Source organism: Oncorhynchus tshawytscha, linkage group LG28 (genome assembly GCF_018296145.1).
Source record: "Oncorhynchus tshawytscha isolate Ot180627B linkage group LG28, Otsh_v2.0, whole genome shotgun sequence".
Lineage (NCBI taxonomy): Eukaryota > Metazoa > Chordata > Actinopteri > Salmoniformes > Salmonidae > Oncorhynchus > Oncorhynchus tshawytscha.
This window is the reverse complement of record NC_056456.1, coordinates 6,888,755-7,009,864: the sequence shown is the minus strand read 5'-3', so window position 1 is coordinate 7,009,864 and position 121,110 is coordinate 6,888,755. Positions and strand designations below refer to the sequence as shown.

The 121,110-nt window shown below is 41.8% G+C and overlaps 1 protein-coding gene across 1 annotated transcript; it reads left to right on the top strand.

Annotated features, from left to right (window-relative positions):
* Window positions 1-44,979: 44,979 nt before the first annotated feature.
* On the top strand, window positions 44,980-117,752 carry LOC112226574 (excitatory amino acid transporter 5-like). Its single transcript, XM_024390980.2, has 11 exons — window positions 44,980-45,456; window positions 54,820-54,899; window positions 78,298-78,513; window positions 85,189-85,231; window positions 86,214-86,448; window positions 86,815-86,914; window positions 87,815-88,048; window positions 95,386-95,580; window positions 100,778-100,912; window positions 101,265-101,364; window positions 116,280-117,752. The coding sequence occupies exons 1-11, from the start codon at window positions 45,316-45,318 to the stop codon at window positions 116,523-116,525; spliced, it is 1,725 nt and encodes a 574-aa protein (XP_024246748.2). The 5' UTR covers window positions 44,980-45,315; the 3' UTR covers window positions 116,526-117,752.
* Window positions 117,753-121,110: the final 3,358 nt, after the last annotated feature.

The window sequence follows — 121,110 nt, the reverse complement described above, 5'->3', positions numbered from 1 at the left end:
AACGGGTCTTCCACATGGACAATGACCCCAAGCATACTTCCAAAGTTGTGGCAAAATGGCTTAAGGACAACAAAGGCAAGGTGTTGGAGTGGCCATCACAAGCCCTGGCCTCAATCCCATAGAAAATTTGTGGGCAGAACTGAAACAGTGTGTGTGTGCTAGCAGGCCTACAAAACTGACTCAGTTACACCAGCTCTGTCAGGCGGAATGGGCCAAAATTCATCCAACTTATTGTGGGAAGCTTGTGGAAGGCTTCCCGAAACGCTTGACCCAAGTTAAACAATTTAAAGACAATGCTACCAAATACTAAGAGTGTATGTAAACTTCTGACCCACTGGGAATGTGATGAAAGAAATAAAAGTTTAAATAAATAAATCTCTCTACTATTATTCTGACATTTCACATTCATAAAATAAAGTGGTGATCCTAACTGATCTAAGACAGGGATTTTTTGCTAGGATTAAATGTCAGGAATTGTGAAGAAATGAGTTTAAATGTATTTGGCTAAGGTGTATGTAAACTTCCGACTTCAACTGTACATTTTGCAACTACACATTGACACATCCAGCCCAAATCGGGAGGTTTCAAAAAGACTTACTTGTCGCCAAGGTTCCCGGAGCATGTCTTTAAGTCTCTGTACATGACAGATAGTGCCAATAGTCTCTCCCTCCTCTAGTTCACTTCTCCCCACACAGAAAAGTCTTTATATATTCAGTTAATCTAAATTATTATACCCACTTGTGTGATAGTCTTGTAATATTTATATTATTCTTGTCATGGGGTTTAAAAACGATTTCAGTGATACAAAGTTTGCTTTAGTAATCTCATGATGGATCAGTCATAGACATCTCTCCTCTCATTCAGTGTTCAATGTTTTGGTCAACTGTAGTTCAGCTGTTTAATTATTCTTATTTATTCTGTATATAGATAATATATTCAATCATCACATTAATTATATTAATCTATTATTGCACATATATCTCCTCTAGTTTATACTTTGTATGTTTAGTGGTATTCTATATCTTACATGAAGAGGTCAATTTACTGAATATTTAAAATATGGTGGCGAGAATTATGATCTTTTCGTGGTTACCACATGCCTTTCACCATAATGTTGGAGAGATGTTTCCTTTTGAAACACATATTTGTCTCATTTAGGGTTGATTCTGTGCTGAAGTAAAGCTTTCTATCACAGTTACTTTGTCTCAATCTGTTCTATTTGCTGACAATATGTAATCCCTAGGAACCAAACGTAAGCAAACGAAGCAAAAGGGGACAGACCTAGCTGAATTTGTCCAATAAGAAACGCTTGTCTTTGTTTTTCTGTTGCAAAGCGTTTTGCATTGGTGTGCCCTAATGAATACACCCTCAGGTTTGCTTGTAAAGTAAGTATAATACACCACTTGTCATATCCACTAGGGGGCTGTCTTTCACCACTTGGAATCCTCATTCGTCTGGTTCATATATATATATATATATATATATATATATATATACACACACTACCTGTCAAAAGTTTTAGAACACCTACTCATTCAAGGGTATTTCTTTATTTTTACTATTTTCTACATTGTAGAATAATAGTGAACACATCAAAACTATGAAATAACACATGGAATCAGGTAGTAACCAAAAAAGTGTTAAACTATTTTATATTTTGGATTCTTCAAAGTAGCCATCATTTGCCTTGATGACAGATTTGCACATTCATGGCATTCTCTCAACCAGCTTCATGAGGTAGTCACCTGGAATGCATTTCAATTAACAGGTGTGCCTTCTTAAAAGTTAATTTGTGGAACTTCTTTCCTTCTTAATGCGTTTGAGCCAATCAGTTGTGTTGTGACCAGGTGGGGGGATACAGAAGATAGCCCTATTTGGTAAAAGACCAGTCAATATTCCAAGATTCCAAGATGGCATAGCAGTTCAGACGTCTTTTGTCTTCGTCTTGTCGTGTCCCGTATATATATATATATTTACAACTTTTTTCACATACATTTTTTAAAATTTTCCATCAACTCATCTTCAAAACACTCTCCTGCAACCCGCCTCACCAATTTATATTTATAAAAAAGTATTATTTACCTCAAATTTGTAATCCTCCAAGAAGCTAGCCAGAAACTCCAAGAAGCTAGCCAGAAACTAGCCAGAAGCTAGCCAGGAGCTAGCCAGAAGCTAGCCCAGAAGCTAATCCAGAAGCTAGTTCAGAAGCTAGTTCAGAAGCTAGTTAGCTTCTTTACTGGCAAATCGTTAGTATTCAGCTAACCACGGTTTGTGGTCATCAGCTATCCTTTAGCTCGAAATTCTATCGCCAGTTTTGTACGGCGCAGCGCGGCTCGGAACGGAACACACCGGACCAATTTTTCTCTCCATGTCCCAGGATTTCAACCGCTAACTCTGGACATTCATACCTGGATGTCACAGCTAGCTAGCTGCTATCGGCTTTCGTCGATTCCGGAGCAAACATCAATTATTCCGGAGCTAGCCAGCTCTGTCAATCACTCCTGAGTTCCATCAATCACTCCTGGGCTGCAGTCACCTATCCGGACCCGTTTTACTGCTTTACGTGGAGCCCCACCGGGCCTTCACAACTGGACTGCCGAAGTCATCTACCCGAAGGAGTTATCCGGCTGGCTCCTCCATCGCGACGTTACCTGAACGCCCATCTGCGGCCTGCTAACCGTTAGCTGCTATCTGAATAGACAATCGGACAATTTATTTATTTATTTATTATTATTATTATTATTATGTTTTCTTCTTGGGCCTCTATAACTATATCTATTGTTTTTATTTTTGTTGTTGTTGTGTGATTTGGATTAATCCCCTCTACCACACGGAATCCCACTAATCTACTGACGGAACGCAAGAGGTGGCTAATAACAGACCTCCATCCTATGCTAGCTTGCTACCGATGGCCGGGCTAGCTGTCTAAATCGCCGTGACCCCCAACCAACCTCTCCACTCACCGGACCCTTTTGATCACTCGACTAAGCATGCCTCTCCTTAATGTCATATATGCCTTGTCCATTGCTGTTCTGGTTAGTATTTATTGGCTTATTTCACTGTAGAGCCTCTAGTCCTGCTCACTATACCTTATCCAACCTATTAGTTCCACCACCCACACATGCAATGACATCTCCTGGTTTCTATGATGTTTCTAGAGACAATATCTCTCTCTTCATCACTCAATACCTAGGTTTACCTCCACTGTATTCACATCCTACCATACCTTTGTCTGTACATTATACCTTGGTGCTATTTTATCGCCCCCAGAAACCTCCTTTTACTCTCTGTTCCAGACGTTCTAGACGACCAATTCTTATTGCTTTTAGCCGCACCCTTATTCTACTCCTCCTATGTTCCTCTGGCGATGTAGAGGTGAATCCAGGCCCTGCAGTGCCTAGCTCCACTCCTATTCCCCAGGCGTTCTCTTTTGACGACTTCTGTAACCATAATAGCCTTGGTTTCATGCATGTTAACATTAGAAGCCTCCTCCCTAAGTTTGTTCTATTCACTGCTTTAGCACACTCTGCCAACCCGGATGTTCTAGCTGTGTCTGAATCCTGGCTTTGGAAGACCACCAAAAATTCTGAAATTTTAATTCCAAACCACAACATTTTCAGACAAGATAGAACTGCCAAAGGGGGCGGTGTTGCAATCTACTGCAAAGATAGCCTGCAGAGTTCTGTCCTACTATCCAGGTCTCTACCCAAACAATTTGAACTTCTACTTTTAAAAATCCACCTCTCTAAAAACAAGTCTCTCACCGTTGCCGCCTGCTATAGACCACCCTCTGCCCCCAGCTGTGCTCTGGACACCATATGTGAACTGATTGCCCCCCATCTATCTTCAGAGCTCGTGCTGCTAGGCGACCTAAACTGGAACATGCGTAACACCCCAGCCATCCTACAATCTAAACTTGATGCCCTCAATCTCACACAAATTATCAATGAACCTACCAGGTACCTCCCCAAAGCCTTAAACACGGGCACCCTCATAGATATCATCCTAACCAACTTGCCCTCTAAATACACCTCTGCTGTCTTCAACCAAGATCTCAGCGATCACTGCCTCATTGCCTGCATCCGTAATGGATCAGCGGTCAAACGACCTCCACTCATCACTGTAAAACGCTCCCTGAAACACTTCAGCGAGCAGGCCTTTCTAATCGACCTGGCCGGGGTATCCTGGAAGGATATTGATCTCATCCCGTCAGTAGAGGATGCCTGGATATTCTTTAAAAATGCCTTCCTAACCATCCTAAATAAACATGCCCCATTCAAGAAATTTAGAACCAGGAACAGATATAGCCCTTGGTTCTCCCCAGACCTGACTGCCCTTAACCAACACAAAAACATCCTATGGCGTTCTGCATTAGCATTGAACAGCCCCCGTGATATGCAGCTGTTCAGGGAAGCTAGAAACCATTATACACAGGCAGTTAGAAAAGCCAAGGCTAGCTTTTTCAAGCAGAACTTTGCTTCCTGCAACACTAACTCAAAAAAGTTCTGGGACACAGTAAAGTCCATGGAGAATAAGAACACCCACTGCACTGAAGATAGGAAACACTGTCACCACTGATAAATCCACCATAATTGAGAATTTCAATAAGGATTTTTCTACGGCTGGCCATGCTTTCCACCTGGCTACTCCTACCCCGGTCAACAGCACTGCACCCCCAACAGCAACTCGCCTAAGCCTTCCCCATTTCTCCTTCTCCCAAATCCGTTCAGCTGATGTTCTGAAAGAGCTGCAAAATCTGGACCCCTACAAATCAGCCGGGCTAGACAATCTGGACCCTTTCTTTCTAAAATTATCTGCCGAAATTGTTAGAATTACTAGCCCCTATTACTAGCCCGTTCAACCTCTCTTTCGTGTCGTCTGAGATTCCCAAAGATTGGAAAGCAGCTGCGGTCATCCCCTTCTTCAAAGGGGGGGACACTCTTGACCCAAACTGCCACAGACCTATATCTATCCTACCATGCCTTTCTAAGGTCTTCGAAAGCCAAGTCAACAAACAGATTACCGACCATTTCGAATCTCACCATACCTTCTCTGCTATGCAATCTGGTTTCAGAGCTGGTCATGGGTGCACCTCAGCCACGCTCAAGGTCCTAAACGATATCTTAACCGCCATCGATAAGAAACATTACTGTGCAGCTGTATTTATTGATCTGGCCAAGGCTTTCGACTCTGTCAATCACCACATCCTCATCGGCAGACTCGACAGCCTTGGTTTCTCAAATGATTGCCTCGCCTGGTTCACCAACTACTTCTCTGATAGAGTTCAGTGTGTCAAATCGGAGGGTCTGCTGTCCGGACCTCTGGCAGTCTCTATGGGGGTGCCACAGGGTTCAATTCTTGGACCGACTCTCTTCTCTGTATACATCAATGAGGTCGCTCTTGCTGCTGGTGATTCTCTGATCCACCTCTACTCAGACGACACCATTCTGTATACTTCTGGCCCCTCCTTGGACACTGTGTTAACTAACCTCCAGACGAGCTTCAATGCCTCTCCTTCCGTGGCCTCCAACTGCTCTTAAACACATGTAAAACTAAATGCATGCTTTGCAATCGATCGCTGCCCGCACCTGCTCGCCCGTCCAGCATCACTACTCTGGACGGCTCTGACTTAGAATACGTGGACAACTACAAATACCTGGGTGTCTGGTTAGACTGTAAACTCTCCTTCCAGACTCACATTAAGCATCTCCAATCCAAAATTAAATCTAGATTAGGCTTCCTATATCGCAACAAAGCATCCTTCACTCATGCTGCCAAACATACCCTCGTAAAACTGACCATCCTACTGATCCTCGACTTCGGTGATGTCATCTATAAAATAGCCTCCAACACTCTACTCAACAAACTGGATGCAGTCTATCGCAGTGCTATCCGTTTTGTCACCAAAGCCCCATACACTACCCATCACTGCGACCTGTACGCTCTCGTTGGCTGGCCCTCGCTTCATACTCGTCGCCAAACCCACTGGCTACAGGTTATCTACAAGTCTCTGCTAGGTAAAGCCCCGCCTTATCTCAGCTCACTGGTCACCATAGCAGCACCCTCTCGTAGCACGCGCTCCAGCAGGTATATCTCACTGGTCACCCCCAAAGCCAATTCTTCCTTTGGTCGTCTTTCCTTCCAGTTCTCTGCTGCCCATGACTGTAACGAATTGCAAAAATCTCTGAAGCTGGAGACTCACATCTCCCTCACTAACTTTAAGCACCAGCTGTCAGAGCAGTTTACAGATCACTGCACCTGTACTTAGCCTATCTGTAAACAGCCCATCTACCTACCTCATCCCCATACTGGTATTTATTTATTTATTTTGCTCCTTTGCACCCCAGTATGTCTACCTGCACACTTCATCTTCTGCCGATCTACCATTCCAGTGTTTAATTGCTATATTGTACTTACTTTGCCACCATGGCCTATTTATTTCCTTAACTTACCTCATTTGCACTCACTGTATATAGACTTTTTGTTTTCTTTTATTCCACTGTATTATTGACTGTATGTTTTGTTTATTCCATGTGTAACTGTATTGTTGTATGTGTCGAATTGCTACCACTTACTTTTTGGACGATTTAAGAAATAGGCAATTATATTTAACCCCTGTATCAGAGAGTTGCAATGTTGCTATCACTATGCAACCTACTACCTATTGTAGGAAAACAAGTTTATTATTAATATATCACACATGGCACGACCCCATAATTGTTACAATTATAATAAAAATAACACTTTTATATAACATATTTAACATACTGTAATGAAACAGCAGGGAGCAGGTCTCGAACCCTCGACCTTCTAGCCCGAGGTCCAGCGCGCTATCGACTGTGCCGCAAAAGCATGCTCGTGCAGCAGGGCCGATTTCCGAGCTTATAAACTCACGGTCGTTACAATACATTTGAATATTTCTGTAGATCTGTAAAACAGTAAGATCATTTGAGCCTTGGAAACAAGTGCTTTCATAAATGCATGGCGGGCCTCGTTTCGCTGGAGCAGTGTAAAATAATATTTATGTCAATGATCTAGCCTTAACTAAAATGTGTTTATTTACATTTCGTCGCCACATAAAACAGAAGGCTTCATTGTTTTGCTTGGAATAGACAAGCCTTGGTCTCGCCACTCTCTCCCCGTTCGCCATCCTCCTATTGTAGTGGGCCAACGACAACTTTTGTTGCCCCTCATCTCTTGGGAAATTCCCCTCCTTATCCTGATTTAGCAGCAGCACCACAACTGTCATCCGGGACGGGGAACGACGAATCTGAGGCTGTGTTCCAGATAGTAGGGTCTTCGCTGGCGTTGTTTGGAGGTGTGGCTAGGCCTGGTGCAACCACCTGTTTTTGTTTAGCCAGCGAGCTTTCATCATCGGTGGAAGTGCATGGCTCGGACTCCTCCGGTTTGCCCTCTTCGCTGCTAGAATCAGCGAACCGGGCTCGTCATTCTCGGCGAATGAATGGCCTGTCCTCATAGGCTTGTCATTCTTCACACCGGCTGATGGATACTGCTGCACGCTGATACATTTTCCCAGCAAATTTCTTTGGTTTGGAGATTGTGCTTATTTTCTCATTGTTTAAAAAAAGATTTGCTTCCTGATAGTTTTTGTCTCTTAGACATGGTAGCAAATGATTTCAAATCTCTGTAGATTACTTTTAGCTTAAGTTATATCCACTAGTAGTAGCTAGCTAACGTTAACAGGTTAGGTTAGGCTACTGCCTTAATCACTAGTCATCTTCGTCACACATTAACATAAAAAAATACAATCATTTAATTTGCAGATTAATTTTTATTAATGTTTCACAATTGGATAATCCCATATAAACACACACATCACCCAAGGATAGTGGGAGTGGGGCGGGTGCGGGAACTGCAGCAACGCTATGAGCTGGTGGCTGGGGGTGCCGCAGGCGGTGTAGTAGCCGATCAAGGGCACCGGAGGGCGGCAGCCAATTGTCAAAATACCGCCCCAAATTCAAGTGACGCCATAGGTGGCGGCCTAATCTTGCCTAATGGGAGGACCGGTCCTGCATCCAAACTTCTCTCACCCAGTGGCATGAGGGCTATTAAGGTGAGCGCTGATGCCGCTCCATGATAAGCATTGCCCACTTTGCCAAAGGCAGGGGCCCAGCGCGCCTCTCCAGGGTGCTGTAGGAGAGATGCAGCTCTGCGGTGCTCCACCAACAATCCATCAAATTAATTTAACATAAATAATGTAGCCTATGGTAGAAAGAGTAGTAGCCTATGTGGTTTTCTGTAGCCAATAGACTGGGGACCAAATTTATTATTTTGTCATGAGACAGACACTTTTTCAGTAATTCAGCAAGCAGGCAGACATCAGCTTTGGAGGCATAATCAGACAAGTGGACAGCAAATGGTGCTGAAAGTAATTCCTTTCAACAATTATTTTAATTTTCATTTGACTTCACTAACAACAAGAGGGCTTTGTTGGAGCCTATTTCGTACATGTTTGACAGACACAATTATACTATCCATAGATTTGTCGGTATAGCCAAATCCTCCAATACTGTCACCATGCAGTCCTTAAATGCCTCTGTGTCTGGGAAGGGTTTGGTGTGTTTGTGTAAAACCAAGGTTCAAATCGAGTGAGAGGGTATGCCATACCCTTTGTTAAAGAAAAGGGCAAAAAGGATACCTATTGTTAGCTTTATATTTTTGAGTAAGTATCCAGATAATATAAAGCGTTCGATAACAATGTTTAACTCTGTGATGCCTTATTCTAGAAACAAGTTTTAAAATGCCCACAAAAGACCTGACTGATGCATATGGGGATATATTGATTCCTCACTATGACATTCTGAAACTGAGCTGCGGCCTTCAATATTAGTGGAGACAAAACATTTACTTTGCTATCCCTATTAATTGAGCTTTTCACTTTCTGTAAAGAGAAGATGTTTAAACCCAGGCAGCTTTTAGGGAAGCGCTTCTGTTGTTGAGTAGCCAGTTGGTTGAAGCTTAAATTGTTCTGCGTTGGCAGAGCTTCATTATCCACCTTTTTTGTGAGACTTTTTCAGAGGACATTCTCTTGAATGCAAGCAGTTATTCCCAAAAACAATGCAGAAAGAAATATTCCACAAATTGAATAGAGACATTGGTGATTTTGTCTGTGTAATCAGATCGAAAATATTAGGATATGTTATTGACATTGTGTTGTTGACATTGAATGCTATTGACATTGAACTGATTAAATAGCAGTTCAGTTGAAGTTGCCTAATCGTGCCTAATGGGCGGGCCAACCGTGGGGCCTAAATCATAACATTACAAGACCATGGTGATTGTCAGAATCCTGTAGGCTACTATTCGAGGAAACTGGATGATGTGGCGTTGGGATGGGGTCCCTGTCTCAGATCTATGCAGGCTACTTACGTCGCTGTGTCGATGGTGGCATCGCTTGTTCTCGACCAACAGCTTACCATCAAGTGTCCACATGCAATTCATACTCTTTTGACAATGAATCGAGCTGCACAGGTCACAGCTGCTCCGTGGAACAAATGGTTGACAGTGTTGGGGGCTCCTAACATCATCATACAGCGTGGCACACCATGTAATCCAGCTACTCTGATGCTTCCTCCAGAAGCAACATGACTGTTGTGAGTTGGTTTTGGATCAGCTCACTGATGGGTTCATTAAGAGTCATCCGTTGGAAAACCTTGAGTTTATCTTATAGACAGATGGTTCAAGCATTGTGGAAGGGGTGTGAGGAAGGCAGGCTGGGCAGTTACTACAATGGACAATTTTTTATTTTACCTTTGTTTTACTAGGCAAGTCAGTTAAGAACAAATTCTTATTTTCAATGACGGCCTAGGAACAGTGCCTGTTCAGGGGCAGAACGACAGATGTGTACCTTGTCAGCTCAGGGATTTGAACTTGCAACCTTTCGGTTACTAGTCCAACGCTCTAACCACTAGGCTACCCTGCCGCCCAATGTGATAGTGACAGGCATGTTACCTGCAGGAACATCAGCACAGGTGGCAGAATTGGTGGCTTTGATAGAAGCATGCAAACAAGCTGAAGGAAAAACAGCTAATATCTACATAGACTCAAGGTATGCTTTTGGTGTTACACATGATTTTGGAATATGGAAAAACAGGATTCATGACATCACTGGGAGCTCCTGTGAAGAATGGACCAGAGGCGGTGGCTCTACTGATTGCACTCCAGTTACCTGGACAAGTTGCGATTTTGAAAATGAAAACACATGGAGAAATCATAGACAGACAAGTAAAGGAGGCGTGGGGAATAACTCCTGAGGGGGAACATGACGTAGTGCCAGGACAGTGGGTGATGGTAAAAAAAACATGTAACAGACACATTAGGACCAAAGTCCAGGGAAAATCACGATGGATACATGTCACTCATTGCAAAGCGGAGCCTGGAGAATAGAGAACTGATTGATTAGCAATCGGGGGCCAATCTCCGGTGAAGAAGCATAGTAAGATGATCAGAATCTGATAAGGTTCTATGTTGTACACTGCAGTCATCATATTAGGGATATTAGGGTGAAATGTCCAACTTTCCCCTGAAAATCAGGACATGCTTACTTAGGGAAATCTATGTGAAATATCAATTTCTCTTGAAACCAGGACATGTTATTTTCACTTTTTTGTTTCCTTCGTTACAGGTTATGAGAATCTATCGTTTGAGGCTGCATCATTATCCCTTGACGCGAGGACTGTACCTGAAATGATACAAGATCCCCGGTGAAGTGTTCATTAGAGAAGTCCTTATCAACCAGTGGAACGGAAGAATTCCTCACTACCGGCAGACTGTCAGAATATAATTTCTAATAGTTATCTATGTGTGACTGATACCAGTGTGGAAGAGCTGGTCATGTTTAAAGGACTTGGTGAATGATTACCTTGCCAATAGGATGATTGAATATTATTGTCTTGCAGCCAATTTGTCTTTTGGGTGTTTCCTCCTAATACAGGATGAGGTAGGAATCGTAAGGGACGTCATCATTACACCTGTTAATACTTATTTTCTATGACTATGTTTGAAATCTGTTTCTTATTGCAACAGCAAGTATAATATGCCATTTGTGTTTTATAGAAATGCAAGGTGTTTAATGTGAATGATTTTATGCTTACTGCTGTTTTTATGTCACTATATTTTTTCATGTTTTCTATTGTTTCTTTTTAAAATGGTCTAGGGGGGAGTGTAAGAATATAATAAGAAATTACACAACGCAGAGGACTAAAAGTACTAACGGTCAAGAGGGAATTAACAATAAATGGAAATAAACCCAATGGGTTAGAATCATGGGAGGAATTTGTCTAGGCATTAAGCCTGAAAGAGGATACTTGTTATTTGTCCATGAGCCCAGTTTTATTGCAAGGAATTATAATTGGTCAACCATAGGCTAGGGTTGGGTTATAAAACTACATCCTGTCTCTTTGTTCTGTGGAGAGAATCATTGAGGACAGGGGAGAATGAACATCTACCTCTCAGCATAACATCTGTGATTTGTCCTCTTTGAATAAACCTATTTTTTCTCCCCCTGATTTTGGGGTCTGTATTATTGAAGAGTAACATCAACTGCTAACACTGGCTATCCAACAATAATAAAAAAGAATAACAATTGTACTGTCTGGTTTGCTTAAATATAAGGATTTTAAAAATATATATTAGCAATACCATTTACATTTGATACGTAAGTATATTTAAAAAAAATACTTTTAGACTTTTACTCAAGAAGTATTCTACTGGGTGACTTTCACTTTTACTTTTTCTATTAAGGTATCTTTACTTTTACTCAAGAAGTATTCTACTGGGTGACTTTCACTTTTACTTTTTCTATTAAGGTATCTTTACTTTTACTCAAGAAGTATTCTACTGGGTGACTTTCACTTTTACTTTTTCTATTAAGGTATCTTTACTTTTACTCAAGAAGTATTCTACTGGGTGACTTTCACTTTTACTTTTTCTATTAAGGTATCTTTACTTTTACTCAAGAAGTATTCTACTGGGTGACTTTCACTTTTACTTTTTCTATTAAGGTATCTTTACTTTTACTCAAGACTGAACATTTTTCCACCACTGCAGAGCCGCACCAGCATTAAAAACTCATCTTAACTTTTTGTAGTTAATAAATCAAATTTGAAACGTGATAACTATAGTATCCCTAGCTAACATTGAACAAATGAATCCATTCTTCTCTAATTAAAAATGTATCTCCCTATCTTCTGAATGTTAAAAATCCTACTGTAGCCTTTGCCTTGGAGAGGGAGGGGCAGGTAGTCTACACATGCACAGTGCACACACACTGGCAAAGATTTTCAGCTGATAGGCAGACACTGGAAGAGGTTTTTGAGTGACAAAGTAAGGGCATTGAATAGGTGCTTTTGTTGTTGTTGTTGTGGGACTGGCATGTAAAATAACCAGAACAGTATAGATCACGTTCGATCCCGGTTATTTTTCTGTTCCTCAAAACATTATTTTCCTGTTTAGGTTTTGGTCCCTGAACTGGTTCCAACCCCGGATGAACACACCCTCACATAAAAGGGGACATTCTGTACTGTCGCCTCATATGAAACATTTGATTTCTGATCCAAAATATACAGAGTACAGAGCCAAATTGAACATTTAGCTTCACTGTCCAAATAAATATGCAGGGGAGTGTATTTGTACATTTACCCTTTACCAAACACCCACCCTTAGAGGAAAACTAGTGTGTGAAATTAGCTAAAGACAAGCTGCAGAATGATCAGGAGAGAGAGAGAGCGGCACAACATCTAATTTCAAGTTTCAAGTTTTATTAGTCATATGTATGGGATACGCATGGTAACACATCATCTAACATCATCTAAACTCTGACTTGCAGGTTCCTTCTCAACAATACAACAACAATCAAAACAATACAAGAAAAGAATATGAACATAAAGTGAATGGCAGTGGAATAGAATAAACATTTTTGCATAAGTATAATACAGTCCAATATTACATGTGTATTGGGGAAGGGGGGTATGGAATATGTCTGAATAAGATTTTCCATGCCCTTCTACATCTGAATCGAAACATCCAAGCCCTTCTAAGCTCCCTAAAAAGTGCACTATGAAGGGCCCTCCATATTGACGGTGGCCATGAAGCCCCTCTGGAACAGTCTCTCGGGGTTGGGCGGCTGGTTGTCACAGTCCAACTTCCTGCTGAGGAAGTGCATCCTGAAGCCCCGGGCGCCGGTGGGATGGGCTGGAGGGACTAGGGCCCTCACTGGGGTCCAACCCTGGAATAGAGACATACAGGCGCATGCACACACACACACACACACACACACACACACACACACACACACACACACACACACACACACACACACACACACACACACACACACACACACACACACACACACACACACACACACACACACACACACACACACACACACACACACACACAAAAGAACCTTGTTCAAGGGCACAACGGTAGTAGATGCCACCAGTTTCTCCTCATCAGACCAGAAGATTCAAACCCGCCAGCCCTTCAGTTACTGGCCCATTTTGCTAAGCTCAAGGTTCATTATTATAATGACATGTCGCTAGCTAGCCCATCCTCATGGTATGTCACTGGCTAGTCTATGATAATGACATGTCGCTAGCTAGTCAATGATAACAAAATGTCGCCACCTCTGGCCAGATATGTTACCTGGTGCTCGAAGCGGCAGGCCACTGTCAAGGCGACTGGGCTTTGTGGCGATGAAGAGGTAGCAGAGAACAAATACGGTGATGAGGAAGGCCAGTAGGACCACCGCTGCTATGGACAGACCTATCAGAGCCCCAACACTGGGGAGGAAGGGAGAGAGAGGGAGGGAGGGGAGGGGAGTGGGGGATAGAGAGAGAGTGATTGTGAGACGGGAAATCAAAGGGAGAGAGGGAAAATAGGAAAATAAGAGTGAAAAGGAGTGAGAGCCAGGGAGGGAAAAAATAACTTTCTCCATACCTGACAAGGGTACTGTTGGATTTCTATGAGATATTTGCCACACAGCCACCTTACTCCACATTCAGGACCCATATAATGAACAGAGACCCTATGGCCCTATGGGCTCTGGTTACAATAGGGTGCCATTTCGGATGCAGGCTTATTCATATGTGAACAGCAGCCTTCCTGTAAGGACCTATCCCATTATAAGAAGATATCCCATTATCCCAATGGAATGACTCATCTCAGGAATAACAAACAGCCAGGGGCCACAATCATAGCAACACAGGTTGTGCCCTAAATGGCACCCTATCTCTTTTATAGTGCAGTACTTTTGACCAGGGCTACTTCAATAGAAGACACTTAAAAAACTTGAATTTCTATGGAGGTATGAATCAGACCAAAATGAAATGAAATAGAATGTTTAGATTGCTTATCAGAAATTGATAAGGTCATTCTCTCATTAGATTATTCATATTATGATGAAATCTCAAAGCTCATTATTGGGGGAAATCAGTTTCCCATGATTTCAACTTTTTCTATTGATATTTTCACATTTCGTTTTAATTTAGGTATTTATCGCAAGGGTTTCATTCCAATGCCGTCCACGGATCAGAGCGGGATACAATAAGTAGCCCATGTATAGAGACCACCAAAAACTTCTGCAAACCCAAAAGTCCATTGAAATTTGAATATACTATACATCTGTTATCAGTAGCCTAAAAATAACCTTTGTTCTAGTGTAGTAGCCTTTTCCTGCAGTCAATGACCATGGGTGGATCATTATTCATATTTTCATCATTTCACAATAAATCTTATTTAAAAATAATTAAATAAAATCTATGTCAACAGTTTTGCTATATTTCATGTAAATAACGTGTAATATTGAGATGCAAACTCAAACTGATTAAGACTAAGAATTAATCTGTGTCCCTGGTTTAGCCCACTGCAGTAAAATTATATTATTATGTGTGCGCATTGGAGTGGAGTATAAACATGCTTTCTCATCTTGTAGTTTCATGATATTGCCCCAAAAACATGTGCAAAAGACAACGGAATTCTTAATATCATAGTTTACACTCATGTTGTAGTTTCTTGAGAATCCAAAAAGATAGGGGCAAAGCCCACCATCAGAGGCTTGTGAAGATCCCTTACATACCTGAGCCACCACATGTATCCATACTCGTAAGGGAAAAAGCTGTTGGGATCATCACAGCAATACTTGATATCGTTAAATCCGCAGCAGAACGCCGCGCGCGCATCGCCCCCGGCTTTAGGACAAGAAGAACCATTCACAAACACATTATCTGCGCTGTAGTAGCTCGTGCACTCTGCACTCATGCTGGTAGAAAATACACTCTCCGGGAGAAAAGACCGTGAGATAATTTCCTTAGATGTTAACGCAAGGGTTTACTTCCAATGCCGTCCACATACGTGTCCCTTGCTCTGCTGAAAAGTGTAATGCATTTAGTTCGAGCATGCCAGTGAAATGGGATAAAACTTCGCAGTTTCGTCCTGCCATATAGAATTCTAGAGTCCCCCCACACCACACCTCCTCCATCTTTCTCTCTCCATCACTTAAGAAAAAACGTAACAGAATACACAAACAATATTTCTGAGTGACCTCTATCTAATCCAGATCTTCCTTTGTTGTTACACACGTGTAGGCAACACTTTTGATTATTTAAGTTTCTTAATTGACTGATTTCATTCATTCGAAACGGAATAGAATAGAACGTAAGTGACGTGACTGATGTTCGATCAACCGGAATAAAGAAATTGAAAAAATCTACCTTGGAAAAAACGCCGCTCTCCATTTCATATGTAGATCAATTATTGCATTAAACATTTCTAAGAAGCACTAAATGCTCACTACCACAAATACACAATTTGTCTTGTGCAACGTGCCTGTAGCAAAGTAACATAGCCTGTATGACCTTTCACAAAGAAAAAGTCAAAACCAACTTTCATAATTTGAATATTTTGTTAGTTTGCTATTCAAACAACTAAACTATTACAATAGCCTGTTGTTAGCCTGTTGTTGAAGTCGAAAAATAATTTTATCTCCCAGTATAGTCAAATAATTGTATTGAGCAGGGTTCAGTCAGTGTATGCTTGTGGAAGACAACATTTTCAAACAAACCAACACTTTCTTTCGAAGATGAGATTGGATAGCTTGCTATGTTTACGAGTTTCGATTTCCTGACCACATTTGATTTCACGGACTGCATATTTTTTTCTAACACACTGAACAACGATTTTGCATTGGTTTGCTAGTTCCTCATTTAAAATAAACACTTGAACACAACACTGAATTAATAGTCCTAATGTGTTCAAAACTCTAAAAGTAGGAGAACAAACGTAGCTTTACAGATTTCCATCGGAGCTGTCCACTGTGGTACTGTCCATGGTGCTGACGTGTTGAAAATAATAATGGCACTACACACAGTGCCTGCTGCTCACTTTGGGCTGGATATAAAGTCATAGACTTATTTCCATTGGTTGTCCCTTGCTTCATGGACTCTGGTGATGAAAAGGCCAACTGAATGGTACTGTAGACCTCAGAGGTACTGTATGGTAAATATACACTGAGTAGACCAAACTTTAGGAACACCATCCTAATATGGAGTTCACCTGGTCAGTTTATGTAATGGAAAGAGCAGGTGTCCTTAATGTTTTGTTTACTGAGTGTATGCCTCTGGTAGCTAGACCTCAGAACGCAATCAGATGAAAATCTCACAGGTCAAAATATTGCCTCAATCTCTTGAGTAAAGTCTGACGACTAATCTAAAAGTAATATGTTCTGTCAGGGGAGGACTGTGACCATAAACCGGATCATTGTTGTCCTCAAGGGCCCCATTTTTAGCCAGATAATTGTCATTTTGCAGAAAACCCCCAAGTTAGACAGGCCCACTAGGTTAAAATGGGCCTTTTCCAGATGGCCAGTCCGCCCCTGCAGACTGCTGTGGGATACAGCCTCTTTCTCATCAGAATTGCCTTTCTATTCATGTATAGAAAAACCATAAACCATAGATTTATGTTTTTTTATAGCATTTGTTGACCTGCAGACTGAAGAGTCAAGGCCATTTTCAAGCAATCATTATTCATGGTCCTTTATTTGTGTATTGGTGATAGTTATTTACTCTGAGTAGTCTGTAACACATCATGTATTTCATGTACACTGTAGTTGTTTGAGACTTTCTTTCATGACTAATCCACTCTATTCGTTTAATTGAGTAAATTAACTCCTTGTTTTACAATGTCATTCTTTGATTGAATATACACTTATAATTGGGTAGGTCTATTGGTAGTTGTTACATACACTACACACATAGCATATGCTTTGGTCCCACCTTGACATCCCTGATCTGCTTGCCTCGATAAATTAATTATAGAACATTAGTCGCCAGGATTACCTATTTGTATCTAGTCTCTTAATAATTGCAAAGCAGTGCAAGTTAGACACATGTTCATTGTAGTCATACCTAGTGCTGACGCAAGGCTCGGTACCTTGACTAGATCCTCTAGAGGCACCCAGGGACTGTTACATTTATTCATACTGAACCACTGTATCAGCAAAACATTTACATAATGTACTGACAAATCATATCATATTGGAGATATTGATCAATGTTGTTTATTATTATATTCAACATCATTTCTACATAATGGTTGGATAATTTCCATCCAACTACAAGAACAGCCCTTAGCCGTGGAATACAAACAGTGTAGCTATTCCCTCCGCAAGGCAATCAAACAAGCAAAGCGTCAGTATAGAGACAAAGTAGAGTCGCAATTCAACGGCTCAGACACGAGACGTATGTGGCAGGGTCTACAGACAATCACAGACAACAAAAGGAAAACCATCCACGTATAGCGGACACCGATGTGTTGCTTCCGGACAAGCTAAACACCTTCTTTACACGTTTTGAGGATAACACAGTGCCACCGGCGCGGCCAGCAACCAACGACTGTGGGCTCTCCTTCTCAGTGGTCGATGTGAGCAAAACATTTAAGCATGTTAACCCTCGCAGGGCTTCTGGTCCAGATGGCATCCCTTGCCGCGTCCTCAGAGCATTGCGCAGACCAGCTGGCTGGTGTGTTTACGGACATATTCAATCTCTCCCTTTCCCAGTCTGCATGCTTCAAGATGGCCACCATTGTTCCTGTACCTAAGAAAGCCAAGGTAACTTAACTAAATGACTATCGCCCCATAGCACTCACTTCTATCATCATGAAGTGCTTTGAGAGACTTGTCAAGTATCATATCACTTCTACCTTACCTGTCATCCTAGACTCACTTCAATTTGCTTACCGCCCCAATAGATCCACAGACGATACAATTACCATCACACTGCACACTGCCCTATCCCATCTGGACAAGAAGAATACCTACGTAAGAATGCTGTTCATTGACTATAGCTCAGCATTCAACACCATAGTACACTCCAAGCTCACCATTAAGCTCGAGGCCCTGGGTCTGAACCCTGCCCTGTGCAACTGGGTCCTGGACTTCCTGACAGGCCGCCCCCAGGTGGTGAATGTAGGAAACAACACCTCCACTTTGCTGACCCTCAACACTGGGGCACCACAAGGGTGGGTGCTCAGCCTTCTCCTGTACTCCCTATTCACCCATGACTGCGTGGCCAAGCAAATCAATCATCAAGTTTGCAGACGACACAACTGTAGTAGGCTTGATTACCAACAATGACGAGACAGCTTACAGGGAGCAGGTGAGGGTTCTGTGAGTGTGGTGCCAGGAAAATAACCTTTCACTCAACGTCAACAAAACAAAGGAGAATCTCGTGGACTTCAGGAAACAACGGAGGGAGCACCCCACTATCCACAACGACGGGACCGCAGTGGAGAAGGTGGAAAGCTTCAAGTTCCTCAGCGTACACATCACTGACAAACTGAAATGGTCTACCCACACAGAAAGTGTGGTGAAGAAGGTGCAACAGCGCCTCTTCAACCTCAGGAGGCTGAAGAAATTTGGCTTGGCACCTAAAACCATCACAAACTATTACAGATGCACAATTGAGAGCATTGTTAGACATTACTTGTTAGATATTACTGCACTGTCATGAGCTAGAAACACAAGCATTTCACGTCACCTGCAATTACATCTGCTAGACACGTGTATGTGACCAATAGAATTTGATTTCATTTGATAAGGTGCTGTGAATCAGAGCAGGTGGTCAGTCCAGTTCAAGTGTTCAGCAATCTGATGGCTTGTAGATAGACAGTCTCTGAGCCTGTTGATATCAGACCTCATGCTCCGATACCGTCTGCCCGATGATAAGTGAGAGGACAGCTCGTGGCTGGGGTGTGTGGGGTCCTTGATGATGCTGTGTGACTTCACCACCCGCTGGAGGGCCTTGCGGTCATGGACGAATAAATTTGCGTACCAAGCCGTGATGCCTCCGGTCAGGACGCTCTCAATGGTGCAGTGGTAGTATTTGGAGAGGACCCGGAGTAAAGTAGAGATGATGTTGCTCCCTTTTTTTTAACCCCTTTTCGCCACGATTTCGTGGTATCCAATTGGTAGTTACAGTCTTGTCTCGTCGCTGCAACTCACGTACGGACTTGGGAGAGGCGAAGGTCGAGAGCCGTGCATCCTCCGAAACACAACCCAACCAAGCCGCACTGCTTCTTGACAGAATGCCAACTAAACCCGGAAGTCAACGTGTCAGAGGAAACACTGTACACTTGGCGACTGTGTCAGTGTGCACTGTGCCCAGCCCGCCACAGAAGTTGCTAGTGCAACATCCCTGCCGGCCACACCCTCCCCTAACCAGGACGACGCTGGGCCAATTGTGCGCTGCCCCATGGGTCTCCTGGTCGCTGCCGGTTCAACAGAGCCTGGACTCGACCCAGAATCCCTAGTGGCACAGCAAGTATCGCAATGCAGTGCCTTAGACCACTGCGCCACTCGACAGGCAGCACTGTTGCACCCTTTGACAAGAGTGGTGGTGTTGTTGGTCCATGACAAGTCCTCAGTGATGTGGATGCAGAGGAACTTAAAACTTGTGACTATCTCTACTACAGTCTCATTGATGTGGATCGGGGCATGTCCCTCCTCTGCTTCCTGAAGTCACAATCAACTCCTTTGTTTTGCTGATGTTGAGGGAGAGGTTGCTGTCATGACACAACAATACCAGTTCACTTACCTTCTCCCTATAGGCTGACTCATCAATGTTGTTTATCAGGCCTTCAACCGTGGTGTTGTCAGCAAACTTGATGATAGAGTTGGTGTCGTGCAAAGCCACGCAGTCGTGGATAAACAGGAAGTAAAGCAGATGACACACCCCTGGGGGGCCCCTGTGTTGCTACTTGTAGGCGGGGAGTAGGAACAGAGAGATGTGATCTGATTAGCCAAAGTGGGGGTGGGGGATGACTTTGTATGCATCGCAGATGTTTGTGTATGCATGGTCAAGCATGGGGGATCCTCTTGTAAGGAAGAATACATGTTGGTGATATTTTGGGAAAATGTTTTAGAAAGTCTTAGTTAAAGTCACCCGTGACAATAAAGACTGACTGAGTTCGCTGAGTGTTCTGTGTTTGCTTGTAGTGGTATGCACACAGTTGTAATAATAACACATGTGAATTCCCTTGGCACATAGTGGGATCGGCATTTTAGCACCCAAAACACCAGGTCGGGTGAACCGGAGCTTGCAATGTTTCCAACTTCAGTACACCAGGAATTGTTTATAAGGAAACATACCCCTCGCCCCCGACTCTTACCAGAAGCCACCTTTCGATCCATTCGGAATATGGTTGAATAGCTGAGTTGAGTGTGTGGTAAACTCATGCTAAGGAGATATTTTACATTTGGTTCTATGAGATAATCTTCATCAGCTAATAGCACCATTTGTGAATTTTGAAACATTTACAGTCCCTTCTGAAAATATTCACACCCTTTGTCTTTTTCCACATTGTGTTGTGTTACAGCCTGAATTTCAAATTGATTACATTGAGATTGTGTGTCACTGGCCTACACACAATACCCCATAATGTCAAAGTGGAATTATGTTTTTATAAATGTTTACAAATTAATGAAAAATGAAAAGCTGAAATATCTTGAGTTATTAAGTATGCAGGATAGGGCCGATTGAACGCCATTTCTTCAGCCAGTTAGAGAGGGTCTTGAGGTCCACACCGTTTGGTCAAATTGTCCCATCCATGCATCTGGATACCATCTGTAGTCACCTTAACCACAATCTCGAAAGAGGACAGATCAGAACAACAATTTAGTTCAGTGCATTTCTGATTCAAGAAATCCGGACAAGCATTGACTGTATGACAAATTATTACTTTTACCAATATTCTTAATACCAATTTCTAAGACAAATGTCAAAAGGAATAACAACACATTCTGTTGAAACAGTTTTTCAAATTGGCTTATACTCCCCTTATCACACTGTCGACCTCATCGCAGAGTCACAGGATCAGGAAATTAGACCGCTAAACCTTTGGGAGTAATCTCGATCATCCAGCAGACCCAATCTGGTGAGATTTGTATTAAAACAAAACAAACAAACAATAATACAATCCTTCATACATCACTTGATACACTTCTATATATCACTCAATGTGTGTAAACTTCAATCCCAAAAAACTCAAAGGACTGGTAATTCCCCCATTTTGACACGACTGACAACGTGATTAATGTGTAAAAAACAACAACACTGCAAATCAAATTAGAATTACTACCGTTAATAACTCCATAAAGAAAAAAGTGTACCCATAACTTGATTCAAGGAATATAAAAATAGACTAGAGACAGGTATATCCTTCTCGTGGTCCCGAATCAGACATAACTATTAATTATAAACTTCTCCGTAATTACAAATTACCTTTAAATCATCATCCAATGACTCTCAGGTTTCCAGTGAGGGTGATCAAACCACACTAGAAAGTCAGGTCAGATTTTAAAGGTGATTCAAACCCTTAAAATAAGTGTTTATTTATCTATTAGATTAATTATGTATAAACTGTCAAACATTTCATACATTTCATATCCCAGGTTACAGTAAGTTTCTTCAGTACATTTCTTATCAAAATAATTAACGTGTTCAATTAAAACTCAGAAAATAAAAACTTCAAAAAATTCCATGTGTGTGCCCCTTTAAGATACATCTCCTCTAACCCGTGAAAAATTCAATAAAACCACATGAAAAACCCCATAAAACTCACAATAAATCAGACATGGTATTTAACTTCACTAGGGTAGGGGGAAATATTTTCACCTCCGGATGAAAATCGTGCCCAAAGTAAACTACCTGCTACTCAGGCCCAGAAGCTAGGATATGCACATAATTAGTAGATTTGGATAGAAAACACTCCAAAGTTTCTAAAACTGTTACAATGATGTCTATGAGTATACGGAACTGAAATCGCAGGCAAAAACCTGAAGAAAATCCATCCAGGAAGTGCCATTACATTGAAAAGGCTGTTTTTCCAATGAAAGCCTATCCACCATTTAAAGGGATAGGACCCATATTCCATTCCCTATGGCTTCCACTAGTTGTGAGTAGTCTTTAGACATTGGTTACTGCGCACGACCGAGAGCATGCCTTTCTTGTTTTCTTTTTATATTGACAAAGCTTTTGTCCTGTTGAAATATTATTGATTATTTAGGCTAAAAACAACCTGAGGATTGATTAGAAACATCATTTGACATGTTTCTACGAACTTTACGGATACTATTTTGAATTTCCGTCTGCCTCTTGTGATCGCATTTGAGCCATTGGATTAATGAACAAAACACGCCAACAAAATGGAGGTTTTTGGATATAAAGAGGGACTTTATCGAACAAAACTAACATTTATTGTGTAACATGGAGTCTTCTGAGTGCAGCCATATGAAGATCATCAAAGTTAAGTGATTAATTTTATTGCTATTTCTGACTTTCGTGACTAATCTACTTGGCTGGTAACTGTACGTAATATTTTGTGTGCTGAGCGCTGTCCTCAGACAATCGCATGGTTTGTTTTTGCCGTAAAGCCTTTTTGAAATCTGACACGGCAGCTGGATTAACAAGAAGTCAAGCTTTGTTTTGATATATAACATATATTTTCAAGAATGTTAAATATTTCAATTGAGTATTTTTGAAATTCGCGTTCTGCAATTTCACTGGATGTTGGCCAGGTGGGACGGTATCGTCCCACACCCCCTAGAGAGGTTAAACACTAACAAATATTCATAATGTAGGGTAAAAACAAACTAAATTTGTCAAAATCAGATACCTTTATACTTTATAAAACTGCAGAATTTCACTAATTGGTCTTCCAAGACAACAGTCTCGGAAACATCTCAAATGGAGAGAAATAAACATTTAGTTTAATTTATAGTTTGCTAAATCTTAATCAGTCCATACAATTTAAATTCAAAATTCTTAATTTCCAACTAATTTACTTTCCTTTGTTACCTTCACTAGTCTACATCTCTATTTCTTTCAACTCGGAAAGCCCTCTACAATCTCTACCATACTCTACCTCTGCCTTTTTACTCACGTTACTTTATCAGGTGAACAATGTTTTTTTGTTATTATAGTCAAAACAAACACAATAACTTCTGTTCACACTCATGCCACTTTAATTACTATGTTATTTCTTGTTTTTCTGCTTGTACTTTCCCATATGATGCCTTGTGACCCTGCTCTACCAAATAGTTGACTAATGTGGTGATGTTTGGCATATGATTTTTTTCGTCTTTTTACGTCAGTAACAAATTCGCTACATTTTGTATCAACACAGAACTCTCAAATTTACACCCGTTAGTGATTGTTTAAATGTGTGATACAAAGTTTGACTATATGTAAACATAATTCGTGCTCTCGCCCATATATGCTGCCAATTTTAATATGTTACTTAATATCCACTGTCCTTGATTCTTAGAAGAATTATTCAACCCCAAAATCGTCCAAGAAGCAGGGTTGATCCAAGCTCTCTGACCTCACAAAGGCACTAAAGCACCAAAGCTAACTGGCTAAAGTTAGCCAGCTTGCTAGCTACTTTCAGACATAAATAAGAGAACACATCCTCACTCTGACCATTCTACTCACCCTAGCAGAGCTGGTTAGACTTTTGTCATGTTATTCAAAGTGTTTCTGACTAACTGTGCTGCTGGCAATAATTGAATTACGTTCTTTTCCCTGACGTTCTTTTCCCTGACATTTACTGGCACTGGCCATATTCAATGGGTGTTGAGTGTTCGTAAATTCATCAGTTATTCTGCGCTCTGGTACATTAGCATACATCATGCATTAGCATTGAACAGCCCCCGTGATATGCAGCTGTTCAGGGAAGCTAGAAACCATTATACACAGGCAGTTAGAAAAGCCAAGGCTAGCTTTTTCAAGCAGAAATTTGCTTCCTGCAACACTAACTCAAAAAAGTTCTGGGACACTGTAAAGTCCATGGAGAATAAGAACACCTCCCAGCTGCCCACTGCACTGAAGATAGGAAACACTGTCACCACTGATAAATTCACCATAATTGAGAATTTCAATAAGCATTTTTCTACGGCTGGCCATGCTTTCCACCTGGCTACTCCTACCCCGGTCAACAGCACTGCACCCCTAACAGAAACTCGCCCAAGCCTTCCCCATTTCTCCTTCTCCCAAATCCGTTCAGCTGATGTTCTGAAAGAGCTGCAAAATTTGGACCCCTACAAATCAGCCGGGCTAGACAATCTGGACCCTTTCTTTCTAAAATTATCTGCCGAAATTGTTGCCACCCCTATTACTAGCCTGTTCAACCTCTCTTTCGTGTTGTCTGAGATTCCCAAAGATTGGAAAGCAGCTGCGGTCATCCCCCTCTTCAAAGGGGGGGACACTCTTGACCCAAACTGCTACAGACCTATATCTATCCTACCATGCCTTTCTAAGGTCTTCGAAAGCCATGTCAACAAACAGATTACCGACCATTTCGAATCTCACCATACCTTCTCTGCTATGCAATCTGGTTTCAGAGCTGGTCATGGGTGCACCTCAGCCACGCTCAAGGTCCTAAACGATATCTTAACCGCCATTGATAAGAAACATTACTGTGCAGCTGTATTTATTGATCTGGCCAAGGCTTTCGACTCTGTCAATCACCACATCCTCATCGGCAGACTCGACAGCCTTGGTTTCTCAAATGATTGCCTCGCCTGGTTCACCAACTACTTCTCTGATAGAGTTCAGTATGTCAAATCGGAGAGTCTGCTGTCCGGACCTCTGGCAGTCTCTATGGGGGTGCCACAGGGTTCAATTCTTGGACCGACTCTCTTCTCTGTATACATCAATGAGGTCGCTCTTGCTGCTGGTGAGTCTCTGATCCACCTCTACGCAGACGACACCATTCTGTATACTTCTGGCCCTTCTTTGGACACTGTGTTAACAACCCTCCAGGCAAGCTTCAATGCCATACAACTCTCCTTCCGTGGCCTCCAATTGCTCTTAAATACAAGTAAAACTAAATGCATGCTCTTCAACCGATCGCTACCTGCACTTACCCGCCTGTCCAACATCACTACTCTGGACGGCTCTGACTTAGAATACGTGGACAACTACAAATACTTAGGTGTCTGGTTAGACTGTAAACTCTCCTTCCAGACCCATTTCAAACATCTCCAATCCAAAGTTAAATCTAGAATTGGCTTCCTATTTCGCAACAAAGCATCCTTCACTCATGCTGCCAAACATACCCTTGTAAAACTGACCATCCTACCAATCCTCGACTTTGGCGATGTCATTTACAAAATAGCCTCCAATACCCTACTCAACAAATTGGATGCAGTCTATCACAGTGCAATCCGTTTTGTCACCAAAGCCCTATATACTACCCACCATTGCGACCTGTACGCTCTCGTTGGCTGGCCCTCGCTTCATACTCGTCGCCAAACCCACTGGCTCCATGCCATCTACAAGACCCTGCTAGGTAAAGTCCCCCCTTATCTCAGCTCGCTGGTCACCATAGCATCTCCCACCTGTAGCACACGCTCCAGCAGGTATATCTCTCTAGTCATCCCCAAAACCAATTCTTTCTTTGGCCGCCTCTCCTTCCAGTTCTCTGCTGCAAATGACTGGAACGAACTACAAAAATCTCTGAAACTGGAAACACTTTTCTCCCTCACTAGCTTTAAGCACCAACTGTTAGAGCAGCTCACAGATTACTGCACCTGTACATAGCCCACCTATCATTTAGCCCAAACAACTACCTCTTTCCCAACTGTATTTAATTTATTTATTTATTTTGCTCCTTTGCACCCCATTATTTTTATTTCTACTTTGCACATTCTTCCATTGCAAAACTACCATTCCAGTGTTTTACTTGCTATATTGTATTTACTTTGCCACCATGGCCTTTTTTGCCTTTACCTCCCTTCTCACCTCATTTGCTCACATCGTATATAGACTTGTTTATACTGTATTATTGACTGTATGTTTGCTTTACTCCATGTGTAACTCTGTGTCGTTGTATCTGTCGAACTGCTTTGCTTTATCTTGGCCAGGTCGCAATTGTAAATGAGAACTTGTTCTCAACTTGCCTACCTGGTTAAATAAAGGTTAAATAAAAAATTTAAAAAAACATTCAGACGAGTGCCCTGAAATCCAAACAAATAACCAGAGCAAATTTACAAAGCATCCATTTAACAATGTCCATTGAGAATGTACAATGACTATATAATTTAGCTAAGCTAAGAGTGATGTTAATAATCAAGTCAACAAATGTTGGGTAGTTGGATAGCATATAGTTAATATACTAGCAAGTTTGATGCAATGATGTGCTATTCATAAGGATAGCATAACCAACAAATGTGTCAGCCAACATAACGTACAACACAACTTTATTTGAAAAGTCATTACTTTATAACTTTGCTCAACATTTTCTTAACATTTGTCATAATTAGTTAAAGCAATGAATTTGTATCTTAAACAATTACAGGTGCACCTTACTATCTTATACTGTATCATTGTAATGCATTCTCTAATATTTCAATAGTGCTTTTCTCAGTCCACACAGGGCTGTAGCCCACACAGGACTTTTTGCTTTAAAGTCTTATCTACACAGATTCTAGTTCCCAAAGCTTCGAAGTCTTAACTAGTTCACACAGATTCTAGTTTCATCCAGTTCACACAGATTCTAGTTTTCATCCAGTTCACACAGATTCTAGTTTTCATCCAGTTCACACAGATTCTGGATGTTAACGTCAGATGGCAGCTCCCTCGGAACTCAATTTTCTCAACAAAAATGTATAATTGATTTCAAGAAATGCCAGTGTCACTCTATTTATCTGTCTCTGTTCAGGAACACCATAACCACCCGTCTGACACCCTCCTTCAGATCTTAGACAGGGCCCGGGCTTCTCCTTCAGTGGTTTCCTTGAGCCAATTGGTGTGGCTCTGTGCACGGTTAAACCCAGGTCCTCAGGAGCAGTCAGCAGATGCGGTTTGGTGTCCCATCTGGGTCGCTAAATATTGTTGTGGAATATTCTTATCAAATAAGAGAGACACTTTGTCATTTCTTCAAACAATTATCTTGATTTAATATTGATTTAATTACTGCAATAATGAGGCTGGTTGACCCAATACTCCTGAGTGTTGGACTGAGAGTCTAACCTTTACAGAAAATTGTGGTTCTTATATACTGTAGCGGACACTAAAAATAATGGCTGGTTCCACCCCTTCCATTCAGATGGGGGGGCATCACAAGCCACTTTGGGTTCATATTGTGGTTATCTGCACCTGGTGTTTTAACTCCCACCTGGCTTAGTCTCCCAGATGCTAGGATGATTTTGAGACAATGAGACAAAGGGATTGTTCTACCCCTAAACTATCTCTAGTTAAATCCATTCTTGAACATACACCCAGATTAGCTGCAGGGAGCTAGAGTGGATACCATAAAAACACAGCATTAGTAGAACAGAAATGTCTTACTATTTGTTAAGTATTAATAGTTAAATATCAAACAAATCAGGTAAATACGTACTTTTCCTCTCAAAGTCCCAACTCGGGATCCACAAGAGCAGAGGGACAGTCATGTGATCTTCCGCCACCTGGGACAGGTGTGAGTATCTCATCTTCATCAGTTTCTGCTAGACCCTTTTTAGTGTCGATCACACTAGCTGGCTATCCCTCGTGCTGTTTCTACAGTGCTAGTGGATTTCAGTGCCGCAAGGAACTTCATTGACCAGACCCTTACCTCCTCTCTGAACATCTCCTCATACCCGCTCTCCTCTCCGTTTGCGGTGCAAGCCCTTGACAATCGGCCAATAGGATCCGGAACATCATGGTTTTACCACCATTTTGGTGGTTGTGGATAGATTTTCTAAATCAGGTTGTTTTATTCCTCTCTCTGGTCTCCCGACTGCTCTCCAGGTCGCTGAGGCACTATTCCAGCAGGTCGTCTGGTATTATGGACGGAATACCTGCTGGAATAGTGTCTCCGACCGTGGGCCCCAATTCACATCACAGGTATGGAGAGCCTTTATGGAGAAGCACGGGGTCACGGCCAGCCTCACATCTGGGTATAGGCCTCTGTCCAACAGGCAGGTGGAGAGGATGAACAAGGAGCTGGGGAGGTTCCTGAGGAGTCACTGCCAGGACCGGCAGGGAGTGTGGGCCCAATTCCTTCCATAGGCGGAGTACGCACAGAATTCGTTACATCACTCCTCCACTGGACTGACTCCCTTCCAGTACGTTCTGGGTTGTCCAGTGTGTTCCCGGGGTCCTGCGGTTGATGAGTGGTTCAGCCATCCACCATCAGAAGGAGCAGGCATACCACCACCACAGTGAGACTCCAGTGTTCCATCCTGGGGATCGTGTTTGGCTCTCTACCAGGAAACTCCCACTCTGCCTGCCCTCCAAAACATGCATCTTGTTTGCAATAAAGCACAAAAGTAAAACTTCATATTTTCAAGCATGGTGCTGGTTGCATTATGTTATGGGTATGCTTATAATTGGCAATGACTGGGGAGTTTTTTAGGATAAAAATAAATGGAATAGAGCTAAGCACAGGCAAAATCCTAGAGGAAAACCTGATTGTCTGCATTCCAACAGACACTGAGAGACAAATTCACCTTTCAGCTGGACAATAACCTAAAACAAAAGGCCAAATATACACTGAGTTGCTTACCAAGACAACATTGAATGCTCCTGAGTGGCCTAGTTACAGTGTTTACTTGAATCTGCTTGAAAAACTATGGCAAGACTTAGAAATAGATGTCTAGCAATGACCAACAACCAACTTGACAGAGCTTAAAGAATTTTCAAAATATTGTGCAAATATTGTACAATCCATGTGTGCAAAGCTCCTAGATTTACCCAGAGACTCACAGCTGCAATCGCTGCCAAAGGTGATTCTAACATGTATTGACTCAGGTGTGTGAATACTTATGTAAATTAGATATTTTTGTATTTCATTTCAAATTTGCAAAGATTTCTGAAAACATATTTTCACTTTGTCATTATGAGGTATTGTGCGTAGGTGGGTGAGAAATGATTTTAATACATTTTGAATGCAGGCTATAACACAAGAAACGTGGAATAAGTCAAGGGCATAAGTCCTCTCCTTGTTCGGGCGGCGTCACCGGCTTTCTAGCCATCGTATTTATTCCTCTGTTCCCCCTCATGTCTTTGTGTGATATTGTTTGTGTGTTACGTGTTTTTTGAAACGCTGGCGTTCGTTATTTCCGTGTTATTTCATGAAGCTTGTTTGAATTGTTTAACATTCATGTTTTGTGACTGTTTTTGCTTTACACTTTGCCTTGTTTGGCTGGAGGTTTTTGACACAGCTGCATCTGTCTGTAATCTTTCTCCTGCCAAAATAAAGTGTGCGCCTGTTCACAATTCTCTGCTCTCCTGCACCTGAATTCACCACAAGTAAGCACACACCTGACAATAAATACTTTTTAAGGGCACTATGTAAAAAACGGCTTCATAATTCATAAAGGTCATGTTAACTGACTGATATACTCACAGAACAAAACGGATACAATCTCCTAAGACTGTGTTAACCTCTGACCTTATTTTTGTTGTTTATCCCAAAACTATTTTCTTTCCACATTAATTTTCCCATTGGAAAGGCTGAACGAACCGGTTTTTAGAACTACAAGCTGGCAGCTCTATGGCTAGAACTTTCTTATTGGGGATAAAAACAGATTACCTTCATTTTTTCAATTTATTATTCCATGTAACAAATCAAATATTAAAACACATATTCATCTCATATTTCAGTTCATGAAACATGGGACCAATACTTTACATGTTGCGTTTATATTTTTGTTCAGTATATTTAGGAATAGCTTATTATTAGCCACCCATTCTAAAACTGACTGCAGCTTTTTGTTAAGGGTTGCAGTGATTTAACTCGCTGTGGTAGTGTAATGTTGAGTCATCAGCGTACATAGACAAACAAACTTTATTCAAGGCTAGTGGTAGGACATTAGTAAAAATAGAGAGCAGTAGAGTGCCAAGACTGCTGCCTTGAAATATATATCACACTTTACCTGGTTTATGTTAGCATCTTCTACCAAGGATTACCGTTTTGGTCCTATACCTACTGAGAATTCAGATATCCACAAAGGACTGCGTCAATATGTACACTACTTGTCAAAAGTTTTAGAACACCAACTCATTCAAGGGTTTTTTGATATTTGTACTATTTTCTACATTGTATAACAATAGTGAAGACATCAAAACTATGAAATAACACATATGGAATCATGTAGTCACCAAAAAAGTGTTCAACAAATCTAAATATATTTGAGATTTGAGATTTTTCAAATAGCCACCCTTTGCCTTGATGACAGCTTTGCACACTTGGGATTCTCTCAACGAGCTTCACCTGGAATGCTTTTCCAACAGTCTTGAAGGAGTTCCCACATATGCTGAGCACTTGTTGGTTGCTTTTCCTTCACTCTGCAGTCCGACTCATCCCAAGCCATCTCAATTTGGTTGAGGTCAGGGGATTGTGGAGGCCAGGTCATCTGATGCAGCACTCTATCACTCTCCTTCTTGGTCAAATAACCCTTACACAGCCTGGAGGTGTGTTATGTCATTGTCCTGTTGAAAAACAAATGATCATTTCACTAAGCCCAAACCAGATGGATGTCGATGTATTCTGGTTAAGTGTTTACTTTTATTTAACTCGGCAAGTCAGTTAAGAACAAATTCTTATTTCAACGACGGCCTAGGAACAGTGGGTTAACTGCCTGTTCAGGGGGAGATCGACAGATTTGTACCTCGTCAGCTTGGGGATTTGAACTTGCAACCTTTCGGTTACTAGTCCAACGCTCTAACCACTAGGCTACGCACATACCATAAACACCTCCTCTTTCATGCTTTAATGGTGGGAAATACACTACCGGTCAAAAGTTTTAGAACACTTACTCATTCAAGGGTTTTCTTTATTTTGACTATATTCTACATTGTAGCATAATAATGAAGATATCAAAACTTTTAAATAACACATATGGAATCATGTAGTAAACAAAAAAGCATTGAACAAATCAATATTTTATATTTGAGATTCTTCAAATAGCCACCCTTTGCCTTGATGACAGTACACTCTAGGCATTATCTCAACCAGCTTCATGAGGTACTCACCTGGAATGCATTTCAATTAACAGCTGTGCCTTCTTAAAAGTTAATTTGTGGAATTTCTTTCCTTCTTAATGCGTTTGAGCCAATCAGTTGTGTTGTGACAAGGTATGGGGGTATACAGAAGATAGCCCTATTTGGTAAAAGACCATCAAGCGCTATGATGAAACTGGCTCACATGAGGACCGCCACAGGAATGGAAGACCCAGAGTTTCCTCTGCTGCAGAGGATAAGTTCATTAGAGTTACCAGCCTCAGAAATTGCAGCCCAAATAAATGCTTCATGGAGTTCAAGTAACAAACACATCTCAACATCAACTTCTTACATGCAGTTCTCATACAATCATGACCTGAAAAGCATGACACACACACACACACACATGGAGGAGCCTTCCTCCTCCTCCATGTGTGTGTGTGTGTCAGGAGAGAGGAGGAGCAGGATGGGGAGCTGTTCATAAGTGGTGGGTGAGATCCCCAAGGCCAGTATTCATTCATCATCTCATCACTAATTTTCTCCTCTCTAGTCGTACCCCTCCCACCCCCCCTCATCTCTCCCTCTATCCTGACCAGTCTCCCAGTCCCTGCTGCTGAAAAACATTCCCACAGCATGATGCTGCCACCACCAGGTTTCACCATAGTGATGGTGCCAGGTTTCCTCCACATGTGACGCTTGGCATTCAGGTCAAAGAGTTGAATCTTAGTTTCATCAGACCAGAGAATCTTGTTTCTCATTATCTGAGAGTCCTTTAGGTACCTTTTGGCAAACTCCAAACGGGCTCTCATGTGCCTTTTACTGAGGAGTGGCTTCTGTCTGGCCACTCTACCATAAAGACCTGATTGGTGGAGTGCTGCAGAGATGGTTGTCCTTCTGGAAGGTTATCCCATCTCCACAGAGGAACTCTACAGCTCTGTCAGAGTGACCATTGGGTTCTTGACCAAGGCCCTTCTCCCTGATTGCTCAGTTTGGCCGGGTGGCCAGCTCTAGGGAGAGTCTTGGTGGTCCAAATTTCTTCAATTTAAGAATGATGGAGGCCAACGTGTTCTTGGGGACCTTCAATGCTGCAGAAATGTTTTGGTACCATTCCCCAGATCTGTGGATCGACGCAATCCTGTCTCAGAGCTCTACGGAATAATTCCGTTGACCTCATGGCTTGGTTTTTACTCTTACATGCACTGTCAACTGTGGGACATTACAGGTGTGTGCCTTTCCAAATCATGTCCAATCAATTGAATTTACCACAGGTGAATTTACCACAAGTTGTAGAAACATCTCAAGGATGATCAATGGAAACAGGATGCACCTGAGCTCAATTTTGAGTCTCATAGCAATGGGTCTGAATACTTACAGTATGTAAACAAGGTATTTCTGTTTTTTGTATTTAATACATTTGTAAACATTTCTCGAAACCTTTTTTTGCTTTGTCATGGGTTATTATGTGTTGATTGGTGAGGAAAAAAAATATTTCATACATTTTAGAACAAGGCTGTAATGTAATAACAAAATGTGGAAAAAGAGAAGGGGTCTGAACACTTTCCAAATGCCCTGTATATATACCCTGCATACTAATGCCCTGGCCAGGTTATGGTTTAACCCAGCTTGGTCTACCAAGCTAATCTAATTAAAAATAGATCATATCATGGTAATCATTTCTATGACTCATTTACACAGTGTACAAAACATTAGGAATACCTTCCTAATATCGAGCTGCACCCCCTTCATTTGTCGAGGCATGGACTCTACAAGGTGTCGAAGGGATGCTGGCCCATGTTGACTCCAGTGCTTCTCACAGTTGTGTCAAATTGGCTGGATGTCCTTTGGGTGGTGGACCATTCTTGATACACACAGAAATCTGTCAGCATTGTAGTTCTTGACACAAACTGGTACACCTGGCAGCTACTGCCATACCCCATTCAAAAGCACTTAAATATTTTGTCTTGCCCATTCACCCTCTGAATGGCACACACACAATCCATGTCTCAATTGTCTCAAGGCTTAAACATACTTATTTAACCTGTCTCCTCCCCTTCATCTACACTGATTGAAGTGGATTTAACAGGTGACATCAATAAGGGATTATAGCTTTCACCTGGTAAATCTGTCATGGAAAGAGCTGTTCCTAATGTTTTGTACACTCAGTGTATGACAGACTGGGAATAGGCTATAATCTAATTCCTCAACTCTGAGAAACAGCAGTCATTCATAACGCATTGTTTAGCATGCTAGCTCTGGTAAATAGTGAATTAGTTTGATAAATTCCAAGTATGTGAGGATTTGTACTGGTATGTGTTTGGACTCAAAGGACATGACCAGTGGATGTTGAACATGTTGGACAGATATTCTAAATGAATGAGGGACAGATAGACCAGCCCTCAATGGTCGTTTTAATCCCAGATTATCTCCTGAGTCCAATCCTGAAACAGGACAAAATTGGCAAAAGAAAGGGATTATTTGTCCATTGGTGTAGGGAATGTTGGTTGGGGGATGTGGTGGAGAAGGCATGTTCATCATGCTCTCACGCACACGCAAGTGTGGGCACAGCTTTGTTTTCATTACATTTAGTAACTTTTTGGAGCATAAAAATATTTGCCCATGTGCCTCACGAGTGGTGCAGTGGTCTAAGGCAGTGCTTGAGGTGTCACTACAGACCTGGGTTAGATTCCAGGCTGTGTCACAACCAGCCGTGACTGGAAGATGCATAGGGTGGTGCACAATTGGCCGAGCACTGTCTGGGTTAGGGGAGGCTTTGGCTGGGGGGGCTTCACTTGTCTCATTGTGCTCTAGCAACTCCTTGTGGCTGGCCGGGCGCCTGCAGGCTGACTGCGGTTGTCAGCTGAATGGTGTTTCCGCCAATAAATTTGACCATTAAAAATCCTATTTTCCCTAATCATAACCCCAATACTCCTATCCCTCTAGTGAGATAACATAGAACTGTTTTAATATTGGCATACCACGGATCATTTGGCTATTTGATTTAGAATTTTAGGATCCCTTTAAGCATAAAAAATTACATTTAAAAATGATTTGATAACATATTGAATTTGGCCTTAGCTAATATAGCCCATACTATAGCATTGAATAACACATTCATAGATGGCAAAAAAGACAGTCAAAGAATAGATCATAAGAAATCCTCCAACCAGGATTTCTGTAAAACCAGGGAAATATGAGTCCAAAAAAACAAAAACATTTTGTGAGCTTTCTTATATCTCCTAGATATACAGTGCATTCGGATAGTACTCAGACCCCTTGACTTTTTCCACATTTTGTTAGTTTACTGCCTTATTATAAAATTGGTTAAATTAGATTTTTTCCTCATCAATCTACATACAACACCCCATAATCACAAAGTGTATACTATATTTGTTTACATCTCCGTTAGTGTGAATTCCTCCTTTGCCAAGGTTATCCATCCTTCTGACAGGTGTGGCATATCAAGAAGCTGATTAAACAGAATGATCATTACACAGGTCCACCTTGTGCTGGGGAATATAAAAGGCCACTCTAAAATATGCAGTTTTGTCACACAACACAATGCCACAGAGATCTCTAGTTTTGAGGGAGTGTGCAATTGACATGCTGTCTGCAGGAATGCCCACCAGTGCTGTTGTCAGAGAATTTAATATTAATTTATCTACCATAAGCTGTCTCCAAAGTTGTTTTAGAGAATTTGGTAGTACGTCCAACCGGACTAAAAACCGCAGACCAAGTGTAACCACACAAAGCCCTTTTGTGGGGAAAAAATCATTCTCATTGGCTGGGCCTGGCTCCCCAGTGGGTGGGCCTATACCCTCCTAGGCCCACCCATGGCTCCGCCCCTGCCCAGTCATGTGAAATTCAGAGAATAGGGCATAATGAATTTATTTCAATTGACTGATTTCCTTATATGAACTGTAACTCAGTACATTCTTGAAATTGTTGCGTGTTGCATTTATATCTTCATTATAGATGGTATTTCTGCCTCTCTGTCTGACTACCTCTCTCACATATTCCAGGGGCCAATATTCTGTAGGCCTAAACTCAATGGCCAATACTGCATAACTTCGCCGTATTTAACTTCTCGGTTTTTACCGGAAATGTTCTGTTTCCTGGCAGTACAAGTGTGGCACCATGTTATGGTATTCCGCTAATGGTATTCCACTAAAAAGCCACCTACATCACCATAAATATATGGTTGCAGAACAATTTACCTTCACAATCACGGCTTCAACAAAACAAACACCACAAAAACAACATTTACTTCTCTCTTTTACCATTTTTATAAACAAACAAACATTATGGGGCCACACTGTTGACCAATTGAAGATAAGGACTGAGTGCCTGTAATTTACCCCCCTCCTCTCTTCCTCCCCTCACTGCGTAGCATTTCAACTAGATGGCCTCTGTGTGTCACATACAGAGATCCCCGACCAACAGAGTAGATACAATAGCAGAGAGTACCACAGATGAGAGATGATTAAACAGAGCTTTGGGAGCTGTGGGACTCAATCAGGATTATGATTTTGGTATGTTATAATATTATCTCTGTTTAGTTTAGTTAGCGTGAGTAGGCCTTGCTGTGAGCAGAGTGCATTACACTCTTAGAAAGAAAGTTTCCATGTAGAACAAAAAGTGTTCTGTCACTTGCTTCATATATGGAACCCTTAAAAGTTTGATATGGAACCCTTTTATAGGGTTCTTTGATCAGAACACTAAGGGTTTTTCATCACAGAACCAAAATTGGTTCCATATAGAACCCTGTATGGTGCCATTTATGAAATATGGCTACTACTAATGAATAATTATTTTTAGCAAATAATATAATATAATAAACAAGTAATGGACAAAAGAATACCAGCATAGTTTTGAAATAGTATTGTCATTATATGCAAACATATACGCATATGCATTGGGGGCCAGGGAGGCATCTCTGGTAATCTTGGTACCAACTCTAACTTCTTTATGGAACAGTCAGCTACAGTACGGGTTGTTGCCTGGCTGGTTCCTGAGGAGATTAAAAAATGAGCACTAACATGAGTTAATCTTCAGAAATAAGCATTTGTAAATCTGCCAAAATGAATACGAAATGCTATGCAAACATATAATTATTATGATGTAGAAGAACAACTTACATGTAGTTGTTGTCAGCAGCAGCCAAAAGAGAGATCCTTTGCCTCTGATAGTTGGTTACTTCCAGACTGAGCAAAACATAGATAGTGTTAAAAGTCATGGAATGATTAACTAGGCTACTGAATCTCCCAGACTTATTATACATAATTTATTGTAACTAATTTAGATACATACCTGCTCTGTCAGCTCACTGCCCATTACATACATTCAACAGGGGTCAGCAACAGTCTAATGGCTTCATGAAACCTAATAGTTCCCTCATCTGACTCCACACTGAAACACTGAAATTAAAGTAACAATTAGCTAATTGCCAATGTCAGGCTTGGTCTGTAGCTCTATATGGCATATGCCATAATACAAATTAAGTTTATTTGTAAGAGTTAGCTGGCTAGCTTGTAAAAAGGCAAATTAAAGTAGCCTAGCTTTTTCCTGAGCTAGCTATCTTACAAACGGTACTCAAATTCTAATACAACTTTATTTAGCCTATAGTTTATCATTTGATTTTGGCTTAATTTATTTGAATAAAAAAATAAACTATGCTTACCTTAATACATTGAAAAATAACGACCGTAATGTTAGGCTATTTGCAAGTTCAACCACTGTCCTTGTTCAACCAACATCCTCTTGCCTCATCATGCTGGAATGGCAGTTGGTTTTTGAATCGGAATGGCAGTAAAAATTTGAATTGACCAAAAGGTTCTATAGAACCCTTTTTATTTAATTATTTTTTATTAAACACATTATTTTCTCTTGCTTCTAGCTAGCATTTAGTTTGCAACAGCACGGGTTGTATGAACCTTTCTGTTTGCCACTCTGACCTCGGTAACAATGTTGCAAAATAAGAATTAGATCTCCCCCTGCCATAAAGAGTTAACGATGTCAGCTAAACATTTTTCTGACCAGGCAAAATCATGCAGCAGCATCATGAATATGGACATATATGTTTATTTATTTTATTTCACCTTTATTTAACCAGGTAGGCAAGTTGAGAACGGTGAGGGAGATAAGTGTTTCCAGTTTCAGAGATCTTTGTGTAGTTCGTTCCAGTCATTGGCAGCAGAGAACTGGAACTGGAATGTCAATGCAAAACAGCTAAAACTGATGAATTGCTGCATCAGATGACCTGGCCTCCATAATCACCCAACCTCAACCCAATTGAGATGGCTTGGGATGAGTTGTAGGACAAGCTAAGGAAAAGCAGCCAACAAGTGCTCACCATATGTGGGAACTCCTTCAAGACGGTTGAAAAAGCATTCCAGGTGAAGCTGGTTGAGAGAACGCCAAGAGTGTACAAGGCTGTCATCAAGGCAAAGGGTGGCTACTATGAGTTATTTCATAGTTTTGATATCTTCACTGTTATTCTATCATGTAGAAAATAGTAACATCAAAGAAAAACCCTTGAAAGAGGAGGTGTGTCCAAACTTTTGACTGGTACTGTATATAGAACCTTTATTAGTAAAGTGTTCTTCAATCTCGTCCAAATAACCAAAAGGTTATATTTAGAATTCCAAATAACTGTTTTTTCTAAGTGGACAGTATGGCCTGCGTGTGTGTGTGCCTGTGCTAGTGTGTGTGTGTCTGCTTGCTTGTTCCGTGCTTTTGTATGCGTTCTGTAGGTGCACACAGGCATTTGTGTGCGTGTGTGTCATCACACGCCCCAATCTGGGAATCCTGAGCACACAGCTGTATGTAGGATTACCATAACTGTAATATAATCCCAAAGCTTGTTAAAATGTTAAGATAATACGAAATGCCATTTTCCCCTCATGGGGCTAAATGCTCCTAGGTTATTTTATTTCCTGGGCTGTATTAAAGGAGCAATCTGCTGTTAAAATAACAACAAAGGCACCACCCCGACTCTGTTTTGGTAAACAGCGGAGTGATGGTGCTGGAGAAATGCTACCACTCTCAAATTTCATAGACAGCTATGGATGCAAGTACTGACCATCCATAGTTTGAGGATATACAGTGTTACAGTGATACAGTTGTAAAGCAAGCTTATATTTTGGGTTCTGATGGGATACGACAGTTGAACTAAGCTCATCATTATAAGTTATATTCCTCAATAATTAATACAGTGCAATCGGAAAGTATTCAAACCACTTGACTTTTCCACGTTTTGTTACGTTACAGCCTTATTCTAAAATTGATTAAATTGTTTTTTTTCTTTCTCATCAATCTACACACAGTACCCCATAATGACAAGGGAAAAACTGTTTACATTTTTACTAATGACAAATTTTAAAAAACTGAAATCACAGTACAGTCGTGGCCAAAAGTTTGGAGAATGACACAAATATACATTTTCACAAAGTCTGCTGCCTCAGTGTCTTTAGATGTTTTTGTCAGATGTTACTATGGTAAACCGAAGTATAATTACAAGCATTTCATATGTGTCAAAGGCTTTTATTGACAATTACATGAAGTTGATGCAAAGAGTCAATATTTGCAGTGTTGACCCTTCATTTTCAAGACCTCTGCAATTCGAGCCTGGCATGCTGCCAATTAACTTCTGGGCCACATCCTGACTGATGGCAGCCCATTCTTGCATAATCAATGCTTGGAGTTTGTCAGAATTTGTGGGTTTTGGTTGTCCACCCGCCTCTTGAGGATTGACCACAAGTTCTCAATGGGATTAAGCTTCCTGGCCATGGACCCAAAATATCTATGTTTTGTTCCCCAAGCCACTTAGTTATCACTTTTGCCTTATGGCAAGGTGCTCCATCATGCTGGAAAAGGCATTGTTCATCATCAAACTGTTCCTGAATGGTTGGGAGAAGTTGCTCTCGGAGGATGTGTTGGTACCATTCTTTATTCATGGCTGTGTTCTTAGGCAAAATTGTGAGTGAGCCCACTCCCTTGGCTGAGAAGCAACCCCACACATGAATGGTCTCAGGACGCTTTACTGTTGCCATGACACAGGACTGATGGTAGCGCTCACCTTGTCTTCTCCGTACAAGCTTTTTTCCAGATGCCCTAAACAATCGGAAAGGCAATTCACCATAGAAAATTACTTTACCCCAGTCCTCAGCAGTCCAATCCCTGTACCTTTTGCAGAATATCAGTCTGTCCATGAGGTTTTTCCTGGAGAGTGGCTTCTTTGCTGCCCTTCTTGACACCAGGCCATCCTCCAAAAGTCTTCGCCTCACTGTGCGTGCAGATGCACTCACACCTGCCTGCTGCCATTCCTGAGCAAGCTCTGTACTGGTAGTGCCCCGATCCTGCAGCTGAATCAACTTTAAGAGATGGTCCTGGCGCTTGCTGGACTTTCTGGGGCGCCATGAAGCCTTCTTCACAACATTTGAACCGCTCTCCTTGAAGTTCTTGATGATCCGATAAATGAATGATTTTAGGTGCAATCTTTACTGGCAGTAAAATCCTTGCCTGTGAAGGAAGCCCTTTTTGTGCAAAGCAATGATGATGGCCCGTGTTTCCTTGCAGGTAACCATGGCTGACCGAGGAAGAACAATGATTCCAAGCGTCATCCTCCTTTTGAAGCATCTAGTCTGTTATTCGAACTCAATCAGCATGACAGAGTGATCTCCAGCCTTGTCCTCATCAACACTCACACCTGTGTCAACGAGAGAATCACTGACATGATGTCAGCTGGTCCTTTTTTTGCCGGGCTGAAATGCAGTGGAAATTCTTTTTTGGGATTCAGTTCATTTTCATGGCAAAGAGGGACTTTGCAATTAATTGCAATTCATCTGATCACTCTTCATAACATTCTGGAGTATATGCAAATTGCCATCATATAAACTGAGGCAGCAGACTTTGTGAAAATGAATATTTGTGTCATTCTCAAAACCTTTGGCCACGACTGTACATAAATACTCAGACCCTTACTCAGTACTTTGTTGAAGCACCTTTGGCAGTGATTACAGTCTTCTTGAGTATTACGCTGCAAGCTTGCAACACCTGTATTTGGGGAGTTTCTCCAGATAATCTTATTTCTCATGGTCTGAGTCCTTTAGGTGCTTTTTGGCAAACTCCAAACGGGCTGTTATGTGCCTTTTTACTGAGGAGTGGCTCCCATCTGGCCACTCTACCATAAAGGCCTGATTGATGGAGTTCTGCAGAGACGCTTGTCCATCTGGAAGGTTCTCCCATCTCCACAGAAGAACTCTGGAGCTCTGGAACACCTCCTTGACCAAGATCCTTCTCCACGATTGCTCCGTTTGCCGGGTGGCCAGCTTTAGGAAGAATCTTGGTGGTTCCAAACTTCTTCCATTCAAAATTGATGGAGGCCACTGTGTTCTTGGGGACCTTCAATGCTGCAGATCCCCAGATCTGTGCCTCGACACAACCCTGTCTCGGAGCTCCACGGACAAATCCTTCGACCTCATGGCTTGGTTTTTGCTCTTACATGCACTGTCAACTTTGGGACATTATAGAGACAGGTGTGTGCCTTTCCAAATCAGATCCAATCACTTGAATTTACCACAGGTGGACTTCACTCATCATCTCAAGGATGATCAATGGAAACAGGATGCACATTAGATCAATTTTGAGTCTAATAGCAAAGGGTCAGAATACATATAAAAATAATATATTTCTGTTTTTTATTTTTAATATATTTGAAAAAATGTCAAAAACATGGTTTTCGCTTTGTCATTATGGGGTGTTGTGTGATTGATGATTGCCATATTTTAGAATAAGGCTGTAACGTAACAAAATGTGAAACAATTAAAGAGGTCTGAATACTTTCTGAATGCACTGTATGTACAGTACCAGTCAAAAGTTTGGATACACCTACTCATTCAAGGGTTTTTCTTTATTTTTACAATTTTTTTCATTGTAGAATAATAGTGAAGACATAAAACTATGAAACAACACATATGGAATCATGTAGCAACCAAAAAAGTGTAAAACAAATCACACTCTTTGCATTCTCTCAACCAGCTTCACCTGGAATGCTTTTCCAACAGTCTTTGAAGGAGTTCCCACATATGCTGAGCACTTGTTGGCTGCTTTTCCTTCACTCTGTGGTCCAACTCATCCCAAACAATCTCAATTGGATTGAGGTCAGGTGATTGGGGAGGCCAGGTCATCTGATGCAGCACTCCATCACTCTCTTTCTTGGTCAAATAGCCCTTACACAGCCTGGAGGTGTATTGGGTCATTTTCCTGTTGAAAAACAAATGATAGTCCTACTAAGCGCAAACCAGATGGGATGGCGTATCGCTGCAGAATGCTGTGGTAGCCATGCAGGTCAAGTGTGCCTTGAATTCAAAATAAATCACCAACAGTCTCACCAGCAATGCACCCCCACACCATCACACCTCCTCCTCCATGCTTCACGGTGGGAACCACACATGCGAAGATAATCTGTTCACCTACTCTGCGTATTACAAAGACACGGCAGTTGGAACCAGAAATCTCAAATTTGTTGTCATCAGACCAAAGGACAGATTTCCACCGGTCTAATGTTCATTGCTCGGGTTTCTTGGCCCAATCATGCATTTATTTGGTCTGTAATCTGAGGTGCAGTTAACTCTAATAAATGTATCCTCTGCAGCAGAGGTAACTCTGGGTCTTACATTCCTGTGGCGGTCCTCTTGAGAGACAGTTTCATCATAGTGCTTGATGGTTTTTGTGACTGCACTTGACATTTTCCAGACTGATCTTCATGTCTTAAAGTAATGATGGACTGTCGTTGTCTTTGTTTATTTGAACTGTTCTTGCCATAATATAGCCTTAGTCTTTTACCAAATAGAGCTATCTTCTGTTAACCACCTCTACCTTGCCACAACACAACTGATTGGCTCAAATGCATTAAGAAGTAAAGAAATTCCACAAATTAACTTTTAAGAAGGCACACCTGTTAATTGAAATGCGTTCCAGGTGATTACCTCATGAAGCTGTTTGAGAGAATGCCAAGCGTGTGCAAAGCTGTCATCAAGGAAAAGGGTGACTACTTTAAAGAATGTCTATATAAAACATATTTTGGTTCGTTTAACACTTTTTTTGGTTACAACGTGATTCCATATGTGTTATTTCATAGTTTTGTTGTCTTCACTATTATTCCACAATGTAGAAAATAGTAAAAATAAAGAAAACCCCTTTGTTTAAATGATTTAAATGTCCAGAAATGGATGTACCAATTTCAGATTGGCTACTACAGTAGCTTATTTATCAGGTTTATACCGATATCTATTGTCTAATGTTTAATCTCCCCTCAGGTACTGTAATTATCAAGTGCTATCTTGCAATGGGTGTAAATGAATCTAAATATGAGCAGGCAGGTAGACCTGTAATGAAAAAGCCCTCAAGTTTGGTACAGGCTTTCATAATTAAGAGCGAGAGAGAACCTTTTTCAGTCCCCTCATCCGCCACCTCATGATCATACATTTGACATCTCAACTATGGGCCCTGGTCAAAAGTAGTGCACTACATAGGGAATAGGGTGTCATTTGGGAAGCAGGCCCAGTCTGCTCTGCTGTAAGCTTGGTAACAGCAGCAGGTGTGTGCGCCTGTTAAATTTACCTAGGATTAGGATTAGAAAGGATCTCAGTATGTCACAGGAATCTCACTTTCTCTGAATTCACATACATTCTGCCTGCAGAGAACTGGAACTGGCGATGGAGGGCCATATGTGTGTGTGTGCTTGTGTGTGTGTATGTCTGGGGCTGTCAGCGTTGAGTGGAAAACACCTAATTAGAGTTTCCATCTAATAGATCTAAAGTTGCCAAATTTTAAGACATATCTATCTATCTCTCCCTCCTTCACAGGTGTGTGTCAGGCAGGCCAACAGCCTAGACAGTCTGGCAGGGTTGCAGGTTGGCAGCTGTGGGTCCTTTGGCATATAATTGAATACCTGTATTAGAACTTTAGAATAGACATTGAGATCCTCGCAACATGACAAAAAATCATGCATCTTGGTAAAGGAAAACTTTAATAAAATAACTCAGAAAATATGATACAAATGTCGTATGAGTGAGACCAAGGCACAGAGTGGTATGCATACATTCTCTTTTATTGAATGAAACACTTAACAAAAACAACAACCGAACCGTGAAGCTATACAACTTAGTGCAGACAGGCAACTAAACATAGTCAAGATCCCACAACTAACAATGGAGAAAATGGCTACCTAAATATGATCCGCAATCAGAGACAATGATAAACAGACGTCTCTGATTGGGAACCATATCAGGCCAACATAGACATACAAAAACCCTAGATGACAAAAACCCTATCCAAACAAAAACTAGAGTACCCACCCTAGTCACACCCTGCCCTAACCAAAATATACAGAAAAACAGAGATATCTAAGGTCAGGGCGTGACAACAATATTGCATAAAACAATGCATTTGTAGATATATCTGCACAATATGTTTGTTAGCTAGCTAGCCAGACAGTTTTTGATTCCATTATTTTATTTTTTATTAACTGTCAATATAACAACATTCCATATTAATAATGGCTGTCGGTGGCTGTTGGGTTTGGGTGAATGGCTATGAGTGGCTCTGTGGTCACATGCAGGGAGGATCCAGGAGGCCTCATTTTACCTGATTACACACATCATCATGGTAACGAAGCTCAGCACACGAGTGTGTCCGGTTCCCTTGTCCCTGGTGTGAAGCAGTAAGTCTCACCCTCTCCATCACACACACGCAAGTGTTTATTTCCTTATTATTTGCCTTCTGTCTCCTTACAGCCATCCTGTTGTGAGTGTGTGTCAGTGTGTGCGTGTGTGGTGTATGTGTGTGTGATTGCATACATACCTGTGTGCGTAAGCATGTGTTTGCTTGTGTGTCTGTGTGTCTGTGTACATTATGTGTAACACCACAGATTAATAACCAAAATATCCTTAATCAATCAAATTTATTCATAAAGCCCTTTTTACATTAGCCGATGTCACAAAGTGCTATACAGAAACCCAGCCTAAAACCCCAAGCAGCAAGCAATGCAGATGTAGAAGCACGGTGGCTAGGAAAAGCTCCCTAGACTCCCTTAATGTCTCCACATCCCCCTCCTTTCCCTCCCCACTTCCAAGGCCAGTGGTTTTTCCCTCCTCTTGTTGTCTCCTCCATCTTTTTTGCGGTTGCCTGTCTAATTGTTGGTAGGTCTTTAATCCTGCCAGATCCCAGTAATGCAGCACAGTGCAGTGTAGCGTGGCCCGGTCCGCTCCTAATAGGATCTAGTGTATTAACCCTCAGGACAATACTGCCAGCTGTCGCAGACTAGAGCCCCCTACTGGCCGTAGAGAGAGGGAGGTAAAGAGGGAGAAAGGGAGGGGGTGGAGAGAGAGAGAGAGAGAGAGAGAGAGAGAGAGAGAGAGAGACAGAGAGAACGTGTGTATGCCTGGAAAGTGTGATGTTCTTAGTCCCGTGTGGAATGACAGAGAGAGCAGCTCATGGAGTGCTAAAGTGCTTTATCCAAAGAGAGGACAACTGCCTTTCTCCCTACTACTTTTTCTGCAAACCTATATCTATTCCACTCACTCCTCCTTCTATCTCTATCTTCCTCTTCTTAGTTATTTTTCTCTCTTTAATCACTTTTCAGTCCCTCCCTTCTCTCCCCGGCTCTTTGTTTCTGTCTTTCACCCAACCCTCTCCTGCCGTCCAGTCTGTTACCTCTCTACTGGCTCTATATGGTTGACTGAGTGACCGACCAGGGACCAGTGGAGTGAGTGTCCGTGTCCGGGACTGTGGAGGACTTTCCGGGAGAGTCAGGATGGCGGTGAACTTTGCGGAGGTGCGGGGTCGGGTGAAGAATGTGTGTGCGCAGAACGGGCTCCTCATCCTGTCTGTGTTGGCTGTGGTCATTGGCTGTATGATGGGGTTCCACCTGCGGGGCAAGCAGCTCTCCGACCAGGTCAGTGTCAAAACTAACACCTGCAGGGTGTCCTGTTCCTTCAACCAACCAACACCCTCCCTTGTTGACCTGAAACACCCTGGGTCTCCTGTTCCCTTAGCCCCCCCCACGGCAGGTAGCAAGGTTGCTAGATCAATTCCCCGAGCTGACTAGGTAGAAATCTGTCATTCTCCTCCTGAACAAGGCAGTTAACCCACTGTTCCTAGGCTGTTGTTGTAAATAAGAATAATTCTTAACTGACTTGCCCAGTTAAATAAAAAAATAAAAATCCCTGCTCCTGACAAATGTGGTGCCTCTAAAGTCCTTGACCCACTATTCTGCTGCACCCTGTTCTCCCTGTCCACTGGTCCCCCTGTCCTCCTAACCTTGAAAAACACCTTACATAAGAACGGTGTCCTCCCAAACATTCCCCTCTTTCTTAACACCAACCTCTCGTCAAACACAGCTGTTGTCCATCATGTGGGAAAAAAACAACCCCATCTTGTCCTACCAAGTGACAATACCAACCTTAATAACACTGTGATTGAATTGTGAATTACCACACACACTTATGTTGTAGTTGTGTGGGTGCAGAGAGCTGAGGGGATTGAGAAAGAGGGAGATCGCTCTATAAGCTGTTGCTGAATACAGACGATCCAACAAAGCCTCTCTGCTCTTTAATGTCGTAGTGGCTAGACCTGAGGATAGATCACTGTTCTGACTCTAGGATGACACTGATCAGACTGACTTATGGAAAGAGGCACATTTTCTGTTTACAAAATAGCTGGTATACTCAGTTAAAAAATGATTTTGAAGTTCAAACACTTCCAAACACAACTCATCCAGTGATTCATGCTGTTGGGTAATGCTATCCGATCCTGTCCTTATTGATTTGTTTGGCTTCACTTGTCCTGTCTGTGTTTGTTTTCAAAACAAACATCTTCTCATCAGTTGCGCCTCATATTCATGAGATGAAGGATTGTTAGTGGCTGTTGCTGTGGCTGTGGAGGCTTAGCTGTGAATCACATCGATGGGCGATAGAGCAGCACACTGCTGTCATTCCCTGTTTGTTTTTCTTTCAATATTTGTTGAAAAGGTATATTCACTTTATTTGGACAGAGATATACACAGCTCAAAAAAATAAAGGGAACACTTAAACAATACAATGTAACTCCAAGTCAATCACACTTCTGTGAAATCAAACTGTCCACTTAGGAAGGAACACTGATTGACAATACATTTCACATGCTGTTGTGCAAATGGAATAGACAACAGGTGGAAATTATAGGCAATTAGCAAGACACCCCCAATAAAGGAGTGGTTCTGCAGGTGGTGACAACAGACCACTTCTCAGTTCCTATGCTTCCTGGCTGATGTTTTGGTCACTTTTGAATGCTGGCGGTGCTTTCACTCTAGTGGTAGCATGAGACGGAGTCTACAACCCACACAAGTGTCTCAGGTAGTGCAGCTCATCCAGGATGGCACATCAATGCGAGCTGTGGCAAGAAGGTTTGCTGTGTCTGTCAGCGTAGTGTCCAGAGCATGGAGGCGCTACCAGGAGACAGGCCAGTACATCAGGAGATGTGGAGGAGGCCGTAGGAAGGCAACAACTCAGCAGCAGGACCGCTACCTCCGCCTTTGTGCAAGGAGGAGCAAGAGGAGCTGCCAGAGCCCTGCAAAATGACCTCCAACAGGCCACAAATGTGCATGTGTCTGCTCAAACAGTCAGAAAAAGACTCCATGAGGGTCGTATGAGGGCCAGACGTCCACAGGTGGGGGTTGTGCTTACAGCCCAACACCGTGCAGGACGTTTGGCATTTGCCAGAGAACACCAAGATTGGCAAATTCACCACTGGCGCCCTGTGCTCTTCACAGATGAAAGCAGGTTCACACTGAGCACATGTGACAGACGTGACAGAGTCTGGAGACGCCGTGGAGAACGTTCTGCTGCCTGCAACATCCTCCAGCATGACTGGTTTGGCGGTGGGTCAGTCATGGTGTGGGGTGGCATTTCTTTGGGGGGCCGCACAGCCCTCCATGTGCTCGCCAGAGGTAGCCTGACTGCCATTAGGTACCGAGATGAGATTCTCAGACCCCTTGTGAGACCATATGCTGGTGCGGTTGGCCCTGGGTTCCTCCTAATGCAAGACAACGCATGTCCTCATGTGGCTGGAGTGTGTCAGCAGTTCCTGCAAGAGGAAGGCATTGATGCTATGGACTGGCCCGCCCGTTCCCCAGACCTGGATCCAATTGAGCACATCTGGGACATCATGTCTCGCTCCATCCACCAACGCCACGTTGCACCACAGACTGTCCAGGAGTTGGCGGAAGCTTTAGCCCAGGTCTGGGAGGAGATCCCTCTGGAGACCATCCGCCACCTCATCAGGAGCATGCTCAGGCGTTGTAGGGAGGTCATACAGGCACGTGGAGGCCACACACACTACTGAGCCTCATTTTGACTTGTTTTAAGGACATTACATCAAAGTTGGATCAGCCTGTAGTGTGGTTTTCCACTTTAATTTGAGTGTGACTCCAAATCCAGACCTCCATGGGTTGATAAATTTGATTTCCATTCTTAATTTGTGTGTGATTTTGTTGTCAGCACATTCAACTATGTAAAGAAAAAAGTATTTAATAAGAATATTTCATGTGCTAGGATGTGTTATTTTAGTGTCCCCTTTAATTTTTTGAGCAGTGTATTTGAACAAGACAGGGGATACAGAGAGGGGGGAGATGCAGAGTTACCCGCTAGACCAGCTTTAAGAATGGCATTCGTTGTTTATTAGATAAATAACAGAATACATTGACATTTCAGGGCATTCTGTTCAAATGGAATATACAAAGGTAATTACGCCACACAATGTACACAATCGGCTGTGCTAATTTTACACATGGGGGGAGTGACAATCCACCAGGCCTGTGGGTTATGAAAATGAACATTGACTGTTTGTTCTTAGCGACTGTCTTATTACATTGTGTACTGGTGTCCTGGTATCATGCAATTTCAATGATTGACGTAATAAAACAGGACTGTATGAATAATTGGTTATGTGACACATTATACATGATTTAGAATGTACACTGAGTGCACAAAATATGACAGACTGACCAGGTGAATCCAGGTGAAAGCTATGATCCCTTATTGATGTCACTTGTTATATCTACTTCAGTCAGTGTAGATGAAGGAGAGGAGACAGGTTAAAGAAGGATTTTTAAGCCTTGAGGCAATTGAGACATGGATTGGGTATGTGACAAAAGATTTAAGTGCCTTTGAACAGGAGCCAGGTGCACCGGTTTGTTTCAAGAACTGCAACGCTGCTGGGTTTTAAATGCTCAACAGCTTCCTGTGTGTATCAAGAATGATCCACCACCCAAAGGACATCCAGCCAATTTGACACAACAGTGAGAAGCATTGGAGTCAGCATGGGCCAGCATCCCTGTGGAACGCTTTCGACACCTTGTAGACTCCATGCACCGGCGAATTGAGGCTGTTCTGAGGGCAAAAGTTGGGGTGCAACTCAATATTAGGAAGGTGTTCCTAATGTTTGATATACTAAGTGTATAATTCACGAAGAAAAAACAAATGTATACATCTATGGAGATGACAAACTTTGCAGAAAATAATATCTCAAATTGGAAAAGGGTTTCCTGGGGACAAAATAACATGAAGTTACAAAACATTATGGATATCTCTTCCAGCAGTTACCGTCTGTAGGTAGCCCACGAGACCGAGTGGATTTTGTCAAAGTAGTATATTTGATAAGAGTCTGAAGCTCTGATAATACCACAATATTGCAACCGTTTAAAGGTCCATTAGACTGGTGGATATGAGAACAAGGAGAAGGAAATGGCTTCGGTTTACAGTAGTGGTGATGGTGATAAGAGCTACTCATTATTGACATAAAACATCCTAGTTGGTTTTCTTTGAACATTCCACATGTTCTAAACATTAGTCCCAAAAAGATCCCCCCCCCCCCCAAAAAAAGTAATCTCTGGTGCTGTCATATAAGTGGGAGAGGAGACTTAGGAGAATATAATGGAAAAATCAACAAAGGGGAATTCATCTAATGGTGCCTTGGGAGGGTTTTGGTTTTCTGTTGAAGTAGTTCCTCAATAGCTACTCTTCTGTCTCAATATTTACCAAAAACGTGCCTGTTCAAAGGTGCTGTATTTCTACTCGTGGTGGAGCTCTATCTGCATTACCACATGTTTCCTCGAGATGGCCTTCCAAAATATCCAGCACTTCCTTCCTTTACATGACTGACCAAGTGGGATGTTGTTGGTTGTTTTTACTGCGCTTTGTGCTCTCTTCCTACCTTCTGGCTAGTTGCTACTCACTGTGTTCTCTTGAACACAATTGCTACTCACAGAGTTTACACATGCAGCAAAATTCTGATCGTTTGCCAAATTATTGGTAAAAGATCTGATCTGATCTAAAAGATCTGATCTGGTCAAAAAGATAATTTAGTGCCAAAGATTAGGCTGCCCTAAGCAACTTCCCACTTGGTCAGTCATATAAACTAAAGAAATGCTGGATACTTTGAAGACACTTGTAGTAATGCAGATAGAGCTCCACCAGGTTGAGCAGAAATACAGCACCCTTGAACAGGCACGTCTTGGCCAAAATTCTTAGACAGAAGAGTAGCTATTCAGGAACTACTTCAACAGAAAAACTAAAACCCTCCCAAGGCCTCTTCAAACACAGACACAAGGCTGCGTTTAGACAGGCAGCCCAATTCTGATCTTTCTTTCACCAATTGGTCTTTTGACTAATCACATCAGATATTTTTCAGAGCTTATCTGATTGGTCAAAGAAACAATTTGTGTTTTTTTTATTTTTAGAATTGGGCTACTTGTCTAAACGCAGCTATAGAGTCACAGTGAATCCAGTAGCTATTTTACATGGATTAGACTCATGTTGTACTATGGAGGGGAAGCCAAGGAAATGTTTGAGGGGTAACCAAAATTATAGTTTTATTTGTTATGAGTTAGTTTCTATCCCCTCTTTCTGCTGTGAGGTAGAGTGGGTAGGAGAAAGTAGAGTACTTGAGGTGGAGGAGGTCCTGGGGTGTATCCATGTCGTCATAGGGAATGGGACCCTACTCTCCCTCTCCACTGTCTTGAAGGTTATTTCTCAAACCGACAATGGTTTGTTCTGCACTAATGCAAAAAAACAAACCATACAAAGTATACACATAGTTGAGGTAGAGGGAGGAACAATTTAATGTTTGTTTGCGTTGTATTTCTCCTGTTTGCTTCTCACACTGAGAGATGGGAATGGTTTATATAACTTTTTTTCCCACCACCTAAAACTAGCCTATAGCAAAAAGGATTGTCTAATATAATTCACCAGATTAATAATTTGCTTCATTTGAGAGACTGTGGTGTCACTGATTTTAAGCCTTGTTCACTCTGGTAGTTTGAAGTCACTAAAATCACATTTTTATGCCTATTTGAGTCGGTTCTTTTTCCTGTAGTCTGAACAGCCTAAAATCACATTGAATCTGATATTTCAAACCATCTTCATATGTTGTTTGAAAGCAGATACTAATCTGATTCCTGGCCATACAACTTCCCATTTATATCATTTAGCAGACACTCATATCCAGAGCGATTTCCCGGAGCAGTTAGGATTAACCTCTCTTGGGTAGGGGGCAGTATTTTGATGTCCGGATGAAAAGCGTGCCCAAAGTAAACTGCCTGTTACTCAGGCCCAGAAGATAGAATATGCATACATTAGTAGATTTGGATAGAAAACACACGGAAGTTTCTAAAACCGTAACAATGATGTATGTGAGTATAACAGAACTGATATGGCAGGCGAAACCCAGAGGACAAACCACCCCCCCAAAATTAAAATCGGCCTACCCCTATTTTCAATGGCTATCACTTTTATTATAAGGCCAAGTCCTCCCAGATTGCAGTTCCTAGGGCTTCCACTAGATGTCAACAGTCTTTAGAAAGAGTTTCAGGCTGGTTTTTGGAAAAATTTGCCAGAAATGATAGTTTTTCTAGATGGCTCCCATTTTGGCTGTAGTGTTTCCAAGCGCGTGGAAGAGAGCGCATTCTTTGGTATTTTTCTCTGGTAAAGACAATAGCGATTCTCTGTCTTAAATTGTATCATTTATTTACATATTAGGGTACCTAAGGTTTGATTATAAATGTTGTTTGACTTGTTTGGAAAAGTTTATTAGTAACATTTGGGATTCATTTTGTATGCATTTTGATGGAGGGAAACTGGGTGGATTATTGACTGAAGCTCGCCAGCTAAACTGAGTTTTTATGGATATAAAGAAGGACATTATCGAACAATAGGACCAGCTGTAATGTAACTGGGACCTTGGAGTGCCAACAGAAGAAGATCATGAAAGGTAAGGCACTTTTTATATCGCTATTTCTGACTTTCGTGTTGCACCTGCCTGGTTGAAATATGTTTTTCATGTGTTTGTATGCGGGGAGCTGTCCGCAGATAATCGCATGGTTTGCTTTCGCCGTAAAGCCTTTTTGAAATCTGACACGGTGGCTGGATTAACAAGAAGTTAAGCTTTATTTTGATGTATTACACTTGTGATTTTATGAAAGTGAAATATTTATATACTGTCGTTTGAATTCCACGCTCTGCAATTTCACCGGATGTTGGCCAGGTGGGATGCTTCCGTCCCACCTGCCCATAAGAAGTCTTAAGTGACCTTCTCAAGGACACATTGACAGATTTTCACTTAGTCGGCTTGGGGATTCAAACTAGCAACCTTTCAGTTACTGGCCCTACACTCTTAACGGCTAGGATACCTGCCACCCTCGTGCCTGAATGGTCAAATCTGATTTATTTGCCCTCAAATGGGAGACTGTTATTTGGCATATCTTGTTGCTTGCTAGCTACTCTGTTGACAGTTTGACAAGAACATGTGGTAGCTAACTAGCTTGCTAATTGTTTACAAACAAATTTGTGAATGTGCTTGAATGCTAAACAGATAGCTAGTTGACTGCTGTGGCTAGCCAAAAAATGACTTGTTTTGAACACACCCGTCATTACTATGACAACTAGCGTAGCCGTGTCAGCAAATGACTGCTGTCTGAGCACACATAAATCTGGATTGGTCACTTGTATTTACTTGTAAACTTATTGTTTGGACAGTCAGTTTCCAAAACGCATTTGAAAACAAAACTGATTTGAGCATTAACGCCTGCAGTGTAAACAAGGCTTCAGAGCAACTGACTCAAACTAATCTTCCCAAATCTAGATCTCCACACAATTATTTTAAAACCCTCTGAACCCTAACCCCGGTCCCTTTTCCCTCCCATTTTGCTGTCCTGCTATCATGCAACAGATGTATTGCATGATATTAAATACAAGATGAACCATCAGGTGTTGTATATCTATACTTTATTGGTAATGATATGATCAACCTCCCAAAATGTCATTGGGTGTTTCATTTATTGGGATTAGGTGGTTATAATTGGGGCAGTGTGTGCATGTGCCACATGTCAGCCTTGTGTTCGGCAGATGCCAGGGCCTGATACCAGCTGTGTGTGTGTCTCTCTCACCCATGACACACATACACTCACTGCTAACCAGCCCGCCATTTGACTGCAGTGATCCTGATCTAATCTCCCTCTCCTCCTGTCTTTCCGCCCCCTCTTCCTTCCTAATATTAAACAACAGCTAAAGCTCTTTAGCTGTTATCATCTCTCAGATGTATTGTGTTTGAATTCATCCCTCTCTCTTTCTCTCTCTCTCTCTCTCTCCCTTCTTCTTCTCTCTCTCTCTCTCTCTCAAAACCTTCTCTCTATCTCTCCACAATATCTTTGTTTCTCCCACTACTCTCCATCCCCCCAACCATCCCTCTCTCTATCCTCCTCACATCCACATCCTAAGGAATTGTAAACACCTTGGTAAATACAGGTAAATACAGTAGAACAGGAATTGTAAACACAGGTAAATACAGTAGAACAGGAATTGTAAACACAGGTAAATACAGTAGAACAGGAATTGTAAACACAGGTAAATACAGTAGAACAGGAATTGTAAACACAGGTAAATACAGTAGAACAGGAATTGTAAACACAGGTAAATACAGTAGAACAGGAATTGTAAACACAGGTAAATACAGTAGAACAGATGATAGAACATCAACCTCTCAGGTATTTACAAACAGATGCCTATTTAATTATTTATCTGGATTGAATATTCTCATTCATATCACATGCTGTTTGTAACTTGCCACTGAAGTTTAAATGGGGATAATTTTATGTTGGTGAGTAAATTTAGAACCACAATGTGCTCATTTGAAACACCACTCTAAAATGCTTCAATACGCACTCCAGCAATTACATTTTTTTTGTTGAAAAACAATATCTGACATATAAATACATTAATGTACACACACTTAAGGGTAAAAACATATGTTTTGAGCAGCGTAGTGTTTTTTTTTTTTTTACACAAATGCAAACTTTAAGGAGTAGGCCATTCAAGGAGTTGGTCTGATGGTGGTCCCATTAAGTGTGTTTTTACCTTTCGTGTACATTACTGCATTTATTCTTGGCATTAAGCTTTTAAGTTGGTCTGAAACTCTTTGTTTACAGGCCACATCAAGCCTGCAAGTCACGTTATGCTGGCTTGCAAAGTGATGTGTAATTTATAATGGAATCCAACAATTGAAACTTTTAATACCCCATACCTGCATTCAGAATGACTGCCAGGGTTGGGAAAATGTATTATTGAGACTATCTACATAATATAAACTGGAACAGCCATCTCAGTAATAAGTCCAACTATAAACTGATTTGATTAGTTTAAAAAAACACATGTTATTTATGTTTGTGTAGCATAATATTAACCAACCAAACAAAGTACATGCAAAAACACAGGTTTTGAAATAAACAATTCTAAAAATCTACCTGTAAGAGAGCATGCTGGGAAATATGATAATGATGAGCGTGGTTTTGAGTTGTTTTGATCAAACAAGCTTGTTCAAATTCAGTTGAATTTGAGCAGAGTTTGTTGAGTAAACACACTAACACATTAGCTCAAATTCTTGTCCTTTTGAAGTCTGCTCAACTCGTGTAATAACGCTGATTAAACAATTGGTTGAGTTGGCTTTTTGACAGTGTTGCCTTCCAAAGGCAACATGAATTTGTAATTTTACTCAACAAGCCTTTTTAAATTCAGCTTACTTCGAGAAGTTTGTTGACTAAACAAACTTGAACACATTACTTCAAATTATAACGTTGATTAGGAATTGGTTAAGTTGGATTTTTACAGTGTGGTAAATTCAAAATGCCTATCTACAGTAAGCCTACCCAATATTTACAGTAAGTCTATCTACCTATTGACCCTAACTAACAACCTGCTCTGCTCTGTTTGTCCTCTCTGTGTTTATGTAGGAGGTGAAGTACTTCCAGTTTCCTGGAGAGCTCCTGATGAGGATGTTGAAGATGCTCATTCTGCCCCTCGTCGTCTCCAGGTAGGAACACAACAGAGGGCATGCTGGGTAGTTCACACAACCCCCACCCTCCTCCCAACACACACATACACAGTACTTGGAAAATATTTGTGCTTGTATTGATATTCGCTGACAAAAAACAACAACATCTACTTCCATGCCCTGTCCTTCTGACTTGGAAACTAGCTGCAGTATGTCCTACAATTTGCTGTTGTTTATTTACAAGATTACATTTTCAGGTTATGCAGATCTGCTGTTGTTTGCAGAACTGTGAGTGTTATTTTCATCTCCGGATGAAAAGTGTGCCCAAAGTAAACTACCTGTTACTCAGGCCCAGAAGCTAGGATTTGCATATAATTTGCAGATTTGGATAGAAAACATGGAAGAAAACTGTTAAAATAATGTCTGTGAGTATAACAGAACTGATATGGCAGGCGAAAACCTGAGAAAAATCCATCCAGGAAGTGGGATTTTCTTTATGTTTGTAGTTTTCCATTGACTGCCAATACAGATTCCATTGACTTAGGAAGTGCAATTTGAGTCCTATGGCTTGCACTAGATGTCAACAGTCTTTAGAAATTGTTTCAGGCTTGTATTCCGAAAAATGAGGGAGTAAGACCACTCTAAATGAGTGGACACTGCAGTGTCCCAGAGGTTTTTCATGCGCACGACCTAGAGTGCGCCCTCCTTGTTTTCCTTTTGTCCTGTTGAAATATTATTGATTATTATGACTAAAAACAACCTGAGGATTGATTAGAAACATCGTTTGTGTCACGCTCTGACCATAGTTCTTTTGTGTTTTCCTTGTTTTAGTGTTGGTCAGGACGTGAGCTGGGTGGGCATTCTATGTTTTGTGTGTCTAGGTTGTTTTTCTGTGTTCGGCCTAGTATGGTTCTCAATCAGAGGCAGGTGTCGTTAGTTGTCTCTGATTGAGAATCATACTTAGGTAGCCTGGGTTTCACTGTGTTTTTGTGGGTGATTGTTTCTGTGTCTGTGTTTTACACCACATGGTACTGTTTTCGGTTTCGGTTATTCACGTTACGTTTATTGTTTTTGTATGGAGTGTTCAGTTTATGTGTTTAAATAAATACCATGGACACTTACCACGCCGCATATTGGTCCTCTGATCCTTCTCGCCTCTCTTCAGACGAAGAGGAGGAAAACCATTCCAGTTTGACATGTTTCTACGAACTTTACTGATACTTTTCGGATTTTTCGTCTGCCTGTTTTGACTGCCTTTGAGCCTGTGGATTACTGAACAAAACGCGTAAACAAAACAGAGGTTTTTGGATATAAAGAGGGACTTTATCGAACAAAACAAATTTATTGAGTAAATGGGAGTCTTGTGAGTGCAACCATATGAAGATCATCAAAGGTAAGTGATACATTTTATCGCTAGTTTTGACTTGTGTTACTCCTCTACTTAGCTGGTAACTGTTTGTAATGATTTGTCTACTGGGCGCTGTTCTCAGATAATCGCATGGTATGCTTTCGCCATAAAGCCTTTTTGAAATCTGACACCGTGGTTGGATTAACAAGAAGTTCATCTTTAAACTGATGTATAACACTTGTATGCTTTATTAATTTTTATAATGAGTATTTCTGTTTTTGAATTTGCCGCTTTGGATGTTGGCTAGGTGGGACGCTACCATCCCAAACCCCCTAGAGAGGTTAATTAAGAGTCTGGTGATGCACTCGTGCGTCAAACTAAGTAACATAACAAAAACATTCCCATAAAAATGATTCAGCTTATGCTAGAGATATTAGTTTTTTTGCATGGGCTACATCCCACATCCGCCTATGTCTTCCGCATCCGCGGTGGAAGGGGGCCGAGTTACAGTGGTCTTTATCAGACCATGAGACATCCCGAACATCGGTCTTCTTTAGCGTCCAAACGGTTCGGCATACAAACTAATATGACCCCACTGTGGAAAGGGGAGACTCTCATGAATACAATAGTGTCACGGGACTCGTCTCAAGGTAACCCACACAAAACTAAAGAGGCAGTTTTACCTCAATGAAAATAAGGGGTTAAATATGTGTAAAAAAAACATATAGTGAATTTGGAAAGAATTCAGACCCCTCTACTTTTTGTTATGTTACAGCCTTCTTCGAAAATGGATCAAATAAAAAAATCCTCATTAAAAAAATACCTTATTTACAGAAGTATTCAGACCCTTTGCTATGAGACTTGAAATTGAACTCCGGTGCATCCTGTTTCCGTTGTTCATCCTCTAGCAAATTCAATTGATTGGACATGATTTGGAAAGGAACACACCGTGCGAAAGTATTCGGCCCCCTTGAACTTTGCAACCTTTTGCCACATTTCAGGCTTCAAACATAAAGATATAAAACTGTATTTTTTTGTGAAGAATCAACAACAAGTGGGATACAATCTTGAAGTGGAACGACATTTATTGGATATTTCAAACTTTTTTAACAAATCAAAAACTGAAAAATTGGGCGTGCAAAATTATTCAGCCCCTTTACTTTCAGTGCAGCAAACTCTCTCCAGAAGTTCAGTGAGGATCTCTGAATGATCCAATGTTGACCTAAATGACTAATGATGATAAATACAATCCACCTGTGTGTAATCAAGTCTCCGTATAAATGCACCTGCACTGTGATAGTCTCAGAGGTCCGTTAAAAGCGCAGAGAGCATCATGAAGAACAAGGAACACACCAGGCAGGTCCGAGATACTGTTGTGAAGAAGTTTAAAGCCGGATTTGGATACAAAAAGATTTCCCAAGCTTTAAACATCCCAAGGAGCACTGTGCAAGCGATAATATTGAAATGGAAGGAGTATCAGACCACTGCAAATCTACCAAGACCTGGCCGTCCCTCTAAACTTTCAGCTCATACAAGGAGAAGACTGATCAGAGATGCAGCCAAGAGGCCCATGATCACTCTGGATGAACTGCAGAGATCTACAGCTGAGGTGGGAGACTCTGTCCATAGGACAACAATCAGTCGTATATTGCACAAATCTGGCCTTTATGGAAGAGTGGCAAGAAGAAAGCCATTTCTTAAAGATATCCATAAAAAGTGTTGTTTAAAGTTTGCCACAAGCCACCTGGGAGACACACCAAACATGTGGAAGAAGGTGCTCTGGTCAGATGAAACCAAAATGGAACTTTTTGGCAACAATGCAAAATGTTATGTTTGGCGTAAAAGCAACACAGATCATCACCCTGAACACACCATCCCCACTGTCAAACATGGTGGTGGCAGCATCATGGTTTGGGCCTGCTTTTCTTCAGCAGGGACAGGGCAGATGGTTAAAATTGATGGGAAGATGGATGGAGCCAAATACAGGACCATTCTGGAAGAAAACCTGATGGAGTCTGCAAAAGACCTGAGACTGGGACGGAGATTTGTCTTCCAACAAGACAATGATCCAAAACATAAAGTAAAATCTACAATGGAATGGTTCAAAAATAAACATATCCAGGTGTTAGAATGGCCAAGTCAAAGTCCAGACCTGAATCCAATCGAGAATCTGTGGAAAGAACTGAAAACTCCTGTTCACAAATGCTCTCCATCCAACCTCACTGAGCTCGAGCTGTTTTGCAAGGAGGAATGGGAAAAAATGTCAGTCTCTCGATGTGCAAAACTGATAGAGACATACCCCAAGCGACTTACAGCTGTAATCGCAGCAAAAGGTGGCGCTACAAAGTATTAACTTAAGGGGGCTGAATAATTTTTGCACGCCCAATTTTTCAGTTTTTGATTTGTTACATTTTTTTGAAATATCCAATAAATGTCGTTCCACTTCATGATTGTGTCCCACTTGTTGTTGATTCTTCACAAAAAAATACAGTTTTATATCTTTATGTTTGAAGCCTGAAATGTGGCAAAAGGTCGCAAAGTTCAAGGGGGCCGAATACTTTCGCAAGGCACTGTATAAGGTCCCACAGTTGACAGTATATGTCAGGGCAAAAAGCAAGCCATGAGGTCGAAGGAATTGTCCATATCGCTCCGAGACAGGATTGATACGAGGCACAGATCTGGAGAAGCGTTGCAAAACATTTCTGCAGCATTAAAGGTCCCCAAGAACACAGTGGCCTCCATCGTTCTTACATGGAAGAAGTTTGGAACCACCAAGACTGTTCCTAGAGCTGGCCACCCGGCCAAATTGAGCAATCGGGGGAGAAGGGCCTTGGTCAGGGAGGTGACCAAGAACCCGATGGTCACACTGACAGAGCTCCAGAGTTCCTCTGTGGAGATGGGATAACCTTCTAAAAGGTTATGAACCGAACATCTCTGGAGAGACCTGAAAATAGCTGTGCAGTGATGCTCCCCATCCAACCTGACAGAGCTTGAAAGGATCTGCAGAGAAGAATGGGAGAAACTCCCCAAATACAGGTGTGCCAAGCTTGTAGCGTCATACCCAAGAAGATTCAAGGCCGTAATCGCTGCCAAAGGTGCTTCAACAAAGTAGTTGTAAAGGGTGTGAATACTTATGTAAATGTCACAATTCCGTTTTATTTTAAATGTCAAAAAATGTTTTTAAAAAAACGATTTTGCTTTGTCATTATGGGGTAATGTATGTAGATTGATGAGGGCAAAAGCTATTTAATCAATTTTTGAATAAGGCTGTAACATAACAAAATGTGGAAAAAGTCAAGAGGTATGAATACTTTCCGAATACACTGTATATTATTCCGGAGCTTTCTTTTATCTCCTAGATATAAGACAGACAATTCAAAACCTTATTCCTTATGATATTTTTTTGCCATTAATTTTTATGGGCTATAGTGGTAAAGGCCAAATTCAATATTTTATCAACTTATTTTGTATAGAAAAATGTATACATAAAGGTGACCTAAAATTCAAAATCAAATAGCTAAATGATCCATGGTATAACAATTCCATATGCAATCTTAGTAGACCTGATAAGGTGAAACGTTTGAATGAAATATAGGCCTACTGCTTCTATATTCTTATATTCAAATAAGTATTTTTTAAATTAATCAGCTTCATGGTTTAATATACAGTTGGCTGTTTTTTCCATGCATCAGCAGGACAGAACAGCTGGAGTAAGACAAGGGTTGGTGGTCTGTGTCTATTTGACAATAACAGTTGGTGCGCAAAATCAAATATTAAGGAAGTCAGTGGTGTAAAGTACTGAAGTAAAAATACTTTAAAGTACTACAGTACTTAAGTAGTTTTTTTGGGTACCTGTACTTTACTTTACTATTTATATTTTTGACAATTTTTACTTTTACTTCACTACATTCCTAAAGAAAATAATATACTTTTGACTCCATACATTTTCCCTAACAACCAAAAGTAGTCGTTACATTTTGAATGGCTAGCAGGACAGGAAAATAGTCAAATACTTACTGTATCAAGAGAACATCCCTGGTCATCCTATTGCCTTTGATCTGGCAGACTCACTAAACACAAATGCTTCATTTATGTCTGACTGTTGGAGTGTGCCTCTGGCTATCTGTTAAAAAGAAAAGAAAATGGTGCAGTCTGGTTTGCTCAATATAAATCATTTGAATTTCAATACTTTCAATACTTAAGGATATTAAGTATATAATACTTAAGTATATTTTAGCAATTACATTTACTTTTGATACTTAAGTATATTTAAAACCAAACTTTTACATACCTCAAACAGAAGCCATGGATAACAGGTAACATCCGCACTGAGCTAAAGGCTAGAGCTGCCGCTTTCAAGGAGCGGGACTCTAATCCGTACGCTAATAAGAAATCCTGCAATTCCCTCAGACGAACCATCAAACAGGCAAAGTGTAAATACAGGACTAAAATTGAAGGCTTGCAAACTATTACGGACTACAAAGGTGCAAGTTTGAACAGTGACACAAGCCTACCAGACAAGCTAAATGAGTTCTATGCGCGCTTCAAGGCAGCAAAACTAAAGCATGCATGAGAGCACCAGCTGTTCCAGACAACTGTGTGATCACGCTTGTTGTAGCCAATGTTATTGAACCTTTATTTAACTAGGCAAGTCAGTTAAGAACAAATTAATTACAATGACAGCCTACCACAGCCAAACGCTAACACAAACAACGCTGGGCCAATTGTGCGCCGCCCTATGGGACTCCCAATCACAGCCAGTTGTGATACAGCCTGGAATCAAACCAGGGTCTGTAGTGACACCTCGAGCACTGAGATGCAGTGCCTTAGATCGCTGCGCCCCTCGGGACTCCTTTAAAAAGGTCAACATCCACAAGGCCAGGCGGATTACCAGGACGTGTACCCTGACCAACTTGCAAGTGTCGTCACTGACATTTTCAACCTGTCACTGGCCGAGTCTGTAATAACTACATGTTTCAAGCAGACCACCATAGTCCCTGTGCCCAAGAACACCATACATTTTTTACTATAGTTTATTTTGTAAATATTATTCTCAACTCTTATTTTTCTTAAAAATGCATTGTTGTTTAATGGTTTGTAAGGAAACATTTCACAGGAAGGTTGTATTCATCGCATGCGACAAATCACATTAGATTTTTAGATTTTAAGACGTCCAGCGGTAACTTGCAGGAGCACGTTTACCTTCTACCTGTGCGTTGCAATCGACGTTTCACAATGTTGTTGTAGCCCTCAACTATCTCTCCTGATTCACCCCTTCAAGGGATTAATGATTAGTTGATAAGTTGAATCAGGTATGTTAGTTTAGGAATAGGTCAAATACATGGAACCGCTGGGGGTTCCAGAGGAGAGGTCTCTATGGATTAAAATGACAATTTTAAACAAAAAACAAAATCAAACAAAACAATACCACGAACATACATCTAAATATGTCCACATCTACCAGTGGAGTTAGATATAAATATTATTTTACAAGTCCATTGGGTAGGTGAAAAATGTCACATTTCTGTGAAGTGAGGTCCCTAACTAAGTCCTGTGAGTTGCCTTTCATCCTTGTTGCAATGTTGGTGTTTATGCAAGGCTTTCATGCAACAGAATGTCAGTGCAGTTCTACAAGTGATTATTATATCATTTCTACGTCAAAATCGTTTTCACCTGATTTCTCCTCACAGAGAAAAAGGAATACACAGGAATAATATTTATGTTTTTTAAAATGTTTTTAAAACGATGGCGTTTTATGGGGTTTGATAAGTTCTTGCTAATGGTGAGCCGGACAGATTCTCTCCGACTCTACGACTCTATTTTGGAACCAAATCTTCTGTTCCCTGGCTACATGAGGCTGCAGCGATGTTGACCGGCAAAAAATGAAACAACAAATCATGAAAACGGACTGATTACATGCAGGACGCTTTGCGGAATAAGCTACTTACAATCCTTGCTATGGCAAAGACTGGATGAGAAGTTGATCCCCCTCTCTCTCACACACTCTTTTTATGTCTATCTCTCTCTCTCTCTCTCGCTCTCTCTCTCTCTCGCTCTCTCTCTCTCTCTCTCTCTCTCTCTCTCGCTCTCTCTCACCCTATTTTTATCTCTCTCTCTCTCTCTCTCTCTTTCTCGCTCTCTCTCACGCTATTTTTCCCTCCCTCCCTCCCTCCCTCCCTGAATGTTGTAAGCACCATGCTCTACTAACTGAGCCACTCAGGACCAAATTTTCCTGGTTTGCTGGGAAGAGTGGTGAACAGTTCAACAACGGCTGCCTACCCTCTCTCATGGACTATCTGAAGTGACTGTCTGTACAGGCTCTATGCTCACTCACTGGTCTGTACCCACACATTCACACACCTAGACTGACACCCTGCACACACACGCATACACATATATACACATGCACACACACACCCACTTACTGACGTCACACATTTACCACCATGCACCCACCCACTCACCTCGTTGCTGCTATATTGATTATTATTGACTATTATTATTATCATTATTTATCCTGTTTACATGTCCTGTACATATCTACATCAACTACTCCAGTACCCTTGCACACTGTAATCATGGCACTGAGCCTGTATATAGCTTGCATTCTTGTGACTTTTTTCCTATCTGTATTTCTTGTGTTCTTGTGTGTATTTCATACTTTTTATTATTACTTTACATAATTTCCCTTATATTATTTCCTTGAATAGTGAATTTTTAGGAAAGAGCTCACAAATAAGCATTTCATTGTACTTTTCAAACCTGTTGTATCCTGTGCAAGTGATAAATAAAAGTTGAAAGTTGAAACTATACTTTAGTATTTACTCTTGTGTTTTTGTATACATGACTAGTACAGACCTTTTTAGATAGGCCCATGTTTCTGCTTATGAATTCAGACATTTTGGTAGGCTATTTGTTAGTCAACTTGTCTATAATTTTCTTTTGTCGTTACTTGTTGCTCTAGAATACTGGATAAACCTTTGCTCACCAGAATAATGTGATAAATCAATAAATGGAATGCTTCAGCAGCAGTTATTTTATTAGCGGTGAGGAATAAACAGGTGGCTAATAGTTACAATATTTAAAAAAAAAAAAACAAACCGGTCAAAGAGCAACAAAGAACATAAACTGAATCAAATATGAGCTCATTCTACAGAAAACCCATTCTTCAATCATGCCTGAAAAAAGTGGCAGCATGCCAACTTGTTCCCTGTCTGTCTCCCTATAAAAAAACCAAGAATTACAGGGTTTAAATAGGACTCCCCATCATGCAACAGCCAATGAGAATCAGTTTCACATCAGGATATTCAATTAACATTACAATGCACAAATTACAATCCTGACATATTAAGATCAGAGTCATACATAGAGATTTATACCAGCACACATCTCAATAAATGTGCTAACCCCACATAATATAAAATCAATTCATGTGCGTTTTGTAAACAGTGTCTGGTTATTATAATACTGAAATACTTTAGATTGTCTGATTGAGGACATACAGTATACTGCAATCGTCACAGTTCTACACATGATTGAGGGATACTACAGTGTGGAGTGTAGTATACTATATAATTCTATAGTAAGTACTATAGTTATAGTAAACTCTAGTATTTTTTCTTGTGGGTAGAGTTGAAGTTAGATGTCTGGGGAACTATGTACGATTCCCACCCACCAACCTACTCATCCGCCCATCCTCCCACCCACCTGAAGCCCATCATCCGCCCAAATACATCCACCCACCAGCCTCCACCAGGGATCCCCATAAACATATGGAACAGGCTTCAAACAACAAAATACGTTCTGAATTGATCAGTGGTTCCCTTTATAGTTATTTTGTTACAGGTATCCGCATGGGTAAACAAGCCAACTCCAGGCTACAATATAGCTGTTGTTTGTTGCTATATATTTCCGTACTAATCAGTATGGATTGCATATTCTCTACATCTCTATAGTTCTGATTATGTTGATTGGCCAATTTAATAATCCTGACACATCAGTTTAACACCTAATGTTCATAACTTTCAACATAGTTGGAAATGGCAATGTCTGGGGCTGTCTGGTATCTTCATATCTTAATGTAAAATGTAATGCAAATGTCTGCGGTAACGTCATGTCTGTCAGTTTTGGGAGCTGAATGCCCAGTGATTCGACAGTGATTAATTCCCAGAGCATTTATTTTCCAACTGATTCAATCCCTGTCGTCCTCTGTCTGCCCGTCCACCCGCCCCCCGTCCGCCCGTCTGTCTGACTCTACTAGTAATAAAAGGCCTCAGCCCTCTGATAAACCCCTTATGGAAGAAAATCCCAACTGATTATTAGTTCAGCAGAGCAGGTTAAACATTGTATTCAAGTCAGATGAAATACGAGTTTTAGAGTGAATTGTTTTTCTGGCTTCTTAATCGTGATGGACAGGACTGAGCTTTGGAAACTACGTGTATGGTGTTCTTGTAGGAAGATACACTAGCTGCGCAGCAAAGGGCAAGGAGGATTTGGGAATACTGTAGAATAGTGTCTGTTTGTTTTTTGTTTGTCCATAATAGTAGTATTACCTCATGACAATTATTGTCTCATTTGTTATGTCACTGTAAGCTTTAATAGTACTAATGGGGTATTGGTAATAGTCTGGATGGCCAGCTGTCATCTTCTGTATGTACAGTAATATAGTGGTCTTTGTACTGCAACTTGTCTGAAAATAGTATTCATGTATAATTATTTATTATGCTATAATTTAATCCTACTGTTTTTATGTTTGTTTGCTGACCATATTGGATGAAGGATGTGAGGGCTAGAATGTCATTGTTTTTACATAAAAGAGATAAATCCTTATTATTGATGATGCCTCTGTGTGTTAATTATCTGATCCTTTGATTGTGCCTCCACATTTTCATGCAAGATAAATTAAAGCTAAAATACAGAGACCTGAGGTTAATGAGTGCAGGCAGCCACGTCATTTCTTTGAGGCTGTACCCTGCTGCACACATAAGATCAGCTATGTTACTTCCTGAGACTATTTCAGCCTTGCGCATTCGTGTGCATGTGCGTTTAGATATGGATACAGTAAAGGAAAGGAGCACTCTGCTCCACTGTTTCTACTCGAGGAGGAGGAGGGGTGGATTAGTATAAGTCTCTTGTCCAAAGAAGGGAAGGTAGAGTACAGTGCAGTAAGCCTCACATGGCAGATGTGAAATTATTGGCACCATTGATAAAGATGAGCAGAAAATAAATACTGTATAAAATCAATACTGAGCTGTAGTGTTTTTATTGATGATCTTCTTTGGTACTAATACAATTGTTCAGAGGAAGAATATTTAGTTTAACAAGTAATACAAAAACATCTCGGAAATATAGGTGTCATTATTATTGGCACCACCGTTTGCAATACTTTCGGCACCCTTCCCTTGCGAGGTTAACAGCACTTATTAGCCTTTTTCTGTAATGTTTTATGAGACTGAAGATACAAAGTGGGATGGATCTTAGACCATTCCGCCATTCAGAATGTTTTAAGATCCTTGCTGTCCTTCGGTCTGTGCGGAGTCCGGAGTCATTGCAAAATGTTAATTGTGTGGTCAATTAACCATTTCTTTGTGAATTTTGATGTGTGCTTGGGTTATTGTCTTGCTGGAAGATCAACTCGCGGCCAAGTTTCAGCTTCCTGGCAGAGGCAATCAGGTTGTTGGCTAAAATGTCCTGGTACTTGGTAGAACTCATAATGTGGTTGACCTTAACAAGGGCCACAGGACCAGCGGAAGCAAAACAGCCTCATAACATAAAAAAATACAGCACCATATTTTACAAAATGTGGGGAAAAGTGAAGGGGTCTGAGTACTTTCCGAATGCACTCTACACATACCGGTTTCTCCACACCGGTATGTATATTTTAGAATGTTTGTCTGGTTGATGCAACACAGCTGGAATAATGATTTATTCTAAATGTGTAAGAATGTCCCCTCTGGAGAACATCATTAACATACATATGTATAATCTAGTCTACAAGGTAGGAGTCAAGGACTTAACAAGGGCATGTATAGGTCTACTAATGGGCTGCATACCAAATGGCGCCCTATTCCCTATAGCCCAATTCGGCTCTGGTCAAAAGTTGTGTACTATACAGTATATGGAATAGGGTGCCATTTGGGACACATACATAGTGTACGGAGTTGACTCAGGGTCCACTCAGGGATGTACGCAGAGGTCAGAGATTACAGTCTTAATTGGTAATGCAGTAATAACCCACACACAAACAAACCAACACACACACACACACACTCACAGACACACACACACACACACACACACACACACACACACACACACACACACACACACACACACACACACACACACACACACACACACACACACAGCTGCAGACAAACACACAGATGCAGACAGACGCAGAGAGAGAGAGATGTCCAGTGACACAAAAACCAGACCAGATCATGAGTCTCCAGTACAGTATGCAGACACACACACACACACACACACAGATGCAGACACTCAAACACATACAAAATGCAAACACAGGCACTCACTCACACATGCACACACACACACACACACACACACACACACACACACACACACACACACACACACACACACACACACACACACACACACACACACACACACACACACACACAGCTGCAGACAAACACACAGATGCAGACAGACGCAGAGAGAGAGAGAGATGTCCAGTGACACAAAAACCAGACCAGATCATGAGTCTCCAGTACAGTAGACAGAGTCCCAGAGTGTGTACGTGTGTGTGCATGCTTACGTGTGTATTTGTGTGTGCGTTTGTCATTATACATGTGTGCATGTGTGTTTGTGTGTGTGTATGTGTGTATGTGTGCATGTGTGCATGTGTGCATGTTTGCTCACACGTGTGCATGCATCTGATATAATCACCCTCCACACTCCTAGTCTGACTGATTCATCTTTTACCCTAAAAAAAATGAAGGAAAAATGGAACGGAACAGTGAAAAGCGTTAAAGTGGCGTTATGTAGCAGATTAGATCATGATGATGTTGGAATTGTTGTAAATGCTGGAGAATTGTTTCGGAGATTATATACTGTAGTCTTTCATGTATTACCTGTATTTCATGTATTATCTTTTGTATGTTGTGTCTCTATGAGTGGATGGGTGAGACAGACAGAACTGGCTGGATATATACACTCTTTGACTTCTACTTACATGAGGCTAAAGCTACATAGGGGGTTATAAGGGTTTTATAAAGCTTTTATGAAGGGTTTTTACTTCAAAGAGAGCTGTACTATTAAGTGTACTACTATCTTAATAGCATTGTTTTTCAGTTGTGAGAATTGATCATTCATTATTATTACCGACAAACTCTGAACAACCATCCTGACACGCACGCCAGTGTCTTCGTATCTTTCACAGTGTGTGTGTGTGTGTGTGTGTGTGTGTGTGTGTGTGTGTCATCCATCACCATGGGGAAAGGTAAAGAACTCATAAAAGAGACTAAGGTTATTGACTTTCATAATTAGGCCGTGGGTACAAAAAAAGTACTGACTAGCACCAAGTACATAACTAGCACCAATACATACAACAAACAATCACCGACAAGGAAATGAGGGGAAACAGAGGGTAAATACACAACATGTAATTGATGGGGTTGGAACCAGGTGTGATGGAAGACAAGACAAAACCAATGGAAATGAAAAATGGATCAGTGATGGCTAGAAGGTCGGTGACGTCGACTGCCGAACACCGCCTGAAGGAGAGGGATCAACTTCGGCGGGAGTCGTGACATCCTCTGTGGAGATGGGAGGACCTTCCAGAAGGACAACCATCTCTGCTGCACTCCACCAATCAGACATTTATGGTAGAGTGGTCAGACGGAAGCCATTCCTCAGTAAAATATATGACAGCCCGCTTGGAGTTTGCCAAAAAGCACCTAAAGGATTCTCAGACAATGAGAAACACGATTTTCTGGTCTGATGAAACCAAGATTGAACTATTTGGCCTGAATGCAAAGCCTCACATCTGGAGGAAACCTGGCACCATCCCTAAGGTGAAACACGGTGGTGGCATCATGCTGTGAGGATGTTTTTCAGCGGCAGGGACTGGGAGACTAGTCAGGATGGAGGAAAAGAGGAACGGAGCAAAGTATTGAGAGATCCTTGATAAACACCTGCTCCAGAGTGCTCAGAACCTCCAACTGGGGTGAAGGTTTACCTTCCAACAGGACAATGACTCTAAGCACACAGCCAAGACAATGCAGGAGTGGCTTCGGGACAAGTCTCTGAATGTCCTTGAGTGGCCCAGCCAGAGCTCGGACCTGAACCTGAACCAAACATCTTTGGAGAGACCTGAAAATTGCTGTGAAGCAACGCTCCCCATCCAACCTGACAGAGCTTGAGAGGATCTGCAGAGAAGAATGGGAGAAACTCCCAAAATACAGGTGTGTAAAGCTTTTAGCGTCATACCCAAGAAGACTCGAGGCTGAAATCACTGCCAAAGGTGCATCAACAAGGTACTGAGTAAAGGATCTGAATACTTATGTAAACGTGATATTTAATTAAATATTTTTTTATACATTTGCAATCCATTGTAGAATTAAGGCTGTAACGTAACAAAAGAAACAGTCAAGGTTCTGAATACTTTCAGGATGCACTGTATTTCTCATTTCTAAGAAAAATATATGCTCTCATTTCTAAGCAAACTGACATTCTGACAGATCTAAAGCAAATTGATTAAATGGAGCAGAGGAAAAACTATCTCTGCTCTGCTTTGCTCTCATTTCTAAGAAAATTGTTGTCAGTCAGTCATCATGGCGATGGGATCAATCCCTTTAGGCTTTCCAGGCTTGACCTTTTGAGAGGGAGTTTCCTCTTCGACCCCTCACAACAGCAGTGGAGGCGGATGGGAGGAGCTATAGGAGGACGGGCTCATTGTAATGACTGGTATGGAATAAATGGAACGGTATCAAACATCACACATATGGAAACCGCATGTTTGACTCTTCCATTTTGACTGAGGGACTGTGGAACATCAAATCAAATTTTATTTGTCACATTACCATGTTAATGCGACAGTAGCGAAATGCTTGTGCTTCTAGTTCCGACAATGCAACGAGTAATCTAATCTAACCTCACAATTACAAAACTACTACCTTATACACACAAGTGTAAAGGGATAAAGAACATGTACATAAAGATATATGAATGAGTGATGGTACAGAACGGCATTGGCAAGATGCAGATGGTATCGAGTACAGCATATCCATATGAGATGAGTAATGTAGAGTATGGGAGGGAACAGGGAGTACAGGAGAGGGCTCAGAACGCACCCTTGTGGGGCCCCAGTGTTGAGGATCAGTGGGGTGGAGATGTTGTTACCTAACCTCACCACCTGGGGGTGGCCCGTCAGGAAGTCCAGTACCCAGTTGCACGGGGCGGGGTCGAGACCCAGGGTCTCGAGCTTGATGACGAGTTTGGAGGGTACTATGGTGTTAAATGCTGAGCTGTAGTCGATGAACAGCATTCTCAGATAGGTATTCCTCTTGTCCAGATGGGTTAGGGCAGTGTGCAGTGTGGTTGCGATTGCGTCGTCTGTGGACCTATTTTGGCGGTAAGCAAATTGGAGTGGGTCTAGGGAGTCAGGTAGGGTGGAGGTGATATGGTCCTTGACAGCCATGGTGTCTTTAGACAGATACATTCTATTGTTCTAGTAGAGCAAGATTGTTTTCATAGTCTCTTTTTACATACAACATGAAAATCAACACACAATCCAATACTTCATAGAAACACAATACAATATACAACAGTGTTGTTGTACTTTGTGTCAGCAAAGGGAGGAAGTGAGTGAGGTAGCGATTGAAAACTACCTATCTACTACATCGGCAATGGAAATATACTCAGTCAGTCACAATTATCACAAGATTCCAGTGATATGCAATTGCAAGTAAACAACCGCAAAGTGTGATTAACATAAAAAACAATGACAGCGAATTCTAAATCTCTTTTAAAAGTGATGAAGAATTTGGTTCCAGGAAAAAACTATTGATTTATCAGTCACATGCATACCTCCAAGCCCTTCTGGCACCAACTGATGCATGTCTGATGCCTCGAGTTCTGATTATCATTTTGGATTTTCTAATTTTGCAGCATCCAAACATATTTAATAAACCATAGTTGAATAAAGAATTAACATCTAATGTATTGATTTGTTTTCATTGAATTTGTGACCACAGAATGATGTTTGAGTTCTGTAGCAGACTTTACTGTTAATTGGGAGATGTCTGATGCTTCATGATTCTTCTCTTTTGATCTGGCTGTGTATTTTTCTATTTTTGCTGCATCCCAACACCTCTGATAAACCATATTTGAAGAAATCATTGATTTCTATTTAATGTATTTGCTTTTATTTGTGATGACAAGGACAGATTGTCCCTGTGTGAAAATTAGCAAGAGTGTTCATCAGTTTCTTGATGACTACACAGTCTCTTGTGTAGACTGGATGAATCTGTGTGCGTCCCAAATGGCACCCTATTCCCTTTATAGTGCACTACTTTTGACTAGGGCGCACACACACACACACACACACACACTAATTTCGGCACCCAGACCCAAATGAGTGTCACGGCCGTGTCGTGAGAGACTTAGTCTCGTACATTAGAAGCCTTCTGAGGCTATGAGCGGCTATATCTTAGTGATATATGAAACAGTTATATACATACTGTACATACTGTACACAAATACCCTCCCCCTTCACTCACTGCCTCCTGTGCCCATCTCCTGCTGGTAAGAGACTGTGTGACGATCAAGGACATCCAGAAATCTCAGCCTCAGCACGCTCTCAAGATCGGGATGGTTCACTGGATCTACGTCCCAAATGGCACCCTATTTCCCATTCCCCAATTGGTCCTGTTCAAACGTAGTGCAAGGAATGGGATGCCATTTGGGATGTAGATCGTACCTCAGAGGGGTATCTGCGGAGGACAGACTCACAGCACAAAATGCCAGAGGAAACATTCATTGACCACTCTAACCCACCGGCCAAACAATACAGGATTAGATTTTAGGCAGCTCGGTCAACATCTTGTCTGCATCCCAAATGGTAGCCTATTCCCTGTATAGTGCACAACTTTTGAACAGGGCCCATAAGGCTTTGGTCAATATAAATTAACTATGTAAGGAATATGGTGCCATTTGGGAAGCATCCCTTGTCTGTCCAGCTCTGGGGATCAGAGAGTCCCAGAGATCGATGTCCCCTCCATTTCCTGTTCAATATAAATGCTCTCTGGTACTAAATGGTAGTAAATCTGCAACAAGTGATCCCACTGATACAGTGTGATTTCTTTGCCTTTTCATTACTGAGAGTGATGTCACATAGCCTTCGTTTTGTACTACCAGTACAACAATTAGTTGTACATTACATTCATGGCAAGGGCTACATGAATCAAATTTGAATATGAATATGAATGAGCATCTAACTGAGAGAAAATGTTTCTATTAAAGGGCTAAATATAATCCCTTTCACAGAAGTTAAGCGCTATAGCACGATTGAAATGTAAAGGTAATGTTCCCATGTTCGCTGAGACTGATTCAAGGTAAATGCTGCATATGTCGGCTCAATCAGAATTTACCTTTAAATCTTGGCGCACCCATCCCGCTAGCAGGATCATTTTCGTCAACATCCGCTAAATTGTAGAGCGCCAAATTCAAATTAAATTACTAAAGATATTTAATTTTCATGAAATCACAAGTGCAATATAGCAAAACACAGCTTAGCTTGGTGTTAATCCACCTGGAGTGTCAAATTTCAAAAAAGCTTTTACAGCTAAAGCAAACCAAGCGTTTATGTAAGGACACCTCTCTCAGCAGACAAAACATTACAAACAGCTATCAGCAAAGTAGATTGGTCACGAAAGTCAGAAAAGCAATAAAATTAATCGCTTACCTTTGATGATCTTCAGATGTTTGCACTCACGAGACTCCCAGTTACACAATAAATGTTCCTTTTGTTCCATAAAAATGATTTTTATATCCAAGATACCTCCATTTGGTTGGCGCGTTTTGTTCAGAAATCCACAGGCTCGAGCAGTCACGACGGGGCAGACGAAAATTCCAAATAGTATCCGTAAAGTTCGTAGAAACATGTCAAACGTTTTTTATAATCAATCCTCAGGTTGTTTTTACAATAAATAATCGATAATATTTAAATCGGACCGTAGCTTTTTCAATAGGAGAGAGAGAGAAAATGTCTGCTTCAAGCTGACATCCAAAACTCTGCTGGCACCCAGCCATCCACTGATGCAATGTGATAGTTCTCGCTAATTTTTCAGAATAAAAGGCTGAAACTATGTCTAAAGACTGTTCACACCATGTGGAAGCCATAGGAAAAGGAATCTGGTTGATATCCCTTTAAATGGAGGGAAGGCATGCAATGGAACAGGGAGCTTTCAAAATAAGAGGCACTTCCTAGTTGGATTTTCCTCAGGTTTTCACCTGCAATATCAGTTCTGTTATACTCACAAACAATATTTTGACAGTTTTGGAAACATTAGAGTGTTTTCTATCCCAATCTGACAATTATATGCATATTCTAGCTTATGGGCTTGAGAAATAGGCAGTTTAATTTGGGTACGTTTTTCATCCAAACATCAAAATACTGCCCCCTACACTCAACAGGTTAACCTCTATGGGACCGGTGCCCCCCCCCACGGGATGGTTGAGCTAACGTGCGCTAATGTGATTAGCATGAGGTTGTAAGTAACAAAACATTTCCCAGGACATAGACATGTAGACATTTACACAGCATGCTTACCACTTTGAAGATGAAAAAAAACCTGAGAACTTGAGCGTGCATAACTATTCACCCCCCAAAGTCAATAATTTGTAGAGACCCCTTTTGCAGCAATTACAGCTGCAAGTCTCTTGGGGTATGTCTCTATTAGCTTGGCATATCTAGCCACTGGGATTTTTGCCCGTTCATCAAGGCAAAACTGCTCCAGCTTCTTCAAGTTGGATGGGTTCCGATGGTGTACAGAAATCGTTAAGTCATACTACAGATTCTCAATTGGATTAAGGTCTGGGCTTTGACTAGGCCATTTCAAATGTTTCCCCTTAAACCACTTGAGTGTTGCTTTAGCAGTATGCTTAGGATCATTGTCCTGCTGGAAGGTGAACCTCCGTCCCAGTCTCAAATCTGTGGAAGACTGAAACAGGTTTCCCTCAAGAATTTCCCTGTATTTAGCGCCATCCATTCCTTCAATTCTGACCAGTTTCAAAGTCCCTGCCGATGAAAAACATCCCCACAGCATGATGCTGTGGGGATGGTATTCTCTTTTTTTATTTTTTACCCCTTTTTCGTGGTATTAGTAGCTACTATCTTGTCTCATCGCTACAACTACGGTACGGGCTCGGGAGAGATGAAGGTTGAAAGTCATGTGTCCTCTGATACACAACCCAACCAAGCCGCACTGCTTCTTAACACAGCGCCATCCAACCCGGAAGCACCAATATGTTGGAGGAAACACCGTGCACCTGGCAACCTTGGTTAGCACGCACTGCACCTGGCCCGCCACAGGTGAGCAATGAGACAAGGATTTCCCTACCAGCCAAACCCTCCCTAACCCAGACGACGCTAGGCCAATTGTGCGTTGCCCCACGGACCTCCCGGTCGCGGCCGGTTGCGACAGAGCCTGGGCGCGAACCTAGAGTCTCTGGTGGCGCAGCTGGCACTGCAGTACAGCACTCTTAACCACTGCGCCACCCGGGAGGCCTGGGGATGGTATTCTCAGGGTGATGGGAGGTGTTGGGTTTGCGCCAGACATTTTCTTTGATGGCCAAAAAGCTAAATCTGACCATATGTTTGGGGAATCTCCCACATGCCTTTTGGCGAACACCAAACGTGTTTACTTATTTTTTTCTTTAAGCAATGGCCTTTTCTTCTGGCCACTCTTCCGTAAAGCCCAGCTCTGTGGAGTGTACGGCTTAAAGTGGTCCTATGGACAGATATTCCAATCTCCGCAGTGGAGCTTTGCAGCTCCTTCAGGGTTATCTTTGGTCTCTTTGTTGCCTCTCTGAATAATGCCCTCCTTGCTTGGTCTGTGAGTTTTGGTGGGCGGCCCTCTCTTGGCAGGTTTGTTGTGGTGCCATAATCTTCCCATTTTTTAATAATGGATTTAAAATGGTGCTCCGTGGGATGTTCAAAGTTTTGGGTATTTTCTTAAAACCCAACCCTGATCTGTACTTCTCCACAACTTTGTACCTGAGCTGTTTGGAGAGCTCCTTGGTCTTCATGGTGCTGCTTGCTTGGTGTAGTCACTTGCTTGGTGGTGTCCCTTGCTTAGTGGTGTTGCAGACTCTGGGGCCTTTCAGAAAAGGTGTATATATGCTGAGATCATGTAACACTTACATTGTACACAGGTGGACTTTATTTAACTAATTGTGTGAATTCTGAAGGTAATTGGTTGCACCAGATCTTATTTAGGGGCTTTATAGCAAACATAGCATATATATATATATATATATATATAGCATGAACCACTTTTCCGTTTTGAATTTTTTGGAATTTTTGGAAACAAGTAATTTTTTCATTTCACTTCACCAATTTGGACTATTTTGTTGTATTACATGAAATTCAAATAAAAAATCAATTTAAACTACAGGTTGTGTTGCAACTTAATAGGAAAAAATGCCAAGGGGGATGGATACTTTTGCAAGGCAATGTAAGCACTGTATGCTATTAGCTGAAATCTTTCTTTAAAGCCTTGTTTTCCTGTTTTTTTTATGTACACTGAGTATACCAAACATTAAGAACACCTTTTCCCTCAGAACAGCCCCAATTTGTCGAGGCATGGACTCTACAAGGTGTTGAAAGCATTCTACAGTGATGCTGTCCCATGTTGACTCCAATGCTTCCCACAGTTGTGTCAAGTTGGCTGAATGTCATTTGGGTGGTGGACCATTCTTGATACATACGGGAAACTGCTGAGCGTGAAAAACCCAGCAGTATTGCAGTTTTGACACAAACCTACTACCATACCCGTTCAAAGGCACTTACATTTTTTCTCTTGCCCAATCACCCTCTGAATGACACACATACACAATCCATTGTCTCACAGCTTAAAAATCATTTTTTAACCTGTCTCCTCCCCTTCATCTATACTGATTGAAGTGGATTTAACATGTGACATCAATAAGGGATCATAGCTTTCACCTGGATTCACCTGGTCAGTCTATGTCATGGAAAGTGTTCTTAATGTTTTCTTAATGTTTTGCAGTACACTGTATATTGGAACTAAAGGGGCATTTTTGTGAAAATTACAAAAATGCCCCTTTAGTGTAGGAGCTGTTTTAAAAGGCCGACTGAAATTTCAGCCTGTTTTGGTGTGATGGAGTTTCGTCCCATCACCAGGCGGCAAATTAGTTAAATTAGTTAATTAGTTAATGTTTGATGTTGAGATAAAAACGACTGCGTTCGACCTTTAAAAAGTGTATTTCACATGAATTTCGCAATACACGATACAGACGAGAACAAGAGGTAGCTAATCATTTCAACAACCGTTAGCTCTCTCTCTCTTTCTCTCGTTCGCTTACTCTACTCACTGTCTACAGTTTGATTTTCTAGTCTCTCTCTTTCTTGCGCTTTCTCTCTCTCTCAATTCTATTCAATTTGCTTTATTGGCATGACGTAACAATATACATGTTGCCAAATCGTATTTAGGAGACTGAGTGATTCATTTACAACATTAACATATTTAAAATAATAATAATCAATATTGTCAAATGGACAATCAGTAGCAACAATAATCAAGGGTAAAAAATAATCATACAATGGAGAATAACAATGGCATAGAGGACATGTGCAAGTTGGTCTGTCAGACACAGTCCCTCATATTATTGCAGACAGCAATGTAGTGCGCTGCCAACCTACAGCTCTCTGCATCTTCCCCCAACAGGACGGTAGCCTATTATCATCAGAGAGGTCTCTGAAACCTTGAATAAGGGTTTCAAATTTGGGGAAATTACACTTTTAGTTGTATATTTTTTACATTTTGTCAGGAAATGCAGCTGTCTCAGGTCCTGCTGTGGTGCAGTGGTTGCACAGCCTTTCCTCTACAGGGAGCCATGTTTCCTGTGTCTACCGTTCTCAATGGCAAGGCTGTGCTCACTGAGCCTGTACTTTGTACAGGTTTTGATCAGTAACCATGGTCAAATAGTTTGCCATGGTTTACTGTTGATGTAGTGCCAGATAGCAATGCATTTAGCTTTGTGCTTGTGTTTCCCAATAGGTAATGTAGTTTTGTTTTGACTGTGTTGTAATTTGGTTTATTCTGATTGATTGGATGTTCTGGTCCTGAGGCTTCAGTGTGTTAGTAGAACAGGTCTGTGAACTCAACCCCAGGATCAGCTGGATTAGGGGACTTTTTTCTTTGCCCAGTGTTTGGCATTGCAGAGCTTGGTATTGATATGAGAGGGAGGAGCTGTTTAGTTGACTAGTGTCAGTTGCTTGCTGTTGTGCTGTGCTTTTTTGGTTCTGATTGTACGTTTATAGAGTTTTAAAGTCTCATAGTAATGAAGGCGTAATTCACCATTATTTGGCACTTTTTGCTTTTGGTTTGATAGTGTTCCAATTTTTTTCCTGATAATTTTACAATCTGTATCAAACGAGTGGTCATCGGTATTTTAATGTATTTATTTTTAAAATCTTTTTCAGTTGTGCTTCCTTTGCCATTTGCCTGAAAATATTGTTTATATGTTTTACTGCTAGATTGATGCCTTCTTTACTATGAGTGTGTGGTATCTAGAAAGTTATTGTGTTTGGATTTTTTGGTTACTGGTTGCCTTCTGTGCTGTTTTGGGCCCATCTGTATGAATTTCTGAAGTTGCACAGCTTTCTGGGCTGTGAATGTGTGGTTGTTTCCAAGTCTGTACTTTTGAGGAACAAGGTAATTTGGCTGTGATCAGATAGAGGTGTTAGTGGCTTGATGGTGAATTAGCTGAGAGAGAAAGGGTCAATGTCTGTAATCATATAGTCTACTGTGCTGTGGCCAAGAGGTCAGTAATAGGTGAATCTCCCCAAAGAGTAACCTACCATTAACAAAGTACAGACTCAGGCTTTGACAGAGCTACAACAAATCCGTTCCGTTTTTGTTGATGCTGTCACTGTTGTTTCTATGGGGCAGATTAAGACAGAAACAGTATGGCCTGTAATAAAGCTGTCCCCTCGTGTGGTCGTTAGGTCAGATAGTGTGCCTGTGAGCGCATGTGTGTCTCCACAGATCAGCACATTTCCCTGGGCCTGTGAGTGACAGTGAGTGACAATGTCTGCCTTACACAATGTCTCCTGCAGAATGATGACATCAACATCTTTCAGATGACGTCAACATCTTTTCAGTGGTAAACTCTTCAGTCCAAAGATTGACAAGTTTAGGCCCTGAATGTTTCACATGCTAACTGATAGTGATTTCACGTTGCAATTAAGAAAGAATAGCACAGTAAAAAATACAGTAATTACTAAGTTGTTAGGAGTGAGATAAACAATGGATAACAGCAAACGGGTTCTCTTTTTATTTTTTCCTTCTTTCTATTGAACAAGTAAACTCTTAGTACAGCAGTGTATGCGTGTGTGTTGAGTGGAGTTTAGTGCAGATATACTGGAGGAGCTGTTTAATCTCACTCAATCCTCCAGAGTTCTCCTTTCCGCTGAGGGCCTCAGCGTAGCTGCGCTGGTCCTGCTGTTGGGCCCCCGTGGAGGGTGGCCAGATCTGGGCCGGGGGGGCTGCCTCTCTGGTCTGGTAGAGGTGGTGGTCTGGTGTGGGGTAGTAGGCTGGGCCCGGTCCAGTCTGGCTGTGCCGATGGAAGTGGTGATGCTCTGGTGGTGGGTAAGGGCCTGTGGGGTGTGCTGGGTCTGGAGTGGAATTGAGGGGGCTTGGGGCTCCTTGGTGGTCTGGTAGGGGTCTCTGAGTGGTCCTCTGTCCAGTAAGACGTGGGGTGTTTCTCTACCAAGTGCCCCCTAACCATTCTGTTTCTCTCTGTCTACTCCTGTGATGATCTGCCTGGCTCTTTCACTTCCTAACCATTCTTTTTCTCTTCTCTCTCTCTCTCCAGTTTGATGTCGGGGCTAGCAGCCTTGGATGCCAAGTGTTCCAGCCGCCTGGGCATCATGACCGTCTCCTACTACCTGTGGACCACCTTTGTGGCGGTGGTGGTGGGCATCCTCATGGTTACCATCATCCACCCAGGGGGCGCCGCCCAGAAGGAGGACAACGAGGACAGCGGCAAGCCAATCATGAGCTCCGCTGACGCCCTGCTTGATCTGATTCGGTAAGAGACAGGAAGAAGATCATTACATTGACCTTTGACCTATGTTTTTGCGTGTCCTACAGAATTGAATCGTTCTAAAATCAGCCTACAGTGAAGGTTCAATTTTTCAAGGGTTGCAATGTTGAGGGGTTTTATTTGTCACGTTTACAATAAACATTTGTTCCCAGGTGCAAAACATATTCTAGACAGGAATATTGCTATTACTTTGTCAGTTCCTCTTCAAGCCTCTGTACTCTGTGACTATTGACATGCTAAAGGCTTTGTTGTTCAACAAATCAAATGTGTTCACATAGTGACTTATAAAAGCAACATTTCTTACAAGGGTTTTTACACAGTAACATGGCAACTGCAGATTCCCAAGACCCTCTAGACCTCACTCAGTAAGAGACCTCCCCTTCATCAGAATTTGTTTGAGGCAGGAAAATGATTTGATATGATAAATCATAAATCATAAAACCAGTAAGACGTGCGTGTGTCCGTGAGTGTGTGCGTGCATGTGTGCATGTGCGTTCCGTGTGGAGATTGTAGTAGGCAGCTAAGGGGCTTCCAGCTCTTAGATTCACCTCCTCAGTTAACAACAACATTCCTCAGCAGAGCCTTGGAATATAATTACCATTGGTTGCATTCCAAATGGTACCCTATGAATAGGGTGCCATTTGGGATGTAGGCCAGCAAATAACCATGGCCCTCAAAATGCCTTATGCACTCCAAGATCTTAAGCACAAGAAATTTGTAAGATATAGTGTTAATTGGATTCGTAACATATCGTCCAATTTTTTTTAATAAAAAATTGAAGGACGGAACAAGTAATTCGAAATGGATGACGCCGTACACAATTTGATGACGTAGTACACAATTTGATGATGTAGTACACAATTTGATGATGTAGTACACAAAAAACGGGGACCACTTTTGACTCGTGAACACCACTTTCAAAACTACTGGCTGAAATTATGCAAAAGTTCGAGAGTGCATCTTTGATGCTTTATTAAAAATCATTAAAAAGCAGCATTTTTATTCTCTTTGTTCTCTTTTCCATCCAATGCCACCGTGTCAACGCTCCAGCTAATGGATCATTATTGTGTCCTATATAGAGTTTGAAGTCAGAAGTTTACATACACTTAGGTTAGAGTCATTAAAACTCGTTTTTCAACCACTCCGCAAATTTCTTGTTGACAAACTATAGTTTTGGCAAGTTGGTTAGGACATCTACTTTGTGCATGACACAAGTCATTTTTCCAACAATTGTTTACAGACCAATTATTTCACTTATAATTCACTGTATCACAATTCCAGTGGGTCATCTGTACAAACAATAGTACGCAAGTATAAACACCATGGCACCAAGCAGCCGTCATACCGCTCAGGAAGGATACGCGTTCTGTCTCCTAGAGATGAACGCACTTTGGTGAGAAAGTGCAAATCAATCCCAGAACAACAGCAAAGGACCTTGTGAAGATGTTGGAGGAAACAGGTACAAACTTATCTATATTCACAATAAAACGAGTCCTATATCGCCATAACTGCAAAAAACACTAAAGCTGGAGACTCTTACCTCCCTCACTAGCTTTAAGCACCAGCTGTCAGAGCAGCTCACTGATCACTGCACCTGTACATATCCCATCTGTAAATAGCCCATCCAATCTACCTCATCCCCATACTGTATTTATTTATTTATCTTGTTCCTTTGCACCCCAGTATCTCTACTTGCACATTCATCTTCTGTACATTCTACCATTCCAGTGTTTAATTGCTATATTGTAATTACTTCGACACCATGGCCTATTTATTGCCCTACCTTCCTTATCCTACCTCATTTGCACATGCTGTATATAGACTTTTCTACTGTATTATTGATTGTATGTTTGTTTATTCCATGTGTAACCCTGTGTTGTTGTATGTGTCGAACTGCTTTGCTTTATCTTGGCCAGGTCGCAGTTGGAAATGAGAACTTGTTCTCAACTAGCCTATCTGGTTAAATAAAGGTGAAATATATACATATTTTTTAATAACCTGAAAGGCCGCTCAGCAAGGAAGAAGCCACTGCTCCTAAACCGCCATAAAAAAGCCAGACTATGGTTTGCAACTGCAAATGGGGACAAAGATTGTACTTTTTGGAGAAATGTCCTCTGGTCTGATGAAACAAAAATAGAACTGTTTGGCAATAATGACCATCGTTATGTTTCAAGGAAAAAGGGGGAGGCTTGCAAGCCGAAGAACACCATCCCAAACGTGAAGCATGGGGGTGGCAGCATCATGTTGTGGGGGTGCTTTGCTGCAGGAGGGACTGGTGCACTTCATAAAATAGATGGCATCTTGAAGAAGAAAATTATGTGGATATATTGAAGCAACATCTCAAGACATCAGTCAGGAAGTTAAAGCTTGGTCGCAAATGGGTCTTCCAAATAGACAACGACCCCAAGCATATTTCCATAGTTGTGGCAAAATGGCTTAAGGACAACAAAGTCAAAGTATTGGAGTGGCCATCTCAAAGCCCTGACCTCAAGCCTATAGAAAATGTGTGGGCAGAATTGAAAAAGCGTGTGCGAGCAAGGAGGCCTATACACCAGCTCTATCAGGAGGAATGCGCCAGAATTCACCCAACTTATTGTGGGAAGCTTGTGGAAGGCTACCCAAAATGCAATGCTACCAAATGCTAATTGAGTGTATGTAAACTTCTGACCCACTGAGAATGTGAAAAGCTGAAATAAAAGCTGAAATAAATAATTCTCTCTACTATTATTCTGACATTTCACATTCTTAAAATAAAGTGGTGATCCTAACTGACCTAAGACAGGGAATTTTTACTGAGAATAAATGTCAGGAATTGTGAAAAACTGAGTTTAAATGTAATTGGCTAAGGTGTATGTAAACTTCAGACTTTATTACCACCTCTGTCGCCTCAGTTCCACCCAATCATGTATATAGAAAACATACGTCTCTGGTTCAACCTCTGTTCACCATCACCCCAGAGAGGATCAATTATTTGGTACTGTAGCTCCCCAAGACAACATTTAACCCAGACCATTCCTTTTCACATTTCTCCGGTGAGAGTTTTGAACTGTTTAATTCAACTGTGCCAGAGATATTTTGTTAATATTTGAAAAATATTTGGAAATATAAGGCCATGGCCTATATTTGGAAAATATTAAGCTATGAACTGCTTAATTGACAATATAACTGCTCTTTTAAAGCTAAAGTTTGCGATAGGCAAAACTGCCACACTGGCTGCCCCCAGGTGCGTTTGTTACTGTTTTTTTTCTGAGGAAATTAGCATCCAGCATCGTGGTATAAAAAAAGAACATTGTGCATACTCTGATGTTATACCGTGCATTAAATCTCCAGCGTCTGGTTGTCTCTCACCCAGCCGCCCTGGTGGTTAACCATGTGTGCTGTGTCATGTGCCGTCTCAGTCTCACGGAGTGTGTGTATGTATGTGTGTTTCAGTGACACAAACGCACACAGGATGTAAAGCCTAATGCCTCCTCTGTCAGTGGGTCACAGCTAAGCTAATTAAGCAGGTGAGGGATGGAGTGTGGGTTTAGGGTTAGGGTTAGACACAGGGACATGCTAGACTGACTCAGAGCATCACAGTGTGTATGACCATAACAGTCGGTCAGTGGGCCACTGTCACAAGCACTTAGTCACCCAGTCACAGGCCTATGGCCCTACACAGCTCCCAGTCACAGGCCTATGGCCCTTACCTACACACAGGGACCGCTCGTAGGGAGGCTTTACTACACAGACAAATGCAGTTTATAATTACTTTATTATCGTTTAGTATTAATGATTAACAAACATTTACCATATGTTATAGTAAACGTAATAAATAAAAAGGCAGTAAGTTGGCATACGTGTTTGTTCACAAAGTGTATATTTTTTTGTTAGAGCTGAACACCTACCTTGTCATGTGGTGTCCTGCATCAGAAGATTGTAACAGGTAATCAGATTTATGATGTGAAAAAGTGTATGTTAAGCCAGACTCAGGGATTCTGTGGCCCTTACCTACAACACAGAGTCCTCATGTGAGAGACTCTACACAGACAATGGCACTTTATTACTACATTATTACTATTAAATATAACTGATTAAGGAAGACTGAATATCTTTTATTGTCATTGTGTAAGTATAGGTGGTACTCATTCAGGTGTATTTTGATTAGAGCTGAGCATGTGCATTAGCCTGTTGCATGCTGTTAAACATAGGGAACTGATGCAGAGGGTAACTGCGCAATTATTTATGTGTTTTTTTAAAACTTAAAATTATAAAATGAAAAGTGAGTGCTAAGCCCTGTGACATTTTGAAAATGCGTGGGACAATGACCTGTGTATCTATACCAGGGTTGAAGTCAATTCCATTTCAATTCTAGTTAATTCTGGAAGTACACTGAAATTCCAGTTCCAATTGACTTTAAAGCTTTTCAATAAGGAACATGTGGAATTGGAATTGACCCCAACCCTGGTATCTACCTAGGCAGCAGCTATGGCACATGTACGTGAGGCCAGAAGGAGGGATCCTGCCTGTCCTTGTTGTTGCTGTGTGGGTTTTTTTTTATCCCAGAGGACAGCTGTGCTCAGGATTTACCCTAAAGCTTTAGAGCCTCCCTCCCTCCCTGCCTTCATCTATCATGCCAGTGTATATATGTGCTTATGTCGGTGCGCCTCTTTTTGTGCATGTTTGTGCGAGATGTATGTGTGCGTCTGCATGTCCAAGTATGTGTGTGCTTATGGCCGTGAGCTTGTGTGTGTGTTTAATGTGATGTGTGTATGAACATGTGTAATGGTGTAGGTTTAATTAGTGGCATTGAGGTCAGTGTTTCGTTCTGATCCACACTGTGTTTGATTACCAGAGTGGTTTATTGGCATGCTTGACTCTCATAGAGGACCGGAACGGATGCCTTAGTAATGGAATCTACTATAAATCAAGTCAAATTCAAATCCAATTTATTTGTCACCTACACAGTTTACATGTATGACCTAGTGATTAATTATACTGCACTTCAATACTCTATATCAGTATTTTTATTTTAAATCATATTTTTTTCTTATTTTCTTAAAACCATCAACCAACAAATTAATCACATTATATTTATACAGTGAATTTTACAAATGTTTAGCGAGCAGGTTGTTTATTATTGCACTATGTACATATCTTTATTAAAATGTTTATTGAACCATTTTTTAACTAGGCAAGTCAGTTAAGAACAAATTCTTATTTACAATGACTGCCTACCCCAGCCAAACCCTAACCTGGACGACGCTGGGCCAATTGCGAGATGCCCTATGGGACTCCCAATCATGGCCGGTTGTGATACAGCCTGGAATTGAACCAGGGTCTGTAGTGATGCCTCTAGCACTGGCCATATGTTTGCATTTCAAATAGCGACGCTCATCCTGTGCTCGCACCTCCAGCACTGGGAGGGACATTCCCGAAAAGTGCAGGAGATTCCATTTGTCTCCTGGTGCCTTCCAAGGCTGAAAGTGATTAAAACTGAACCTGAGGTTGTGAATGTAATTATGTGAATTAAATTGTTGTGCTTGGATTGTTTCAAGAGCTGTATATTACGTATGTTCAGAGAGACCGGGTCAAAATTGTATGTTGGGTTGACCGGTTATCAGGCACATTCCTGTTGTCTGGTCATAACATTCAAAAGATCAGAGTCTCCTTTGGTTTAACTTTAACTGTTTTGAAAGCTACATTAAGACAAGCGTATTTCTTATTAGTTGAGAGTCATTTACTCTGTCTTATACTGTAATGTATAATGTATTTTATGTACACAGTAATTGTTTGTGTCAATTAATTTGTGACTAATACATCTTATTAGTTGATTTGAGTAAATGCATCCCTCATTTATAGAGTAACTCTTTGACTATACATTCATAAATTAGTAGCTCTATTGGTAAATGTTATTTAGACTATACACATAGCATTATGCATAGGTTCTAACATGACATCTCTGGCTAAGATAGACCTACATTAAAGCTTGGACTGTGGTTGCTATAAACAACTCATTAGTCCTATAAGCCACTTAATAATCACATATAGCTATCTTAGAACACATGTAATTACAGTACCAAGTGGTGACGTGCAGACTCTCAAGCTGACTAGACCCTTCGGTATACAATACCAGTCAAAAGTTTGGACACACCTACTCATTCAAGGGTTTCTCTTCATTTGTACTATTTTACACTTTGTAGAATAATAGTGAAGACATCAGAACTATGAAATAATACATATGGAATCATGTAGTAACCAAAAAAGTGTAAAACAAATCAAAATACATTTTAGATTTTAGACTTTTCAAAGTAGCCACCCTTTTCCTTGATGAACGCTTTAGACACCCTTGGCATTGCTACTACTATGTGTTCTACTGAAAATGCTACTACTGTACTACTGTACAACGTTTCTGGTTATCCACAAGATGATGTGAAAGAGAGAAGTGGTGCATCAAAAAAGGTTATAAATAAAGTGTAAAGCTTTTGGATGCGACTCCTCATTTGGAACATTCTGTGCCTCCATGTCTGTTATTGGAAAGTCTAGTCACATAACAGATTTGAACTTCACATGAAAAAGTTTGATTGAAAATTTGTGAATCATCTTATTTCAACACTTTCATTTCTGAAACCTGTCAGCCGGCTACAGAGTTGAACCCTTTTCTATATTCTTCCCTTCCAGAAACATGTTCCCAGCCAACTTGGTCCAAGCAACTTTCCAACAGGTGAGCAGTATGACATTATCATACTGTATATAGTAGAAATGTAGCCGTTTCCATTTTAGTTTCCTAAAGAGTTTTAGGAGGAGTGCCAAAGCATGAAATGCCGATAATAGGAGATGAATGAGATTATTTGAATGGAAGTCTGTATATTTGAAATACAAATTCACCAAATTATGGGTGACGGTTGACCGGAATGCATTCAGTACAGTATATTTAACTAATTCCGACTCTTTTTCATACACGTACCATCATCATGCTTAGCTTGTATATCTATCTACACATAACATGTTAGATACTTCAGTATGACATTAATGTATATGCTGTATATATACTGAGTGTACAAAACATTATGAACTCTCTTTCCATGACATAGACTGCCCAGGTGAATTTAGGTGAAAGCTATGATCCCTTATTGATGACACTTGTTAAATCCACTTCAATGAGTGTAGATGAAGGGGAGGAGACAGGTTAAAGAAGGATTTTTAAGCCTTGAGACAATTGAGGCATTGATTGTGTATGTGTACTATTCAGAGGGTGAATGGGCAAGACAAAAGTTTTAAGTAAGTGCCTTTGAAAAGGGTATGGTAGTAGGTGCCAGGTGCACTAGTTTGTGTCAAGAGCTGCAACGCTGCTGGGTTTTTCACGCTCAGCAGTTTCCTGTGTGTTTCAAAAATGGTCCATCACCCAAGGACATTCAGCCAACTTGACACAACTGTGAGAATCTTTGAAGTCAACATGGGCCAGCATCCCTGTGGAACGCTTTCGACACCTTGTAGAGTCCATGCCCCAATGAATTTAGGCTGTTCTGATATTTGGAAGGTGTTTTGTACACTAAGTATATATCTGGTCTTGTTACTTTAGTAACGTTCCAGGAGTATTCCCATAATGAAGCCCCCCCTGCCCAAAGTGGCCCTGACAGAGAGCTTTATACAGTATATGTTGAATACTTTAATATGATATTCATGTATACATCTGGTCTTATTAGTACCGTACCAGGAGTATCCCCATCATGAAGGCCCCCCCACCCACGGTGGCAGCCTCCCTGATGGAGAGCACCACCCGGAGGGTCTATATCTACGGTGTCCAGGACGACAACGGCACCGACATCCAGAACTTCTCCCTGGACTTGACACCTCCGCCTGACATCCAGATGCGCACACTGCCCGGGACCAGCGATGGCATGAACGTCCTGGGGATCGTCATCTTTTCCGCCACCATGGGTGAGTGACGTCATCACTGACCTCTGACCTCTAACCCTGTGATGACATTATGGGTGAGGGACAGTTCCACTCACAAATGCACACACCGACGTGCACGCATGCATGCACACACACACACAAACACACACACAAACCCCCTAAGGCATACTGCCTTGTTGTGCCATTATGTTTGAGTGACATCAGATACTATCACTGTCATCTCTGCCCTTCATCTTGTTAAACTTTACACTTTAGTTCTTTCCTCAGTGTTTATCAATTCCCTATAGTAAAAGCACAAACTATTAGCAAATCAATCTAGCCCACGGTATGGTGTCCATGTTGTCTCAGTCTAACACTATGTGTTGTTGTTGGTGGTGGTCTCTCCAGGTATCATGCTGGGAAGAATGGGGCCTAATGGCAGCGCCTTGGTCAACTTCTGTCAGAGTCTGAACGAGGCTGTTCTGAAGATTGTCGCCATAGTGATTTGGTAAGAGCTAGAGGCCCCTCACAAAAAACAAGGAACTCAGTTGGGGTCTCAACTTACTGTTGAGAGTTAGAATAGTAGAATGCACAAGGTGCAGGATCAACATTTGGTTGTGGATCAGCAATTTTTCTCTTGTTATTTCAGTCACTTTATTTAACTAGGTAGGCAAGTTGAGAACAAGTTCTCATTTACAATTGCGACCTGGCCAAGATAAAGCAAAGCAGTTTGACACATACAACAACACAGAGTTACACATGGGGTAAAACAAACATACAGTCAATAATACAGTAGAAACAAGTCTATATGCGATGTGAGCAAATGAGGTGAGATAAGGGAGGTAAAGGCAAAAAAAGGCCATGGTGGCAAAGTAAATACAATATATCAAGTAAATCACTGGAATGGTAGATTTGCAGTGGAAGAATGTGCAAAGTAGAAATAAAAATAATGGGGTGCAAAGGAGCAAAATAAATCAATAAAATATCATATATCTTCAACGCATGGCAAAATGGGTCGAATTGCAGGAAATTAGATGTAAAATTGTTTAAAAAATATCGCTGCCCCATGGCGAAATGAATAGAATTGCCTAACATGTTTTATAAAATTACCAGGAGTATTCTCACAAAATGTTTCTCTGCCTCATAGCAAAAATGTGTAGAACTGCAGAAATCTTGCTTTAAAACTGCCACATTTTTTGTACACCCCAAATGTGTAGAATTGCAGGAAAGTAACTTAAAAACCAAAATGTTTCTCTCCACCGTCAAGAGCAGGGCCAACCAAATCTCGCTTAGGGCTCCCAAAAGGCTAGAGCCAGCTCTGTTAAAAAACTAGCCTATTTGGTAAAAAAAAGGACCTACAATGAGAATCTACAATGTAAACAACTCTTAATTTCCTGGTCCACCACAGGTACTTCCCTTTTGGCATTGTGTTCCTGGTTGCCGGTAAGATCCTGGAGATGGACGACCCGTCGGCCATGGGGAAGAAGTTGGGGTTCTACGCTATCACCGTGGTGATGGGGCTGGTGCTGCACGGTCTCTTCATCCTACCAGCCATGTACTTCTTCATCACCAAGAAGAGTCCCATCGTCTACATCAGGGGCATCCTGCAGGCCCTGCTCATCTCCCTGGCAACCTCGTCCAGGTAAACATCAACAACCATTAAACTGACCCTAACCCTAACCCTAGCTTCATATCCACACACTGTCTCAATCCTAACCCTAGCTCCAGCCGCAATCCTAGCCGTAACCCTAACCCTAGCCATAACCCTAGCTCCAGTCACATTCCCTGCTCTAACCTAATAAATTTGGTCACATCTTTTGGCACTGATCTCACTCATATGGCACTGATTTCACTCAGATCTCATCACATTTGTTGGTATGGAACCCTTGAGTCCCCTGTATGGCCCCAACCCGATCTAGTCATGGAGACATCCACTAGGGTGACCGTTGAAAAAGGCATTAATAGATGGTGCAATGGGTGTATAGACTTTCACTATGCACTATTTTCAGATTTTGCTGCCTTAAAATGTAATCTAAAAAGGGATGCAATTTGATATTTTCCCTACGGATCTACACAACCTACTACACATTTTCGAAGTGAAAGACAATTATAGAAAATTATTCTAATTATAAAACATTGAAAAACAAAGATGTCTTTGTTAGTATAATTTAATTATGCCAATGTGCTTTCATCAATTGAAAGCCCTTCATCTATTTTATGAGAATTTGTAAGATTTCTTGTTTGCATAAAATAGACGCAGACCAGTCTTTAAATAATAGGTAATAGAATGTATTCTCGGAGCGCGCTACCCCTTAAACACATGCATCAGTTTATATACAGATCATGACGTCATTTCACTGCCTTAACCGAACCCCCTCCTCTCGACCGGGACAAAGTAAGGTGAAAAGTTAATTCTAACTTACTAACACACTCCCAGATAACTTTTGACCCCTCAACATTATCGATAACCACTGAACTGACAGTTTTAATTAACAGAAACCCTAGGAATGCACTCACTGCCTTATCTAAAAACCCCAGAGCTATGTTTCAGTTGGGTCCACCATAGGCTAACGACCTTATGTGTTTACACAGTCCACAACCCATTTGTTCCTGCCTAGTTGGAATGGTGTTCATTAACATTTTATTACTCCTTGTCCTGTCACACAATTCCTTCTTATGAACTCATATTGTTAATTAAACATACAGAGTATAAGTTTACCTAGATACAATTCTATTTAAAATGGTGATATTGTTTATTCATTTATCCATAATAAATCCATAATAAATTCAACAGTCTTGTTTGCGTATGTCTTCACACCCCAGAGAGAATACTTGGTCGAAGCACCTTTGGCAGCCTTTACAGCTGTAAATAATTTTGAACACGATTCTACCAACTTTGCACAACTCCTTGGGCAACATATATACACTGTTTTTGTCAAAATTGCTCAAGCTCAGTAACTTTGGCTGGGAATCATTGATGGACAGCAATATTCAAACCCTGTCTCTGATTTTCAAGCAAAGTCAGGACTGAGACTGGACCACTAAGGAACACGCAACACCTCTTGGAAAGCAATTCTGGGGTGTCTTTGGCATTAAAATATGTGTCATTGTCCCCCAAAAAAGCTAGGTTTCATATTTATTTTGATCCTGACAAGCTCCCCAGTCTCTGCTGGCGACAACCATAACCATAACATGATGCTGCCGAAAATACAGAGGGTTTCACTCTATATACAGTTTTTAATTTAGGACAAAAAGTTAATTCCTTTGCCGTGTTGTCTTGCAGTATTACTTAACGGCCTTATTACAAACAGAATGGATGATTTGGAGTGGATTTAAAAAAAAATACAGGCTTCCTTCTTTTCACTGTGTTATACAGACCAAATCAAATCAAATCAAATTTTATTTGTCACATACACATGGTTAGCAGATGTTAATGCGAGTGTAGCGAAATGCTTGTGCTTCTAGTTCCGACAATGCAGTAATAACCAACAAGTAATCTAACTAACAATTCAAAAAAAAAACTACTGTCTTATACACAGTGTAAGGGGATAAAGAATATGTACATAAAGATATATGAATGAGTGATGGTACAGAGCAGCATAGGCAAGATACAGTAGATGGAATCGAGTACAGTATGTATATACATATGAGATGAGTATGTAAACAAAGTGGCATAGTTAAAGTGGCTAGTGATACATGTATTACATAAGGATGCATATAGAGTACAGTATATATGTATACATATGAGATGAATAATGTAGGGTATGTAAACATTATATTAGGTAGCATTGTTTAAAGTGGCTAGTGATATATTTTACATCATTTCCCATCAATTCCCATTATTAAAGTGGCTGGAGTTGAGTCAGTGTGTTGGCAGCAGCCACTCAATGTTAGTGGTGGCTGTTTAACAGTCTGATGGCCTTGAGATAGAAGCTGTTTTTCAGTCTCTCGGTCCCAGCTTTGATGCACCTGTACTGACCTCGCCTTCTGGATGATAGCGGGGTGAACAGGCAGTGGCTCGGGTGGTTGTTGTCCTTGATGATCTTTATGGCCTTCCTGTAACATCGGGTGGTGTAGGTGTCCTGGAGGGCAGTAGTTTGCCCCCGGTGATGCGTTGTGCAGACCTCACTACCCTCTGGAGAGCCTTACGGTTGTGGGCGGAGCAGTTGCCGTACCAGGCGGTGATACAGCCCACCAGGATGCTCTCGATTGTGCATCTGTAGAAGTTTGTGAGTGCTTTTGGTGACAAGCCGAATTTCTTCAGCCTCCTGAGGTTGAAGAGGCGCTGCTGCGCCTTCTTCACGATGCTGTCTGTGTGAGTGGACCAATTCAGTTTGTCTGTGATGTGTATGCCGAGGAACTTAAAACTTACTACCCTCTCCACTACTGTTCCATCGATGTGGATAGGGGGGTGTCCCCTCTGCTGTTTCCTGAAGTCCACAATCATCTCCTTAGTTTTGTTGACGTTGAGTGTGAGGTTATTTTCCTGACACCACACTCCGAGGGCCCTCACCTGACCAGTTATGTGGAGTGAAAGCAATGTTGTTGATCCTCTGTATTTTCAGGAAAAATCATGTTATGGGTATTCTTGTCACCAGGAGGGACTGGGGAGTTTGTCAATGAAACATTGACAGCAGTAAAGGGTGTTAATATAATGAACAGGATCTTTCAGTGAATCTCTCTGCTCTTGAATGAATCATAGCCATTGAAATAAGCATCTCTGTCTCGTGTTGAGTTTGGTTGAAATTAAATGACAAAATATTAGCTTGAATCAGCTTTACCACTGTCTGTGTCTTTCTTGTCATTTACACTGAGCAAAAATATAGACACTACATGTAAAGTGATGGTGCCGGAGGGTAGGGCTGCCTTCTTAACCAACCATGCTATTTTGTTTGTCTTTTCGCGTTGTTCGTAACTTGTTTTGTACATAATGTTGCTGCTACCGTCTCTTATGACCGAAAAGAGCTTCTGGACATCAGAACTGGGATTACTCACTTCAAGGTGGACGAGGAGTTCTTCTTCAATGAGTCGGACCCAAGGGATATACTATGGATGCCCGACCAGGCCCAGATCCCTGTGATTAGCTGGAAAAGGAAACGTAGGTTTTGCGGAAAGAGATCAGGATGCCTTGTGAGGATCAGGCAACGAGTGGCTAATCTGCCCTTGCCTTCCGTTCTGCTAGCTAACGTTCAATCGCTGGAAAATAAATGGGTTGAGCTGAAAGCACGTGTATCCTACCAACGGGACATTAAAAACTGTTATATCTTATGTTTCACCGAGTCGTGGCTGAACGACACAACATTAAGAACATACAGCTGGTGGGTTATACACTCTATCGGCAGGATAGAACAGCAGCCTCTGGTAAGACATGGGACGAGGGCCTATGAATTTATGTAAACAACAGCTGGTGCACGATATCTAAGGAAGTCTTAAGGTTTTGCTCACCTGAGGTAGAGTATCTCTTGATAAGTTGTAGACCACACTATCTACCTAGAGAGTTTTCATCTGTATTTTTCGTAGCTGTCTACATACCACCACAGACCGAGGCTGGCACTAAAACCGCACTCAATGAGGTGTATTTCGCCATAAGCAAACAGGAAAACGCTCATCCAGCGGTGGCGCTCCTAGTGTCAGGGGACTTTAATGCAGGGAAACTGAAATCAGTTTTACCCCATTTCTAATCAGCATGTTAAATATGCAATCAGAGGGGGGAAAAAATTCTAGACCACGTTTACTCCACACACAGAGAGGCGTACAAAGCTCTCCCTCTCTTTCCATTTGGCAAATCTGTCCACAACTATCCTCCTGATTCCTGATTACAAGCAAAAATGAAAGCAGGAAGCACCAGTGACTCAGTCTATAAAAAAGTGGTCAGATGAAGCAGGTGCGAAACTACAGGAGTGTTTTGCTAGCACAGACTGGAATATGTTCCGGGATTCTTCCGATGGCATTGAGGAGTACACCACATCAGTCACTGGCTTTACCAATAAGTGCATCGAGGACGTCGTCCCTACAGTGACTGTACGTACATAACCCAACCAGAAGCCATAGATTACAGGCAACATTCGCACTGTGCTATAGGGTAGAGCTGCCGCATTCAAGGAGCGTGACTCTAACCCGGAAGCTTAGAAGAAATCCCGCTATGCCCTCCGATGAACCATTAAACAGGCAAAGCGTCAATACAGCAATAAGATCGAATCATACTACACAGACTCCGACGCTCGTCGGAAGTGGCAGGCTTGCAAACTATTACTGACTACAAAGGGAAGCTGCCCTGTGACACGTGCCTACTAGATGAGCTAAATAACTTCTATGCTGGCTTCGAGGCAATTAACACTGAAACATGCATAAGAGCATCAGCTGTTTCGGACAACTGTGTGATCATGCTCTCCGCAGCCAATGTGAGTAAGACCTTTAACCTTTAAGGATCCGCCCCTTTTGTTTTCATTTTCGTTAGTGACTTATTGCAAACAGGATGCATGTTTTGGATCATTTTTATTCTACATATGATTCCTTCTTTTCACTGTCATTTAGGTTAGTATTGCAGAGTAACTACAATGTTGTTGATCCATCCTCAGTTTTTTCCTATCACAGCCATTAAACTCTGTAAATGTTATAAATTCACCATTGGACTCATGATGAAATCCCTGAGCGGTTTCGTTCCTCTCCAGCTACTGAGTTAGACGGATGCTTGTATCTTTGTAGTGACTGGGTGTATTGATACACTATTCAATTTCTGCTTTTATTTTTAACCATCTACCAATAGGTGCCCTTCTTTGCGAGGCATTGAATATGAATTCGTAAGGCAGAAATTATTCAATTTTAAAGCATTAGTCACCTCACCAAAGGCTTCAGTCATAAAAAAGTTATACTTAAATCCGAACTGGTTCTCTAGCAAATTAGTAAGAATGTCTCACCCTATATTCAAGAAAGGCACTTTTCCATTTATTCAGGGGGAAAAAGTAAGGAACTTGTCTGTCGGCCTTGCATTAAAGACCATACAGTAATGGGTTAAAGAAAATTGTGATAAATAAAAAAGTATACCAGTTTAATTTAAGGACCCAAAAATTGACAGCCGTGCCGCTAGTTAACCAGTCAATGTTCAGGTCACCCAGATAATATACCTCTGTTAACATCACACACGTTGTCAACCATTGCACACATACAGTATTATTCAAACACTGACTGTTAGCACATGGTGGCCTGTAGTAGCATCTTAAAAGAAGGGGATTTTAGATGGGGCATGTGAACTTGTAACCACAACACTTCAACACCATTTGAAATGATATCCTCTCTAAGCTTTACATGAATATGCCTCTGAACTTATACAGCAACACCTCCCCCATAGGCATTTCTGTATTTTCTGTAGATGTAATATCCCTGTGTTGCTACTGCTGTATCATCAAATACATTTCAGAGTTTGCCAGTATATCAAATCAATCAGTTGGGCAGTATATGAATGCTATCCGATGTTAGCAAGTTATTGATTTCATGTAACTTATTTCTAAGGCTACATGTATTACTATGGACTATTGGTAGCCCTTTCCTTGGTAGCTTATCGCTGATAGACATAATATGTAGACAAAATAAATAAGTGTGTGTGTGTGTGTGTTTGTTAGGATGAAGCTTCTGACCCAGAAGCTTGGCTCTCTCACTCCTCCCAGTCTTTTGGGAGGGAGGGTGGACAATGAGCCTGTAGTAGTGGATGTAAGCAATGTTCCCATGCTCTCTGACAGCTTTCAGAACTGGGATACGTTCTTTCTGCCTCTGGCACACAGCTTCAGAAAAGTCCTTGTTGAGGAAGACATTGGTTCCTCTCAAGTTCTTGGCTCTCTTTAGAACAGACATCTTGTCCTTAAACCTCAGGAAATTGGCCGCTATCGGCCTGGGTCTGTCAGCTAGGCTGGTTACATATTCTAGACCTGCGGATGTACTCCACCTCAATCTTTTTATGATCCATCTGCATCTTTTCAGTGGTCATTTTTCTTACTTTCTCTTCAGACTCGACCCAGTTCTCATGTGAAGACATGCGATCCACAACGATGTTATTCCTCTTGGATTGCCTTTACAGATAATCTGTTTTCCCAGTCATTGTTAATAATGATTTACAGAGAGTGCTAATGACCTCTCAAGAGTGCTTACAGTTTGCTGTCATCTTGCCGCAAGTATTTTAGGACATCCACCTTTCCCTGGGAGATCTGCAAACTGTTCTTAAGGTCCTGGACCTCTCTGGTCAGATTGTCAATTCTTTTGTTAGTTGAGTCCATCAGTATTTGGACAATGCTCTTTAAGCCATTTTCCTGTTGTTGCGAAAACTGCTTGTTTGTTTAAAAGATTCTTCACCTGTGATAGAGAAACACTGTCCTCGCCATGACTCCCATCTTTGGCTTTAGACGCCACGGTAGCAACGTAGGCTAATACTGGCACTCCACACATATCCAGAGGGCAGGTTGCAGGTCAGATTTAAACAACAACAAACAAAAAAGATTTAGACAGCCACAAGTCCGGGACAATAAATGGTCCCAGTGACAAGGGCTAATCGTGTTGCAGGCTATGTTCAAGCTGTCAAGGAAACGTTGCTAGTTTGATAGCTTGTTAGCAGCTAGATTAGCTGCTATGCCAAGCAACTATATTACTCATTAAGGAAAGCACTAATATCTTCAAATACCATTCCTCAGTGAAATACTGTTACCTGAGTTTGTCAGTTAACGCAGACTGCCTGCAGCTAAAATAGAGTTGAGCACAGCCCATTTCAACTTAATCTAATCATAGAAATATAATCCCTAGAACGGACAAAACCCCTCAGACCATGCTGATTTGACTCATACACATAGGTACAATCAATATGGCTGGCCTGTCCACCCATCACTAAAGTTTAACGGTAATATGCCTGTTCAGTTTACAAGACAATAGAGTTGAGCGAGTTTAATCCAATATTAATACTTATCTAAAACGCAATCTGCTTCTTTCTCTCCTCAGCTCTGCCACACTGCCTATAACCTTCAAGTGCCTCCTGGAGAACAACCACATCGACCGACGCATCATCCGCTTCGTACTCCCCGTGGGCGCCACCATCAACATGGACGGGACGGCACTCTATGAGGCAGTGGCGGCCATCTTCATCGCCCAGGTTAACAACTACGAATTGGACTTTGGCCAGATCATCACTATCAGGTATGTAATCCTATAGTTTTAGGGGGAGGGGAGAGTCAACAAATTCTTGTGAGAGGGTTTGTAGTATTTTAGGCCGGGATTCAATCAGAAATCACACTATACCACGCTTACTTTTAAGGGGGCACTGCAGTTGTATACCCATTCTTGGTCTCATTATTTAATTATATGTACTCATTGATTCTTGATAAATATAACTTTAAAATGCCTCATGAGCTTACCCAATCAGAACCCAAAAATATAAGCTTGTTTTACTCCAATGTTTGTAATGAAAGTAAATGCAAACAAACACTATATAGCCACAAAACATGGTTAAGGGCCCGATTCAATCAGATTCGCTTTAGCCGACAGCTGATGTTTTGACGGTGCCGGATTGGAACTGGGTTAGAGCAGTCAAATCCACAGCGGCTTCTGGCATTCTACCTAAAGTGGACATTGCCATTGGCTACACAGAGTCTCATTAAGAGAAATCCCACGCAGCCTTGTTTGTAAGTTAGAACACTGGAATGTGAAAAGTCATCTCCACCTCGATCAGGCTGATAGAAATCCTCATTATGATTTTCCATTTGAACGTCATTATTTCTATATAGCCTACACTTTCTCCTTGTACACTAAGATGAGTGGGACGTGTGTGGCTTCGTGACAATGATCACAAGAGCAGCTGTTCACCCATTTGACAGCTCTAACACAGTTTCACCTCTGACACCACCAAATCATCGGCTATGCAGGTGTCTCCGGTTAACACTTGATCTGATTAAATCTAGGCCTAGAACTATCATTTTTGATATATACATCCATATCATGAATGGTCAGTCCTTGCATCTATGGCTCTGTCTATGAATTTTGAAAGTGGTCACATTTCTTCAGCCCCATCACAATAGCGTTTTACAGAAACGGGCAGGGAGTGCGCTTTGTTATTGTTTCAACTGCAGATTGCCGCTTTAAAAGTCATTTGTAATTGAGCCGACATCTGTAGTGTTTGCCTTGAATGCGATCTCCACGAACGCATTTCAAAGACATGTTGTCTACGAGCGAAATTGGGAACACCGGCCTTAGTATGAAAATGGATGCATGGGGTATCTGAATTACAATTGCAGACTGACTTCTTAAATACGTAGAAAGTATTTATGATTACAACATGTGATGTAAACAAATAGGTAAAAAACCTGGAGAAATGTTGGAAGATCCGATTATTGCAATGGAATTTCCTGGAATGGAATGGGGTGGAAAATACATGGTTATCATATTGATTGCTTAATCATCCAGTTATGTGTATTGCCTGTGCGGCTACATTTTATAGGCACCAATGATAAGCATGTGTGGAATTATTTGGTCCAAAATAGCACCAAGGGTACAACAAATCTCTAGCTTTGCGTTTTGTGCCACACAGATATGTATCTGGTGTTACAGTTTTTAGGATGAATGAATGAATATTATGAGATTATACTGAATCAAACACGTAGATAAATGCAGACAGGCAGGCAGGCAGGCAGACAGACAGACTAGCCCAAACCCATCTTCCTCCACCACACCTGCAGATCTGCGGTGTAAAATGGCCTTGCTCTCCCCTAATTTAATGACATGTTAAACTGTAATATTATTTAGCAGACCTATCCTATCCTCCTCTACTCATCACAAACTGCTGCTTTCCAAAAGGAACCATATTCCCTATATAGTGCACTACCTTTGACCAGGGCCCATAAGGCTAGTGCACTACCTTTGACCAGGGCCCAAAAGTAGTGCACTAGATTGGGAATAGGACACAGACCGACTGTGGCCAGGCAGGCAGTAATCTCCTGGCAGTAAGACCCATATGACCTGTATTACTCAGCTCTCTTGTCACGGCAGAGTTATCAGGAGGGTTTTTAAAAATTATTTTGTAGCGTCCTGTCTTTTCCTGTGACGTTTGGGCTCGTTCTTAGCGGAGTACTGGTCAATCTGTAGGCTGTAGTGTCCAGGGCTCCAGAGATAGACTGTGTGTCAGAGTGTATGTCCTAAATGGCACCATGTTCCCATTATAGTGCACTACTTTTGACCAGGTTCCATAGGGCTCTTGTTAAAAGTAGTGCACTATTTGCAACACAGCATGTGTCAGTGTGTTCTCAGAGGCTTCCCAGACAGCAAGGCCAAACGGGGCAGAAACTCAGCCATCGTAAGTCAATTACTGTATCTGTATTTTTGTGTCTGTGTGGGTGCACATAACATACAGTACATGATGTGCATGACAGGATGACAGGTCAAGGATTAGTACTAGGCCTGATTACCAACAATGACAAGACCGCCTACAGGGAGGAGGTGAGGACCCTGGTGGAGTGGTGCCAGGAAAATAACCTCTCCCTCAACATCAACAAAATGAAGGAGCTGATCGTGGACTTCAGGAAAAAGCAGAGGGAGCACCCCCCTATACACATCGACCTTTGGCTTGGCCCCCAAGACCCTCACAAACTTTTACAGATGCACAATTGAGAGCATCCTGTCGGGCTGTATCACCGCCTGTTATGGTAACTGCACCGCCCACAACCGCAGGGCTCTCCAGAGGGTGGTATGGTCTGTCCAGCACATCACCGGGGGCAAACTGACACCCTCCAGGACACCTACATCACCTGATGTCATATGAAGGCCAAAAAGATCATCAAGGACATCAACCACCGGAGCCACGGACTGTTCACCCCGCTATCATCAAGAAGGCGAGGTCAGCACAGACAAAGCTGGGACAGAGAGACTGATAAACAGCTCGCATCTCAAGGCCATCAGACTGTTAAATAGCCATCACCATCGGCTACTCAAACCTGCACCTTAGCGGCTCCTGCCCTATACACTGTACATAGATATGGAATTACTGGCCACTTTAGAAATGGAACACTAGTCATTTTAATAATGTTTACATACTGTTTTACGCATCTCGTCTGTATATACTGTATTCTATTCTACTGGATTTAGTCAATGCCACTCCAACATTGCTCGTCCTATTTCTTAATACCATTCTTTTACTTTTAGATTTGTGTATTGTTGATAATTGTTAGATAATACTGCACTTTTGGGGCTAGGAACACAAGCATTTGTATGTGACCAATACATTTGATTTTGAATTGATTTATTGGTAAACTTCTATCAAGACGTCACGCACCAAGAACCAATTGTTTCATTAGTCAGTCTGTCTTTCTTCCACTCTCTTTCTCTTGCTCTCTTGTTTTATTTATAACTATGTTTCAAGCCCCTCGACCATCCGCTTAAGAAAAATCGGCTCACGGCTGAATGTAATTGGGGACCCTTGCCCTATGTACTACATGGCTATTTTGGGGGCCAAATAAAATCACCCACGGGTCGAATATGACTTTTGGGGAACCCTGGCATAGGGAATAGGGTGCCATTTGGAATGCACCTATGGTTATATGACATAATTCATGCTCCCAAGTGGCGCAGCAGTCTAAGGCACTGCATCTCAGTGCAAGAGGCGTTACTACAGTCCCTGGTAGAATGGCGCTGGAAAGGATGGCTGATGTTTTAAGTGCTCCTAAACAACTGTGCTATTTATTTATTTTTGCGTTGTTTGGAACTAGTTTTTAAAAACGTATTTTGTACATAATGTTGCTGCTACCGTCTCTTATGACCAACAATAACTTCTGGACATCAGAAGAGTGATTACTCTCCTCGAACTGGAGGAAGCTTTTTTCCAACGCAAATTATATACTGCTTTCTCGGGAACAGCCCCAAATACCCATAATATGCGTGAAGAAAAGACAGAGAAAAACAGGGCGGAGGTCAGACTGCCTTCTGCAATCATTGCAAAATAAAGATTGTCCTACCAATGGAACATTAAAAACTGTAATATCTTATATTTCACTGAGTCGTGGCTGAACACCCTCAGGGGTGTGTACTTAGTCCCCTCCTGTACTCCCTGTTCACCAACAACTGCGTGGCTAGACACGACTCCAACACCATCATTAAGTTTGCTGACGACACAACACCAACAACGATGAGACAGCCTATAGGGAAGTCAGTGTGGTGGAAAGACAACAACCTCTGCCTCAATGTGAGCATGACAAAGGAGCTGATAGTGGACTATTGGAAAAGGCGTGTCAAACAGGCCCCCATTAACATCGACTGGGCTGTAGTGGAGCAGGTCGAGAGTTTCAAGTTCCTTGGTGTCCACATCACCAACAAACTATCATGGTCCAAACACACCAAGACAGTCGTGAAGAGGGCACATCAACACCTTTTCCTCCTCGAGAGACTGAAGAGACTTGGCATGGGTCCTCAGATCCACAAAAACCATTGAGAGCATCCTGACCGGTTGCATCACCGCCTGGTATGGCAACTGCTCGGCATCTGGCCATAAGGCGCTACAGAGGGTAGTGTGTACGGCCCAGTACATCACTGGGCCAAGCTTCCTGCCATCCAGGACCTGTATACAAGCCGGTGTCAGAGGAAGGCCCTAAAAATGGTCAGAGACTCCAGTCACCCAAGTCACAGACGGTTTTCTCTGCTACCGCACGATAAGCGGTATCGGAGTGCCAAGTATAAGACCAAAAGGCTCCTTAACAGCTTCTACCCCCAAGCCATAAGACAGCTGAACAATTAATCAAATGGCCACCGGACTATTTACATTGACCCTCTCACATTTGTTTTGTACACTGTTGCTACTCGCTGTTTATTATCTAAGCATAGTCACTTCACCCTTACCTCCATGTACAAATGACCTTGACTAACCTGTAGCCCCGCACATTGCCTCGGTACCGGTACCTCCTGTATACAGCCTCATTATTGTTATTTTAGTGTTATCATTTATCATTTTTTACTTTAGTTTATTTGGTAAACAATTTCTTAACTCTTTCTTGAACTGCACAGTTGGTTAACGGCTTGTAAGTAAGCATTTCACGGTAAGGTCTACACTGTTGCATTCAGCGCATGTGACAAATAAAGTTTGATTTGATTTGTTTCGAATCCAGGCTGTGTCACATCCGGCCGTGATTGGGAGTCCCATAGGGCGGCGTACAATTGGCCCAGCATCGTTAACGGCTAGGCCGTTATTGTAAATAAGATTTTGTTCTTAACTGACTTGCCTAGTTAAATAAAGGTTAAATTTTTAAAAAACAATACAAAAATTGGGAGGTGTTGGACACTGTACAGATTTGTGCTAATACAGTTAAGGTCACACAGTTAAGGTCACTGTTTAATTTCCTCTCTCTCCTGATCCCAGTATCACAGCCACAGCTGCCAGTATTGGTGCAGCTGGAATTCCGCAGGCAGGACTGGTCACCATGGTGATCGTGCTAACCTCAGTGGGCCTGCCCACTGATGACATCACACTCATCATTGCTGTGGATTGGGCATTGTAAGTATACAACGCTTCTGTTTGATCTTCACCCCCAGTTTCTCTTTATGTTTAGACATAATAAAAGTTGATAAAGGGTGAGGTGTTGATAAAGTTAAGCCTAAGCAAAGTTTGCCGTATTTTACATAGTCAATCAAAAGTGGTCTTATAGGATCATGTTATTAAAAAATAACATTGTACTGAGGTATTACGACAAGTTGATTTTAAAATATATAACAAAGTGATCTCAATATGTCACAAAAACTGTGATACTGTAATGTGTTATTAGTGCTCCCACTTCAGTGTGTGTGCAGTGCACCAACAGAGCCTCCCACCACCGCTAAGGCAGCTGAACCTCCGTTTTGTGTTCCAGAGACCGTTTCAGGACAATGGTCAACGTGATGGGAGACGCTTTGGCCACGGGGATCATGGCTCACATCTGTAGAAAAGATTTTGTCAAGGAGGGAGAGCAGGTGAGAGAAACTCTGTTTCTCAATATGCATTCCACCGTGCTCCGAGTGCGTTCTCCGAGGAAGTTCTCTTGAGTACGTTCTTGTGAGGACGAGAATGTGGAGAACACATAAAACATGACATTTTAGAAGCACTTGCACTCTCCCTACTGTATTACCTCAAGCTGCACCTACACACAATACCCCAAAATGACAAAGTGAAAACAGGTTTTTAGAAATTCTTTCAGATTTATTACAAATAAAAAACAGGAATACCTATTTACCTAAGAATTCAGACCCTTTGCTATGATACCCGACATTGAGCTCATGTGGAGCCTGTTTCCATTGATCACCCTTGAGATGTTTCTACAACTTGAATGGAGTCCACCTGTGGTAAATTAAATTGATTGGACCTGGCGCCATCCCTACGGTGAAACATGGTGGTGGCAGCATCGTGCTGTGGGGATGTTTTTCAGTGGCAGGGACTGGGAGACTAGTCAGGATTGAGGGAAAGATGAACAAAGCAAAGTACGGAGAGATCCTTGATGAAAACCTGCTCCAAGACTGGGGCAAAGGTTCACTTTCCAACAGGACAACGACCCTAAGCACACAACCAAGACAACGCAGGAGTGGCTTGGGGACAAGTCTCTGAATGTCCTTGAGTGGCCCAGCCAGAGCCTGGACTTGAATCCGGTAAAACATCTCTGGGGAGACCTGAAAAAAGCGGCACTCCCCATCAAACCTAACAGAATTGAGAGGATCTGCATTGAAAAATGGGAGAAACTCCCCAAATACAGGTGTGCCAAGCTTGTAGCATCCTACCTAAGAAGAGTCGAGGCTGTAATCGACACAAAAGGCGCTTCAACAAAGTACCGAGTAAAGAGTCTGAATGCTTGTTTAAATTAAAAAAATTTTTTAATACATTTGCAAAAAAATACACTGCTCAAAAAAATAAAGGGAACACTAAAATAACACATCCTAGATCTGAATGAATGAAATATTCTTATTTAATACTTTTTTCTTTACATACTTGAATGTGCTGACAACAAAATCACACAAAAATTAACAATGGAAGTCAAATTTGGAGTCACACTCAAAATTAAAGTTGAAAACCACACTACAGGCTGATCCAACTTTGATATAATGTCCTTAAAACAAGTCAAAATGAGGCTCAGTAGTGTGTGTGGCCTCCACGTGCCTGTATGACCTGGTCTCCTGAGGGATCTCCTCCCAGACCTGGACTAAAGCATCCGCCAACTCCTGGACAGTCTGTGGTGCAACGTGGCGTGGCGTTGGTGGATGGAGCGAGACATGATGTCCCAGATGTGCTCAATTGGATTCAGGTCTGGGGAACGGGCGGGCCAGTCCATAGCATCAATGCCTTCCTCTTGCAGGAACTGCTGACACACTCCAGCCACAAGCATTGTCTTGCATTAGGAGGAACCCAGGGCCAACCGCACCAGCATATGGTCTCACAAGGGGTCTGAGGATCTCATCTCGGTACCTAATGGCAGTCAGGCTACCTCTGGCGAGTACATGGAGGGCTGTGCGTCCCCCCAAAGAAATGCCACCCCACACCATGACTGACCCACCGCCAAACCGGTCATGCTGGAGGATGTTGCAGGCAGCAGAACGTTCTCCACGGCGTCTCCAGACTCTGTCACGTCTGTCACGTGCTCAGTGTGAACCTGCTTTCATCTGTGAAGAGCACAGAGCGCCAGTGGCGAATTTGCCAATCTTGGTGTTCTCTGGCAAATGTCAAACGTCCTGCACGGTGTTGGGCTGTAAAGCACAACCCCCACCTGTGGACGTTGGGCCCTCATACCACCCTCATGGAGTCTGTTTCTGACCGTTTGAGCAGACACATGCACATTTGTGGCCTGCTGGAGGTCATTTTGCAGGGCTCTGGCAGTGCTCCTCCTGCTCCTCCTTGCACAAAGGCGGAGGTAGCGGTCCTGCTGCTGGGTTGTTGCCCTCCTACGGCCTCCTCCACGTCTCCTGATGTACTGGCCTGTCTCCTGGTAGCGCCTCCATGCTCTGGACACTACGCTGACAGACACAGCAAACCTTCTTGCCACAGCTCGCATTGATGTGCCATCCTGGATGAGCTGCACTACCTGAGCCACTTGTGTGGGTTGTAGACTCCGTCTCATGCTACCACTAGAGTGAAAGCACCGCCAGCATTCAAAAGTGACCAAAACATCAGCCAGGAAGCATAGGAACTGAGAAGTGGTCTGTGGTCACCACCTGCAGAACCACTCCTTTATTGGGGGTGTCTTGCTAATTCCCTATAATTTCCACCTGTTGTCTATTCCATTTGCACAACAGCATGTGAAATTTATGGTCAATCAGTGTTGCTTCCTAAGTGGACAGTTTGATTTCACAGAAGTGTGATTGACTTGGAGTTACATTGTGTTGTTTAAGTGTTCCCTTAATTTTTTTGAGCAGTGTATTTAAACCTGTTTTTGTCATTATGGGTATATTTGGTGGATTGATGAGGGAAAAAAACTATTTATTCAATTTTAGAATAAGGCTGTAAAGTAACAATTGTTGAAAAATTCAAGGGGTCTGAATACTTTCCGGGTGCACTGTATATGTGAATCGTAATCAAATTAACCAGATAGTTTAACAGCCAAAAATGTCCTAAAACTAAAGTTATGCAAGGTAGATCTCAATTCTTTGTGGGTAGCTAGCTAACAATTATTTGTGGCTATCTCGCTAGCTAACAGTAGTAGCTAGCCAGTTATCCCAATTGACTTATTATTGGCTTGCGGTCTACGGTACATAGGCAGGTAAACATGCCAAAATTAACACGGCATGTATTTCTTAATGTATCAAGATAAAATATTGTAGTCAGGCAACATGTGAGATGTGAATAGAAAACACTTCATTCTGAAGTCGGAGTGTATATTCTCTCATTTCAGCTCAAATAATGCCGTCATTGATTTCAAGTGTTTTTCATATTTTTTTATGTGTAGGGCGTCAAATTTCTGTGCATACTTTCTGTTGAAGCTTGCATTGATGCAAGCTTCAAAATATGTACAAACGGAGTGCGCTTTCGAGAAGTGCCCTCCATGCTCCGTTTCACATACTTTGATTTGGACAACGACCCTCCCGTGCTCCAATTTGCGTGCTCTGAGCACAATAATATGCAAATGAGAAACACATGCTAACACAATTCCGGACACACAAGGATCAAGGTTATGAACTTTCCATTCGAGAAAGTTTAATTTCCATTTTCCAATAAAAAAGGGCTCTATTCAATCAGATCCACTTTAGCCAACATCCGCATAGCGTTGTCGGAGGTGGAACGATAATGACTGGGTATTGTAACTCCAGTTATGAGTAGAGCTCAGCCCCATAGGGGGGCTTCATTCCAAGCCAAACCAGAAAAAAAACAAAACATATTACAATCTATTTTGTGATGCTTGTGTTGTTTGCTCTATAACCCATTAGTCCATATGCCACTGTGATATACAATAAAGGCTTTGACAACAGAAAGAGAGTCACCCAGTAGCGGAATAAATTCAACCACACATACAGTACGTTTGTTTCATCACAAAACCAAAGAGCAACATCTGTCGGGTGAAGTAAATATTGCATGTAACAAACAGTTACAAGACTTACAACATGGTCAAGCAAGTTAATGCTTCCTAGCCTGCATGCTAGCCTAACTTTCTCGCATGGGCAACAAGTTAGCTAGCTAGTTAGTTACCGTGAGCCTACTAGACTACATTTAGGCTACATATTCAACTTCAATCATCTCAGGCCAGTGGCACAATACAATGTATGAATTTATGGTTAGATCAGAATCACCGTTATAATCATTGGCCTGTACGGAGAATAAAGTCAAAACCACAAGTCCAAATCCCCATCTCCATCCATGGCTTAGAAAATGGATGATTCCCTCGCTCGGATGATTTTGCTGATGAGATAGATTCAGGAAAATGATAAAAACACAGAGAGATGATAAAAACACAGAGAGATGAAAAATAAATGTTTTTATAATAAAATGTGTTTTATTGGTCAAATATACAATGCAGTCGGCACTTTAACCTCATGGTCATTGTATATTTTCAAATCCAAAGTGCTGGAGGACAGAGCCAAAACAACAACAAATTTGTCATGGTCCCAATACTTTTGGAGCTCACTGTACATCGTAAAGCTCCGCCCCATAGGGGGCTTCGCTCCTATTGGTTTAGGGCGGAGCCTTAGTCCCTACGATACCCGAAATGTACTCCCTACCGAAATCAACACTTCCCATATAATGAAATGAGCCTATAAACTCAGCAAAAAAAGAAACATCCTCTCACTGTCAAATGCGTTTATTTTCAGCAAACTTAACATGTCTAAATATTTGTATGAACATAACAAGATTCAACAACTGAGACAAACTGAACAAATTCCACAGACATGTGCCTAACAGAAATGGAATAATGTGACCCTGAAGAAAGGGGGGGGGGTCAAAATCAAAAGTAACAGTCAGTATCTGGTGTGGCCACCAGCTGCATTAAGTACTGCAGTGCATCTCCTCCTCATGGACTGCACCAGATTTACCAGTTCTTGCTGTGAGATGTTACCCCACTCTTCCACCAAGGCAACTGCAAGTTCCCAGACATTTCTGGGGGGAAATGGCCCTAGCCCTTTAACAGGTCCCAGACGTGCTCAATGGAATTGAGATCCGGGCTCTTCGCTGGCCATGACAGAACACTGACATTCCTGTCTTGCAGGAAATAACGCACAGAACAAGCATTATGGCTGGTGGCATTGTCATGCTGGAGGGTCATGTCATGATGAGCCTGCAGGAAGGGTACCACATGAGGGAGGAGAATGTCTTTCCTGTAACGCACAGCGTTGAGATTGCCTGCAATGACAACAAGCTCAGTCCGATGATGCTGTGACACACTGCCCCAGACCATGACGGACCCTCCACCTCCAAATCACTCCCGCTCCAGAGTACAGGCCTCGGTGTAACGCTCATTCCTTCAATGATAAATGCAAATCCGACCATCACCGATGGTGAGACAAAACCGCGACTCGTCAGTGAAGAGCACCTTTTGCCAATCCTGTCTGGTCCAGCGATGGTGGGTTTGTGCCCATAGGCGACATTGTTGTCGGTGATGTATGGTGAGGACCTGCCTTACAACAGGCCTACAAGCCCTCAGTCCAGCCTCTCTCAGCCTATAGTGGACAGTTTGAGCACTGATGGAGGAATTGTGCGTTCCTGGTGTAACTCAGGCAGTTGTTGTTGCCATCCTGTACCTGTCCCGCAGGTGTGAAGTTTGGATGTACCGATCCTGTGCAGGTCTTGTTACACGTGGTCTGCTACTACGAGAGTGATCAGCTGTCCATCCTGTCTCCCTGTAGCGCTGTCTTAGGCGTCTTACAGTACGGACATTGCAATTTATTGCCCTGGCCACATTTGCAGTCCTCATGCCGCCGTGAAGCATGCCTAAGGCACATTCACACAGATTAGCAGGGACCCTAGACATCTTTCTTTTGGTGTTTTTCAGAGTCTGTAGAAAGGCATCTTTAGTGTCCTAAGTTTTCATAACTGTGCCCTTAATTGACTACCGTCTGTAAGCTGTTAGTGTCTTAATGACCATTCCACAGGTGCATGTTCATTAATTGTTTATGGTTCATTGAACAAGCATTGAACAAGCATTTTAACTCTGTTTATTAAGTTTTACACACACACACAAGACAACACAAAGCAATATAAATAATATACTCAACTAGAAAAAAAATACAAATAAAAAAATAGCTTTAAAGATACCAGACTTTAGACAAGTTAAACACACCAGGCAGAAGGCTACAAAGGTTAAAGGGCAATCTATAGTACAGGGACAGAGCAAACACCTCACCATTGTTCCTGTAAACAGTCAAGGGATAAGGGTGGAGAAATGCAACCACTCACAGACAGTCATGGCCACAGACCGACCATCCACTGGACCAAAAATAAAGTTTACAATGCTTTAAAATAAAATAAATAGAATGATTATTCATGTAGGCGTGAACAAAATGTAAAAATAACTGGGAAAAACAAGCTCACACTTCAGTCTCTGCCCGGGCAAGATGAACAAGGCATCCACGGGTCACAATCAATAAGCACATGGACCTTAATGCCCCCCCAGCAAAAACACAGAGAGAAGCTCCTCCAACCCTTAAGTCACAGGGGGGTCAAATACAGACTTATTTTAGTTTTAATTGGAATGCCATCAGAGGATGGACTGTTTAAAGTAAGACCGGAATGGAGCCCAAGCCTCATTAAACAGTTTGGGGTTCCCATGTGAATTGAAAGTAATTTTTTCTAGTTTCAGAGAGCACAACACATCTCTCACCCAATATTTATAAGATAGGGGAGCTGCCATCTTCCAGTTCTGTAGGATTAGCCGTCTAGCTAAAAGAGTATAAGCAACAGTGTCCGACTGGATTCTTGATAGGGGGGTACCCATGGGCAGTACTCCAAAAAGGGCTGTAAGGGGAGACGGATCTATAACAGTGTCATAGATATCAGAGAAACATTTAAATATTAATTCCCAGAAACCTGACAGTTTATGACAGCCCCAAAACATATGCAACAGTGTGGCTGGTTCCACTTTACATCTGACTCAGGTAGGATCAAAATCAGAGAATATTCTTCCAAGTTTGGCCCCCGACCAGTGGATACGGTGAACCACCTTGAATTGAACGAGGCTGTGTCTAGAGTGCTAAAAGCGGACGAGTGCACCCTGTGCAGCACAGATTCCCAGGCGTCTTCCCCAAGTTCCTCCCCCAAATCCTTTTCCCACCGAGTCTTTAAAGGCACCAAAGAAGGGTTCTGTAAGTCATGAATGATTGCATATACATCTGAAATTGCGCCCCTAGGAAGCTTGTTCAATTCCAAGATGCTCTCTATAGCTGTATTCGCAGGCCTATTGGGAAATCCAGGTGTGTTAGCTCTGACAAAGTTTCTAGTCTGGAGATAGCGGAAAAAGTGGGATTGGGGGAGATTTAACTTTTCCTGCAGCTGAGAAAAAGAGGCAAATGTATCATCAAAGAATAATTGGGCTAGCGAGGAGAGGCCTAGTGAATGCCAAATGCCAAAAGCCCCATCATTCAAGATGGAGGAAATAAAATGTTCTGATTGATTGGGCCTGATAGAGAAAAGCCTGGGAGTCTAAAAGCTAAACGGAACTGATTCCAAATTTTAAGAGACTGCTTTATAATTGGGTTGACACACCTTTTGCCTAGGGACACTGGGAGAGATGAGCACAACACAGAGGAAAGTGCTGCAGGTTTACACGATTCAGACTCCATCGTGACCCAGAGTGGTCTAGGGCCAGTAGAATCAGTCTGCAGTCAGTACAGAAGAGCTCTGAAATTTGCAGCCCAGTAGTATGTCTGAAAATTTGGTAGAGCTAAACCCCCCAATGACCTAGGCTTCTGTAAATGTTTTCTACCAATCTGTGGTACCTTGCCATCCCAAATAAAATGCATGAATGTTTGATCCAGTGAAATAAAAAAAGATTTTGGAATAAAAATGGGCAAACATTGAAATAAATATAAAAATTTGGGCAACACATTCATTTTAATGACATTAACCCTTCCGATAAGAGAAAGGGGTAGCGAATTCCAAAAAGTAAAAGATTGTTTCAAACTGTCTGCTAGAGCAACAAAGTTTTCCTGAAACAAATTAGAATATTTCCTTGTCACTTTTACTCCCAAGTAGCTGAATTGATCCCGGACAATCCTAAACTGAGAACTTGTAAAAGAGCACTTTAAAGCAGCCTTGTTTACCGGAAAAAGCTCACTCTTGCCTAGATTCAGCTTGTACCCTGAGATTGATCCAAACGTTTTAAGAACAGATAGGGCACGTGGCAATGAGGTATCAGGGTTGGAGATAAACAAAAGGAGGTCGTCAGCGTATAGCGAGACTTTCTGCTCCCAGCCCGCCCTGATTATACCTTGAATGGCATCATTAGAGTGTAGTCCAATGGCGAGAGCCTCGATTGCCAAAGCAAACAACAAGGGAGAGAGTGGACAACCCTGTCTGGATCCGCGGTGCAAGGGAAAATAGTCAGAGGACAAGTTATTAGTCTGTACCAAAGCCATGGGGGAAAAATAAAGAATCTTTATCCACACAATGAATTTTGGGGCCAAAGCCAAATCTATAAAGGGCAGTTGTTAGGTAATCCCACTCAACGCGGTCAAATGCTTTTTCGGCATCAAGTGAGACCACCACCTCCGGGTCCTCTGACGCTGGGGAGTACAGTATATTCATAAGGCGCCTAATATTGAAAAATAAATGCCTATTTCTCACAAAGCCAGTCTGGTCAGAGTGTATTACTTGGTGCAGCAAGCCTTCCATACGGATGGCTAAAAGCTTAGCTAGGATTTTGTAATCACAGTTTAAAAGCGAGATTGGGCGATAGGATCCACATTCCAGGGGTCTTTGTTTTTCTTTAATAGAAATTAAATTGAAGCCTAATAAAGACTAGGCGGTAGCTTTGAAGTATTAAGGCACTCTGCAAATAGTCGAGACAAGAATGGGCAAAGCAGACCAACGTCCTGTAAAATTCGGTTGGAAAACCGTCCGGACCAGGTGATTTACCACTTTTCATTGCGGACACTGCTGTTGCAATCTCCTCAAGCGTAAATTCTTCTTCTAGACAGTCATGGGAGTCTATATCAATTGAAGGCATATTCAAGCCATTAAAGAAGGAGTCAGTCAGCAAAGGGTCTTGAGGGGATTCAGAGGTGTATAGCGCAGAGTAAAATGGTTTAAATTGATCATTGATCTCTTTATGTATAACTGTGGTGGCACCAGACGGGGTCCTTATTTGTGGGATTAAACGTGAGGCCTCAGATTTACGGATCTGATGCGCAAGGAGTTTACTGGCCTTGTCGCCTTGTTCATAGACTCTGTATCGAGCTCGCAAGAGTAACTGTTCAGCTTGCCTGGTAGAAAGCTCATCAAATTCAGATTGGCGTAGTTGGCGCTCTTTATTCAGATCAGAGGAAGGATCCGTAGCATACTTCTCATCCAATGTGGTTATGGACTCGCTCAGGTCCTGAAGTCGCTGAGAGCGAACTCTGTTTTGGTTGGCCGTATAAGAAATAATTTGGCCACGTAGGTATGCTTTGAGAGACTCCCATATGGTAGAGCAGGACATACCTGGTGTTGAATTAGTTTCTAGGAATAAGGTGATTTCAGAAGAAATGAAATTGACAAACTCCTTATCTGAGAGTAAAATGGTTCAAGCACTAATGGTGAATGGTCAGAGATAACAATACTCTCGTAAGTACACTGCCGAAGGTTAGGCAGAAGTTTTTTGTCCAAAAATAAGTAATCAATCAAGGGAGTATGTTTGATGAACATGAGAATAAAAGGAATACTGTCTATCTGTAGGATGTAGGAAACGCCAGGCCACAAACATAGCATATTTCTGAAGAAAGGATTGAATAAGTAGGGCACATTTAGATGGGCCTGTATTTGTTTGTGAGGACTTGTCAAGAACTGGGGACATTTTACAGTTGAAATCCTCCCCTAAAATTATAATAGTAGTCTAGTTGACGCTGAGACAGCTTACAACCAATACCAAAAAACTATGTGTGCGTTTGCTGGGCATAAATGACGCTCAAAACTTTTAAAATTGAAGTGAGACCCCAAAAACCATGTAGCCTCGGGAGACATTTACTGTTTACTGGGTCAATGCAAATGGATGCAGTAAACAAATACCAAAAATATTTTGAGTCACTGAGACACTGTGTAAACAAACTGAGTAGGTGAGCGAGACAGCCTAGAAACACAAGAGTTAAGTAAAACCTTAATACAATTCAATTAAAATGACTGAATGCTTGTAAGGCACGCACACCAGATGATCAAAACATTAGATCACATCAAATAAGCCTGAATGGTTTTGCCAACTATACAAGACTGGCCTGTTATATCTAAACATAATTGTACCACAGGTGGGTTACTTACTATCCACAGTTCGCAAGCAACAGTTGCTGAACTGTGAGCATGTTCAAGACTTCTTGATGTGATGTTTAATGTGAGCCATAGCCTCATCCAGAGATTCAAATGTGTAGTCTTTACCCTCATGAGATAGCCATAAACGGGCCGGGAATCGCAGTCCATACTTCACACTTGGATGGTCCCGAAGTACTCGTTTGGCCTGTCCGAAAGCTGCGCGCTGCCTGGAAACAGTGGGGGAGTAGTCCTGGTAGATGGAGAAGCTCTGTCCTTGAAAGCTCAGAGTGGTATTGCGGGCTCGTCTGAGGATCTCCATCTTCTCATGAAAAAAGTGCACTCGAAGAATTATGTCACAGGGCCTCTCCCCATCCCGGGGCTTTGGGCGCAGCGACCGGTGGGCTCGATCAATCAGGGGCTTTTCATCTAAGGCAAGAACATTTCAGCAGCCCTGAAACGAAATCCGTGGCGCAATGCATTTCCGCTGACTCTGGGACTGATACAAGTCTCAGATTATTGCGGCAAAAGAATCCCTCTAAACTCACACAGCTCTCCTTCACCTTTTTCAAATCCGCAGCTAGGCGTTTAACTTCAGCCTCCAGGGATGTAGTTAAGTCGGAGACAGTAGCGGAGGTCTCCAGTGCTGCAATCGTTGTAGTGTGTGACGCAGTTGTTGTTTTGAGTAATGTGATTGCTGGCACAGTCTCGTTCCGCAGGATGGTTAAATCTGCTTTTAAAGTATCAGAAACCTCCTGTATTCTGGCCTCAATCGTAGCAACCACCTGTGTTTTCATTTCATCTATCTTAGAGCATAGTAGTTTGATGGCCTCGAGAATGTTCATTTCAGCGCCGCCAGGCCAAGCCGCACCCCCGGGTAAAGTGTGCGTCCCCGGGCCTTCAGCCTCATGAGAGGGCGGTGATGAGAGCGGGTCTTGTAGGCCGGGTTTTCTCAAAGTCATGCTTTTGGCCTTATGCTTGGTCGACATGCTGACATTCGGAAGCAAAGTAGTCTTGGGTTTTACGGAAAGGGATCACCAAATTAATATTTGAAAATAAATACGGTTCTGCTGCTAAATTCACATAAACTTTAAGAATACCACGGAAGCAAACGGAAAACACGTCAGTCGCACATTGCGTCCCTCCTATCCCCCCGGGAAACAGTGTTTAAACAATTTACAATGAAGATCTGTGAAGTTATTTGGATTTTTACGAATTATCTTTGAAAGACAGGGCCCTGAAAAAGGTATGTTTCTTTTTTTGCTGAGTTTAGCTTCTATGCTCACTTCAAGGCAAGCAACACTAACATCCATAGTCTTGAAATGCTTTAAAAGGCTTTTCATGGCTCACATCAACACCCAAAAGATCCACAGATGTCTACTGCACTCCACACTGTCCTCACCCACATGTGCAAAAGGAATCATGTTTAGTGCTTTGACCTCCCCTGTGATTTCATTGATTTACCATAACCCTCATGACAAGCTGAAATCGCTGAGGCGTACACCTTCATAGTGGACAGGGAGCGTTGCTTATTATTTAACAGGGACTGTAAGAACAAGAGAATAGTTTTCCCCTGGCAACAAGCTGGGTCGACATTCTCCTCCTCACACCATTGTGTAAAAACATTCCATTTTCTGGAATAAGTCCTAGATGTGGAACTGGCCCGCACACCCTGTATTGTGTGAAGCATCTGTATAGACTGGAATTTGAGAGGAGACTCTTCCCATCAGGACACCACGTGTCAGTATGCTCAGAGAATGGTCTCTCCAATGGTCCAGATCTGCTCTGAGGTTGCTGGGAATGACCAACAGCCGGTGATGATGACGCACAGGGATAGACGCAGCTATGCGAACCACCTAGCCTGCACATGTGTAGCAGCCCTAATGGGATTGCTGCGTGGGCTGACGACATGATTCCCAACAAGGACATCACAGAGAACACCGTTATCGTGGGCATCAGATGGAACAGCATGAGAGCTGAGTGGAAAGCCTCTCTTCTGGGGTCTAAGATTCGTGCCAACATGGTTGCAGTGTCTACTTGGATCCCCAAGTAGACAATCGGCTGAGTTGGGGCCAAATTCAATGCGAAACCAAGATGCATGAGCTGCATCCCCAGTCTCTTTGTGTGTGTAATTGCCAGGTCCACTGATGGGCGACAACCAACAGGTTATCCAAGTAAGCCAACACCACGCACTTCTGGAGTGGCCAGGGAGTACCTCAATGGCTCCCTCGTGTATTCATACACTATTTCCTGAAGGCGAAGCAGAGAAACTTCCCATGGCACAGTTTCACTAGCACATGAAGGTACTCGTCCTTCAGGTCTATACTCTTGCAAAGTTCTTTAGGTGGATACATTCCATCAGATGCTTTGACGTGAGCATACAAAAAGGCAGTCTACTCCCTTGTTCAGGGTGCGCAGGCTCTGTCGTTTCTGGAACCAGGAAATAGGGTGAGTAAAGCCTCTTGTTTCTCTGTTCCGAGGGAACCACTGTAACCACCTTTTTCCAGTAGCTCCGCAATTTCTAATTTTAGAGCTGCGACTTTTTCTGTCGATGACATTACCGTATCCACCACTCCCGTGTAGGGAGGAGGAGACCAGTGAAATTGGATAGGGTAACCCAGTCTTAGTGTTTGTTTTAACCAGGATGGAGAGTGCTGCTTTGAAGTCACTCTCAATGATGCTGCAGGAGAGCGGATTCTACGCTACGGGACTGTTTTACTAGCACAGACTGGAAAATGTTACGGGATTCATCCAATGGCATTGAGGAGTATAACTCAGTCATCGGATTCATCAATAAGTGCATCGACGACGTCGTCCCCGCAGTGACCGTACGTACATTTCCCAACCAGAAGCCATGGATTACAGGCAACATTCGCATTGAGCTAAAGGCTAGAGCTGCCGCTCTCAAGGAGCGATACACTTATCCGGATGCTTGTAAGAATTCCCGATATGCCCTCAGACGACCATCAAACAGGCAAAGTGTCAACAAAGGCCTAAGAATGAATCCTACTACACCAGTTCTGATGCTCGTCGGATGTGGCAGGGCTTGCAAACTATTACAGATTACAAATGGAAACCCAACCGCAAGCTGCCAGTGACGCGAGCCTACCAGATGAGCTAAATGCCTTTTATGCTCTCTTCAAGGCAAGCAACACTGAACCATGCATGAGAGCACCAGCTGTTAATCACAACTGTGTGATTATGTTCTCCGTAGCCGATGTGAGTAAGCCCTTGAAACAGGTCAACATTCACAAGGCCGCAGGGCCAGACGGATTACCAGGACGTGTACACAGAGCATGCGCTGACCAACTGGCAAGTGTCTTCACTGACATTTTCAGCCTCTTCCTGACCGGGTCTGTAATACTGTACCCATGTGTTTCCCAGAAACCCTAGACCCACTCTAATGTGCATACCGCCCTAACAGATCCACAGATTATGCAATCTCTATTACACTCCACACTCAGCTCAGTGTTCAACACCATAGTGCCCTCAAAGCTCATCACTAAGCTAAGAACCCTGGGACTAAACATTGTTATTGACAGGCTGTAGTGTAATGGATCGAGAGCTTCAATTTCCTTGGTGTCCATGTCACTAACAAACTATTATGGTCCAAACACACCAAGATAGTCATGAAGAGGGCACGACAATGCCTATTCCCACTCAGGACACTGAAAAGATTTGGCATGGGCCCTTAGATCCTCAAAAAGTTATACAGCTTCACCGTTGAGAGCATCTTGACTGGTTGTATCACCACTTGATATGGCAACTGCTCGGCATCCAACCGCAAAACCCTACAGAGGGTAGTGCGTATGGCCCAGTACATCATTGGGGCCAAGCTTTTTACCATCCAGGACCTCTATACCAGGTGGTGTCAGAGGAAGGCCCTAAAAACTCAACGAAGTAATAGACTGTTTTCTCTACTACCGCACAGCAAGCGGTACTGGAGAGCCAAGTCTAGGTCCAAAAGGCTCCTAAACAGCTTCTACCCCCAAGCCATACGACTGCTAATCAGTTAATCAAATTGCTACCCAGACTATTTGCATTGACCCCCTTTTTCATGCTGCTACTACTCGCCGTTTATTATCTATGCATAGTTACTTTACCTCTACCTACAGTACCAGTCAAAAGTTTAGACACACCTACTCTTTCAAGGGGTTTTCTTTATTTTTACTATTTTCTACATTGTAGAATAATAGTGAAGACATCAAAACTATGAAATAACGTAGTAACCAAAAAAGTGTTAAACAAATCAAAACATATTTTATATTCTTCAAAGTAGCCACCCTTTGCCTTGATGACAGCTTTGCACACTCTTGGAATGATCTCAACCAGCTTCATGAGGTATTCACCTGGAATGCATTTCAATTGTTAACAGTTGTGCCTCATTAAATGTTAATTTGTGGAATTTCTTTCCTTCTTAATGCATTTGAGCCAATCAGTCGTGTTGAGACAAGGTAGGGGTGGTAAACAGAAGACAGCTGTCATCAAGACAAAGGGTGGCTACATTGAAGAATCTTAAATATAAAATATGTTTTGATTTGTTTAACAATTTCTGTTTTTGCAATCAGACTGGATTTATTAGGGAATTACCCTCTTACTCAAATATTTATTATCTTCTCAATTATATTTTCACTCCATCTCCCTCAACTAAAGCTGATTAGTTTCCTAATTTCTCTGGACACAATACAAATATTAGATCAGGTACAGTAGTCACTGCCACAGCTATTTGTTTTGCATAGGGAATTATCATTTTGGCTATTCAGACATGTTGTTATGAGATAAAAGAACATTAAAACAAAGTTTCAATTGCAGCTTACAATATATCCAAGTGTGTTGGCCGCTTACATTTTTTGTTTTCTTTGTACTTCCTGACATTTGAACCAGCAGTGGACCTGTCCATTTGTTTTGCATAGGGAGTTCTTTGCTTTAGCACAAATTCATGGATTGGTTCCTTCTTCTACCTCCCGTTGTCTTCTACCCCCTTCAGGTACCTTTGATCTGTGAGACCAAGCCCATGGTCAGCATCCAGCAGATGACGTACCAGAAGAACGGTGGGTACCAGCCCCCTCCCTGCGGACCGGGGGGCCCGGACGTGGCTCGTCTGATGCAGCTGGAGGAGGGGGTACGGCCTGAGCAAAGGAAGAGGAACCCCCACGCTCCCCAAAACAAGAGGGAGCACAAGGACAAGGACCACTGCTCCATCGACATGAATGGCCTGGAGACCAACGTATAGACATAGTTATCATTGAGCTGCATCCTGATTCGTCACACTTCTCCCAAAGAGTGCATTTGCACACTCCCGGTCATGAATCTAATAATGGTGGCTCTAACAACTCCCTCCAGCCAATTCTTAGCCTACACCAATCATACGCTTTTAAGTCCATGATGAGAAGTGGGAAAATGCATACTTTGGAAAAAGTGTGGAGTAACTGAATGCAGCCAGTATCATAGCTACAGGGGAGAGAGGGAGAGAGGAAGGACTGACTAACTGCACCAGAGCTCGGGATGACCAACCCGACCCATGCTGGCACAAAATACGATTTTCTACATTACGTATATTACGACCCACTATGATTGTGTATATTTTTGTGTATATATTTACAAGACTTATTATACTATGCACCAGCAGCAGAGTGATATGGTGGGAGACATTCTGTACATTGAGACATTCTATATGATGAGACATTCTATATGAAGTGCAAACATTCTATTTATTGAGGAGACATTCTCTATGATGAGGAGACATTTCATACAATGAGAAGACATTTTGCACAGTTTATTAGGTACACCACCACGTTCAATGGTTTGCTCCTACAGCCAGTAAATCATGTGGCTGTGGCTTGCTATATAAAGCAGGCAGACAGGCATCGAGGCAATCAGTTACTGTGACCTAAGCGACTGAGCGTAGTATGATTGTCGGTGCCAGGCGCACCGGCTCCAGTATCTCAGAAATGGATGAACTCCTAGGCTTTTCACGCACAACAGTGTCTAGGGTTTACCCAGAATGGTGCAACAAACAAAAAACATCCAGTCGATGGCAGGCAGTCCAATGGACGAAAACATCTTGTTGATGAGAGGTCGAAGGAGAATGGCAAGAATCGTGCAAGCTAACAGACGGGCCACCAACAGGCAACTAACGGTGTAGCGCAACAGTAGTGTGCAGAACAGCATCTCGGAACGCACAACTCGTCAGTCCTTGCCACAGATGGGCTGTTGCAGCAGACGAACACACCGGGTTCCACTCATATCAGCTAAAAACAAGAAGGGTCTCCAGTGGGCATGCCATCACCAACACTGGACAACTGAGGAGTGGAAAAACAGTGCCTGGTCCGATGAATCCCGGTTCCTGTTGAGTCATGCTGATGGCAAAGTCAGGATTTGGCTTAAGCAGCATGAGTCCAAATCAAATGAAATCACATTTTATTGGTCACATACACGTGTTGAGCAGATGTTATTGCGGTTGTAGTGAAATGCTTGTGCTTCTAGCTCCAACAGTGCAGTAACATCTAACAAGTAATATCTAAGAATTACACAACACATACCCAATGCACACAAATCTAGTAAAGGAATTAAGAATATAAAAATATATGGACAAGCAATGTCCATGGCCTCATCCTGCCTGGTGTCAAGTGTGCAAGCTGGTGGCAGTGGTATAATAGTGTGGAATGTTTTCCTGGCACACGTTATGTCCCTTCATACCAATTGATTTCCATGAACTCAGGCTGTTCTGGAGTCAAATGGGGGTCTGAGCCGGTCCTAGATAGGTGTACCTAAAACACTGACTGGTGTACCTAGTATACGACAAGTATCAGGAGGCAGAAGGGATAATGAAGAACTGTGGGAAACTTCAGAGAGGGCTTGGGGATCTGTGGACCTGTGGATGATGACAGGACATCTAAGCTTGAGCTTTGGCCTTCCATCTTCACCTTAGTTAATCAACTCCCCCCTCACAGTGGATGTGTGAGTCTGTCCGTCTGTCTGTCTGTCGAGCTGAGAGGTGAATGTGACGAACACTCTCCTTACATAGACAATGCTTGTGGACTATGGACAAACAGGAAGTGCGCATTTATTTAAAAAAAATATTATAAACTAAATGTTCCCTCTAATCCCCCACATGGGGTTACGGATATTTCAGGCTAATTGGTTAGGCTTATATACTAAGCAGGTTACTCTCACAATCATCATTAGAGGTTATTTGTAAAACTTTACAGCTAAGGTAAAATCTAGAAGCCGTTTTTTAAATCTCCATATGTGAAACAAAGGGATACATAGGCTATCTAACGTTTTATATAATTGAGAAACTGGTCAGTACATTTACACTGGCTGTTAAGTTTTCTGAAGACCTCTTTTATCGATATCTAGAGTGGCTTTTCAAGACATTCGTGTTCACATTCAACAGAGAAGGGATCTACAGAACTCAAATACACTCTACTCTGCTCTTCTTCCTCAGCAAACTGACCCATATTGCTTCTCTCACTGATTTCAACCTTTTGATACAGTACCTTTTCTCCTTAAAATGTTCTTCCCATGATCTTCTTTGCCTTTTTATCCCCTTAAACAAGGTAGTACACACCTGCCTCATATATGGTGTCTGGCATGATGGAAACAATTTTTGTGTACCAAACAGCATCCTATTCTCTATACAGTGCACTATATATGGTAGGGAATAGGATTTGGGGGAAACACAATGACAGAGACAGGTATGTGTAAGAGCCATACTGCTCCGGAAGGTGTTAACCGTTGTTGAAACATTTCTAGAGTGTCAAGTTCTTGCACCAACCCTAGTCCCTCTTTGCCTTAAAGTACAAAGGAGAAGCATGTGGGGAGATAATAGCGTATGGGTACACCACAAAACATATGGTTGTACACCTAATACATTCAAGGCAAAAGCAGCAAGCTGCAATAAAACAACCACAGGCCATACTCTGAACTTTGCTTCGTATGTATATATATTTATTTTAAAAGTGAAAAATATTTACAGTTTGTATAAACAGAGTATGACTCAACAGGCACCATTCTATCTTTGTTGTGAAATGAACAATTAGTAATTGTTTCATCTATTCCAATTGCACTAGATGTTTTTCTGTTTTTCTGTATAAAAAAAAGGCAAAAAATGAAAATATATTGTAAGGAAACACAAATACACATTTTATTGAACTGTGGTGTGTAGTATGTTTTGATTGTCTGATGAGTTGGTTTTCTTATTTGAAACCTGTATTTTTGGATAGCTAGTTGGATTTTTGGAGTTTGTGGTTGTTTAGGCGGTGTCTCTGTAATTCCTAAAAAATACCTAAGTGTCAAAAGTAAATGTAATTCCTAAAACATACTTGAGTGTCAAAAGTAAATGTAATTCCTAAAACATACCTAAGTGTATCAAAAGTAAATGTAATTCCTAAAACATACCTAAGTATCAAAAGTAAATGTAATTCCTAAAACATACCTAAGTGTCAAAAGTAAATGTATAAATCAATTCAAATTCCTTATAATTTATGAATAGCCAGGAGCGCGCTCCAACACTGACATAATTTACAAACAAAACGTGTTCAGTGAGTCCACCAGATCAAAAGCGGTAGGGATAACCAGTGATGTTCCATTGATACAGTGCCTTCGGAAAGTATTCAGACCCCTTGACTTTTTCCACATTGTTACATTACAGCCGTATTCTAAAATGTATGAAGTACTTTTTTCCCTCAATCTACACACAATACCCCATACTGACAAAGCAAAAACTGGTTTTTAGACATTTTTGCTAATTTGTAAAAAAAATATCAAACTGAAATATGACATAAAAGTATTCAGACAATTAACTGAGTACTTTGTTTAAGCACCTTTGGCAGTATTGATTCTTCTTGGCTATGACACTGTACAAGCCTTCTCGGCACACCTTCAACCTCATTTGGGGAGTTCAGCTCCCATTTTTAAATCATTTCAATTGAATTTACCACAGGTGGACTCAGGATTATCAATGGAAAATGATGGACATATGGAGTAAAATGTGAATTAAAAAAACTGTTGTCAAAAATATAAAGATTTAATCAATTTTAGGTAATGTAACAAAATATGATAAGGGCCTGAATAATTTCAAAACTGTAAGCGTGTGAATTAGACTTTTCCTGCTAAGTAGTACTTTCAAGTATTTTTACTTAAGTACTTTACATCACAGGTTGCACTATAGGGAATAGGGTGCCATTTGAGATACAGCCCAAACCCACACGAGAGTCCTCAGGAGTTTTTAAGGGATTCCCTTAGTCTTAACATCAGCCTGCCCTGCTCCCAGATCAGATCCCACTAGTTGCCCTTATCTGTTATACGTTAATGTTCAGGAGCCATAAGTCTGGTGGCCCGGGAATGGGAGGATGGACTAAACAGTGACTAAGCCCGGCCAAACGGCCACAGCAGCTGCTAAATGCCACCAGTTGGCACCATTGGATGTAGAGAGGGATGGAGGGAGAGATGGAAGGAGGGGTATAGGAAAAGATTAAGAGCCCATGCTGGATCTGGCCCAGTGGGGGTGGTGCAGCCCAGTGGGGCTGGGAGCCAACAGGGACAGGTCTGGATCAGCTAAATATGTCAAATGTAAAAATCCACAAGAAAAAATAAATACAAGTAGGGCATGTTGAGATGAATGTACAAAAAGACAATTACAAAAGCTTCTGAAGGCATCTAGAATTTGTTATAATTTGGATCATCTGGAAACATTGCTTTTTGTTTTGTTCTCTTTGTTTTGTTTTCCCAAAAAGCCTCAAAGGCTTAGGCTGGGATTCAATCAATTACAGATAGTGGGTTTCCAGAAACACAGGAGAAACATTTTATTTTTC

Excerpts from the sequence above, each read along its gene's own strand:
- LOC112226574 (XM_024390980.2), top strand. The coding sequence starts at position 45,316 with ATGGCGGTGAACTTTGCGGAGGTGCGGGGTCGGGTGAAGAATGTGTGT. Across the intron at positions 54,900-78,297 it reads CTGCCCCTCGTCGTCTCCAG|TTTGATGTCGGGGCTAGCAG; the intron begins GTAGGAACACAA and ends CTCTCTCTCCAG. Across the intron at positions 86,449-86,814 it reads CATCTTTTCCGCCACCATGG|GTATCATGCTGGGAAGAATG; the intron begins GTGAGTGACGTC and ends TGGTCTCTCCAG.